The following is a 144179-nucleotide window of genomic DNA, read 5'->3' as shown; positions in this document are numbered from 1 at the left end:
TCAGGAAATGAAAACTTCCAAAATAAGTTAGAATGATCAAAGACTGGATGGGAGTGGACCCAGTGACACTAGGTAGAAGAAATACTCATATCTAATGTATTGCAGTTCGTTCCTAATGAGAGAGCATATTCCAGATGGGCCAAATTTGTTTTCTGTTGTTTTGTGCCAAATCCCTCCAAAGATAGACCACAGACAGTTACCAGCTTCTTTCCCAAGAGTGGGGTTAGACAGCATCATTATTAGGGTGTCTGGGCTCCATAATGCCCCGCTGTTACAGACTGTGTGTGTGTGTGTGTGTGTGTGTGTGTGTGTGTGTGTGTGTGTGTGTGTGTGTGTGTGTGTGTGTGTGTGTGTGTGTGTGTGTGTGTGTGTGTGTGTGTGTGTGTGTGTGCGTGTGTGCGTGTGCGTGTGTGTGTTCCAGGCACACACACAACACATCTGAATGAGACTACAGGCTGATTAGGCCCCTGTCTTTCTGTCTGTCTGCCTGCCTGTCTCTGTGTGAAGACGTTCCGGAGGGAGACAGAATTAGACTGAGATTCATGGCTGCTTGTTGTGATGAACCATGGTGAACCCTGAACTAACTCATTATCACAAGTTTAGTTTAGAAACTGAGAGAAGACAGCTTTCCTGTGTGGATGTGATTATGAGCAGAAATTACAGAAAAGTGAAATTACACTTACATCACGAAACACACATTAACATACAATCATAGACAGAGACACAGAACAGAGAGACAAAAGAGAGAGAGAGAGAGAGAGAGAGAGAGAGAGAGAGAGAGAGAGAGAGAGAGAGAGATCACTCCCATAATGATCCAGGCCTTATCACATCTGTCCGTGTTCCTGTCCGTGTTCCCGTCATTGTAAATTGGAATTTGTTCTTATCTAACTTGCATGTCAGGCAATTAGAAAAAAATGTTGAGGAACAGAATCAGAACCGAAAACAAAAGTGATTTATACTGTTCCGGAACAGAACCATTATTATAAAAGCATGGGAAACGGTTAATAACATTCTTTTAAGTTCCAGGCATTTTTTACAGTCCCACAAAAAAATGCAACAAAGTGACTATGCAAAGCCCTCACTGTCACTCAGAAACGTATTCTAGAAAAGATGGCACCGACAGATATGGCAGCTCTGTTTCTAGGTCCTAAAAATTCTAGTCTGACTCAGGAGGCATGCACACCATCCATCACTTCCTGGTATATGTGTCACGGCTTTCGTTGTGGGAGGGAGGAGTGGACCAAAAAGCGGCATAGTTGTGATTCATTTTATTTAATACGGAAACTCCCCCCCCCCAAGTTGCGGACTCCGGCCGCAAAACCTGAACCTATCGGGGAGGGTCTGTGTGGGCATCTGTCCGCGGTGGCGGCTCTGGTGCTGGACGTGGCCCCCACTTCACCGCAGTCTTCCACCACCTTGTCCGCTTCCGTGACCTCCCAGCCACAGCGACCCTACTTAACAACGCGTGACAGAGGGGCAGCTCGGGGCAGCTCGGGACAGAGGGGCAGCTCGGGACAGAGGGGCAGCTCAGTACAGAGGGGCTCTTCAGACTCCGGCAGCAGCGCCGGACAGGCGGGAGACTCCGGCAGCACAGGAGAGGAGGAAGGCTCTGGCAGATCCTGGCGGATCTGCATTCATCTCTCCATCTTTTCCCAATGACAAGCAAGTATATATTATTTACAATGAAAATATTGCTGTTTGCAAATAATTAAATCTCAGACTAATTATGAATCTAAGCATAGAACTTTCAGTGGCCTTCCCGCCCTACATAGAGGCCCGATGCAGGAACATTGAATCGTTAACTGGAAGCTGCACACACAGCTTTTTTCGCAGACATATTCTGTAACTAAAACGGGTTAAATCTGCTGTTACAACATTTACATTTAAGGGAAACAGACGTGGACATGGTGGAGAAATTAGATTTTGACTTGTCATCGGGAAGGCTACTGCACTTCATTACACTGAAGAAACGATGGGCAGAGGGACCAGGCCGCAGCATTGTCACAGAGGTGATAGAAGATTTCATCAAGCAGCTGAGGGACAACTTCTCCACCAGATTTGAAGACAACAGCATGCCCAAGGATATCATTGTGTTTGTACATGATCCTCTCACAGTCTGCACAGGTGGAGAATTCTCTTCCCCTGCTAAGAAAACAATACCTTCCCTGGATTTGTTTTTTTCAATTTAAATATATCATTTTTTAACAAAATGCCTCCAGCTGTCCAACACTACTGTGAATAAAAAAGGGACTTTTATATAATTCTAAGGGACTTTTATATAATTATAATGCAGGGTTAATAATAATAATAATTGTTTTCCCCCTTCCGCTTGTTAAAGGTTTCAATTGATAAAGTTTTTTAAAAATCAATTAGTATATCTGAGTTTAACCACAAAATGTGTTGTATTATTTGTTTTGTCTTTTCTGGTGGAATAAACTGGAATTGCAAACAACGTTCTATGGCTTGTTAAAAAATAACCATATTTTGGAATTGATTTTGTTTTCAAATAACCAAAATTGAGCAAGAAAAAGGCCATTCTTGAACATGGGGTGAGACATTCTTACTCATTTGTAAATAAAGAGTTTGTCATTACTGGAGCGACGAACCACCCTTGCTGTCTCTGCCTGGCCCGTTCCCCTCTCTCTATTGGGATTCTCTGTCTCTAACCCTATTACGGGGGCTGAGTCACTGGCTTTCATGCCGTCCCTAGGAGGGGTGCATCACTTGTGTGGGTTGAGTCACTGATGTGATCTTCCTGTCCGGGTTGGCGCCCCCCTCGGATTTGTGCCGTGGGGGTGATCTTCGTGGGCTATACTCCAACGTTGTCTCAGGGTAGTAAGTTGGTGGTTGAAGATATCCCTCTTTTGGTGTTGGGGCTGTGCTTTGGCAAAGTGGGTGGGGTTATATCCTGCCGGTTGGCCACGTCCGGGGCCACAGTGTCTCCCGACCCTTCCTGTCTCAGCCTGCAGTAGTGTATGTGTCGGGGGGCTAGGGTTAGTCTGTTATATCTGGAGTATTTCTCCTGTCTTATCCGGTGTCCTGTGTGATTTTAAATATGCTCCATCTAATTCTTTCTCTCTCTTTCTCTCATACTTTCTCGCTTTCTCTTTCTCTTCTCTCGGAGGACCTGAGCCCTAGGACCATGCCTCAGGACTACCTCGTCTGATGACTCCTTGCTGTCCCCAGTCCACCTGGCCGTGCTGCTGCTCCAGTTTCAACTGTTCTGCCTGCGGCTATGGAACCCTGACCTGTTCACTGGACATGCTACCTTGTCCGCACCTTCTGTTTTCAACTCTCTCTCTCTACCGTACCTGCTGTCTCTAACCTAACTCTGAATGATGAGCTATGAAAAGCCAACTGACATTTACTCCAGAGGTGCTGACCTGTTGCTCCCTCTACAACCACTGTGATTTTTATTATTTGGTCATCTATGAACATTTTAACATCTTGGCTATGTACTGTTATAATCTCCACCCGGCACAACCAGAAGAGGACTGGCCCCCCTGGTTCCTCTCTAGGTTTCTTCCTGCCTTTCTAGGGAGTTTTCCCTAGCCACCGTGCTTCTACATCTGCATTGCTTGCTGTTTGGGGTTTTAGGCTGGGTTTCTGTATAGCACTTTGTGACATTTGATATAAAAAAGTGTTTTTTAAATAAATTTGATTGATTGATTTATTTCTGTTTTTAGAGGGAGAGAAACCAAAAGCCCACCGTCGCTCATGGGTCTCCCGTTCACGGCAGGCACGGGTATCGAACCAGCATCTGTAGCAACACAGTTTGCACTGCGATGTAGTGTCTTAGACCACTGCACCACTCAGGAGGCTCCAGCCAGAAAGTTTTTAATGATGATCAATTGCCTTGCACAAATAATCTACAGTAGTGGCCAAAAGTTTTTAGAATGACACAGATATTAATTTTCACAAAGTCTGCTGCCTCAGTTTGTATGATGGCAATTTGCTTATACTCCAGAATGTTATGAAGAGTGATCAGATTAATTGAAATCAATTGCGAAGTCCCTCTTTGCCATGCAAATGAACTGAATCTCAATAAAACATTTCCACACCATTTCAGCTCAGGACCAGCTGGCATCATGTCCGTGATTCTCTCATTAACACAGGTGTGAGTGTTGATGAGGCCAAGGCTGGAGATCACTCTGTCATGCTGATTGAGTTCCAATAACAGACTAGAAGCTTCAAAAGGAGGATGGTGCTTGCTCTTCCTCTGTCAACCATGGTTACCTAGAAGGAAACACGTGCCGTCATCATTGCTTTGCACAAAAAGGGCTTCACGGGCAAGGATATTTCTGCCAGTAAGATTGCACCTAAATCAACCATTTATCGGATCATCAAGAACTTCAAGGAGAGTGGTTCAATTGTTGTGAAGAAGACTTCAGGGCGCCCAAGAAAGTCCAACAAGTGCCAGGACTATCTCCTAAAGTTGATTCGGCTGCGGGATCGGCGCACCACCAGCACAGAGCTTGCTCAGGAATGGCAGCAGGCAGGTGTGAGTGCATCTGCATGCACAGTAAGGCGAAGACTTTTGGAGGATGTCAAGAAGGGCAGCAAAGAAGCCACTTCTCTCCAGGAAAAACATCAGGGACAGACTGATATTCTGCAAAGGGTCCAGGGATTGGACTGCTGAGGACTGGGGTAAAGTCATTTTCTCTGATGAATCCCTATTCCGATTGTTTGGGGCATCCGGAAAAAAAGCTTGTCCGGAGAAGACAAGGTGAGCGCTACCATCAGTCCTGTGTCATGCCAACAGTAAAGCATCCTGAGACCATTCATGTGTGGGGTTGCTTCTCTGCCATGGGAGTGGGCTCACTCACAATTTTGCCTAAGAACACAGCCATGAATAAAGAATGGTACCAACACATCCTCCGAGAGCAACTTCTCCCAAACATCCAGGAACAGTTTGGTGACGAACAATACCTTTTCCAGCATGATGAAGCACCTTGCCTTAAGGCAAACGTGACTAAGTGTCTAGGGGAACAAAACATCGATATTTTGGGTCCATGGCCAGGAAACTCCCCAGACCTTAATCCCATTGAGAACGTGTGGTCAAGAGGAAAATGGTGCCGGAGGAGATGGCCGCCGTTTTACGGTCTCCTAACCAATTGTGCTATTATGTGGGGGTTTTTCGCGATATTTGTAAATTATTTTGTACATAATGTTTCTGAAACGGTATCTTACGGCAGAAAAGAGCTTCTAGATATCAGAACAGCGATCCCTCACCTCGGATTGGACAAAGAGCTTCTAGATATCAGAACAGCGATCACTCACCTCGGATTAGACAAAGAGCTTCTAGATATCAGAACAGCAACAACTCACCTCGGATTAGACAAAGAGCTTCTAGATATCAGGACAGTGATCACTCACCTCGGATTAGACAAAGAGCTTCTAGATATCAGGACAGTGATCACTCACCTCGGATTAGATAAAGCACTTCTAGATATCAGAACAGCAACAACTCACCTCGGATTAGACAAAGAGCTTCTAGATATCAGAACAGCAACAACTCACCTCGGATTAGACAAAGAGCTTCTAGATATCAGAACAGCGATCACTCACCTCGGATTAGACAAAGAGCTTCTAGATATCAGAACAGCGATCCCTCGCCTCGGATTAGACAAAGAGCTTCTAGATATCAGGACAGTGATCACTCACCTCGGATTAGATCAAGCGCTTCTAGATATCAGAACAGCAACAACTCACCTCGGATTAGACAAAGAGCTTCTAGATATCAGAACAGCAACAACTCACCTCGGATTAGACAAAGAGCTTCTAGATATCAGAACAGCGATCACTCACCTCGGATTAGACAAAGAGCTTCTAGATATCAGAACAGCGATCCCTCACCTCGGATTAGACAAAGAGCTTCTAGATATCAGAACAGCGATCACTCACATCGGATTAGACAAAGAGCTTCTAGATATCAGAACAGCGATCACTCACATCGGATTAAGACAAAGAGCTTCTAGATATCAGAACAGCGATCCCTCACCTCGGATTAGACAAAGAGCTTCTAGATATCAGGACAGTGATCACTCACCTCGGATTAGACAAAGAGTTTCTAGATATCAGAACAGCGATCACTCACCTCGGATTAGACAAAGAGCTTCTAGATATCAGAACAGCGATCCCTCACCTCGGATTAGACAAAGAGCTTCTAGATATCAGAACAGCGATCACTCACATCGGATTAGACAAAGAGCTTCTAGATATCAGAACAGCGATCACTCACATCGGATTAGACAAAGAGCTTCTAGATATCAGAACAGCGATCACTCACATCGGATTAGACAAAGATTTTTTCAACAACAATAACAGCAGCAAGCAGGACTAGCCACTTTAAACAATGCCACTTAATATAATGTTTACATTCCCTACATTACTCATCTCATATGTATATAACTGTACTCTATATCATCTACTGCATCTTGCCATCTTTACTTTAAACTATGCCATTTTTATGTTTACATACCCTACATTACTCATCTCATATCAGATCTTGCCTATGTCGTTCTGTACCATCACTCATTCATATATCTTTATGTACTGTTTGATGAACAGAGAATAGCAGTAGCGTAAATGATGGTGGTGGGACACAATGCAAATAGCCCGGTTAGCCAATGTGCGGGGGCACTGGTTGGTCTGGCCAATTCAGGTAGTATGTACATGAATGTATAGTTAAAGTGACTATGCATATAAGATAAACAGAGTAGCAGCAGCGTAAAAGAGGGGTTGGGGGGGCGGAACACAATGCAAATGGTCTGGGTAACCATTTGGTTACCTGTTCAGGAGTCTTATGGCTGGGGGTAAAAACTGTTGAGAAACCTTTTTGTCCTAGACTTGACACTCCGGTACCACTGACAGATTCTTATTTTCAATGATGGCCTGGGAACAGTGGGTTAACTGCCTGTTCAGGGGCAGAACGACAGATTTGTACCTTGTCAGCTCGGGGATTTGAACTTGCAACCTTTCAGTTACTCGTCCAACGCTCTAACGACTAGGCTACCCTGCCGCCCTGGTACTAGACAGAACAGTCTATGACTGGGGTGGCTGGGGTCTTTGACAATTTTCAGTGCCTTCCTCTGACACCACCTGGTGTAGAAGTCCTGGATGGCAGGCAGCTTTGCCCCAGTGATGTACTGGGCCGTACGCACTACCCTCTGAAGTGCCTTGCGGTCGGAGGCCGAGCAATTTCCGTACCAGGCAGTGATGCAACCGGTCAAGATGTTCTCGATATTGCAGCTGTAGAACCTTTTCGGGATCTCAGGACCAATGCCAAATCTTTTTAGTTTCCTGAGGTGGAATAGGCTTTGTCGTGCCCTCGTCACGACTGTCTTGGTGTGTTTGAACCATTCTAGTTTGTTGGTAGTGTGGACACCAAGGAATTTGAAGCTCTCAACCTGCTCCACTACAGCCCCGTCAATGAGAATGGGGATGTGCTCGGTGCTCCTTTTCCTGTAGTCAACAATCATCTCCTTAGTCTTGGTTATGTTGAGGGATAGGTTGTTATTCTGGCACCACCCGGCCAGGTCTCTGACCTCCTCCCTATATGCTGTCTCGTCGTTGTTTGTGATCAGGCCAACCACTGTTGTGTCGTCTGAAAACTTAATGATGCTGTTAGAGTCGTGCCTGGCCATGCAGTCGTGGGTGAACAGGGAGTACAGGAGGGGACTGAGCACACACCCCTGGGGAGCTCCAGTGTTGAGGATCAGCATGGCAGATGTGTTGCTACCTACCCTCACCATCTGGGGAAGGCCCGTCAGGAAGTCCAGGATCTAGTTGCAGAGGGAGGTGTTTACTCCCCGGTTCCTTAGCTTAGTGATGAGCTTTGAGGGTACTATGGTGTTGAACACTGAGCTGTAGTCAATGAATAGCATTCTCACATAGGTGTTATTTTTGTCCAGATGGGAAAGGGCAGTGTGGAGTGCAATAGAGATTGCATCATCTGTGGATCTGTTTTGGCGGTATGCAAATTGGAGTGGGTCTAGGGTTTCTGGGATAATGGTGTTGATGTGAGCCATTACCAGCCTTTCAAAGCACTTCATGGCTATGGACGTGAGTGCCACGGGTCTGTAGTCATTTAGGCCGGTTGCCTTTGTGTTCTTGAGCACAGGGACTATGGTGGTCTGCTTGAAGCATGTTGGTATTACAGATTAAATCAGGGACATGTTGAAAATGTCAGTGAAGACACCTGCCAGTTGGTCAGCACATGCCCGGAGCACACGTCCTGGTAATCCGTCTGGCCTCTGGCCCCGAAGTCACTGGGCAGCTCGCGGCTGTGCTTCCCGTTGTAGTCTGTAATAGTTTGCAAGCCCCGCCACACCAGACGAGCGTCGGAGCCGGTGTAGTATGATTCAATCTTAGCCCTGTATTGACGCTTTGCCTGTTTGATGGTTCGTCGCAGGGCATAGCGGGATTTCTCGTAAGATTCCGGGTTAGAGTCCCGCACCTTGGAAGCGGTAGCTCTACCCTTTAGCTCAGTGTGAATGTTGCCTGTAATCCATGGCTTCTGGTTGGGTTATGTACGTACAGGCACTGTGGGGATGACGTCCTCAATGCACTTATTGATAAAGCCAGTGACTGATGTGGTGTATTCCTCAATGCCATCGGAAGAATCCCGGGAACATGTTCCAGTCTGTGATAACAAAACAGTCCTGTAGTTTAGCATCTGCTTCATCTGACCATTTTTTTATAGACCGAGTCACTGGTGCTTCCTGCTTTAATTTTTGCTTGTAAGCAGTAATCAGGAGGATAGAGTTGTGGTCGGATTTACCAAATGGAGGGCGAGGGAGAGCTCTTTACCCATCTCTGTGTGTGGATTACAGGTGATCTAGACTTTTTTCTCCCTCTGGTTGCACATTTAACATGTTGATAGAGATTTGGTAGAACTGATTTTAGTTTCCCTGTCACTAGGAGTGCCGCCTCTGGGTGAGTGGTTTCCTGTTTGCTTATTTCCTTATACAGCTGACTGAGAGCGGTCTTAGTGTCGGCATCTGTCTGCGGTGGCATACGATGTGAGCAAATGAGGTGAGATAAGGGAGGTAAAGGCAAAAAAAAGGCCATGGTGGCAAAGTAAATACAATATAGCAAGTAAAACACTGGAATGGTAGATTTGCAATGGAAGAATGTGCAAAGTAGAAATAACAATAAGGGGGTGCAAAGGAGCAAAATAAATAAATGAATTAAATACAGTAGGAAAAGAGGTAGTTGTTTGGGCTAAATTATAGGTGGGCTATGTACAGGTGCAGTAATCTGTGAGCTGCTCTGACAGTTGGTGCTTAAAGCTAGTGAGGGAGATAAGTGTTTCCAGTTTCAGAGATTTTTGTAGTTTGTTCCAGTCATTGGCAGCAGAGAACTGGAAGGAGAGGCGGCCAAAGAAAGAATTGGTTTTGGGGGTGACTAGAGAGATATACATGCTGGAGCGTGTGCTACAGGTGGGAGATGCTATGGTGACCAGCGAGCTGAGATAAGGGGGGACTTTACCTAGCAGGGTCTTGTAGATGACATGGAGGCAGTGGGTTTGACGACGAGTATGAAGCGAGGGCCAGCCAACGAGAGCGTACAGGTCGCAATGGTGGGTAGTATATGGGGCTTTGGTGACAAAACGGATTGCACTGTGAGAGACTGCATCCAATTTGTTGAGTAGGGTATAGCTGAGAACTCTCTAGGCAAGTAGTGTGGCCTGCAATCTATCATAATATACTCTACTTCAGGCGAGCAAAATCTAGAGACTACCTTAGATTTTGTGCACCGGCTGTTGTTTACATATATGCACAGACCACCCTCCCTCGTCTTAACGGAGTGTGCTGTTCTGTCCTGCCGGTGTATCCCGCTAGCTGAATATGCATGTTGTCATTCAGCCACGATTCCGTGAAGCATAGGATATTACAGTTTTTGATGTCCCGTTGGTAGGATATTCATGATTGTACCTCATCCAGTTTATTGTCCAATGATTGCACGTTGGCGAGTAGTATTGATGGTAACGGCAGCTTCCCTAGTTGCTTTCTGCGGGTCCGGACGAGGCATCCGGCTCTTCTTCTTCTGTGTCGCTTCCTTTTGCAAATAATTGGGATGTCCGCCCTGTGTGGTGTTTGGAGAATATCGTGTGAGTCAAATCAAATCGAATTTTATTTGTCACATACACGTGGTTAGCAGATGTTAATGCGAGAGTAGCGAAATGCTCGTGCTTCTAGTTCCGACAATGCAGTAATAACCAACGAGTAATCTAACCTAACAATTCCACAACTACTACCTTATACACACAAGTGTAAAGGGATAAAGAATATGTACATGTATATGCATAGTCACTTTAACCATACCTACATGTACAGTGGGGCAAAAAAGTATTTAGTCAGCCACCAATTGTTCAAGTTCTCCCACTTATAAAGATGAGAGAGGCCTGTAATTTTCATCATAGGTACACTTCAAATATGACAGACAAAATGAGAAAAAAAATCCAGAAAATCACATTGTAGGACTTTATTTGAATTTATTTGCAAATTATGGTGGAAAATAAGTATTTGGTCACCTACAAACAAGTGAGATTTCTGGCTCTCACAGACCTGTAACTTCTTCTTTAAGAGGCTCCTCTGTCCTCCACTCGTTACCTGAATTAATGGCACCTGTTTGAACTTGTTATCAGTATAAAAGACACCTGTCCACAACCTCAAACAGTCACACTCCATACTCCACTAAAGCCAAGACCAAAGAGCTGTCAAAGGACACCAGAAACAAAATTGTAGACCTGCACCAGGCTGGGAAGACTGAATCTGCAATAGGTAAGCAGCTTGGTTTAAGAAATCAACTGTGGGAGCAATAAATTAGGAAATGGAAGACATACAAGACCACTGATAATCTCCCTCGATCTGGGGCTCCACGCAAGATCTCACCCCGTGGGGTCAAAATGATCACAAGAACGGTGAGCAAAAATCCCAGAACCACATGGGGGGGCCTAGTGAATGACCTGCAGAGAGCTGGGACCAAAGTAACAAAGCCTACCATCAGTAACACACTACGCCGCCAGGGACTCAAATCCTGCAGTGCCAGACGTGTCCCCCTGCTTAAGCCAGTCCAGGCCCGTCTGAAGTTTGCTAGAGAGCATTTGGATGATCCAGAAGAAGATTGGGAGAATGTCATATGGTCAGATGAAACCAAAATATAACTTTTTGGTAAAAACTCAACTCGTCGTGTTTGGAAGATGCTGAGTTGCATCCAAAGAACACCATACCTACTGTGAAGCATGGGGATGGAAACATCATGCTTTGGGGCTGTTTTTCTGCAAAGGGACCAGGACGACTGATCCGTGTAAAGGAAAGAATGAATGGGGCCATGTATCATGAGATTTTGAGTGAAAAACCTCCTTCCATCAGCAAGGGCATTGAAGATGAAACGTGGCTAGGTCTTTCAGCATGACAATGATCCCAAACACACCGCCCGGGCAATGAAGCAGTGGCTTTGTAAGAAGCATTTCAAAATCTCAACCCCATAGAAAATCTTTGGAGGGAGTTGAAAGTCCGTGCTGCCCAGCAACAGCCCCAAAACGTCACTGCTCTAGAGGAGATCTGCATGGAGGAATGGGCCAAAATACCAGCGACAGTGTGTGAAAACCTTGTGAAGACTTACAGAAAACGTTTGACCTCTGTCATTGCCAATAAAGGGTATATAACAAAGTATTGAGATAAACTTTTGTTATTGACCAAATACTTATTTTCCACCATAATTTGCAAATTAATTCATTAAAAATCCTACAATGTGATTTTCTGGATTTTTTCTCTCTCATTTTGTCTGTCATAGTTGAAGTGTACCTATGATGAAAATTACAGGCCTCTCTCATCTTTTTAAGTGGGAGAACTTGCACAATTGGTGGCTGACTAAATACTTTTTTGCCCCACTGTACAAACTACCTCAATAGTATATAGAATTTTCTTCCTATTGTGTTATTGACTGTACGTTTGTTTATTCCATGTGTAACTCTGTGTTGTTGTTTGTGTCTTACTGCTTTGCTTTATCTTGGCCAGGTCGCAGTTGTAAATGAGAACTTGTTCTCAACTGGCCTACCTGGTTAAAGATAAATAATCAAAAAAACGAATCCCAAAACATCTCAATTGGGTTGAGGTCGGGTGATTGTGATTGTGGGGGCCAGGTCATCTGATGCAGTACTCCATCACTCTACTTCTCGGTCTAATAGCCCTTACACAGCCTGGAGGTGGGTTGGGTCATTGTCCTGTTGAAAAACTAATTATTGTCCCACTAAGCGCAAACCAGATGGGATTGCGTATGGCGGCAGAATGCTATGGTAGCCTTGAACTAAAAACAAATCATAGACAATGTCACCAGCAAAGCACCCCCACACCATCACAGCATCACACCTCATCAATCTGGCGTTGTTCACAAAACATCTTAGTTAAATCTTAGTAAAAATGCAAGACTATGATCTCCTCAGCAAAAACGTACAAATTAATGACAGATTTCTTGAGTTATCTATTTTGAGGAAGTGGCTACGGCGTCTCAAAATGGACAAACGGTGCTATTGGAATAGAAAATTGGTATAGGTGAAGTGTTTGTACAGAACAGGTAAAGGTTCAAATGTATGTATGGAATAGGTATGTGTGTAGGAGTGTGTGTGTGTGTGTGTGTGTGTGTGTGTGTGTGTGTGTGTGTGTGTGTGTGTGTGTGTGTGTGTGTGTGTGTGTGTGTGTGTGTGTGTGTGTGTGTGTGCCTTACCTTGAGATTGTCCTGGGAGTCCTTGGGGAGTGCTATCCTACAGAGGTGAGGATGGACTCCTGTTCTGTTTTTAGATGAGACTGTCTGTCCTCTAGACCAGCTACAGCCTCCTCAGACCCTCTACTACACTACTCTCTCGCAGCCACACACTTCACCTGGAGAGAGAGAGAGAGAAAAGAGAGAAAATGTGCATCCCTTTGGGACCCCAGGACCAGGATTGAGAAACACTGTTCAAGACCAGCCACAACTTTCTCTGACCCCCTCCTTTGGTCCTCTATTCTGACCCCCCCTTTTGGTCCTCTCCTCTGACCCCCATTTTGGACCTCTCCTTTGATCCCTCCTTTGGTCCTCTCCTCTGGCCCCCTCCTTTGGTCCTCTCCTCTGACCCCCTCCTTTGGTCCTCTCTTCTGACCCCCTCCTTTGGTCCTCTCATATGACCTCCTATTTTGGTCCTCTCCTCTGACCCCCTCCTTTGGTCCTCTCTTCTGACCCCCTCCTTTGGTCCTCTCATATGACCTCCTATTTTGGTCCTCTCCTCTGACCCCCTCCTTTGGTCCTCTTCTCTGACCCCCTCCTTTGGTCCTCTATTCTGACCCCCTCCTTTGGTCCTCTCCTCTGACCCCTCCTTTGGTCCTCTATTCTGACCCCCCCTTTTGGTCCTCTCCTCTGACGCCCTATTTTGGACCTCTCCTTTGACCCCTCCTTTGGTCCTCTCCTCTGACCCCCTCCTTTGGTCCTCTCCTCTGACCCCCTCCTTTGGTCCTCTCCTCTGACCCCCTCCTTTGGTCCTCTCCCCCCCTCCTTTGGTCCTCTCCTCTGACCCCCTCCTTTGGTCCTCTCTTCTGACCCCCTCCTTTGGTCCTCTCCTCTGACCCCCTCCTTTGGTCCTCTCCTCTGACCCCCTCCTTTGGTCCTCTCCTCTGACCCCCTCCTTTGGTCCTCTCCCCCTCCTTTGGTCCTCTCCTCTGACCCCCTCCTTTGGTCCTCTCTTCTGACCCCCTCCTTTGGTCCTCTCCTCTGACCTCCTATTTTGGTCCTCTCCTCTGACCTCCTATTTTGGTCCTCTCATCTGACCCCCTCCTTTGGTCCTCTCCTCTGACCCCCTCCTTTGGTCCTCTCCTATGACACCCTCCTTTGGTCCTCTCCTCTGACCCTCTCCTTTGGTCCTCTCATCTGACCCCCTATTTTGGTCCTCTCCTCTGACCCCTTCCTTTGGTCCTCTCCTCTGACCCCCTATTTTGGTCCTCTCCTCTGACCCCCTCCTTTGTTCCTCTCCTCAGACCCCCTCCTTTGGTCCTCTCCTCTGACCCCCTCCTTTGGTCCTCTCTTCTGACCCCCTCCTTTGGTCCTCTCCTCTGACCTATTTTGGTCATCCTCTCTGACCCCCTCTTTTGGTCCTTTCCTCTGACCCCCTCCTTTGGTCCTCTCCTATGACACCTTCCTTTGGTCCTCTCCTCTGATCCCCTCCTTTGGTCCTCTCCTCTGACCCCCTCCTTTGGTCCTCTCCTCTGACCCCTCCTTCGGTCCTCTCCTCTGACCCCTCCTTCGGTCCTCTCCTCTGACCCCCTCCTTTGGTCCTCTCCTCTGACCCCCTCCTTTGGTCCTCTCTTCTGGCCCCCATCATTCGGTCCTCTCCTCTGACCCCCTCCTTTGCTCCTCTCCTCTGACCCCCTCCTTTGGTCCTCTCTTCTGACCCCCTCCTTTGGTCCTCTCCTCTGACCCCCTATTTTGGTCCTCCTCTCTGACCCCCTCCTTTGGTCCTTTCCTCTGACCCCCTCCTTTGGTCCTCTCTTCTGACCCCCTCCTTTGGTCCTCTCTTCTGACCCCCTCCTTTGGTCCTCTCCTCTGACCTCCTATTTTGGTCCTCCTCTCTGACCCCCTCCTTTGGTCCTTTCCTCTGACCCCCTCCTTTGGTCCTCTCCTATGACACCTTCCTTTGGTCCTCTCCTCTGATCCCCTCCTTTGGTCCTCTCCTCTGACCCCTCCGTTGGTCCTCTCCTCTGACCCCCTCCTTCGGTCCTCTCCTCTGACCCCCTCCTTTGGTCCTCTCCTCTGACTTCCTATTTTGGTCCTCTCCTCTGACACCCTCCTTTGGTCCTCTCCTCTGACCCCCTCCTTTGGTCCTCTCCTCTGACACCCTCCTTTGGTCCTCTCCTCTGACCCCCTCCTTTGGTCCTCTCCTCTGACCCCCTCCTTTGGTCCTCTCCTCTGACACCCTCCTTTGGTCCTCTCCTCTGACCTCCTATTTTGGTCCTCTCCTCTGACCTCCTATTTTGGTCCTCTCCTCTGACCCCCTCCTTCGGTCCTCCTCTCTGACCCCCTATTTTGGTCCTCTCCTCTGACCCCCTCCTTTCGTTCTCTTCTAGAGCCATGCACTTCACCTGGAAGGAGGAGATAACAGCATTATCAGTCAGAACAACTCTTTGGCAACAGCATTATCAGCCAGAACAACTCTATGGCAACAGCATTATCAGCCAGATCAACTCTATGGCAACAGCATTATCAGTCAGAACAACTCTATGGCAACAGCATTATCAGCTGCTGTTCATTATCTAAAGCTACTAATCCAAGGCTTTGTGACTATTTCATTGTGTTCCATATCTCTATCGGTTCAAAACTGTGAAAGACAATTCAAGAAGAGGTTAGGCTGTGCTCACACTTACACTAATGTTCCAGTCATAATAGACTCCAGAGACTAACCATCTTACCGAGAGCTAGACACACAACCTTAAACGTCTGACCTCTCTCTCTTTTTCCATTTAACCCCCTTTGGAACCGTTCTACTGTCAACTCTTCCCCCCCTCCATAGTGAATGGAGTCGATACTCTCAGGCTCTCTATGGGGACACATGAATCAATACAGCCATGTGTGTGCATCTATCTGGGACAATACATGGAGTGTGGTAAGGGCTAATAAGGTCTGGAGCACTCAGTCAATACATTGACCTTGAGTTAGTTCAGTCAGATAAATAAACTGAGGCCCTGACAGAGGGGTTCTTTTGTACACTGTATAATACAGAGGTCATCAAGGGTGTGCAACACAGCACGGACACACCTGAGTCAGCCACTCGGCTGATGGTGTCAGGTGTGTTAGTGCTGGGCTGGAAGAAATACCTGCACACCATGTAGTTCTCAAGGGTCCTCATTTAGAAACGTTTTTCTATGTACAAAATGTTGCCCCCAAAAACATGCGTGCGCCAGGTCACGCAAAAGTTGTCATCTATTAAAACTGAACTTGACGTGAGGATGTACTTATCCTCCCGCTGACTAACCTTAGACCTGCATGCACACCGTGTCCTGTGGTTGAACTATTGCATTGCAAGATGGGCAAAATCAGCCCAAAAGCCTTGAGCAGGACTATATGGTGACACTCTACATATATATATTTTTTTTTTTACCTTTATTTAACCAGGCAAGTCAGTTAAGAACAAATTCTTATTTTCAATGATGGCCTGGGAACAGTGGGTTAACTGCCTGTTCAGGGGCAGAATGACAGATTTTGTACCTTGTCAGCTCGGGGCGTTTGAACTCTCAACCTTGCGGTTACTAGTCCAACGCTCTAAACACTAGGCTACACTGCAGAACAAAAGGACAGGAATCCTAACTAAATATAGTAACAAGATGCAGTCATTTGCCGTTATCGAGAAGAGCAAGCGTTCTAAAAGAACTAAAAACAGGCATCTATTTCCTATCGTTTATTTAATTCACATGTTCATTGCAGAATAAATTCCTCACCGTTTCTGACTGTGATGGTTCCATCCTGGGTGAAAAAGCCTATAACTACCATTCATCCCACCTGTCGTTTAATTGGACCCCCTTCTCAGCAGTGAATAGATCAACTATTTCAAGCAGCCTATTTTGCTCGGTGCGATTCGATCCGAAGTACCGTTTAAGGGTAGAACAGACAGTTCACCTTTTCCATAGACGTTTGTAGGTTACGTTTGAACACTGAAGTAGTCATGTGAGAAATCACCATCAGCATCTCTCATTTAATTGGGGCGGCAGGGTAACCTAGTGGTTAGAGCGTTGGACTAATAACTGGAATGGTTGCAAGTTCAAATCCCTGAGCTGACAAGGTACAAATCTGTCGTTCTGCCCCTGAACAGGCAGTTAACCCACTGTTCCTAGGCCGTCATTGAAAATAAGAATTTGTTCTTAACTGACTTAGCCTAGTTAAATAAATAAAAATTAAATTGGGCCCATTAGAAGGGCTATTATAATATCAAGCTGTTTCTCTATGCAGATGACAGGGTGAGCAGTTTATAAACACACAGTAGAATTAAACAGGTGAACAGAGTTGATCTTTTGCATTGAGTTGTGTAGGCTACCACTACAAGCAGACCTACTGTAGTAAAACATTTTCAGAGTAGACAATGTTTCGGAATTCATGCGCAGTTCAGCATACAGGAAAAGGAGGACGGAGCACGCCCGCATGCTCATCGACGCGGCTGTAGTGGAGCAGGTTGAGAGCTTCAAGTTCCTTGGCATCCACATCACCAACAAACTAACATGGTCCAAGCACACCAAGACAGTCGGGGAGAGGTAACGAGGCACGACAAAACCTATTCCCCCTCAGGAGACTGAAAGGATTTGGCATGGATCCTGAGATCCTCAAAAGGTTTTACAGCTGCACCATCGAGAGCATCCTGACGGGTTGCATCACCAACTGGTATGGCAAATGCTCAGCCTCCAATCGCAAGGCACTACAGAGGGCAGTGCGTATGACCCAGTACATCACTGGGGCCAAACTTTCTGCCATCCAGGACCACAATACCAGGCGGTGTCAGAGGAGGCCTGGTATTGGCCCTAAAAACTGTCAAAGACTCCAGCCACCCGTGTCATAGACTGTTCTCTCTGCTACCACACGGCAAGGGGTACCGGAGCACCAAGTCTAGGTCCAAGAGGGTTCTGAACAGCTTCTACCCCCAAACTATAAGACTCCTGAACAGCTAATCAAATGTCTACCCAGACACACCCCCCCCCTCCCTTCTCTGCTGCTGCTACTCTCTGTTATTATCTTATAATAGTCACTTTAATAATTCCTACATGTACATATTACCTCAGTTACCTCGACACCGGTGCCCCGGCATCTTGTTCCTGTTGAGGTGTACCGGTAGCCCCGTACAAAGCCCCGATATTGTTATTTACTGCTGCTCTTTAATTATTTGTTATTCTTATCTCGTAATTGTTTTTTTTTGGTGATATTTTCTTAAAACTGCATTGTTGGTTAAGGGCTCAAAAGTCAGCATTTCACTGTTGTATTTATGTGACAAATACGATTTGATTTGATCTTGGTTCGGGAAAAAGTCAATGCAAAACATTGCATTAAACAATCTGTTTACTGGTCCACAACAATTTGTCTTGGCCTAATTCAAAGTATTCAGCAAATAAGGACGTATGGCACGTGTGGAAAGGGGCGTGTGTGTTCTGTGCTTTCCATACATGTATACATACCTTGTCTTCCATTTCCTGTTAGAGCAGTGTGTACTTCCTGTTGAGGTGTGAGTGTTGCTCCTGTCCTCGGCTCAGTTGCACTGTCATCCTGTCCAGCTTCCCACGCAGAGCCCTCACCAGCTCCTTTTCCCCCTGGGAAAGGACAACGCAGGGCCATACCATAGATGGAGGATGGGAGAACACTATGTCCAGGTAGTGTTTGATAACCCAGGCTAATGTTGGCTGAAGGGGGGGTCCATTAATTCACAGAGATGTGTTCACATTTAACCACTTAGGATGTGAACATGAACCAATTTAAACAGAATAAAAGGAAGGAGTTCTCTCACAGCTAAGAGATTGAAGAGATTGAATGAGGCTCATTGGACAATAGAGAGATGTGTTTAAATTGGATGGGGTGGACCACTGTGTCTGGAGTATGAATATGGAATTGTTTTATCTCTATGGTCTGGAAATCTGTCTCCTACTGCGTGTTCTAAGGGACATTTCAGCCTCGTTCTAGAGGAGATTTCAACCTTGTTCTAAGGGACATTTCAGCCTCATTCTAGGGGAGATTTCAACCTTGTTCTAAGGAACATTTCAGCCTCGTTCTAGGGGAGATTTCAACCTTGTTCTAAGGGACATTTCAGCCTCATTCTAGGGGAGATTTCAACCTTGTTCTAAGGAACATTTCAGCCTCATTCTAGGGGAGATTTCAACCTTGTTCTAAGGAACATTTCAGCCTCATTCTAGGGGAGATTTCAACCTTGTTCTAAGGAACATTTCAGCCTCGTTCTAGGGGAGATTTCAACCTTGTTCTAAGGGACATTTCAGCCTCATTCTAGGGGAGATTTCAACCTTGTTCTAAGGGACATTTCAGCCTCATTCTAGAGGAGATTTCAACCTTGTTCTAAGGAACATTTCAGCCTCATTCTAGGGGAGATTTCAACCTTGTTCTAAGGAACATTTCAGCCTCATTCTAGGGGAGATTTCAACCTTGTTCTAAGGAACATTTCAGCCTCGTTCTAGGGGAGATTTCAACCTTGTTCTAAGGGACATTTCAGCCTCATTCTAGGGGAGATTTCAACCTTGTTCTAAGGAACATTTCAGCCTCATTCTAGGGGAGATTTCAACCTTGTTCTAAGGGACATTTCAGCCTCATTCTAGGGGAGATTTCAACCTTGTTCTAAGGAACATTTCAGCCTCATTCTAGGGGAGATTTCAACCTTGTTCTAAGGGACATTTCAGCCTCATTCTAGGGGAGATTTCAACCTTGTTCTAAGGAACATTTCAGCCTCATTCTAGGGGAGATTTCAACCTTGTTCTAAGGAACATTTCAGCCTCATTCTAGGGGAGATTTCAACCTTGTTCTAAGGAACATTTCAGCCTCATTCTAGGGGAGATTTCAACCTTGTTCTAAGGGACATTTCAGCCTCATTCTAGGGGAGATTTCAACCTTGCCCTGAGGGAGATTTTAGCCTTTTTGTAAGGGACATTTCAGCCCTGTTCTAAGGGACATTCTAAGGAACATTTCAGCCTGGTTCTAAGGAACATTTCAGCCTTGTTCTAAGGGAGATTCCAGCCTTGTTCTAAGTGTGATTTAAGCTTTACTCTACAGGAGAATTAAGCTTTGCTTTAAGGGAGGTTTCAGCATTGCTCTAAGGGAGATTTTAGCATTGCTCTAAGGGAGGTTTCAGCTTTGCTCTAAGGGAGGTTTCAGCTTTGCTCTAAGGGAGGTTTCAGCTTTGCTCTAAGGGAGATTTCAGCCTTGCTCTAAGGGAGATTTCAGCCTTGCTCGGTGTGTGTGTGTGTGTGTGTGTGTGTGTGTGTATGTGTATGTGTATGTGTATATATATGTATATATGTATATGTATATGTATATATGTATATGTATATGTATATGTATATATATATATATATATATATATATATATATATATATATATATATATATATATATATATATATATATATATATATATATATATATATTCAGGGTGCCCAAGCCCCTATCTGAGCAGCCTTGCCCTGATAAACCAGTCACACTGAAGGGAAGAGAGATAGAAGTAGTGTTTAAATATTCAGGCCTGGAGGGAGCCCCCTGTCCATCTCTAGCCTGTAGGAGCCTACTGGGTTAGCTAACCACATTAGGAGAGAGGGGAGGCTGTCCTAGATTCACCCTAGCTCAAAGCACTTTGAGGTCTGGGACTGCATGGGTAGAGGAGTAAATTGAAATGACAATAAAGGAAAAGGGAGCTGAAAATTTTACTTGAGAAATTCCCACTTCCACCTCATGGAACCAATGCAGGCTAATTATTAAAAACGTTATAGTTGGGCTACTGACCTTTACTTTTTAATAAAACATTTTTGAACCATCAAGTTCCACCAAGGTTAGGTACATAGACTCTTAGATGTTAAAGACAAATAGTGTTGCATACAACCCCAATCCCAATGTAATTGAAAATGTATCAATTTACCAATTAGGCACATTTAGGCACATTTAGGCAGACTTGATACAAAATAATGTCCAGTATTGCCATGCTTCACTGGATCGAGCTGAAACTTTGCACACACACTGCTTCCATCTAGTGGCCAACATCTATATTGCGCTTACACTGAAATATATTATGGCCATTCTCTTGCATTTCAAAGATGATGGAACAAAACATGTTTTGTTTGTATTATCTTTTACCAGATATAATGTGCTATATTCTCCTACATTCATTGCACATTTCCACAATCTTCAAAGAGCATCCTTTCAAATGGTACAAAGAATATCCTGGCTTCAGGTCCAGATGTACAGGCAGTTACATTTGGGTCATTTCAGGCAAAAATTGAAAAAAAGGATCCAATCCTTAAGCCTAATTTCTGCTCTGAAAATTGACCCCTGAGCATAAGATCTCAGAAATATCCACAGCTATTATAATCTAAAAGGAGGAATGGAGAGTACAGTATACATGAACTATGAGATTAACCCCTACCTCTATCACATTCCTCTCCTTGTTACAGAGCCATAGTGTCTCCTGTATCTCTCTATCCTTATTGGCCCTGCCATCCTGCATCCTGGCTCTGAGACTGGACAGTTCTCTCTGGTGCACCTCCCACTCCTATGCAGCTCCCTATAGGTCGCCTCCTCCAAGGCCAGCCTGGAGGTCAGCTGGGCACAGGCAGTAGTTGAAAATGGGGGGCAAATGCAGAGGCAGGGAGAAAGGACTTTGGATCTTTCCTCCAATGCAATTTTAGAAATTGTAAAAGAGATGGGCGCAATGAATCGAGGAAAGATGAATTGAGAATAAGCAAGTACCTCCTCGTGCCATGGCCTCAGCTGTCTCCTCCCGCCCCTGGTTCTACTCTCTGAGCCAGGCCTGCAGGACAGACTGCCACTGGGCCTCCTCTTCCAGGGCCTCCTTCCTCACCTCCTGCTTCAGGCCCAGGTTGCATGCCCTCGTCTCCGACAGCTTGACGTCTTTGCGGTGCACCTCCTTCCTCACCTCCTGCTTCAGGCCCAGGTTGCATGCCCACGTCTCCGACAGCTCGACGTCTTTGCGGTGCACCTCCTTCCTCACCTCCTGCTTCAGGCCCAGGTTGCATGCCCACGTCTCCGACAGCTCGACGTATTTGCGGTGCACCTCCTTCCTCACCTCCTGCTTCAGGCCCAGGTGGCATGCCCACGTCTCCGACAGCTCGACGTCTTTGCGGTGCACCTCCTTCCTTGCATTAGGCCAGATGCCACAGCAACTCCGTTAGCTCCCTACATACCCCCTCAGCCTGTTGGGTGAGGTCCTTCAGCTGGGCCTGGGACAGCTCTATGTCCTTACACACCTGGGGGAGGGAGAGGGGGGAGAGGGAAGGGAAGGGAGAGAGAGGAGAAGGAGACAAGAGTAGGAGAAGATGGAGAGAGGGGGGACAGGAAGGGAGGAGAAATAGGAGGAGGAAGAGGAGGGCAATGAGAGCAGGGGGTGAGGAGAAAGAGGAGGAGGAGGGCAGGGAAAGCAGAAGACGAGGAAAAAGAGGAGGAGGAGGGCAGGGAAAGCAGGAGGCAAGGAGAAAGAGGAGGAGGAAGAGGAGGGCAGTGAGAGCAGGAGGCAAGGAGAAAGGAGGAGGGGGGCAGGGAAAGCAGGAGTTGAGGAGAAAGAGGAAGAGGAGGGCAGGGAAAGCAGGAGTTGAGGAGAAAGAGGCAGAGGAGGGCAGGGAAAGCAGGAGGCGAGGAGAAAGAGGCGGAGGAAGAGGAGGGCAGGGAAAGCAGGAGGCGAGGAGAAAGAGGAGGAGGAAGAGGAGGGCAGGGAAAGCAGGAGGCGAGGAGAAAGGAGGAGGAGGAAGAGGAGGAGGAGGAAGAGATGAAGAGAGGAATGTGAAGAGGATAAACACCAGATTGAACATAGATAGTAAAAGCCAGAGCTCAGTTCAGCTCAGTATTAAGGATATAGTCCAGGTTTGTTTAAGGCAGGTTCTCATTGCCTTTGCTGATACCACTCTAAGCTCAGGCTGTCTAGCCTACGAGGGACTGACTCCACAAGGCCTTGTCCAAGCTCAGAGCTCTACACCTAATCAGTTAATTGAGCACTTCATTCTTTGCATCCTAATTTATTATTTTAGAGGAGAAATTGTTTGGGGTATCAATTCACGTCACATAGTCAGAGAGCCAGGTGTGAGTCAGTCAGTCAGCTGCTGCTGATGGGAAGAGAGTTTGGAGGTGACAGACTCATTTAGCAGAAACAACAGGGAGGTGACTTTCACACTAATAATGACTGGATGACTGACTACAGCTAATCACTTGTTAACCTTTTTATCAGTTACCGAGAGGAGTACATTTGATCACTTTTCAACTCGGCAACAAGTCACCTCCACAGTACATCTCACTGCCACTGTCTCCTCAGTACCTCCATCTCCCTCTCCATCCTCTTACACTCTTCCCTCCACTGTCTGACTGCTTCCTGGTCTTCCTTCAGTACCTCTCTCCTCCTGGTGCTGTCTTGGAGCTGGGCCTCTGTGTCCTCAGCCCTGATCGGGACATGGGCCCTCTCCTAAGCACCCTGATCAGGACATGGGCCCTCTCCTCAGCACCCTGATCAGGACATGGGCCCTCTCCGCAGCACCCTGATCAGGACATGGGCCCTCTCCTCAGACCCTGATCAGGGCATGGGCCCTCTCCTCAGCCCTGATCAGGACATGGGCCCTCTCCTCAGCACCCTGATCAGGAGATGGGCCCTCTCCTCAGACCCTGATCAGGGCATGGGCCCTCTCCTAAGCACCCTGATCAGGACATGGGCCCTCTCCTCAGCACCCTGATCAGGACATGGGCCCTCTCCTCAGCACCCAGATCAGGACATGGGCCCTCTCCTAAGCACCCTGATCAGGACATGGGCCCTCTCCTCAGCACCCTGATCAGGACATGGGCCCTCTCCTCAGCACCCAGATCAGGACATGGGCCCTCTCCTAAGCACCCTGATCAGGACATGGGCCCTCTCCCCAGCACCCTGATCAGGACATGGGCCCTCTCCTCAGCACCCTGATCAGGACATGGGCCCTCTCCTCAGCACCCTGATCAGGACATGGGCCCTCTCCTCAGCACCCTGATCAGGACATGGGCCCTCTCCTCAGCACCCAGATCAGGACATGGGCCCTCTCCTAAGCACCCTGATCAGGACATGGGCCCTCTCCCCAGCACCCTGATCAGGACATGGGCCCTCTCCTCAGCCCTGATCAGGACATGGGCCCTCTCCCCAGCACCCTGATCAGGACATGGGCCCTCTCCACCTCCGAACGACCCTGGGTCTCCTTCAACTGCTCCAACATCCTCAAATGCTGCTGCTCGCGACTCGCCAGGTCTGATGATAATGCCTGGGGGAGAGGAGGGAGTGAGGGGGAGAGGAGGGAGTGAGGGGGAGAGGAGGGAGTGAGGGGGAGAGGAGGGAGTGAGGGGGAGGGGGAAGGAGCGAGAGGAGGGGAGTGAGGGGGAGAGGAGGGGAGTGGAGGGAGTGAGGGGGAGAGGAGGGAGTGAGGGGGAGAGGATGGAGTGAGGGGGAGAGGAGGGACTGAGGGGGAGAGGAGGGAGTGAGGGGGAGAGGAGGGAGTGAGGGGGAGAGGAGGGGAGTGGAGGGAGTGAGAGAACTTTCACTGAAGATCAGTTTCTATCAGAGCACAGATATTTCACTGCAACTTATTTAAACAGTATACAGTGTATTTGTAAAGTATGCAGACCCCTAGACTTTTTCCACATTTTGTTAGGTTCCAGCCTTATTCTAAAATTTGATTAAATTGTTTTTTTCCCTCATCAATCTACACAGAATAAAATATTGTTTTTTTCAATGTTTGTAAACAAAATAAATGTAAACAAACACTGTATAGCCTCAAAAACATGGCTAAAACTATAACGTTCAAATCATGATGGCCAGTCCCTGCATTCATAGCTCTGTCTCTGAATTTGAGTTTGATGACATTTCTCAAGCCCCATCCCTCAGCTTCTTACTGAAACAGTGGCGATGATGGTGCTTTGTTATCAATTTCAACAGCAGATTGCTGCTTTACTACCTCAGCTTTTTCAATCTGGCTCTAAATTTATTTGTGTGCTCTTAGATTTTTCAATTTAGGAGCATATATGCTCATTGTAAAAAAAATGTCACTGTAGAGCCCTGCATTTGCAAATACGCACACACACACACACCACACACACACACACACCACACACACACACACCACACACACACACACACACACACACACCTAAATCTTCTCAGTCTCTGATCTCAGGGCCTCCTCAGTTTCCAGGGCCTGAGCATCCTGTCTCACCAGGGAACACACAAAGACACACACACACACACACACACACCACACACACACACACACACACACACACACACACACACACACACACACACACACACACACACACACACACACACACACACACACACACACACACACACACACACACACACACACACACACACACACACACACACAACACACACACACACACACACACACACACACACACACACACACACACACACACACACACACACACACACACACACACACACACCTAAATCTTCTCAGTCTCTGATCTCAGGGCCTCCTCAGTTTCCAGGGCCTGAGCATCCTGTCTCACCAGGGAACACACAAAGACACACACACACACACACACACCTAAATCTTCTCAGTCTCTGATCTCAGGGCCTCCTCAGTTTCCAGGGCCTGAACATCCTGTCTCACCAGGGAACACACAAAGACACACACATACATACACACACCCCAGCCTACAGCCCTCTACATGTAGTATGTACCACATTCAAACTACGTGAGTCTTTGGGTTAGTTGATAAGCAAACAGGAGGAGAATATGACTAATGGTGTGACAGTGGATAGAGGGGCAGATAGCCTAGTGGTTAGAGGGGGGCGGGGGATAGCCTAGTGGTTAGAGGGGGGCGGCAGATAGCCTAGTGGTTAGAGGGGGCAGGTAGCCTAGTGGTTAGAGGGGGGCGGCAGATAGCCTAGTGGTTAGAGGGGGCAGATAGCCTAGTGGTTAGAGGGGGCAGATAGCTTAGTGGTTAGAGGGGGCAGATAGCCTAGTGGTTAGAGGGGGGCGGCAGATAGCCTAGTGGTTAGAGGGGGGCGGCAGATAGCCTAGTGGTTAGAGGGGGCAGATAGCCTAGTGGTTAGAGGGGGCAGATAGCTTAGTGGTTAGAGGGGGCAGATAGCCTAGTGGTTAGAGGGGGGCGGCAGATAGCCTAGTGGTTAGAGGGGGGTCGGCAGATAGCCTAGTGGTTAGAGGGGGGCGGCAGATAGCCTAGTGGTTAGAGGGGGGCGGCAGATAGCCTAGTGGTTAGAGGGGGCAGATAGCCTAGTGGTTAGAGGGGAGCGGCAGATAGCCTAGTGGTTAGAGGGGGGCGGCAGATAGCCTAGTGGTTAGAGGGGAGCGGCAGATAGCCTAGTGGTTAGAGGGGGGCGGCAGATAGCCTAGTGGTTAGAGGGGGGCGGCAGATAGCCTAGTGGTTAGAGGGGCGGCAGATAGCCTAGTGGTTAGAGGGGGGCGGCAGATAGCTTAGTGGTTAGAGGGGGGCGGCAGATAGCCTAGTGGTTAGATGGGGGCGGCAGATAGCCTAGTGGTTAGAGGCGGCAGATAGCCTAGTGGTTAGAGGGGGGCGGCAGATAGCCTAGTGGTTAGAGGGGGGCGGCAGATAGCCTAGTGGTTAGAGGGGGTAGATAGCCTAGTGGTTAGAGGGGGGCGGCAGATAGCCTAGTGGTTAGAGGGGGCAGATAGCCTAGTGGTTAGAGGGGGGCGGCAGATTGCCTTGTGGTTAGAGCATTGGGCCAGTCATCAAAATGTTGCTGGATCGGGTCCCCAAGCTGACATGGTAAAAATCTGTCATTCTGCCTGTGAACATGGCAGTTAACCCACTGTTCCCAGGTCGGCCATAATTGTACATAAGAATGTGTTCTTAACTGACTTGCCTAGTTAAATAAAGGTTACATTCCATCTCCCCTGGATGCTAAACCCCTAGTAGGGCTTAGCATCCAATCCCACACACTCCTGTTACTGGTCTGTCCTGTGAAGGCTTAGTGATGTATTGCCAGCCTGCAAGACACCGTCCATCATTTCCACCCATTCATATCATCACTCAGTAGACCCACTGGATTGTAGCATCAGAATCAAACGAACCAGGACTTCTCCCTTCAGTAGTAAAAGAGGTGATTTCCTTCTTCATTTCCTCTCCTTTTTTATTTAGCCTTAATTTGGGAACAAATTACATTATTTCCCAGAGCCCCGGGGGCAGCCTGGATTCTTAATGGAAGAAGAAGCTCCCTGCACAGTGGATAAAGATACAAATGACTTAAACACCTCTCGTGTCACTCCTCTCTGAGGAGAGGAGAGAGGAGGGGATGGCTAGGGTTGAACCTCAGCTCAACGCTGCACCCCGGTGGTAGTATTCTGAACTGGTCCTAAAGAACATAATAATTCAATCATGACATGGATAAATGCACGTGGGATGAGTTGATGTGAGAACAGCTAACGCGGTTTGTGTTAATGATAAGAGCAGCGGTGTAAAAAGTACTTACTTGTAATACTTGAGTAAAAGTAAAGATGCCTTAATAGAAAATGACTCAAGTAACAGTGAAAGTCACCCAGTGAGTACTTTCGTAAAAGTCTAAAAGTATTTGGTTTTAAATATATTTAAGTATCAAAAGTAAATGGAATTGCTAAAATGTACTTAAGTATCAAAAGTAAAAGTATAAATAATTTCAAATAACTTATTTTAAGCAAACCAGACGGCACAATTTCTTGTATTTTTTGTTGACAGATAGCCAGGGGCACACTCCAACACTCAGACATAATTTGCAAAACCAAGCATTTGTGTTTAATGAGGCTGCCAGATCAGAGACAGTAGGGATGACCAGGGATGTTCTCTTGATAAGTGTGTGAATTGGACCATTTTCCTGTCAAAATGTAACGAGTACTTTTGGGTGTCAGGAAAATGTATGGAATAAAAAGTACATTATTGTCTTTAGGATGGTAGTGAAGTAAAAGTTGTCAAACATATAAATAGTAAAGTAAATTACAGATACCCCCCAAAAAACGCTTAAAGTGATGCTTTAAATGATTTTTTACTTAAGTACCTTACACCACTGATAAGAGGGTGAGATGGGTGATTATTTCAGAATGGTGGAGGTGGAGTTGGTGGGACGGTGCGATGTGGGAGGAATGAGGGTTATGTCAAGGAAAGTTAGCAGAGGTTTACTGTGTGTGTGGGTATGTATTAGCTAGCGAGTCGGTGGAGGTGGTGCGAGGGTGATAACTACGATGAAGAATACGTTAGAGAAGGGTAGAAGAGGTGGGGTGTGTGTGTGGGCATGTATTAACCAGAGAGAGAGGGATGGGACTGGAAGTAGTGTCACCTCCTGCAGTTTGTCAGACATGATCCCACACTGTTCTGGTCGTCTCGCTGACACGCTCTGTCGCTCCGAACTCATCTCCCTCTTAATCTCCACTTCTTCACATGAGGCGACACCTGGGAGGGAGTCACTGTAGGTTACAGCACTAAGCTGCCATCGTCAGAGTGCAGCAGCTAAGGTCAGAGTCATGTTTTTATGGCAACTTATGAACTGTAATGTGGAAGTAGAGTGTTTAAAGTGATGTAAATAACTCACTGATTCCTGTCTCTGAAGTTGACAGGTGCTTTGAGTGATTCTCCATGACTCAAACCTTAGAAAGAGAAAAATAGAAATGAGTGAATGAGTGAATACACACACAACATATTTGCACATCGTCTACCTGTTCCTCCTGAGGATCTCTGTCCATGTCATCTCCCAGTCTCAGCTGGTCACTGCGCAGGTCTCTGATTGACTGGTGCAGGACGTGGACCTGAGAAGGAGGTGAGGGGCACAGGTAGTACAATCACGACTTGAAACATCAACAAGGACTGAATAACGCTGTTATAAAACAGGCATAACTGTTTTAAACTGTCACTGTGAAAATGGACCCAAAGGGCCCTCTACTGGTTAAAGTCTCTAACTGCACTACAATGGTGAGTTGAACATTTTAAAGATAGCATCGATTTGACAAGTCTTACATCCTCGTCTGGCAGGCTGGGGTCTCTGAAGCGGACTGAAGCCGATCTGGCCCTCCTCCTATCTCCTCCTCCAGCTGACTCAGAGCTCCCACAGACCTTCAGGAGAGACGTGGGGTCTCTATACACAAACCTACACAGATATGTAATAAACTAATGTAACTGTTTTATAACTGTAGCCCACCACCATCTCTTGACCATCTGACAGAGGAGCAAGGTGTATGGGTACAGTTTCTTATAGTGTTGAACAACTGACTCGAAGCTTTTTATATTGGAGATCAAGTGTATAATTTCCCTGCCTGGGCTGATGAGACAGAGGATTGAGCTGTCAGATGGAACAGAGTAAATAGGCAATTTAACATCATAGATTTAGCCGGTGGTAACTTGTGGAATAGACACCAGCAGGAATGCGCTTTTAACCAATCAACATTCAGGATTAGACCCACCCGTTGTATAAAGCTTCAAAGACATTACACATTGTATAAGACAGACATGATTGCTCTCACCTGATCCATAGCCAGCCTCCAGGTCGCTGGTGTGCAGGGAGAAGGCTGACACCCTCTGGGCTCCAGAGGACCAGCCTCTGGCCTCTTAGCTGTGAGGGAGAGAGACGGAGAGGGAAGATGAGCTTGAAATGGGTCTAATTGACTCAACAACCAAAAACACATATCTAAGTGTAGCTTTCTTAATGAACCAGAACATTTCTCGTTATTTCTTCTTCTTTTTTTCTCAAAGTTAGCTGGCTAACTCATTGATTCTGCTTTGTAGTATATCACTCTGGGAAGAGAACACTAGCCTACCTGTAGTGCTTCCCAGTGGGATCATTTTCTTTGAGATGCCTGCAGCATCAGGACCTGTGCTCACAGTTGGAGGGCTGCATCCCTTCCCCATGGCATCTGCATCCCTTCCCCACGGCATCTGCATCCCCTACCCTATGACATCTGCATCCCTTCCCCATGACATCTGCATCCCTTCCCCATGACATCTGCATCCCTTCCCCATGACATCTGCATCCCATCCCCATGACATCTGCATCCCTTCCCCATGACATCTGCATCCCATCCCCATGACATCTGCATCCCTTCCCCATGACATCTGCATCCCTTCCCCATGACATCTGCATCCCTTCCCCATGACATCTGCATCCCTTCCCCATGACATCTGCATCCCTTCCCCATGACATCTGCATCCCTCCCCCATGACATCTGCATCCCTTCCCCATGACATCTGCATCCCTTCCCCATGACATCTGCATCCCTTCCCCATGACATCTGCATCCCTTCCCCATGACATCTGCATCCCTTCCCCATGACATCTGCATCCCTCCCCCATGACATCTGCATCCCTTCCCCATGACATCTGCATCCCTTCCCCACGGCATCTGCATCCCATCCCCACGACATCTGCATCCCATCCCCATGACATCTGCATCCCTCCCCCATGACATCTGCATCCCTTCCCCACGGCATCTGCATCCCATCCCCATGACATCTGCATCCCATCCCCATGACATCTGCATCCCTTCCCCATGACATCTGCATCCCATCCCCATGACATCTGCATCCCATCCCCATGACATCTGCATCCCTTCCCCAAGGCATCTGCATCCCTTCCCCATGACATCTGCATCCCATCCCCATGGAAACAGAGGCATGCGCTGAAGAAGAATTGTGCAGTTATCTATTTTATTTTATTTTCTACACTCAAACAATTCCTCTCTGGTAAATCACCTTGAACTGCCTGCCAAGAACAGGAAAATACATTACCGCCGTATGACGTTGGGAGTTGTAGTTTTTAAACTCACAGCAGTGATGGAATTATTTGTGAATAAAATGCTTGAACACTACATTTTCCAAAACTTGCTTCGGGGACATGCATTTTCCGCCACTGGGACTACTCTTTGGATTAGAGCACAGGTGTAAAACTCATTCCACCGAGGCCAGAGTGTCTGCGGGTTTTTCGCTCTTCCCTTGCACTTTATTTATGAATTAACTAATTAGTAAGGACCTCCCCACACCTGGTTTTCTAGGGCTTAATTGAAAGGAAAAAACCTGCAGAGGCCCTCCATGGAATGAGTTTGACACCCCTGGATTAAAGCCAGGCTATCTAGGGGGTTACTGATAATAAAGAATATAAGAAATACAATTTTGACTTTGTGTATTTTATGTAGGGTATTAGGGCTGATATCTATAGCCTAAAACATGATTATAACTTGACAATATACTAGTTTAATTGAATAATAATACTGATTAGCAACACCTTTTATTTAGCTTTATGATGTTAGGAAGTTGGATTTATAGGATACATTTCATAAAATAGCTTACATTCCGTAAACGAGTTAAAGAAAATCAAACATCTTTAATTCTCCTGCCTGACACAAGAGTGCCTCAGAAGTCCACCGTGAATCTCTACTGAAGAAAGACCAACTCCACACCGCAAAGTATCCACAAGCATCTCCTCTCACCACTCTCTCAAACGGTCAGTATAATTGCGCTAGGACGAGTTCATGCGCTGAAGTTTATGACATAAACAAAGTAGCGGGCTTCAACTTCAATTTGCCACGGGCGTCCGGTGAGAAGGAAGCCGTCAGAATCTCAGCGTTAACAATAGGCGCATCATTGAGGATACTTAAAAAAACAAAAAGAGATGACTGAAAACGACAGACACAGCTTGCAGGTGATAACATGTGCGCTGTTTACCCTCGTCACGTTACCGATCGAAACCTTGGTTGACTTCGAGTCCTGCCCCACTGTTTGTGATTGCTCGGAACGGAAGACCTACACGATCTCCTGCTTTGACATTGATGTCATTCCCACATTTCCTGCAAGCACAGATACACTGTAAGTATATGTTTACTTTAATGTCCCTTTGTTGTGCGGATTGACATCTGATTAATGTGTGTGTGTGTGTGTGTGTGTGTGTGTGTGTGTGTGTGTGTGTGTGTGTGTGTGTGTGATTATTTTTTCTTTCTATAGGCATTCATTCAGTCGTTTGTGATGGCTCTTGTAGGCTATGGGTGATGCAAAGAAAACTCCTTGGAACATTTCTCTGTAATGAGTTGATTCTGTAACGAATCTTGTCTGAGTGAGCAAAGGGCCCCTTTTTTCTGCCTGTTTATCAGACTGTCTTGGTCCTTGGAGCTTTGAGTGTGTTTGTTTTGATGGAACATTATGAGAATGTATGCAGATACTCTGCTAAATGACCAAAATGGACAAATGTAAATATGCCTACATAGATGATGATGAGAACAGGAAAGGCTATGAAAATGACAGTGTAAAACGTTTTGAAACAGAGGCATCCATTGAAAAATTATGAAGCTATCTCTTTTTTATGTACTATACTCAAACAATTCTACAAATGCGTATAGACAAAATTAAGACATCGTTAATTAACAATTTTAGGCTAAATATTGCAAGTGCACAATTCAGGTTCTCTGAATAAGCATTATAAAATGGTATTGTTTGTCATCAGAGCAAACATCTCCTAAATGCTGTGACAGTGAACGTCTATGAGAGAGAGAGAGGGGAGGAGAGAGAGAGAGAGGGGGGAGAGAGAGAGAGGGGGGGGGAGAGAGAGAGAGGGGGAGAGAGAGGGGAGAGAGAGGGAGGGGGGAGAGAGAGAGGGGGAGAGAGAGAGAGAGAGAGAGAGAGAGATCGAGAGATCTGGCTCTGGGCCCCATTTTTAAATGGCACCCTATTTCCTATAGTGTGATAATGTTGACCATATGGATCATTTTCCTGTCCTGCTAAGCATTCAAAATTGAATGAGTACTTGTTCAAGGGCAGAACGACAGATTTTCACCTTGTCGGCTTTGGGATTCGATCTAGCAACATTTCAGGTAATGGCCAAATGCTCTAACCACTAGGCAACCTGCAGCCCCAAAATGATGGAGAGACTATCATCAGGTTCTGAGAGTGGTGGATGTTTCAAGACTTCCACTAAAGGACCCACACATTCTCCTTCTGTTTGTCCAACCTACTGGGAACATTCCATTACTCTCCCTACCACTGGACATCCCCCCCTCCCTCATCCACCGTGTCTTCTCCCAGGACACCCATCACATGGAATTAGCCCCCAATCAGTGCCCCAATTCATCTGCCCAGACGGGTCCGCGATGCCACCACATTCTTCATCCTCACATAGTTTGCCCGGCGCCCACCAGGAAACAAAAGAAAAGGAAAAATATCTCCCCAAAATATCTCAAGTCCAAAACAACCCAGCTCAAAATAGCCATCTGGCATCCTGTATTTTCGGGATGTTCTGATAGTTGAGGTGTGAAGGTGTTGTACTGTACTGACTGGGGAACAACAGTGGAGCTGAACCCTGCTGACCTGGCCTGAGCCTAGGGGCAAGGTCCCTGTCTCGTTGTATTAACACAGTGGCTAGATATCTCTCTCTGTCTCTTTGTCTATTTCTCTCTGTGTGTGTGTATGTTTCATAAGCAGACTACCATAGTCCCTGTGCCCAAGAAGTCCAAGGTAATCTAAATGACACTCACATCTATACCTTTGAAGGGCCGGACATCAACACCATTATCCCAGAAACCCTAGACCCCCCTTCAATTTGCATACCGCCCCAGCAGATCCACAGATGGTGCAATCTCTATTGCACTGCACACTGCTCTTTCCAACCTGGCGAAGAGGAACACCTATGTGAGAATGCTGTTCTTTGACTACTACTCAGCATTCAACACCATAGTGCCCACGAAACTCATCACTAAGCTAAGGACCCTGGGACTTAACACACTCTGCAGCTGGACTTTCTGACGGGCCGCCCCCAGGTGGTGAGAGTAGGTAACAACACATCCGACAAGTTGACTCTCAACACGGTGCCCCTCAGGGTTGCTTGTTTAGTCCCCTACTGTACTCCCTGTTCACCCACGACTGCGTGGGCAAAGGAGCTGATCGTAGAATACAGGAAACGGAAGGCTGAGCACACCCCCATCTACTGTACATCGACAGGGTAGAGAGCAGGTCGAGAGCTTCAACTTCCTCTGTGTCCACATCACTAAGAATCTATCATGGTCTAAACATACCGACACAGTCGTGAAGAAGGCACGGCAACACGTCCTCCCCCTCAGGAGGCTGAAAAGATTCAGCATGGGTCCTCACATCCTCAAAAGGTTCTACAGATGCACCATTAAGAGCATCCTGACTGGTTGCATCACCGCCTGGTATGGGAACTACTCGGCACCCGACCGCAAGACGCTACAGAGGGTAGTACATACGACCCAGTACATCTCTGGAGCCGAGCTCCCTGCCATCCAGGACCTCAGAGAAAGGCCCTAAAAATGGTCAAAGACTCCAGCTACCCAAGTCATAGACTCTTCTCTCTGCTAGCGCAAGGCAAGTCTGGATCTACAGGACCCCCAAGTCATAGACTCTTCTCTCTGCTAGCGCAAGGCAAGTCTAGATCTACAGGACCCCCAAGTCATAGACTCTTCTCTCTACTAGCGCAAGGCAAGTCTGGATCTACAGGACCCCCAAGTCATAGACTCTTCTCTCTGCTAGCGCAAGGCAAGTCTGGATCTACAGGACCCCCAAGTCATAGACTCTTCTCTCTGCTAGCGCAAGGCAAGTCTGGATCTACAGGACCCCCAAGTCATAGACTCTTCTCTCTGCTAGCGCAAGGCAAGTCTGGATCTACAGGACCCTGGACTGCTTCCACCCCCAAGACATAAGACTTCTAAATAGTTAGTCTGGGTAGCTATTTGGTTAATTATTTAACTATCTACATTGACTCTTTTTGAACTCACTTTTTTTTTGTCTCATCACATACGCTGCTGCTACTGTTTATCTATCACTTTATTCCTAGTTTTTTGTATGTATCTACACTACCGGTCAAAAGTTTTAGAACACCTACTCATTCAACGGTTTTTGCAGCAATTCGACCATGAAGGCCTGATTCACGTAGTCTCCTCTGAACAGTTGATATTGAGATGTGTCTGTTACTTGAACTCTGTGAAGCATTTATTTGGGCTGCAATTTCTGAGGCTGGTAACTATACCTCTGCAGCAGAAGTAACTCTGGGTCTTCCATTCCTGTGGCGGTCCTCATGAGAGCCAGTTTCATCATAGCGTTTGATGGTTTTTGCGACTGCACTTGAAGAAACTTTCAAAGTTATTGACATTTTCTGTGTTGACTGACCCTCATGTCTTAAATGAATGATGGACTGTCATGATGGACTTTGAAGAATCTCAAATATAAAATATATAAAACACTTTTTTTTGGTTACTACATGACTCCATATGTGTTATTTCATAGTTTTCATGTCTTCATTATTATTCTATGTAGAACATAGTAAAAATGAAGAAAAACCCTTTAATGAGTCGGTGTTCTATCTATCGTTGTCTCCGATTGGGGATCATATATAAGTTGTCATTTTCCTTTTGCGTTTTGTGGGATCTTGTTTTCTGTTTAGTATCTGAGCCTGACAGAACTGTGCGCTTTCGTTCTTTTTCTTTAGTTATTTTGTTTGTTGTCGTCAGTAAAAATACGATGTACGACTACCTCGCTGCGCCTTAGTCTCCTTCTGCAAACCAGAGCCATTACAGGTCTGCTTTTCAACTCTAATATTTGCAGCATGCAAGTTTACCTTACACACTGTAAGGTGGATGAGTGTCTCTAGGGCAGGCATGTAACCCCTGCACACTGACTGAACTAAACCAGCACAAGGAGACCTCAAGATCTCAACATTACATCCAGGGATTAGTACAGTATGCATAACTGGCCAAAATGGGTATATATCTTATCAGTTGTGACAGATATGATAGAGACTCTGGAGGAGGAAGGTACAATGCTTTTCTTATGATTGGAGTTCAAACAACTACATGTTGATCCGTACACTGTACATAAATCAGTACACTGTACATAAATCAGTACACTGTACATAAATCAGTAAACTGTACATAAATCAGTACACTGTACATAAATCAGTACACTGTACATAAATCAGTAAACTTTATGTTGATCTGTAAATTAATCCTCTATCTTCTCTTCCAGGTGGCTTCTGGAGACGCGTCTGAACTCAGTGCCAGGAGATGTCTTCTCCAACCTAGTAAACATATCAAGGATGTGAGTGAATCACAATCAGCACGATCACATTCACCAGCTTCTCGTTAAAGTCCTAAAGCTCTGTATTTAAATTCCTGTGAATCACACAATCATCAGGATGATACTTGTTTCTCACTGTTATTCACTACCTTTGCGCTCTCTCTTCTCTCTTCTTCTCTTTCTCTCCCGCCTCTCTCTTCTTCTCTTCTCTTTCTCTCCCGCCTCTCTCTTCTCTCTTCTTCTCTTCTCTCTTCTTCTCTTTCTCTCCCGCCTCTCTCTTCTTCTCTTCTCTCTCTTCTCTCTTCTTCTCTTCTCTCTCTCCCCCCTCTCTCTTCTCTCTTCTTCTCTTTCTCTCCCCCCTCTCTCTTCTCTCTTCTTCTCTTTCTCTCCCCCCTCTCTCTTTTCTCTTCTTCTCTTTCTCTCCCCCCTCTCTCTTCTCTCTTCTTCTCTTCTCTCTCTCCCCCCTCTCTCTTCTCTCTTCTTCTCTTCTCTCTCTCCCCCCTCTCTCTTCTCTCTTCTTCTCTTCTCTCTCTCCCCCTCTCTCTTCTCTCTTCTTCTCTTCTCTCTCTCCCCTCTCTCTTCTCTCTTCTTCTCTTTCTCTCCCCCCTCTCTCTTCTCTCTTCTTCTCTTCTCTTTCTCTCCCGACTCTCTCTTCTCTCTTCTTCTCTTCTCTTTCTCTCCCGCCTCTCTCTTCTCTCTTCTTCTCTTCTCTTTCTCTCCCGCCTCTCTCTTCTCTCTTCTTCTCTTCTCTTTCTCTCCCGCCTCTCTCTTCTCTCTTCTTCTCTTCTCTTTCTCTCCCCCTCTCTCTTCTCTCTCTCTTCTCTTCTCTTTCTCTCCCGCCTCTCTCTTCTCTCTTCTTCTCTTCTCTTTCTCTCCCGCCTCTCTCTTCTCTCTCTCCCCCCTCTCTCTTCTCTCTTCGTCTCTTCTTTCTCTCCCGCCTCTCTCTTCTCTCTTCTTCTCTTCTCTTTCTCTCCCGCCTCTCTCTTCTCTCTTCTTCTCTTCTCTCTCTCCCCCCTCTCTCTTCTCTCTTCTTCTCTTCTCTTTCTCTCCCGCCTCTCTTCTCTCTCTCCCCCCTCTCTCTTCTCTCTTCTTCTCTTTCTCTCCCGCCTCCCTCTTCTCTCTCTCCCCCCTCTCTCTTCTCTCTTCTTCTCTTCTCTTTCTCTCCCCCTCTCTCTTCTCTCTTCTTCTCTTTCTCTCCCACCTCTCTCTTCTCTCTCTCCCCCCTCTCTCTTCTCTCTTCTTCTCTTCTCTTTCTCTCCCGCCTCTCTCTTCTCTCTTCTTCTCTTCTCTTTCTCTCCCGCCTCTCTCTTCTCTCTTCTTCTCTTTCTCTCCCCCCTCTCTCTTCTCTATTCTTCTCTTTCTCTCCCGCCTCTCTCTTCTCTCTCTCCCCCTCTCTCTTCTCTCTTCTTCTCTTCTCTTTCTCTCCCGCCTCTCTCTTCTCTCTTCTTCTCTTCTCTTTCTCTCCCGCCTCTCTCTTCTCTCTTCTTCTCTTCTCTCTCTCCCCCCTCTCTCTTCTCTCTTCTTCTCTTCTCTTTCTCTCCCGCCTCTCTCTTCTCTCTCTCCCCCTCTCTCTTCTCTCTTCTTCTCTTCTCTTTCTCTCCCACCTCTCTTCTCTCTCTCTCTCTCCTCTCTTCCCCTTCTCTCTCTCTTTTCTCTTCCTTTTCTATCGCTCTCTCCTCTCTATCTCTCGCTTCCCCACCTCTCTCTCGCTCCTGTCTTCCCCTCTCTTTCTTCTGTTTTCACCACTCTCTCCTCTCTTCCCCTTCTCTCTCTTTTCTCTTCCTTCTCTATCACTCTCTCCTCTCTATCGCCCTCTTCCTCTCTCTCTTCTCTCTTCCCCCCCTCTCTCTTCTCTCTTCCCCCTCTCTCTTTTATCTCTTCCCCTCTCTCTCTTCTCTCTTCCCCCCTCTCTCTCTTCTCTCTTCCCCCTCTCTCTTCTCTCTTCCCTCCTCTCTATCTCTTCCCCCTCTCTCTTTTATCTCTTCCCCCCTCTCTCTCTTCTCTTTCCCCCTCTCTCTCTTCTCTTCCCTCCTCTCTCTTCTCTCTTCCCCCTCTTTCTTCTCTCTTCCCCCTCTCTCTCTTATCTCTTCCCCCTCTCTCTCTTCTCTCTTCCCCCTCTCTCTTCCCCCCTCTCTCTTCTCTCTTCCCCCCTCTCTCTCTTCTCTCTTCCCCCGCTCTCTCTATTCTCTCTTTCCCCCTCTCTCTCTTCTCTATTCCCCCCTCTTTCTTCTCTCTTCCCCCCTCTTTCTTCTCTCTTCCCCCCTCTCTCTCGTCTCTTTCCCTTTTCATCATCAGTATGATCACATGTTTCTTGTTAAAGCCACAAAGCTCTATAAAGCTATATTTAAATTCCAGCGACTTACTAAACCACCTGTTGCATGTCTCTTATTCTCCAAAGAGGGGAAAAACATCAGATCCAAGCCTCTCTCTCTCTCTCTCTCTCCATCTGATCTGTTTTCTGTTTGGTATCACTGCTGTCTGCTAATCACAGTTAATGCCATCCTAGAATAGGAATGTCGGCGTTCCCACTGCAAGGGCATAGACATCCACAAGGTAATCCAGTAGAACTGTTCTATGGATTGGTGCTTTTTTAGGATTTTAGTTTTTGGTCAAAAAAGACTGTAAAATCAACAGAAATTCAGCTGAAAATAATTCTGGACATCTGTTCCCAAGTATGAAAAAAATACTAATAGACTGTCTGAATTTAATCAAATATGTATTTGAAAATAACAATTTCAATCTCTTTTTTGGGGACTTAGTTGTGGTCAATTTGCAGTGTACACATTTTCATCATTACAGTATGTTCCGGCCGCGTCTGAATCTAGTTGCCTTCCCCTGGTTTAGTTGATGTGGTAAAATATACACTAGGTACATAAAGGTGGAAAGGGGTATCACCAAGCTAAAACGCTTAAACGCAAGATGAAAATGAGAAACCATGTTATTTTTTAGACACTTATTCTGAAAATAAACATTTTGCCAAACCTTGATCTCAGCCTGTGGGGCCAATGTCCAAGTCAGCTACGAGGAAAGAGAGAGAAAGCAAAGATGATTATTTTCTTCTGCCTCAGCCAGTACATAGCAGCCCGGTGCTTCTATATTGGCAAATGGGATACTGTTATTGAGACACTTTTGAACCTGTAATCAGTTTTTGAGATCAACCCCCTTAATTAGGGAGCAGTGAAATATCATTGATTATCTACTATAGTATAGTCTACTGAACTTTACATACTAAGCCTGCTTTCTCACAGTGGACAGACTCATTCCATGTATCGTATAGATTCAGTCTCTATTTTATATGCCATTAAATCACGCTAACTACACACTAGTTACTCAGTAATAACAGATGAAAGCAGTGATACTGATGACTAAGGTAAAAGTGTTGTATACTGTACATACTTGTTAATTGATTGTATTTAGAGGCTATGAGAGGTGGGCAGTTGAGTATATTGGTCATGTGTGGCCATTAGAATGGAGTTAACAGACAGTAGATTGGTCATGTGTGGCCATTAGAATGGAGTTAACAGACAGTAGATTGGACATTAGAATGGAGTCAACAGACAGTAGATTGGCCATTAGAATGGAGTCAACAGACAGTAGATTGGACATTAGAATGGAGTCAACAGACAGTATATTGGTCATGGGTGGCCATTAGAATGGAGTTAACAGACAGTAGATTGGACATTAGAATGGAGTCAACAGACAGTATATTGGTCATGGGTGGCCATTAGAATGGAGTCAACAGACAGTAGATTGGTTATGTGTGGCCATTAGAATGGAGTCAACAGACAGTAGATTGGCCATTAGAATTGTGTCAACAGGCAGTAGATTGGCCATTAGAATGGAGTCAACAGGCAGTAGATTGGCCATTAGAATGGAGTCAACAGACAGTAGATTGGCCATTAGAATGGAGTCAACAGACAGTAGATTGGCCATTAGAATGGAGTCAACAGACAGTATATTGGTCATGTGTGGCCATTAGAATGGAGTCAACAGACAGTAGATTGGCCATTAGAATGGAGTTAACAGACAGTAGATTGGTTACGTGTGGACATTAGAATGGAGTTAACAGATAGTATATTCGCCATTAGAATGGAGTCAACAGACAGTAGATTGGCCATTAGAATGGAGTTAACAGACAGTAGATTGGTTTCGTGTAGACATTAGAATGGAGTTAACAGACAGTAGATTGGCCATTAGAATGGAGTCAACAAACAGTAGATTCGCCATTAGAATGGAGTCAACAGACAGTAGATTGGCCATTAGAATGGAGTTAACAGACAGTAGATTGGTCATTAGAATGGAGTCAACAGACAGTAGATTGGTCATGTGTGGCCATTAGAATGGAGTCAACAGACAGTAGATTGGTTATGTGTGGACATTAGAATGGAGTCAACAGACAGTAGATTGGCCATTAGAATGGAGTCAACAGACAGTAGATTGGTCATTAGAATGGAGTCAACAGACAGTAGATTGGTCATGTGTGGCCATTAGAATGGAGTCAACAGACAGTAGATTGGTTATGTGTGGCCATTAGAATGGAGTCAACAGACAGTAGATTGGTCATTAGAATGGAGTCAACAGACAGTAGATTGGTCATGTGTGGCCATTAGAATGGAGTCAACAGACAGTAGATTGGTTATGTGTGGCCATTAGAATGGAGTCAACAGACAGTAGATTGGTCATTAGAATGGAGTCAACAGACAGTAGATTGGCCATATTGAAGTATTGTTTGTTTCTTCCAGATATATATCAGTGGATCTGACGCTGAAGAGGCTGGAGAGGCATTCATTCTATAACCTGAAGAAAATCACCCACATGTGAGTGACTTACTAATATAGTATATGCCATTTAGCAGACGCTTTGAAAGCTCCTACTGTCACACGTGCATGTATGTTTACGTATTGGTTGGCGCAGGAAACAAACCCACATTCCTGATGTTGCAAGCACCATGTTCTACCAACTATGCCAACTGAGTCACACAGGACCCCCATTACTAACTTGTAAATTCCCATTACTGGCTATAACATGAAGCGTATTTCCCCTCGACGAACTAGCAGTTTATAGGCATTTGAGTATAGTTGTGTCAACTAAATTGATATTAAGTAACTGGTTCCACAGACTTGTTTTAGTTTACGCAACTTTTACGGTCACAGTTTTACCAGAACTTTACATTTTTAGTTGTCCCTAAAAATAAAAGTCTGTGGAACTAATTACACACACAGCACTTTTTAACATACCATTTTTTTTACTTACAACTTGACATACATGATTACATTGTGCATGTTAATTTATTCAGTTATTATTATTATTATTATTACTATTATTATTTGTACCCACAATCTCTTTATTGATGTCGTTCTGATCTTCCTGCTATGCCACTGTCACGCCCTGGTCGAAGTATATTGTGTTTGTCTGCATTTATTTGGTTAGGCCAGGGTGTGACATGGGTTTTTTGTGGTGTGTTTTGTCTTGGGGGTGTCTAGCATAGTCTATGGCTGCCTGAGGCGGTTCTCAATCAGAGTCAGGTGATTATCGTTGTCTCTGATTGGGAACCATATTTAGGCAGCCATATTCTTTGAGTGTTTCGTGGGTGATTGTTCCTGTCTCTGTGTTTGTTGTCACCAGATAGGCTGTATAGGTTTTCATGTTCCGTTTGTTGTTTTTGTATAGTTTGTTTTTTCATTCGTCATTAAACATGTCTCAAAAATACCACGCTGCTTTTTGGTCCGCTTCTCCTTCACCAGACGAAAGCCCTTTCAGCCACCATGTCTGTGTTAATTATCAGTTCATCTGACAATTCTCGCATCTTTGCTTTGATTTATTTATTTAATCAATTTTAGGTTTTTCTGTATAATTGTCAAAAGTTGGCAGGAAATATTACTCTGCTTTAATGTTACTCCTTGATAATTGAAATAGTTTTTCTTGACTACTTTTAACAGATTTATTTCAAAGTGCAAAGTGTAGCAATACAGCTGAAATCAGTTATTGAGACTGACATGGTGGCATAGCAGGAAGATTAGAATGCTGTGAACCAAGTGTTTGTGGGTTCAAATCCCAGGTGAGGACATGTTGAATACTAATTACTGTATAAATGAACATGCACAATGTCAATGTGTGTCTAATATGTAAGTTGAAATCTTTGTATGTTAAAAGCAGTGTGTGTTTAACTAGTTCCACAGCCATTTGGGGGTGGGGGGTTAAAATGCCCAAATAATAATTTCTAGTTGAATGAGCATATCAGACAAATTGAGCAAAAACAAGTTTGAGCCAACACATTTTTTTATTCAGGTAACACTGACCGAAAAGTAGAGTAAAAAAGGATAAGGATGTGGAACCAGTTACTTCACACTTCCTGGCATTGACAATGTCACGGATCCCTCCGGAACTTGCGCACACCTGGTCCCCATTCCCACGGATTGTATTTGTATAAATGTGCCCTTTGTTTCACCACTGGGCTGTCGGTTATTGTTACAATGTCCGTTGGTGATTGTGAGTACTTGTGCTATGTTTTGGCTTTCGTGCCATTGTGGAGTGCGCAGAAGATTACGTGTCTCATCCCGTGTGATAATCATTGTGTGCTAGAGTTATTTATTCAAGGTACTCCTCACTCTTTTGTTTGGGTTTCAACCCTGTGTTTTGTATACATGTTTGGTCTTTGTCCCCGTGCCATTACATGGAACGCTGTCATTTGGGAAAATAAAAAACCCTATTACACATTCCTGCACCTGTCGCCCGATCCCTTCATACCAGCATGACAGACAACTTAGATGGAAAGCTACTGAGGATGGTAGCTGACTCTATAGCCACTCCTATATGTCATATCTTTAATCTGAGTCTAGAGGAAAGTACTTGTCCTCAGGCCCGGAGGGAAGACAAAGTTATTCCGCTACCCAAGAGAGATAAAGCAGCCTTTACTGGTTCTAACAGCAGGCCTATAAGCTTGCTGCCAGCTCATAGAAAACAGTTGGAAATAATTGTGTTTGAGCAAATACAATGCTATTTCTCTGTAAACAAATTAACAATTTGATATTAAGCCTTTGTCATATTGTGGATTCAGAGATACCTATCTAATAGAACTCAAATAGTTTTCTTTAATGGAAGCTTCTCATGTTAAACATGTAAAGTGTGGTGTACCGCAGGGCAGCTCTGTAGGCCCTCTACTCTTTTCTATTTTTACCAATGACCTACCTCTGGCATTAAACAAAGCACGTGTGTCCTAGTATTCTGAAGATTCAACCATATATACATCAGCAACCGCAGCTAATGAAGTCACTGAAACCCTTAACAAATAGTTGCAGTCTGTTTTGGAATGGGTGGCCATTAATAAACGGGTCCTAAAAATCTCTAAAACTAAGAGCATTGCATTTGGTACAAATCATTCCTTAAGTTCTACCTCAGCTGAATCTGGTAATGAATGGTGTAGCTGTTGAACAAGTTGAAGAGACTAAATTACTTGGCGTTACCTTAGATTGTAAACTGTAATGGTAAAAAAAAAGATTTAATGGATGTAAAGATGGGGAGAGGTCTGTCTTTAAAAAAAAGAGCTTCTCTGCCTTTTTGACACCACATTCCATAAAGCAGGCTCTAGCTTAGTCTTATCTTGATTATTGTCCAGTCGAGTGCTGCAAGGAAAGATCCAGTTAAGATGCAGCTGTCCCAGAACAGAGCAGCACGTCTTGCTCTAAATTTGTAATTTACATTTAAGTCATTTAGCAGACGCTCTTATCCAGAGCGACTTACAAGTTAATTTTTTTTTTACCTTTATTTAACCAGGCAAGTCAGTTAAGAACACATTCTTATTTTCCAATGACGGCCTGGGAACAGTGGGTTAACTGCCTGTTCAGGGGCAGAACGACAGATTTGTACCTTGTCGGCTCGGGGGTTTGAACTCACAACCTTCCGGTTACTAGTCCAACGCTCTAACCACTAGGCTACCCTGCCGCCCCGTAATCAGAGGGCTGATATACACTTACCGGTTTAATCGGTAGTGTAACCACAGGGCTGATATAAATACTTTTCAGGCAGTCTCTCTTGACTAAGAGTTGAGGAGAGACTGGCTGCATCACTTCTTTTTATAAGAAACATGAATGTGTTGAAAATCCCCCCAAAAATTGCATACTCAACTTACACAAAGCTCTGACAGACACATTTACCCCGCCAGACATGTCACCAGGGGTCTTTTCACAGTCCCCAAATCCAGAACAAATTCAAGAAAGCGTACAGTCTTATATAGAACCATTATTGCATGGAACTGTTCCATCTCATATTGTTCTAATGAACAACAAACCTGGTTTCAACACCTCTCCCCTATTTGACCTAGATAGTTTGTGTATGTATTGGAATTGATGTAGGCTGTGTCCCTTTTTTGTAAAAAAAAACAACAATATTTTAGTTGATGTAGTTCAGTCCTTTAGCTGTTCTTGTCTATTAATGTTCTGTATTATGTCATGTTTTGTATGGACCCCAGGAAGAGTATCTGCTGCTTTTGCTGCAGCTAATGGGGATCCTAATACAATACCAAATACTAAATAATATTTAGGTGAAACAACTAGATTTTTTAAATATATTTTTGTACAGTGCATCATCAACAGACATTCTGTTACCCAACAGCGTTTCCATAACCAGTTTGTGGTTGACAACAACATTTCATAAGGTCTGAAGATTGTCACTCTGCCATCCCATGTCACTCTAGAGAAGCATATTAGCTAAGTGGCTTTTGAGATGACATCTGCTATATATATATATATACACACACACACACACACAGTATCTGTCTCCCATCCATCATTGCTAGGTCTGGGTCTAATCAGACAGCGACAATAACATGTCAGTGGAGAGGGCAAGCTAAAAGTCAATATTTGTTTTTCCTGTCCATACCTTAGCTGCTGTATTTGCATCTCATAAAGACCCAGAGGAATGTAGGAGAGAGCTTATGGGCTCCTAGCCATGCAACTGAGGCTGGTTTGCAAATTAATACACAGTCCTGGTCATCTCTAGCTCACCATCTTTATCTTATAGGTTATCTCTATAGTCTCACCTTTTAGATGACATGATTGTTTGTCCCCTCTGTGATAGGCTCTCTTTGTGGCCAATCCCTGTCACGGATTTAGTCTTCCACAAATCTCCAGCTCTGACACACCTTCCACTCCTGAGAAGATTGAGCCCCTAGCCAGTTATTTGAATTGGATCTCCAGGGTCTGTTCAGAGCTGATTGGTCCAGTGGTTGTGCCACACCACATAATAATGGCATCTCTCTCCGTTTCCTCCAGGGTTCAGAAACAAATTAATGTTGGGCTTTCTGTCAGCTGCTTGTGGCCAGTAGAGGGTGGCAAATGTTAGGGGTCAGGGGACCAGGGGGAGAGGTAGGGTGGAGGGATGGGGTGGAGAGGTAGGGTTCAGGGCAAGGGGCTGGGGGGAACCAAGGGGCTGGGGAGAGGTAGGGTGGAGGGATGGGGTGGAGGAGGGTGGAGAGAGTAGTGTGGAGGATGGGATGGGCTGGAAGGGTGGAAGGAAATGTTTAATTGAACAAAGGCAAGCAAACCTTGTGGCTGAAATCAGGGGGGAGCAGGTTGAGTGTGGTGAGTGGGCGGTGGTTCACTGCACATTGCACACACACTGGGTGCAGAGGGCTCACAGTGGTCAGAGCACGTTGGCCAGGGTGCTGTGTGGTTATCCAGGTGTGTGAAGGAGGGCCAGGATTGCATGTTCGTCCCCAGCGTTCCTCCACACCGCATGGGTTAGACAAGCAAAGAGGAGAGCCCCTCTCCTGGCCCTCTCTGGCGCACAAGAGTTAACACACTAAGGAGACATTAATTGAACCTTGACTTCTGGAGTTAGATGTATGTGGAGATTTGGAAGATTTTACTCCTGGTCTTTCCCACAGACAGACATGTACCTTCCCCTGTTCTGTCAGCACTCAGCAGGTTTAAGCCACACGGATGTAATCGGTATCCCTGGGTTAGGGGGTGTGCGTGAACCTAAAGCACGGTTCTGACCTTTAGACAACATGAAGGGAAGTTGTGATGGACTGTTGGGAATTAATCAAACTCTTGTATCACCTCGATGTATGTGATATACAGTATGTTCTGTGATGCAAAGGTATGCTAAATTACTGAGCAATGCAAAGAATGTATTAGCACTTAAAGGGATACTTCAGGATTCCATCTACTTCCCCAGAGTCAGATGAACTTGTGGAAACCATTTCATGTCTCTGTGTCCAGTATGAAGGAAATTAGAGGTAGTTTTGAGAGCCAGTGCTAACTAGCATTTGCGCAATGGCTAGACGTCTATGGGCATCTTGCTGTAGCGCAACTACCTCTAACTTATTTCTTACTGGACACATAGACATAAAAATGGTATCCACAAGTTCATCTGACTCTTTGCCAAAATCCCAAAGTATCCCTGTAATCCTAAAATACACAGAAATACATCTCAAATTGGAAAAGATTATGTTTACCTTGTCGTTCACTTACAAGTGTGTGTGTGTAGCTATCCCTTTCCTTCAGTCAAATGATCTAGTGGCCTCATGGGTGGAATGTTACAAGCATTTCTCTACACACGCAATAACATCTGCTAAATATGTGTATGTGCGCAATAACATTTACATTACATTTAAGTCATTTAGCAGACGCTCTTATCCAGAGCGACTTACAAATTGGTGAATACACCTTCTGACATCCAGTGGAACAGCCACATCTGCTAAATATGTGTATGTGCCCAATAACATTTGATTCATTAATAGTTTTCATAATTAATAAACATTTATTTATTTTACGCTGAAAACCTGGTGACAAATGTTTTTTATATTTTTCAGTCTTCTGTGATGTATAGACAGTGTAATATTGGGATGCAAACTAAAAATGTAATACATTTCAACTCTATATCTGACATGGTCCAGGTGTCTTCTTTTTTTAAGCCCATAACCATGTGTGTGAGGTGTATACTTTTGTTTCACAGTAGATTTGTTTTAGACTTCCAGGAAACACTCTGTGTGAGCCTGATTTAGCCCACTGCAGTAAAAGGTTACTCATGTTGTGTTTTCCATTTCAGAGAGATCCGGAATGCGAGGAGTCTGTCATACATAGATCCAGAAGCATTTAAAAACCTTCCAAACCTGAAATACCTGTGAGCACCTTTAGACATCATATACAATGTATTAAAAGCATCATTCTGACAGCATTGAAAATGCTATTGTGAGTCCTCCTAACTACTGACAATGCTACTTTAACACAAGATGCAAGAGATGAGACTTGTCTTCAAATATTTGGCTTGGACAAAGGACCCATAATTGATCAATTATATATATTTAAGTTTTTTTTTGGTTCCTTCTAGGGGTATTTTCAATACTGGCCTCACCATCTTCCCTGATCTCACCAACATTCACTCAGATGACATGAACTTCGTACTGTAAGAAAACTAGTAGGCAGAACTTTTTGTTATTTGTCACTCAGGTCTTACAAATCTATTACAATCCACCGACCATAGTATTCTATATATAAAATCTCACACTCAAAACCTCCTTTCTTCAGTAGTAGGGAGGTTTTTCAAACCAATATGCCTTGGTTAGTCTAGTGTCAGTGGTTGCTATAGTGCCAGGAGATGTACTTAGCTATTTCCCACTCTGACGAGGTTTTCTATATTTGCGACGCCACCTCATTTCCTCTTGTTTCTCCTCACAGTGAGATCACTGATCATCCTTACATCTCTGAGGTCCCAGCCAACTCATTCCGCGGTATTACCAACCAAGTGCTGACAGTGTGAGTACACAGCCCTGGTTCTAGTGTTTCACTGGTGTTGTCACTATAAGGGATAGGCCATTATATTACCCTCACTTGCAGTCTCAGAGTGTGCTGTGGCCAGCCCAGAGAGGGTTTCCGGAGAGAAACTACCATTACATTAGATGTCAAAGCTTTGGGCACATTGGTCACATTGGAAAAGAGATACAGGAGACATCAAGCTCCTATAGCTAAGTAGTTCGGTTTTGAAGGGGAGAAAATAATATTGAAAATGTTGTGGGGATTTTGGTCACTAAATTGCATACACAGGCAAATCCCTCAGCACAAAAGTACGCATGTTGTTCACCACCTACTGTAGCACTGATATTACTGATTTTAATGTGACTTTTACAACCAGAAAGTTAGTCAGTGGGTTAGTGCCTAATAACTCAATTACCCAGTGATTACTTCAGTAAAAATGTCACCTTAATGAACGTTTTGTAATGTTGTTATTCTCTTACAGGATGCTGTACAGTAATGGCTTCACAGACATCCAACATCATGCTTTCAACGGGACCAAACTGGATGCTGTGTAAGTCATTTAGCTTATCATTAAAACGGAATGGAATGGAATAGAATAGAATATACAATATGGAATAGAATAGTCCCAGTCAGTATTAGATAGAACGTTGCGGCCCTGCCTGTCTGTGGGGAAAACAACCTGTTGTTACCTAGGTTACCCATTGGCTCACAGCAAATACTTGACCATGCAGTTTTCTTGATGTCTGCTTGTTTTAGTCAATTACAAAACGTAATTTAATAAAAGTACAACATGTCTAAAGATAACTTTTCAACATTGCCTGCTCCAGAGTTTTCTCACAACTTAGAAAAACATAATATTGTAGTGCTTCCCTCATGCCCCTTTTTATAACATGCTTGCAGCCAGGTGAATAAATGAGGGCTAGCTAGCTACCAACCAGAACATTAAGCTGCCAAGACCAACAACGCAAACAAATGGACTATAGAAGTAGTGAGTGGAGTTACTAACGGACTAAACAAGTGAAATGTCTTACCTGTGATGAAATGTTTTCCACACATATATAGCTAATGTGTAGCCTTTTTGGACATCTGGCTCCCCACATTTCCCACTCTCCCACATCGAATATCCTGAAGACACAGGGCTCTTCTCGCAGGCTCTATTACCCTACATGGGAGCATTGGGAACCTTTCCTGTAGGTCTGGATTTTTGACCTGGTTATTTGTACCTTATTAAACAACACAGCAGCTTTTCGGGCAAGTTTTGTTATCTCTGTATAACAAAAGTATGTTATTTAATATTTTGGCATGAGTAAACATTTTTTTATTTCTGGCATGTATATTTCCTTACTCAAAATTACACTATTACCCTACACAAGTAGTAGGATCACTGCCACATCTGAACTAGTTCTCTCAGATCACGGCCACATCTGAACTAGTTCTCTCAGATCACGGCTACATCTGAACTAGTTCTCTCAGATCACAGCCACATCTGAACTAGTTCTCTCAGATCACGGCTACATCTGAACTAGTTCTCTCAGATCACAGCCACATCTGAACTAGTTCTCTCAGATCACGGCTACATCTGAACTAGTTCTCTCAGATCACGGCTTCATCTGAACTAGTTCTCTCAGATCACGGTTACATCTGAACTAGTTCTCTCAGATCACAGCCACATCTGAACTAGTTCTCTCAGATCACGGTTACATCTGAACTAGTTCTCTCAGATCACGGCCACATCTGAACTAGTTCTCTCAGATCACGGTTACATCTGAACTAGTTCTCTCAGATCACGGCCACATCTGAACTAGTTCTCTCAGATCACGGCTACATCTGAACTAGTTCTCTCAGATCACGGCCACATCTGAACTAGTTCTCTCAGATCACGGCTTCATCTGAACTAGTTCTCTCAGATCACGGCTTCATCTGAACTAGTTCTCTCAGATCACGGCTTCATCTGAACTAGTTCTCTCAGATCACGGCCACATCTGAACTAGTTCTCTCAGATCACAGCCACATCTGAACTAGTTCTCTCAGACGTGTTTAGAGTGAGATTATCCCCAGCCTTGATTAGGAAGCTCTAGTTCTCATGGAATAAATAGGATATTTTAGGAAGGTTATTTCAGGAAGTCCGCATCAAATCATCAAATGACCTCTATGTCCCTAGCCTGGGTACCAGTCTCTTTAGAACAGGGGCGTCAAACGCATTCCACGGAGGGCCTAGTGTCTGCAGGTTTTAGTTTTTTAGTTTCAATTATTAATTAATTATTTAACCAGGGATGTACCCTTACTTTATTTCATCAACCAAGTACAAGGGAGGAGACACCCACAGACACTTGGCCTTCTGTGGAATAAGTTTGACACTTGTGCTGTAGATAATCCACTCCATGTACTTCTGTGCCAAAGATGCTGGCCTTTCTGCCATCTTCAAATATTAACAGTCAATCATTAATGAGCTCGAGGAGAACAGTGGATCCTGATTTGATCACCCCCACAGCTATCCTTCAAGCACAACTATTATGCAAATATTGGAACTCTCACTTTTTCAACCTCCACAGAACACGTTGGTATCCAGTTGCTAAGCAACCATTTTTTTGTTAGTCCAGAGGAAACCAGTATGACAAAAGTCGCTAGTTTAAGGTTCAATTCCTAAACTAAATACATACTGCAATTCCAACCACAGATTGTCTTAGTTTTAAACCTGAAAATACAACAACTTGCCTAGCTAAGGAGTGTAATGTTAGCTAAAGAGACTGATACTCAGACTACTATTTTAGCATGGGAGAAAAACACTATATAGGGTCTTGTTTTTAAATGTAGATTTCATCTCACTGGGGACTGACCTGGATTTGCATTGAAGAAGTTTTAATAATACCTTGTTTTATACAGAGAGCCCTTCTCATTAAGTGTGGAAATCACAAAGTTCTGAAATGGAGATTAAACCAACCACTGCTTTCTGTCACAATTACAACTCCCCTCGTCCTTTCGGTCACCTCTCTGTCCCCTTTCCAGTCAGAATATGAAACACTGATATGTCTCTGACCCTCTCATCCCTCTATCCCTCCATTTACCCCAAGTCAACCCTAGCTGGTCCTTATGGAGTTGTAATTGAACCAATGGGCAGTGACTTCAGTCTTACCACACTGCTGTTTGTGTTGGCAGGAGCGCGCTCAGAGAGAGCAATGATCCTGGAGTGTGTGTTTGATCCCTGTTATACCAAGACAAACACTCCCCCCACACGTTTATTATCATATAGGGATTCTACAGTATGTTTCTGAAGTATCTTCTCCGATGGCTCATTTAAAACAACACTCAGGATAAGATCTGATCCATCCGAAGTCAGTGTTGCTTTAGAAAGCGGTGAAAATATTAGGTGTTTTTGAGCTATCAGGATGATTACAGTGATTGAAGTGTGTCGGTTATATTCTTGCGCGTGTCTGTTTGTGCGTGCGTGCCTATGTGTGTGTGTTCTCCAGGTACCTCCATAGGAACAGGCGTCTGACCAGGATGGATGAAGATATGTTTTCTGGCACTGTCAGTGGCCCAATGCTTCTGTGAGTATGAATTAGTCCTTTATTTAACCGAGGAAATCCCATTCCTTTATTTAACCAGGGATGTAACCTTACTTTATTTAACCAGGGATGTACCCTTACTTTATTTAACCAGGGATGTAACCTTACTTTATTTAACCAGGGATGTACCCTTACTTTATTTAATCAGGGATGTAACCTTACTTTATTTAACCAGCGATGTAACCTTACTTTATTTAACCAGGGATGTACCCTTACTTTATTTAACCAGGGATGTAACCTTACTTTATTTAACCAGCGATGTAACCTTACTTTATTTAACCAGGGATGTACCCTTACTTTATTTAACCAGGGATGTAACCTTACTTTATTTAACCAGGGATGTAACCTTACTTTATTTAACCAGCGATGTAACCTTACTTTATTTAACCAGGGATGTACCCTTACTTTATTTAACCAGGGATGTACCCTTACTTTATTTAACCAGGGATGTAACCTTACTTTATTTAACCAGGGATGTACCCTTACTTTATTTAACCAGGGATGTAACCTTACTTTATTTAACCAGCGATGTACCCTTACTTTATTTAACCAGGGATGTACCCTTACTTTATTTAACCAGGGATGTAACCTTACTTTATTTAACCAGCGATGTACCCTTACTTTATTTAACCAGGGATGTACCCTTACTTTATTTAACCAGCGATGTAACCTTACTTTATTTAACCAGCGATGTAACCTTACTTTATTTAACCAGGGATGTACCCTTATTTTATTTAACCAGGGATGTAACCTTACTTTATTTAACCAGGGATGTACCTTTCCTTTACTTAACCAGTTCGTTCATTCATTCTTTTTCAGGTGAGCGCTGGACAGAAATGTATCTCTTACTGCATTGCCCAACACTTTCAGTTAAAATCTGAAGTTAATCGCTCAAACGCCTTTGACAGATTGGTGGACTGGTACAAATGTCATGTACAGTTGAAGTCGGAAGTTTGCATACACCTTAGCCAAATACATTTAAACTCAGTTTTTCACAATTCCTGACATTTAAACCTAGTAAAAATTCCCTGTCTTAGGTCAATTAGGATCACCGCTTTATATTTAGAATGTGAAATAATAGTAGAGAGAATTATTTATTTCAGCTTTTATATCTTTCATCACATTCCCATCGGGTCAGAAGTTTACATATACTCAATTAGTATTTAGTAGCATTGCCTTTAAATTGTTTAACTTTGGTCAAATGTTTCGGGTAGCCTTCCACAAGCTTACCACAATAAGCTGGGTGAATTTTGGCCCATTCCTCCTGACAGAGCTGGTGTAACTGAGTCAGGTTTATAGGCCTCCTTGCTCGCGCACACTTTTTCATTTATGCCCACATATTGTCTGTAGGATTGAGGTCAGGGCTTTGTGATGGCCACTCCAATACCTTGACTTTGTTATCCTTAAGCCATTTTGACAAAACTTTGTAAGTATGCTTGGGGTCATTGTCCATTTGGAAGACCCATTTTCGACCAAGCTTTAACTTCCTGACTGATGTCTTGAGATGTTGCTTCAATATATCCACATAACTGTCCTCCCTCATGATGCCATCTATTTTATGAAGTGCACCAGTCCCTCCTGCAGCAAAGCACCCCCACAACATGATGCTGCCACCCACATGCTTCACGATTGGGATGGTATTCTTCAGCTTGCAAGCCTCCCCCTTTTTCATCCAAACATAACAATGGTCATTATGTTAGTTACTAATAAAGTGACTATGCATAGATAATAACATAGTAGCAGTGGCGTAGAAGGGGGGGGCAATGCAAATAGTCTGGGTAGCCATTTGATTAGATGTTCAGGAGTCCTATGGCTTGGGGGAAGAAGCTGTTTAGAAGCCTCTTGGACCTAGACTTGGTGCTTCCTCTGACACCGCCTGGTATGGAGGTCCTGGATGGCAGGAGGCTTGGCCCCAGTGATGCACTGGGCCGTTCGCACCAGCCTCTGTAGAGCCTTGTGGCCGGAGGCTGAGCAGTTGCCATACCAGGCAGTGATGCACCAGTCAGGATGCTCTCGATGGTGCAACTGTAGAACCTTTTGAGGACCCATGCCAAATATTTTCTCCTGAGGGGGAATAGGTTTCGTAGTGACCTCTTCACGACTGTCTTGGTGTTTGGACCATGTTAGTTTGTTGGTGATGTGGACACCAAGGAACTAGAAGCTCTCAACCTGCTCTAATATAGCCCTGTTGATGAGAATGGGAGCGTGCTCGGTCCTCCTTTTCCTGTAGTCCACAATAATCTCCTTTGTCTTGATCACGTTGAGGGAAAGGTTGTTGTCCTGGCACCACACGGCCAGGTCTCTGATCTCCTCCCTACAGGCTGTTTAGTCATTGTCGGTGATCAGGCCAACCACTGTTATGTCATCGGCAAATTTAATGATGGTGTTGGAGTCAGCCTGACCGTGCAGTCATGAGTGAACAGGGAGTACAGGAGGGGACTGAGCACGCACCCCTGAGGGGCCCCTGTGTTGAGGATCAGCGTGGCGGATCTGTTTTTACCCACCCTTACCACCTGGAGGTGGCCTGTTAGGAATTCCAGGATCCAGTTGCAGAGGGAGGTGTTTAGTCCCTTAGCTTATTGATGAGCTTTGAGGGCACTGTGGTGTTGAACACTGATCTGTCGTCAATGAATAGCATTCTCACATAGGTGTTATTTTTGTCCAGATGGGAAAGGGCAGTGTGGAGTGCAATAGAGATTGTATCATCATCATCTATGGATCTGTTGGGGTGGTATGCAAATTGGAGTGGGTCTAGGGTTTCTGGCATAATGGTGTTGATGTGGGCCATGACCAGCCTTTGAAAGCACTTAATGGCTACAGATGTGAGTGCTACGGGTCGTTAGTCATTTAGGCAGGTTACCTTAGTGTTCTTGGGACAGGGACTATGCTGGTCTGCTTAAAACATGATGGTATTACAGACTTGGACAGGGAGAGGTTGAAAATGTCAGTGAAGACACTTTCCAGTTGGTCAGCACATTCTCGCAGTGCACATCCTGTTGATCCGTCTGGCCCTACGGTCTTGTGAATGTTGACCTGTATAAATATCTTACTCACATCGGGTGGGAAGAGTGTGATCACACAGTAACCCGGAACAGCTGGTGCTCTCATGCATGTTTCAGTATTATTTGCCTCGAAGCAAGCATAGAATTAATTTAGCTCATCTGGTAGGCTCGTGTCGCTGGGCAGCTCTCGGCTGTGCTTCCTTTTATAGTCTATAATGGTTTGCAAACCCTGCCACATCCGACGAGCATCAGAACTGGTGTAATACGATTTGATCTTAGTCCTGTATTGAAATGTTGACTGTTTGATGGTTCGTCGGCAGGCATAGCGGGATTTCATATTTTTTCCGGGTTCAAGTCCTGCTCCTTGAAAGCTCAGCTCTAGCCTTAAGCCCAGTGCGGATGTTGCCTGTAATCCATGGTTTCTGGTTGGAGTATGTACGTACGGTCACTGTGGAGACGACGTCATCGATGCACTTATTGATGAAGCCAATTACTGATGTGGTGTACTCCTCAATGCCATAGGAAGAATCCCGGAACATATTCCAGTCTGTGCTAGCAAAACAGTCCTGTAGCTTAGCATCTGCTTCAGTTGACCACTTTTTATTGACCGAGTCACTGGTGCTTCCTGCTTTAATATTTGCTTGTAAGCAGGAATCAGGAGGATAGAATTATTGTCAGATTTTCCAAATTTAAGTTTCCCTGCATTAAAGTCCCCGGCCACTAGGAGCACCGCCTCTGGATGAGCATTTTCCTGTTTACTTATGGCTGAATACAGCTCATTGAGTGCGGTCTTAGTGCCAGCATCAGTCTGTGGTAATATGTAGACAGCTGCGAAAAACACAGATGAAAACTCTCTATGTAGATAGTATGGTCTACAGCTTATCATGACATACTCTACCTCAGCGGAGCAAAACCTTGAGACTTCCTTAGATATTGTGGACCAGCTGTTGTTTACATATATGCATAGTCCGCCACCCCTTGTCTTACCAGACGCCGCTGTTCTATCCTGCCGATGCCGCGTATAACCAGCCAGCTGTATGTTGATAGTGTCATCGTTCTGCCACAACTCCGTAAAGCATAAGATATTTCTGATTTTAATGTCCTGTTGGTAGTTTAATGCCCTTTTAGTGTAAGAGCCATTAGAAAAGACTGCCTGAAATTTCAGCGTGTTTTGGTGGGATGGAGTTTTGGCCTGCCTGGTGATGGTACATTTGTTAATTGACCAATAACAATGTGAGTCCCAAACCTCTCTGCCAATAACAGCTAGTTTTCAGTTTACATCTCCCCACTCACACCGTTTGGTTCTTTGCATGTCAAAAAAGAGACACGTCAAATAACACTATTTGGTTCGTCAAATAAGCTTGTTGACCAATCAGGACCTGAATATGACTGCACATCATAATTTAACACTCATTAATTTAAGCAGTTATTACACATTGATTACAGTATCACTTGTATTTCATGTCACAACAATGTTTTCCCCCCAAAACATAGCAAAATGACAATCTGTTTCAGTCGCTATAGTTAGCTAGCTAACTATCCAGCTAGGTGTCATATCCCTAATAAATAAATAAGACAGTTGTCGTATTTGCCCGGACCCGGTCCGGTCAAGTTCACTAGCCATGCTTATAACGTAAACTTGGGGCAACAGTGTCACGTTCTGACCTTTATTTCCTTTGTTTTGTCATTATTTAGCATGGTCAGGGCGTGAGTTGGGGTGGGCAGTCTATGTTTGTTTTTCTATGATTTGGGGATTTGTATGTTTCGGCCTAGTATGGTTCTCAATCAGAGACAGGTGTCATTAGTTGTCTCTGATTGAGAATCATACTTAGGTAGCCTGGGTTTCACTGTTTGTTTGTGGGTGATTGTCTATGTTGATTGCTTGTGTCAGCACCGTTCTCATTAGCTTCACGGTCGTTATTTTGTTTATTGTTTTTGTATAGTGTGTTTCAGTGTTCACTGTTTTCTTTATTAAAATTCAAGAAGAACACAAACCACGCCGCATATTGATCCTTCTCGCCTCTCCTCTTCAGATGAAGAGGAGGAAGACCGTGACAAACAGGGTTAGGTAGCTGGCTAGCTTGTTTAGTTCTTTATCTAGCTAGCTGGCTAGTTCATGATCTGAAGTTCGATTTCAGTAGTATAACAACAAGTGGCTGCCTAGCTAAGAATATTACAAATGATTGTCAGGTATAGTCAGGGAGCAGGTGTAGAAGTAGAGTTTTATAACAATGATGCAAGGCAGATTAACAAAACAGGGGATGCTACTGAACAGGAAAACAAACCAATACTGCCTGATGACTGAGGCTACTGAGGGATAAATAAAGGGATGGTAATATCGGTGATGATGAGATCAAGGTGTGTATAATGATGGGGAGCAGGTGAACATAATAAAGGTTGCCAGGGCTGGTGGTTAGTAGACCGGCGACATCGAGCTCTGGAGAGAGGGAGCGGGACTGACAATGATTGCAGTTTTTTTTTTTTCTTAACACCCGCCCACTTAATCTGGAAGCCAGCCGCACAAATGTGTTGGAGGAAGCACTGTTCAACTGACGATCAAGGTCAGCCTGCAGGCACCTGGCCCGCGACAAGGAGTCGCTTGAGTGCGATGAGCCAAGTAAAGCCCCCCAGGCCAAACCCTCCCCAAACCCGGACGACATTGGGCCAATTGGGTGCCGCCCTATGGGACTCCGGCTCACGGTCGGTTGTGATACAGCCCGGGATCGAACCCAGATCTGTAGTGATGCCTCAAGCACTGTGATGCAGTGCCTTAGACCGCTGCGCCACTCGGGAGGCCCCATGATTGCAGTTTCTGTTATTTTGGACGTAGTATTTGCAGCAAACTGCAGTCAGATAGTACACTCCAGTATGACTGTAGTTAGAGTGCAGTATAACGGCAGTATGCTGCAAATACTGGGTCCAAAATACCACTTTTCTTTACTGCAGAAATGTTGCAGTGTAACTGCAGTTACAGTGCAGGATAACTGCAGATCAAATACAGTACACTGCAGTTATTCTGCAATAACTGCATACAAAATACCACAGTCAACTGCAGTTACTGCACTTTCAATGCGCTATCAAAACTGCAATATCTACCCCAGACGTTGCTAAAAACATCTGTATCAAAGAGTGACTTTATTATACAGCAAGGCAAAGTCAATGTCGTAGGGAGAAAGCCTGACTCCAGTTTCCATATTGTCATCACTGTTGACAAAATGCTTGATTGTTATTCCGTATTTTGCCAAGCTAGGATAAAACAGGTGCAACTGCGTGGGAAGTTGGGATGTGGCTGGCAGACAGCAGGAGCAGGATTGCCATCCTTTTTCTGCCTCTGAGATGGTTGCATGTCGGTGAGAATGGTGGACTACATAGCCCTCTCAGGACTAAGGCCTTGTTTCAAATACTTCAGAAATCCTTCTTCCATGACATAATCACTGACCTGGATTGGTGAAAGTAATAATTATACCCATCCAATCACTTATCTCTATGTTTACGTAAGAATATTTCTATTCTATAAATATTAGAGCAGGGCCCATGTCCTGGCTGAGTGGTGAGGTCAACCACATGAGGTCATGGCCTAAATCGGCCAGCCTTCGACCCACACTGTTATTCTCCAGTGTTGCTCAGTGTGTGTGTTTGTGTGTGAGCAAGAGAGTCTAATGATTTATTTAATGCATTGTTTGGCTTATCTGTTAAGTTATTTAACTAGTATGCTAGACGAGGAAACATCTTGTTAATGTTTTGTCCCTCACCCACGTTACAGCCTTATTCTAAAATCGATTAAATGAATCCAAAAATGCCATCACTCAATACCCCATAACTACAAAGCGAAAGCAGGTTTTTGAAAATATTTGCAAAATATTTGCAAATGTATTGTATTACAAATAAAAAACATGAATACCTTATTTACATAAGTCTTCAGACCCTTTGCTATGAGTCTCAGGTGCATCATGTTTCCATCCTTGAGACATATCTACAACTTGATTGAAGTCCACCTGTGGTTAATTCAATTGATTGGACATGATTTGGAAAGGCACACACCTGTCTATATAAAGGATGCACGTCAGAACAAAAAACAAGCCATGAGGTTGAAGGAATTATTAGAGCGGCTGGCTTCCAGATTAAGCGGGCGGGTGTTACGAAAAAAATAAACTGCAATCATTGTCATGCCTACTCCCTCTCTCCAGAGCTCGATGTCGCCGGTCTACTAACCACCAACCCAGGCAACCTTTATTAAACATTAGATTTTTTACATGGCACGTATTGCACTTCTACAACACTGTGTTTCTGCATTATTTAATCCAAATTTAACATGTTTCATTATTTATTTGAGACTAGATAGGTTTATTATGTATTATATTAAGTTAAAATAAAAGTGTTCATTCAGTATTGTTGTAATTGTCATTATTACAATATATATCTATATATATATATATATACATACATACACTGCTCAAAAAATAAAGGGAACACTTAAACAACACAATGTAACTCCAAGTCAATCACACTTCTGTGCAATCAAACTGTCCACTTAGGAAGCAGCACTGATTGACAATAAATGTCACATGCTGTTGTGCAAATGTTATAGACAACAGGTGGAAATTATAGGCAATTAGCAAGACACCCCCAATAAAGGAGTGGTTCTACAGGTGGTGACCACAGACCACTTCTCAGTTCCTATGCTTCCTGGCTGATGTTTTGGTCACTTTTGAATGCTGGCGGTGCTTTCACTCTAGTGGTATCATGAGACGGAGTCTACAACCCACACAAGTGGCTCAGGTAGTGCAGCTCATCCAGGATGGAACATCAATGCGTGCTGTGGCAAGAAGGTTTGCTGTGTCTGTCAGCGTAGTGTCCAGAGCATGGAGGTGCTACCAGGAGACAGGCCAGTACATCAGGAGATGTGGAGGAGGCCGTAGGAGGGCAACAACCCAGCAGCAGGACCGCTACCTCCGCCTTTGTGCAAGGAGGAGCAGGAGGAGCACTGCCAGAGCCCTGCAAAAATGACCTCGAGCAGGCCACAAATGTGCATGTGTCTGCTCAAACAGTCAGAAACAGACTCCATGAGGGTGGTATGAGGGCCCGACGTCCACAGGTGGGGGTTGTGCTTACAGCCCAACACCGTGCAGGACGTTTGGCATTTGCCAGAGAATACCAAGATTGGCAAATTCCCCACTGGCGCCCTGTGCTCTTCACAGATGAAAGCAGGTTCACACTGAGCACATGTGACAGACGTGACAGAGTCTGGAGACGCCGTGGAGAACGTTCTGCTGCCCGCAACATCCTGTGACTCCAAATCCAGACCTCCATGGGTTGATAAATTTGATTTCCATTGATCATTTTTGTGTGATTTTGTTGTCAGCACATACAACTATGTAAAGAGAAAAGTATTTAATAAGAATCTTTCATTCCTTCAGATCTAGGATGTGTTATTTTAGAGTTCCCTTAATTTTTTTGAGCAGTGTATAAACATCGGCCGATTAATCGGTAGCGGCTTTTTTTGGCCCTCCAATAGCCGGTATCGGCGTTGAAAAATCATAGTCGGTCGACCTCTAGTCAGGACCCCCTTTATGAGCCCTCAGTAACCTCCAGCTGTCATGTCTGTCTTCCCTAACAGTGACGTGTCCCTGACGGCGGTGTCGTCCCTCCCCACAGCAGGGCTGGAGTCTCTCAGGGAGCTGATTGCCCGCAGCGCCTGGAACCTCAAGAAGCTTCCGCCAATCAAAACCTTCAAACACCTGACCACCGCTGACCTCACCTACCCCTCTCACTGCTGCGGCTTCAAGAACCTCAAGAAGAAACGGGGGTGAGTTAGAATAGAGATTCTATTAAATTACTAGAGGCTATGTTGTACATTTTAGAGGCTATTTATACAGAACATTTGTATAAAAGCTTTACAAAGTATTCAAATGTTCTGTGTAAATAGAAAGTAAGCATTTCACTATTGTATTTGGCGCATGTAAAAACAAATACCATTTTATTTGAATAGCCTCTAAAACATATTATACGGATTATACATTTTAGTCTAAAATATTTATAATCCATATAATCTATTTTAGAGGCTATTCATACAGAACATTTGTATTTAACCTGTATAAACTATATAGATTTTACATACGTTAACAGATCATAAATGTCTATATATTAGTTTTCTTGGGAAGAGTTATTATATGATACAAGATCAGTACTTGTTGCGTATACAACATGTCTAAGTCCTGTCGTCTGTGGCTCGACTGCATTGTATGGAATGTTGTCATATTGGCAGTTCATTTGAAAATGTACGGAATCATTGCAGTACAACTGGCTGGCTAGCTGGCTAGCTAATGAACTTTAGATGCATTGTTTTACACAATATTTTACCACAGCACTGGCTGACCACTGGCTGACTTTTCACTTACAATAATTATTGCTCACAAAAACACATTAATCTATCAATCAAACTGTATTCAGAAAGACCTTCGTCAAAGTCACGAGTGTCACAAAAGGCTTTTCCAGTAACCCGGCCTGGATATTGCAGATACCTGGAGTACATCATCTGTAACCTGACAGCATTCTACGACCAGCAGCAGAAGAGGTCCGTAGGTCCTCTCACAGTCCCATCCCTCCAGGGAGACCCCACTGCAGACACAGCTGACCAGGAGCCCAGTGAGGAGGGCTTCAGAGATGGTGTATTCAAAGATACCCAGGGAGACCCCTGGAGAGACTTCCACAGCAGCCTCAACTACCACGTCTACTTCGGTGGGCAGCCGGACGATGACGTGGGCTTCGGGGAGATGCTGAAGGTAAGAGAGGATCACTTGTTTCAATCTCAGCACTGACTGAGGGAAACCTTGCAGCGAGCATATCCAACTGACAATCTCTTAGAAAAAGATATTAACTATTGGAACCAAGACTTAAAAATAACTTATGTTGGCACAAGATGGACAGACAGTTGGAGCATATCTAACCAAATTACAGTTAAGGAAAATGTTTGCTTAATCTAGTATAAACTAATGTTTAGAATGTATTATACAAGAGACAAAATGTAAAAAATGTTGTAAGTGTAAAACTAGTATGATCCATGCTTTCTGGGAATGCGATAAGGGCTGTACGTTGTGGATGGAGCTAGAAAGTTGGCTGTATTACAATGTAAACTTTTATTCTGTCAGAAGTACTACAATGTAAACCTTTATTCTGTCAGAAGTACTACAAGGTAAACTTTTATTCTGACTGTCTGCAAATTTCAAGACATGGCACATGGGGGTTGTGACGTAGAAGTCCGTCACTGGCCGCGGGCAGCATTTGGTTCTTTAACGCACACACATATTCATCACTCCTCCCTGCGCCATTATAAGATAAGTTAACAATGTGGGTCGACACACAAATTAACTTCTGTCTTGGTGCATGCATTTCACACTTGTCAATGTTCATATTTGAGAGATACAATAATTATTATACTTATCAATGTTGTGGATGAGCGCATTGTTTGTTTGTTCTGTTCCTCTCTCTCCATCTCTGTAGCTTCCGGGTATGCTGGAAAAGGACCCGAGCTAAGGGAATTGGGTTGGCTTTATAGTGCCTGTCCCAAATGGCTCATTAATGCATATGGGCATATTGAAAGATATTGTCAGTAGTGATGTAATTTTGTAAATGTTATGTTGTGATATTGTTTAAAACCGTGTTGCAATGTATATCCTTTAGTATGTTTAGTTCATGGAAAATGTAGGTTTGTATTGTTAATTGATTAATTAATTAGGGTTAATTGTTCTGAGGGGAGGGGCTAGCCCTACAAAAGGAGCCTCTCTTTCAGTCATGGAGAGGCAGTTTGGATTGAGCTGTGGATGGGGCAGCATTGTTTTTAAGCTGTCCCATAAGGTAGACGTTGATGGCAGTACTGTTGTTTTTTGTTCCGGAATCACTTGTAAATAAACACCTTTGCACAGAAGAACTTTTGCGGTTCCGCCATCTTTTTTATTTTGATAGAGGTTAGGTTATCCAGTTTAGCCTTCTGGCCTACTCTACGTGACAGGGGTGTAGTGAGATACGTAAACTTAAAAACTTGGAAAGCAATCAATCCGCCATCATTAACACAATTTAAGGCCAAATGGCAAACACTAATGCGGGCACAAGGGATTGGAGTGTGACCAGGCACAAGCGATGGGAGTGTGACCAAGCACCAGGGGATGGGAGTGTGACCAGGCACAAGGGGATGGGAGTGTGACCAGGCACAAGGGATTGGAGTGTGAGCAGGCACAAGGGATGGGAGTGTGACCAGGCACTAGGCATTGGAGTGTGACCAGGCAAAAGGGATTGGAGTGTGACCAGGCACCAGGGGATGGGAATGTGACCAGGCACAAGGGATCAGAGTGTGACCAGGCACAAGGGATCGGAGTGTGACCAGGCACAAGGGATGGGAGTGTGACCAGGCACAAGGGATGGGAGTGTGACCAGGCACCAGGGGATGGGAGTGTGACCAGGCACCAGGGATTGGAGTGTGACCAGGCACAAGGGATTGGGGTGTGACCAGGCACAAGGGGATGGGAGTGTGACCAGGCACAAGGGATGGGAATGTGACCAGGCACAAGGGATCGGAGTGTGACCAGGCACAAGGGATGGGAGTGTGACCAGGCACCAGGGGATGGGAGTGTGACCAGGCACCAGGGGATGGGAGTGTGACCAGGCACAAGGGATTGGAGTGTGACCAGGCACCAGGGATTGGAGTGTGACCAGGCACAAGGGATTGGAGTGTGACCAGGCACAAGGGGATGGGAGTGTGACCAGGCACAAGGGATGGGAATGTGACCAGGCACAAGGGGATGGGAGTGTGACCAGGCACAAGGGATGGGAGTGTGACCAGGCACCAGGGGATGGGAGTGTGACCAGGCACAAGGGATGGGAGTGTGACCAGGAACAAGGGATCGGAGTGTGACCAGGCACAAGGGATGGGAGTGTGACCAGGCACCAGGGGATGGGAGTGTGACCAGGCACAAGGGATGGGAATGTGACCAGGCACAAGGGATGGGAATGTGACCAGGCACTAGGGATTGGAGTGTGACCTGGCACAAGGGATTGGAGTGTGACCAGGCACAAGGGATGGGAGTGTGACCAGGCACAAGGGATGGGAGTGTGACCAGGCACTAGGGATGGGAGTGTGACCAGGCACAAGGGATGGGAGTGTGACTAGGCACAAGGGATGGGAGTGTGACCAGGCACAAGGGATGGGAGTGTGACCAGGCACAAGGGATTGGAGTGTGAACAGGCACAAGGGATGGGAGTGTGACCAGGCACAAGGGATGGGAGTGTGACCAGGCACCAGGGGATGGGAGTGTGACCAGGCACCAGGGATTGGAGTGTGACAAGGCACCAGGGATTGGAGTGTGACCAGGCACAAGGGATCAGAGTGTGACCAGGCACAAGGGATCGGAGTGTGACCAGGCACAAGGGATGGGAGTGTGACCAGGCACAAGGGATGGGAGTGTGACCAGGCACCAGGGGATGGGAGTGTGACCAGGCACCAGGGATTGGAGTGTGACCAGGCACCAGGGATGGGAGTGTGACCAGGCACAAGGGATGGGAGTGTGACCAGGCACCAGGGATTGGAGTGTGACCAGGCACCAGGGATTGGAGTGTGACCAGGCACAAGGGATTGGAGTGTGACCAGGCACAAGGGGATGGGAGTGTGACCAGGCACAAGGGGATGGGAGTGTGACCAGGCACAAGGGATGGGAATGTGACCAGGCACAAGGGGATGGGAGTGTGACCAGGCACAAGGGATGGGAGTGTGACCAGGCACCAGGGGATGGGAGTGTGACCAGGCACAAGGGATGGGAGTGTGACCAGGCACTAGGGATTGGAGTGTGACCAGGCAAAAGGGATTGGAGTGTGACCAGGCACCAGGGGATGGGAATGTGACCAGGCACAAGGGATCAGAGTTTGACCAGGCACAAGGGATCGGAGTGTGACCAGGCACAAGGGATGGGAGTGTGACCAGGCACAAGGGATGGGAGTGTGACCAGGCACCAGGGGATGGGAGTGTGACCAGGCACAAGGGATTGGAGTGTGACCAGGCACCAGGGATTGGAGTGTGACCAGGCACAAGGGATTGGAGTGTGACCAGGCACAAGGGGATGGGAGTGTGACCAGGCACAAGGGATGGGAATGTGACCAGGCACAAGGGGATGGGAGTGTGACCAGGCACAAGGGATGGGAGTGTGACCAGGCACCAGGGGATGGGAGTGTGACCAGGCACAAGGGATGGGAGTGTGACCAGGCACCAGGGGATGGGAGTGTGACCAGGCACAAGGGATGGGAGTGTGACCAGGCACTAGGGATTGGAGTGTGACCAGGCAAAGGGATTGGAGTGTGACCAGGCACCAGGGGATGGGAATGTGACCAGGCACAAGGGATCAGAGTGTGACCAGGCACAAGGGATCGGAGTGTGACCAGGCACAAGGGATGGGAGTGTGACCAGGCACAAGGGATGGGAGTGTGACCAGGCACCAGGGGATGGGAGTGTGACCAGGCACAAGGGATTGGAGTGTGACCAGGCACCAGGGATTGGAGTGTGACCAGGCACAAGGGATTGGAGTGAGACCAGGCACAAGGGGATGGGAGTGTGACCAGGCACAAGGGATGGGAATGTGACCAGGCACAAGGGGATGGGAGTGTGACCAGGCACAAGGGATGGGAGTGTGACCAGGCACCAGGGGATGGGAGTGTGACCAGGCACAAGGGATGGGAGTGTGACCAGGAACAAGGGATCGGAGTGTGACCAGGCACAAGGGATCGGAGTGTGACCAGGCACCAGGGGATGGGAGTGTGACCAGGCACAAGGGATGGGAATGTGACCAGGCACAAGGGATGGGAATGTGACCAGGCACTAGGGATTGGAGTGTGACCTGGCACAAGGGATTGGAGTGTGACCAGGCACAAGGGATGGGAGTGTGATCAGGCACAAGGGATGGGAGTGTGACCAGGCACTAGGGATTGGAGTGTGACCAGGCAAAAGGGATTGGAGTGTGACCAGGCACCAGGGGATGGGAATGTGACCAGGCACAAGGGATCAGAGTGTGACCAGGCACAAGGGATCGGAGTGTGACCAGGCACAAGGGATGGGAGTGTGACCAGGCACAAGGGATGGGAGTGTGACCAGGCACCAGGGGATGGGAGTGTGACCAGGCACCAGGGATTGGAGTGTGACCAGGCACCAGGGATTGGAGTGTGACCAGGCACAAGGGATTGGAGTGTGACCAGGCACAAGGGGATGGGAGTGTGACCAGGCACAAGGGATGGGAATGTGACCAGGCACAAGGGGATGGGAGTGTGACCAGGCACAAGGGATGGGAGTGTGACCAGGCACCAGGGGATGGGAGTGTGACCAGGCACAAGGGATGGGAGTGTGACCAGGCACTAGGGATTGGAGTGTGACCAGGCAAAAGGGATTGGAGTGTGACCAGGCACCAGGGGATGGGAATGTGACCAGGCACAAGGGATCAGAGTTTGACCAGGCACAAGGGATCGGAGTGTGACCAGGCACAAGGGATGGGAGTGTGACCAGGCACAAGGGATGGGAGTGTGACCAGGCACCAGGGGATGGGAGTGTGACCAGGCACAAGGGATTGGAGTGTGACCAGGCACCAGGGATTGGAGTGTGACCAGGCACAAGGGATTGGAGTGTGACCAGGCACAAGGGGATGGGAGTGTGACCAGGCACAAGGGATGGGAATGTGACCAGGCACAAGGGGATGGGAGTGTGACCAGGCACAAGGGATGGGAGTGTGACCAGGCACCAGGGGATGGGAGTGTGACCAGGCACTAGGGATTGGAGTGTGACCAGGCAAAAGGGATTGGAGTGTGACCAGGCACCAGGGGATGGGAATGTGACCAGGCACAAGGGATCAGAGTGTGACCAGGCACAAGGGATCGGAGTGTGACCAGGCACAAGGGATGGGAGTGTGACCAGGCACAAGGGATGGGAATGTGACCAGGCACAAGGGGATGGGAGTGTGACCAGGCACAAGGGATGGGAGTGTGACCAGGCACCAGGGGATGGGAGTGTGACCAGGCACTAGGGATTGGAGTGTGACCAGGCAAAAGGGATTGGAGTGTGACCAGGCACCAGGGGATGGGAATGTGACCAGGCACAAGGGATCAGAGTGTGACCAGGCACAAGGGATCGGAGTGTGACCAGGCACAAGGGATGGGAGTGTGACCAGGCACAAGGGATGGGAGTGTGACCAGGCACCAGGGGATGGGAGTGTGACCAGGCACCAGGGGATGGGAGTGTGACCAGGCACAAGGGATTGGAGTGTGACCAGGCACCAGGGATTGGAGTGTGACCAGGCACAAGGGATTGGAGTGAGACCAGGCACAAGGGGATGGGAGTGTTACCAGGCACAAGGGATGGGAATGTGACCAGGCACAAGGGGATGGGAGTGTGACCAGGCACAAGGGATGGGAGTGTGACCAGGCACCAGGGGATGGGAGTGTGACCAGGCACCAGGGGATGGGAGTGTGACCAGGCACAAGGGATGGGAGTGTGACCAGGAACAAGGGATCGGAGTGTGACCAGGCACAAGGGATCGGAGTGTGACCAGGCACCAGGGGATGGGAGTGTGACCAGGCACAAGGGATGGGAATGTGACCAGGCACAAGGGATGGGAATGTGACCAGGCACTAGGGATTGGAGTGTGACCTGGCACAAGGGATTGGAGTGTGACCAGGCACAAGGGATGGGAGTGTGACCAGGCACAAGGGATGGGAGTGTGACCAGGCACAAGGGATGGGAGTGTGACCAGGCACAAGGGATGGGAGTGTGACCAGGCACAAGGGATGGGAGTGTGACCAGGCACAAGGGATGGGAGTGTGACCAGGCACCAGGGGATGGGAGTGTGACCAGGCACCAGGGATTGGAGTGTGACCAGGCACAAGGGATTGGAGTGTGACCAGGCACAAGGGATTGGAGTGTGACCAGGCACAAGGGGATGGGAGTGTGACCAGGCACAAGGGATGGGAATGTGACCAGGCACCAGGGGATGGGAGTGTGACCAGGCACAAGGGATGGGAATGTGACCAGGCACAAGGGATGGGAGTGTGACCAGGCACAAGGGATGGGAGTGTGACCAGGCACTAGGGATTGGAGTGTGACCAGGCAAAAGGGATTGGAGTGTGACCAGGCACCAGGGGATGGGAATGTGACCAGGCACAAGGGATCAGAGTGTGACCAGGCACAAGGGATCGGAGTGTGACCAGGCACCAGGGGATGGGAGTGTGACCAGGCACCAGGGATTGGAGTGTGACCAGGCACCAGGGATTGGAGTGGGACCAGGCACAAGGGATTGGAGTGTGACCAGGCACAAGGGGATGGGAGTGTGACCAGGCACAAGGGATGGGAATGTGACCAGGCACATGGGGATGGGAGTGTGACCAGGCACAAGGGATGGGAGTGTGACCAGGCACAAGGGGATGGGAGTGTGACCAGGCACAAGGGATGGGAGTGTGACCAGGCACTAGGGATTGGAGTGTGACCAGGCAAAAGGGATTGGAGTGTGACCAGGCACCAGGGGATGGGAATGTGACCAGGCACAAGGGATCAGAGTGTGACCAGGCACAAGGGATCGGAGTGTGACCAGGCACAAGGGATGGGAGTGTGACCAGGCACAAGGGATGGGAGTGTGACCAGGCACCAGGGGATGGGAGTGTGACCAGGCACAAGGGATGGGAGTGTGACCAGGAACAAGGGATCGGAGTGTGACCAGGCACAAGGGATCGGAGTGTGACCAGGCACAAGGGATGGGAGTGTGACCAGGCACCAGGGGATGGGAGTGTGACCAGACACAAGGGATGGGAATGTGACCAGGCACAAGGGATGGGAATGTGACCAGGCACTAGGGATTGGAGTGTGACCTGGCACAAGGGATTGGAGTGTGACCAGGCACAAGTGATTGGAGTGTGACCAGGCACAAGGGATGGGAATGTGACCAGGCACAAGGGATTGGAGTGTGACCAGGCACAAGGGATGGGAGTGTGAACAGGCACAAGGGATTGGAGTTTGACCAGGCACAAGGGATGGGAATGTGACCAGGCACAAGGGATGGGAGTGTGACCAGGCACCAGGGAAGGGAATGTGACCAAGCACCAGGGATGGGAATGTGACCAGGCACAAGGGATGGGAGTGTGACCAGGCACAAGGGATGGGAGTGTGACCAGGCACTAGGGATGGGAGTGTGACCAGGAACCAGGGATGGGAGTGTGACCAGGCACAAGGGATGGGAGTGTGACCAGGCACAAGGGATGGGAGTGTGACCAGGCACAAGGGATGCGAGTGTGACCAGGCACAAGGGATTGGAGTGTGACCAAGCACAAAAGATAAGAGTGTGAACAGGGATGGGAGTGTGACCAGGCACAAGGGATGGGAGTGTGACCAGGCACAAGGGATTGGAGTGTGAACAGGCACAAGGGATTGGAGTGTGACCAGGCACAAGGGATGGGAATGTGACCAGGCACAAGGGAAGGGAATGTGACCAAGCACCAGGGATGGGAATGTGACCAGGCACAAGGGATGGGAGTGTGACCAGGCACAAGGGATGGGAGTGTGACCAGGCACTAGGGATGGGAGTGTGACCAGGCACCAGGGATGGGAGTGTGACCAGGCACAAGGGATGGGAGTGTGACCAGGCACAAGGGATGGGAGTGTGACCAGGCACAAGGGATGGGAGTGTGACCAGGCACAAGGGATTGGAGTGTGACCAAGCACAAGGGATGGGAGTGTGAACAGGCACAAGGGATTGGAGTTTGACCAGGCACAAGGGATGGGAGTGTGACCAGGCATAAGGGATGGGAGTGTGACCAGGCACAAGGGATGGGAGTGTGACCAGGCACTAGGGATGGGAGTGTGCCCAGGCACCAGGGATGGGAGTGTGACCAGGCACAAGGGATGGGAGTGTGACCAGGCACAAGGGATGGGAGTGTGACCAGGCACAAGGGATGGGAGTGTGACCAGGCACAAGGGATGGGAGTGTGACCAGGCACAAGGGATGGGAGTGTGACCAGGCACCAGGGATGGGAGTGTGACCAGGCACAAGGGATGGGAGTGTGACCAGGCACAAGGGATGTGAGTGTGACCAGGCACAAGGGATGGGAGTGTGACCAGGCACTAGGGATGGGAGTGTGACCAGGAACAAGGGATCGGAGTGTGACCAGGCACAAGGGATGGGAGTGTGACCAGGCACCAGGGGATGGGAGTGTGACCAGGCACAAGGGATGGGAATGTGACCAGGCACAAGGGATGGGAGTGTGACCAGGCACTAGGGATGGGAGTGTGACCAGGCACAAGGGATCGGAGTGTGACCAGGCACAAGGGATGGGAGTGTGACCAGGCACCAGGGGATGGGAGTGTGACCAGGCACAAGGGATGGGAATGTGACCAGGCACAAGGGATGGGAATGTGACCAGGCACTAGGGATTGGAGTGTGACCAGGCACAAGGGATTGGAGTGTGACCAGGCACAAGGGATGGGAATGTGACCAGGCACAAGGGATTGGAGTGTGACCAGGCACAAGGGATTGGAGTGTGACCAGGCACAAGGGATGGGAGTGTGAACAGGCACAAGGGATTGGAGTGTGACCAGGCACAAGGGATGGGAATGTGACCAGGCACAAGGGATGGGAATTTGACCAGGCACAAGGGATGGGAATGTGACCAGACACAAGGGATGGGAATGTGACCAGGCACAAGGGATGAGAATGTGACCAGGCACAAGGGATGGGAATGTGACCAGGCACAAGGTATCGGAGTGTGACCAGGCACAAGGGATCGGAGTGTGACCAGGCACAAGGGATGGGAGTGTGACCAGGCACAAGGGATGGGAGTGTGACCAGGCACAAGGGATGGGAGTGTGAACAGGCACAAGGGATTGGAGTTTGACCAGGCACAAGGGATGGGAATGTGACCAGGCACAAGGGATGGGAGTGTGACCAGGCACCAGGGAAGGGAATGTGACCAAGCACCAGGGATGGGAATGTGACCAGGCACAAGGGATGGGAGTGTGACCAGGCACAAGGGATGGGAGTGTGACCAGGCACTAGGGATGGGAGTGTGACCAGGAACCAGGGATGGGAGTGTGACCAGGCACAAGGGATGGGAGTGTGACCAGGCACAAGGGATGGGAGTGTGACCAGGCACAAGGGATGCGAGTGTGACCAGGCACAAGGGATTGGAGTGTGACCAAGCACAAAAGATAAGAGTGTGAACAGGGATGGGAGTGTGACCAGGCACAAGGGATGGGAGTGTGACCAGGCACAAGGGATTGGAGTGTGAACAGGCACAAGGGATGGGAATGTGACCAGGCACAAGGGAAGGGAATGTGACCAAGCACCAGGGATGGGAATGTGACCAGGCACAAGGGATGGGAGTGTGACCAGGCACAAGGGATGGGAGTGTGACCAGGCACTAGGGATGGGAGTGTGACCAGGCACCAGGGATGGGAGTGTGACCAGGCACAAGGGATGGGAGTGTGACCAGGCACAAGGGATGGGAGTGTGACCAGGCACAAGGGATGGGAGTGTGACCAGGCACAAGGGATTGGAGTGTGACCAAGCACAAGGGATGGGAGTGTGAACAGGCACAAGGGATTGGAGTGTGACCAGGCACAAGGGATGGGAGTGTGACCAGGCATAAGTGATGGGAGTGTGACCAGGCACAAGGGATGGGAGTGTGACCAGGCACTAGGGATGGGAGTGTGCCCAGGCACCAGGGATGGGAGTGTGACCAGGCACAAGGGATGGGAGTGTGACCAGGCACAAGGGATGGGAGTGTGACCAGGCACAAGGGATGGGAGTGTGACCAGGCACAAGGGATGGGAGTGTGACCAGGCACTAGGGATGGGAGTGTGACCAGGCACCAGGGATGGGAGTGTGACCAGGCACAAGGGATGGGAGTGTGACCAGGCACAAGGGATGTGAGTGTGACCAGGCACAAGGGATGGGAGTGTGACCAGGCACTAGGGATGGGAGTGTGACCAGGAACAAGGGATCGGAGTGTGACCAGGCACAAGGGATGGGAGTGTGACCAGGCACCAGGGGATGGGAGTGTGACCAGGCACAAGGGATGGGAATGTGACCAGGCACAAGGGATGGGAGTGTGACCAGGCACTAGGGATGGGAGTGTGACCAGGCACAAGGGATCGGAGTGTGACCAGGCACAAGGGATGGGAGTGTGACCAGGCACCAGGGGATGGGAGTGGGACCAGGCACAAGGGATGGGAATGTGACCAGGCACAAGGGATGGGAATGTGACCAGGCACTAGGGATTGGAGTGTGACCAGGCACAAGGGATTGGAGTGTGACCAGGCACAAGGGATGGGAATGTGACCAGGCACAAGGGATTGGAGTGTGACCAGGCACAAGGGATTGGAGTGTGACCAGGCACAAGGGATGGGAGTGTGAACAGGCACAAGGGATTGGAGTGTGACCAGGCACAAGGGATGGGAATGTGACCAGGCACAAGGGATGGGAATTTGACCAGGCACAAGGGATGGGAATGTGACCAGACACAAGGGATGGGAATGTGACCAGGCACAAGGGATGAGAATGTGACCAGGCACAAGGGATGGGAATGTGACCAGGCACAAGGTATCGGAGTGTGACCAGGCACAAGGGATCGGAGTGTGACCAGGCACAAGGGATGGGAGTGTGACCAGGCACAAGGGATGGGAGTGTGACCAGGCACAAGGGATGGGAGTGTGAACAGGCACAAGGGATTGGAGTTTGACCAAGCACAAGGGATGGGAATGTGACCAGGCACAAGGGATGGGAGTGTGACCAGGCACCAGGGAAGGGAATGTGACCAAGCACCAGGGATGGGAATGTGACCAGGCACAAGGGATGGGAGTGTGACCAGGCACAAGGGATGGGAGTGTGACCAGGCACTAGGGATGGGAGTGTGACCAGGAACCAGGGATGGGAGTGTGACCAGGCACAAGGGATGGGAGTGTGACCAGGCACAAGGGATGGGAGTGTGACCAGGCACAAGGGATGCGAGTGTGACCAGGCACAAGGGATTGGAGTGTGACCAAGCACAAAAGATAAGAGTGTGAACAGGGATGGGAGTGTGACCAGGCACAAGGGATGGGAGTGTGACCAGGCACAAGGGATTGGAGTGTGAACAGGCACAAGGGATTGGAGTGTGACCAGGCACAAGGGATGGGAATGTGACCAGGCACAAGGGAAGGGAATGTGACCAAGCACCAGGGATGGGAATGTGACCAGGCACAAGGGATGGGAGTGTGACCAGGCACAAGGGATGGGAGTGTGACCAGGCACTAGGGATTGGAGTGTGACCAGGCACCAGGGATGGGAGTGTGACCAGGCACCAGGGATGGGAGTGTGACCAGGCACAAGGGATGGGAGTGTGACCAGGCACAAGGGATGGGAGTGTGACCAGGCACAAGGGATGGGAGTGTGACCAGGCACAAGGGATGGGAGTGTGAACAGGCACAAGGGATTGGAGTGTGACCAGGCACAAGGGATGGGAGTGTGACCAGGCATAAGTGATGGGAGTGTGACCAGGCACAAAGGATGGGAGTGTGACCAGGCACTAGGGATGGGAGTGTGCCCAGGCACCAGGGATGGGAGTGTGACCAGGCACAAGGGATGGGAGTGTGACCAGGCACAAGGGATGGGAGTGTGACCAGGCACAAGGGATGGGAGTGTGACCAGGCACAAGGGATGGGAGTGTGACCAGGCACTAGGGATGGGAGTGTGACCAGGCACCAGGGATGGGAGTGTGACCAGGCACAAGGGATGGGAGTGTGACCAGGCACAAGGGATGTGAGTGTGACCAGGCACAAGGGATGGGAGTGTGACCAGGCACTAGGGATGGGAGTGTGACCAGGAACAAGGGATCGGAGTGTGACCAGGCACAAGGGATGGGAGTGTGACCAGGCACCAGGGGATGGGAGTGTGACCAGGCACAAGGGATGGGAATGTGACCAGGCACAAGGGATGGGAGTGTGACCAGGCACTAGGGATGGGAGTGTGACCAGGCACAAGGGATCGGAGTGTGACCAGGCACAAGGGATGGGAGTGTGACCAGGCACCAGGGGATGGGAGTGTGACCAGGCACAAGGGATGGGAATGTGACCAGGCACAAGGGATGGGAATGTGACCAGGCACTAGGGATTGGAGTGTGACCAGGCACAAGGGATTGGAGTGTGACCAGGCACAAGGGATGGGAATGTGACCAGGCACAAGGGATTGGAGTGTGACCAGGCACAAGGGATTGGAGTGTGACCAGGCACAAGGGATGGGAGTGTGAACAGGCACAAGGGATTGGAGTGTGACCAGGCACAAGGGATGGGAATGTGACCAGGCACAAGGGATGGGAATTTGACCAGGCACAAGGGATGGGAATGTGACCAGACACAAGGGATGGGAATGTGACCAGGCACAAGGGATGAGAATGTGACCAGGCACAAGGGATGGGAATGTGACCAGGCACAAGGTATCGGAGTGTGACCAGGCACAAGGGATCGGAGTGTGACCAGGCACAAGGGATGGGAGTGTGACCAGGCACAAGGGATGGGAGTGTGACCAGGCACAAGGGATGGGAGTGTGACCAGGCACCAGGGGATGGGAGTGTGACCAGGCACAAGGGATGGGAGTGTGACCAGGCACCAGGGGATGGGAGTGTGACCAGGCACAAGGGATGGGAATGTGACCAGGCACAAGGGATGGGAATGTGACCAGGCACTAGGGATTGGAGTGTGACCAGGCACAAGGGATTGGAGTGTGACCAGGCACTAGGGATTGGAGTGTGACCAGGCACAAGGGATTGGAGTGTGACCAGGCACAAGGGATGGGAATGTGACCAGGCACAAGGGATTGGAGTGTGACCAGGCACAAGGGATGGGAGTGTGACCAGGCACAAGGGATGGGAGTGTGAACAGGCACAAGGGATTGGAGTGTGACCAGGCACAAGGGATGGGAATGTGACCAGGCACAAGGGATGGGAATTTGACCAGGCACAAGGGATGGGAATGTGACCAGACACAAGGGATGGGAATGTGACCAGGCACAAGGGATGAGAATGTGACCAGGCACAAGGGATGGGAATGTGACCAGGCACAAGGTATCGGAGTGTGACCAGGCACAAGGGATCGGAGTGTGACCAGGCACAAGGGATGAGAGTGTGACCAGGCACAAGGGATGGGAGTGTGACCAGGCACAAGGGATGGGAGTGTGACCAGGCACAAGGGGATGGGAGTGTGACCAGGCACAAGGGGATGGGAGTGTGACCAGGCACTAGGGATGGGAATGTGACCAGGCACAAGGGATGGGACCAGGCACAAGGGATGGCCACAAGGGATGACCAGGCACTAGGGATGGGAGTGTGACCAGGCACCAGGGATGGGAGTGTGACCAGGCACAAGGGATGGGAGTGTGACCAGGCACAAGGGATGGGAGTGTGACCAGGCACAAGGGATGGGACCAGGCACAAGGGATGGCCACAAGGGATGACCAGGCACTAGGGATGGGAGTGTGACCAGGCACAAGGGGATGGGAGTGTGACCAGGCACTAGGGATGGGAATGTGACCAGGCACAAGGGATGGGACCAGGCACAAGGGATGGCCACAAGGGATGACCAGGCACTAGGGATGGGAGTGTGACCAGGCACCAGGGATGGGAGTGTGACCAGGCACAAGGGATGGGAGTGTGACCAGGCACTAGGGATGGGAGTGTGCCCAGGCACCAGGGATGGGAGTGTGACCAGGCACAAGGGATGGGAGTGTGACCAGGCACAAGGGATGGGAGTGTGACCAGGCACAAGGGATGGGAGTGTGACCAGGCACAAGGGATGGGAGTGTGACCAGGCACTAGGGATGGGAGTGTGACCAGGCACCAGGGATGGGAGTGTGACCAGGCACAAGGGATGGGAGTGTGACCAGGCACAAGGGATGTGAGTGTGACCAGGCACAAGGGATGGGAGTGTGACCAGGCACTAGGGATGGGAGTGTGACCAGGAACAAGGGATCGGAGTGTGACCAGGCACAAGGGATGGGAGTGTGACCAGGCACCAGGGGATGGGAGTGTGACCAGGCACAAGGGATGGGAATGTGACCAGGCACAAGGGATGGGAGTGTGACCAGGCACTAGGGATGGGAGTGTGACCAGGCACAAGGGATCGGAGTGTGACCAGGCACAAGGGATGGGAGTGTGACCAGGCACCAGGGGATGGGAGTGTGACCAGGCACAAGGGATGGGAATGTGACCAGGCACAAGGGATGGGAATGTGACCAGGCACTAGGGATTGGAGTGTGACCAGGCACAAGGGATTGGAGTGTGACCAGGCACAAGGGATGGGAATGTGACCAGGCACAAGGGATTGGAGTGTGACCAGGCACAAGGGATGGGAATGTGACCAGGCACAAGGGATGGGAATTTGACCAGGCACAAGGGATGGGAATGTGACCAGGCACAAGGGATGGGAATGTGACCAGGCACAAGGTATCGGAGTGTGACCAGGCACAAGGGATCGGAGTGTGACCAGGCACAAGGGATGGGAGTGTGACCAGGCACAAGGGATGGGAGTGTGACCAGGCACAAGGGATGGGAGTGTGACCAGGCACCAGGGGATGGGAGTGTGACCAGGCACAAGGGATGGGAATGTGACCAGGCACCAGGGGATGGGAGTGTGACCAGGCACAAGGGATGGGAATGTGACCAGGCACAAGGGATGGGAATGTGACCAGGCACTAGGGATTGGAGTGTGACCAGGCACAAGGGATTGGAGTGTGACCAGGCACTAGGGATTGGAGTGTGACCAGGCACAAGGGATTGGAGTGTGACCAGGCACAAGGGATGGGAATGTGACCAGGCACAAGGGATTGGAGTGTGACCAGGCACAAGGGATTGGAGTGTGACCAGGCACAAGGGATTGGAGTGTGACCAGGCACCAGGGATTGGAGTGTGACCAGGCACAAGGGATGGGAGTGTGACCAGGCACAAGGGATGGGAGTGTGACCAGGCACCAGGGGATGGGAGTGTGACCAGGCACAAGGGATTGGAGTGTGACCAGGCACCAGGGATTGGAGTGTGACCAGGCACAAGGGATTGGAGTGTGACCAGGCACAAGGGGATGGGAGTGTGACCAGGCACAAGGGATGGGAGTGTGACCAGGCACAAGGGATGGGAGTGTGACCAGGCACAAGGGGATGGGAGTGTGACCAGGCACAAGGGATCGGAGTGTGACCAGGCACTAGGGATGGGAGTGTGACCAGGCACAAGGGATGGGAGTGTGACCAGGCACCAGGGGATGGGAGTGTGACCAGGCACAAGGGATTGGAGTGTGACCAGGCACCAGGGATTGGAGTGTGACCAGGCACAAGGGATTGGAGTGTGACCAGGCACAAGGGGATGGGAGTGTGACCAGGCACAAGGGATGGGAATGTGACCAGGCACAAGGGGATGGGAGTGTGACCAGGCACAAGGGATGGGAGTGTGACCAGGCACAAGGGATGGGAGTGTGACCAGGCACAAGGGATGGGAGTGTGACCAGGCACAAGGGATGCGAGTGTGACCAGGCACAAGGGATTGGAGTGTGACCAAGCACAAAAGATAAGAGTGTGAACAGGGATGGGAGTGTGACCAGGCACTAGGGATTGGAGTGTGACCAGGCAAAAGGGATTGGAGTGTGACCAGGCACCAGGGGATGGGAATGTGACCAGGCACAAGGGATCAGAGTGTGACCAGGCACAAGGGATCGGAGTGTGACCAGGCACAAGGGATGGGAGTGTGACCAGGCACAAGGGATGGGAGTGTGACCAGGCACCAGGGGATGGGAGTGTGACCAGGCACAAGGGATTGGAGTGTGACCAGGCACCAGGGATTGGAGTGTGACCAGGCACAAGGGATTGGAGTGTGACCAGGCACAAGGGGATGGGAGTGTGACCAGGCACAAGGGATGGGAATGTGACCAGGCACAAGGGGATGGGAGTGTGACCAGGCACAAGGGATGGGAGTGTGACCAGGCACCAGGGGATGGGAGTGTGACCAGGCACAAGGGATGGGAGTGTGACCAGGAACAAGGGATCGGAGTGTGACCAGGCACAAGGGATCGGAGTGTGACCAGGCACAAGGGATGGGAGTGTGACCAGGCACCAGGGGATGGGAGTGTGACCAGGCACAAGGGATGGGAATGTGACCAGGCACAAGGGATGGGAATGTGACCAGGCACTAGGGATTGGAGTGTGACCTGGCACAAGGGATTGGAGTGTGACCAGGCACAAGGGATTGGAGTGTGACCAGGCACAAGGGATGGGAATGTGACCAGGCACAAGGGATTGGAGTGTGACCAGGCACAAGGGATGGGAGTGTGAACAGGCACAAGGGATTGGAGTGTGACCAGGCACAAGGGATGGGAATGTGACCAAGCACCAGGGATGGGAATGTGACCAGGCACAAGGGATGGGAGTGTGACCAGGCACAAGGGATGGGAGTGTGACCAGGCACTAGGGATGGGAGTGTGACCAGGAACCAGGGATGGGAGTGTGACCAGGCACAAGGGATGGGAGTGTGACCAGGCACAAGGGATGGGAGTGTGACCAGGCACAAGGGATGCGAGTGTGACCAGGCACAAGGGATGGGAGTGTGAACAGGCACTAGGGATTGGAGTGTGACCAAGCACAAGGGATGGGAATTTGACCAGGCACAAGGGATGGGAATGTGACCAGACACAAGGGATGGGAATGTGACCAGGCACAAGGGATGAGAATGTGACCAGGCACAAGGGATGGGAATGTGACCAGGCACAAGGTATCGGAGTGTGACCAGGCACAAGGGATCGGAGTGTGACCAGGCACAAGGGATGGGAGTGTGACCAGGCACAAGGGATGGGAGTGTGACCAGGCACAAGGGATGGGAGTGTGACCAGGCACCAGGGGATGGGAGTGTGACCAGGCACAAGGGATGGGAGTGTGACCAGGCACCAGGGGATGGGAGTGTGACCAGGAACAAGGGATGGGAATGTGACCAGGCACAAGGGATGGGAATGTGACCAGGCACTAGGGATTGGAGTGTGACCAGGCACAAGGGATTGGAGTGTGACCAGGCACTAGGGATTGGAGTGTGACCAGGCACAAGGGATTGGAGTGTGACCAGGCACAAGGGATGGGAATGTGACCAGGCACAAGGGATTGGAGTGTGACCAGGCACAAGGGATTGGAGTGTGACCAGGCACAAGGGATGGGAGTGTGAACAGGCACAAGGGATTGGAGTGTGACCAGGCACAAGGGATGGGACCAGGCACAAGGGATGGCCACAAGGGATGACCAGGCACTAGGGATGGGAATTTGACCAGGCACAAGGGATGGGAATGTGACCAGACACAAGGGATGGGAATGTGACCAGGCACAAGGGATGAGAATGTGACCAGGCACAAGGGATGGGAATGTGACCAGGCACAAGGTATCGGAGTGTGACCAGGCACAAGGGATCGGAGTGTGACCAGGCACAAGGGATGGGAGTGTGACCAGGCACAAGGGATGGGAGTGTGACCAGGCACAAGGGATGGGAGTGTGACCAGGCACAAGGGGATGGGAGTGTGACCAGGCACTAGGGATGGGAATGTGACCAGGCACAAGGGATGGGACCAGGCACAAGGGATGGCCACAAGGGATGACCAGGCACTAGGGATGGGAGTGTGACCAGGCACAAGGGGATGGGAGTGTGACCAGGCACTAGGGATGGGAATGTGACCAGGCACAAGGGATGGGACCAGGCACAAGGGATGGCCACAAGGGATGACCAGGCACTAGGGATGGGAGTGTGACCAGGCACCAGGGATGGGAGTGTGACCAGGCACAAGGGATGGGAGTGTGGCCAGGCACAAGGGATGGGAGTGTGACCAGGCACCAGGGATGGGAATGTGACCAGGCACAAGGGATGGGAGTGTGACCAGGCACAAGGGATGGGAGTGTGACCAGGCACTATGGATGGGAGTGTGACCAGGCACCAGGGATGGGAGTGTGACCAGGCACAAGGGATGGGAGTGTGACCAGGCACAAGGGATGGGAGTGTGACCAGGCACAAGGGATGGGAGTGTGACCAGGCACAAGGGATGGGAGTGTGACCAGGCACTAGGGATGGGAGTGTGACCAGGCACCAGGGATGGGAGTGTGACCAGGCACCAGGGATGGGAGTGTGACCAGGCACAAGGGGTGGGAGTGTGACCAGGCACAAGGGATGGGAGTGTGACCAGGCACAAGGGATGGGAGTGTGACCAGGCACAAGGGATGTGAGTGTGACCAGGCACAAGGGATTGGAGTGTGACCAGGCACAAGGGATGGGAATGTGACCAGGCACAAGGGATGGGAATGTGACCAGGCACAAGGGATGGGAATGTGACCAGACACAAGGGATGGGAATGTGACCAGGCACAAGGGATGAGAATGTGACCAGGCACAAGGGATGGGAATGTGACCAGGCACAAGGTATCGGAGTGTGACCAGGCACAAGGGATGTGAGTGTGACCAGGCACATGTGATGGGAGTGTGACCAGGCACTAGGGATGGGAGTGTGACCAGGCACCAGGGATGGGAGTGTGACCAGGCACAAGGGATGGGAATGTGACCAGGCACAAGGGATGGGAATGTGACCAGGCACTAGGGATGGGAATGTGACCAGACACAAGGGATGGGAATGTGACCAGGCACAAGGGATGAGAATGTGACCAGGCACAAGGGATGGGAATGTGACCAGGCACAAGGTATCGGAGTGTGACCAGGCACAAGGGATGTGAGTGTGACCAGGCACAAGGGATGGGAGTGTGACCAGGCACTAGGGATGGGAGTGTGACCAGGCACCAGGGATGGGAGTGTGACCAGGCACAAGGGATGGGAGTGTGACCAGGCACAAGGGATGGGAGTGTGACCAGGCACAAGGGATGGGAGTGTGACCAGGCACAAGGGATTGGAGTGTGACCAAGCACAAGGGATGGGAGTGTGAACAGGCACAAGGGATTGGAGTGTGACCAGGCACAAGGGATGGGAGTGTGACCAGGCACAAGGGATGGGAGTGTGACCAGGCACTAGGGATGGGAGTGTGACCAGGCACCAGGGATGGGAGTGTGACCAGGCACAAGGGATGGGAGTGTGACCAGGCACAAGGGATGGGAGTGTGACCAGGCACAAGGGATGGGAGTGTGACCAGGCACAAGGGATTGGAATGTGACCAGGCACAAGGGATGGGAATGTGACCAGGCACAAGGGATTGGAGTGTGACCAGGAACAAGGGATTGGAGTGTGACCAGGCACAAGGGATGGGAGTGTGAACAGGCACAAGGGATTGGAGTGTGACCAGGCACAAGGGATGGGAATGTGACCAGGCACAAGGGATGGGAATGTGACCAGGCACAAGGGATGGGAATGTGACCAGACACAAGGGATGGGAATGTGACCAGGCATAAGGGATGAGAATGTGACCAGGCACAAGGGATGGGAATGTGACCAGGCACAAGGTATCGGAGTGTGACCACGCACAAAGGATTGGAGTGTGACCAGGCACAAGGGATGGGAGTGTGACCAGGCACAAGGGATGGGAGTTTGACCAGGCACAAGGGATGGGAGTGTGACCAGGCACAAGGGGATGGGAGTGTGACCAGGCACTAGGGATGGGAATGTGACCAGGCACAAGGGATGGGACCAGGCACAAGGGATGGCCACAAGGGATGACCAGGCACTAGGGATGGGAGTGTGACCAGGCACCAGGGATGGGAGTGTGACCAGGCACCAGGGATGGGAATGTGACCAGGCACAAGGGATGGGAGTGTGACCAGGCACAAGGGATGGGAGTGTGACCAGGCACTATGGATGGGAGTGTGACCAGGCACCAGGGATGGGAGTGTGACCAGGCACAAGGGATGGGAGTGTGACCAGGCACAAGGGATGGGAGTGTGACCAGAGACTAGGGATGGGAGTGTGACCAGGCACCAGGGATGGGAGTGTGACCAGGCACCAGGGATGGGAGTGTGACCAGGCACAAGGGATGGGAGTGTGACCAGGCACAAGGGATGGGAGTGTGACCAGGCACAAGTGATGGGAGTGTGACCAGGCACCAGGGATGGGAGTGTGACCAGGCACCAGGGATGGGAGTGTGACCAGGCACAAGGGATGGGAGTGTGACCAGGCACAAGGGATTGGAGTGTGACCAGGCACAAGGGATGGGAGTGTGACCAGGCACAAGGGATTGGAGTGTGACCAGGCACCAGGGGATGGGAGTGTGACCAGGCACAAGGGATGGGAGTGTGACCAGGCACAAGGGATTGGAGTTTGACCAGGCACAAGGGATGGGAGTGTGACCAGGCACAAGGGATGGGAGTGTGACCAGGCACAAGGGATTGGAGTGTGACCAGGCACTAGGGATTGGAGTGTGACCAGGCACAAGGGATTGGAGTGTGACCAGGCACTAGGGATTGGAGTGTGACCAGGCACAAGGGATTGGAGTGTGACCAGGCACAAGGGATGGGAATGTGACCAGGCACAAGGGATTGGAGTGTGACCAGGCACAAGGGATTGGAGTGTGACCAGGCACAAGGGATGGGAGTGTGAACAGGCACAAGGGATTGGAGTGTGACCAGGCACAAGGGATGGGAGTGTGACCAGGCACCAGGGGATGGGAGTGTGACCAGGCACCAGGGATTGGAGTGTGACCAGGCAACAGGGGATGGGAGTGTGACCAGGCCCCAGGGATTGGAGTGTGACCAGGCACAAGGGATTGGAGTGTGACCAGGCACAAGGAATGGGAGTGTGACCAGGCACAAGGGGATGGGAGTGTGACCAGGCACAAGGGATCGGAGTGTGACCAGGCACAAGGGATCGGAGTGTGACCAGGCACCAGGGGATGGGAGTGTGACCAGGCACAAGGGATGTGAGTGTGACCAGGCACAAGGGATGGGAGTGTGACCAGGCACTAGGGATGGGAGTGTGACCAGGCACAAGGGATGGGAGTGTGACCAGGCACAAGGGATGGGAGTGTGACCAGGCACAAGGGATGGGAGTGTGACCAGGCACAAGGGATGGGAGTGTGACCAGGCACAAGGGATTGGAGTGTGACCAAGCACAAGGGATGGGAGTGTGAACAGGCACAAGGGATTGGAGTGTGACCAGGCACAAGGGATGGGAGTGTGACCAGGCACAAGGGATGGGAGTGTGACCAGGCACTAGGGATGGGAGTGTGACCAGGCACCAGGGATGGGAGTGTGACCAGGCACAAGGGATGGGAGTGTGACCAGGCACCAGGGGATGGGAGTGTGACCAGGCACAAGGGATTGGAGTGTGACCAGGCACCAGGGATTGGAGTGTGACCAGGCACAAGGGATTGGAGTGTGACCAGGCACCAGGGATGGGAGTGTGACCATGCACCAGGGATGGGAGTGTGACCAGGCACAAGGGATGGGAGTGTGACCAGGCACAAGGGATTGGAGTGTGACCAGGCACAAGGGATGGGAGTGTGACCAGGCACAAGGGATTGGAGTGTGACCAGGCACCAGGGGATGGGAGTGTGACCAGGCACAAGGGATGGGAGTGTGACCAGGCACAAGGGATTGGAGTTTGACCAGGCACAAGGGATGGGAGTGTGACCAGGCACAAGGGATCGGAGTGTGACCAGGCACAAGGGATTGGAGTGTGACCAGGCACAAGGGATGGGAGTGTGACCAGGCACCAGGGGATGGGAGTGTGACCAGGCACCAGGGATTGGAGTGTGACCAGGCACCAGGGGATGGGAGTGTGACCAGGCCCCAGGGATTGGAGTGTGACCAGGCACAAGGGATTGGAGTGTGACCAGGCACAAGGAATGGGAGTGTGACCAGGCACAAGGGGATGGGAGTGTGACCAGGCACAAGGGATCGGAGTGTGACCAGGCACAAGGGATCGGAGTGTGACCAGGCACCAGGGGATGGGAGTGTGACCAGGCACAAGGGATGGGAGTGTGACCAGGCACAAGGGATGGGAGTGTGACCAGGCACAAGGGGATGGGAGTGTGACCAGGCACTAGGGATGGGAATGTGACCAGGCACAAGGGATGGGACCAGGCACAAGGGATGGCCACAAGGGATGACCAGGCACTAGGGATGGGAGTGTGACCAGGCACAAGGGGATGGGAGTGTGACCAGGCACTAGGGATGGGAATGTGACCAGGCACAAGGGATGGGACCAGGCACAAGGGATGGCCACAAGGGATGACCAGGCACTAGGGATGGGAGTGTGACCAGGCACCAGGGATGGGAGTGTGACCAGGCACAAGGGATGGGAGTGTGACCAGGCACAAGGGATGGGAGTGTGACCAGGCACCAGGGATGGGAATGTGACCAGGCACAAGGGATGGGAGTGTGACCAGGCACAAGGGATGGGAGTGTGACCAGGCACTATGGATGTGAGTGTGACCAGGCACCAGGGATGGGAGTGTGACCAGGCACTAGGGATGGGAGTGTGACCAGGCACCAGGGATGGGAGTGTGACCAGGCACAAGGGATGGGAGTGTGACCAGGCACAAGTGATGGGAGTGTGACCAGGCACCAGGGATGGGAGTGTGACCAGGCACCAGGGATGGGAGTGTGACCAGGCACAAGGGATTGGAGTGTGACCAGGCACCAGGGGATGGGAGTGTGACCAGGCACAAGGGATGGGAGTGTGACCAGGCACAAGGGATTGGAGTTTGACCAGGCACAAGGGATGGGAGTGTGACCAGGCACAAGGGATGGGAGTGTGACCAGGCACAAGGGATTGGAGTGTGACCAGGCACAAGGGATGGGAGTGTGACCAGGCACCAGGGGATGGGAGTGTGACCAGGCACCAGGGATTGGAGTGTGACCAGGCAACAGGGGATGGGAGTGTGACCAGGCCCCAGGGATTGGAGTGTGACCAGGCACAAGGGATTGGAGTGTGACCAGGCACAAGGAATGGGAGTGTGACCAGGCACAAGGGATCGGAGTGTGACCAGGCACAAGGGATCGGAGTGTGACCAGGCACAAGGGATCGGAGTGTGACCAGGCACAAGGGATCGGAGTGTGACCAGGCACAAGGGATCGGAGTGTGACCAGGCACAAGGGATGGGAGTGTGACCAGGCACCAGGGGATGGGAGTGTGACCAGGCACAAGGGATGGGAGTGTGACCAGGCACAAGGGATGGGAGTGTGACCAGGCACCAGGGGATGGGAGTGTGACCAGGCACAAGGGATGGGAATGTGACCAGGCACTAGGGATTGGAGTGTGACCAGGCACAAGGGATTGGAGTGTGACCAGGCACCAGGGGATGGGAAAGTGACAAGGCACTAGGGATTGGAGTGTGACCAGGCACTAGGGATTGGAGTGTGACCAGGCACTAGGGATTGGAGTGTGACCAGGCACTAGGGATTGGAGTGTGACCAGGCACTAGGGATTGGAGTGTGACCATGCACAAGGGATTGGAGTTTGACCAGGCACAAGGGATTGGAGTGTGACCAGGCACAAGGGATGGGAGTGTGACCAGGCACAAGGGATGGGAGTGTGACCAGGCACTAGGGATGGGAGTGTGACCAAGCACCAGGGATGGGAGTGTGACCAGGCACCAGGGATGGGAGTGTGACCAGGCACAAGGGATGGGAGTGTGACCAGGCACAAGGGATGGGAGTGTGACCAGGCACTATGGATGGGAGTGTGACCAGGCACCAGGGATGGGAGTGTGACCAGGCACAAGGGATGGGAGTGTGACCAGGCACAAGGGATGGGAGTGTGACCAGGCACAAGGGATGGGAGTGTGACCTGGCACAAGGGATGGGAGTGTGACCAGGCACTAGGGATGGGAGTGTGACCAGGCACAAGGGATGGGAGTGTGACCAGGCACAAAGGATTGGAGTGTGACCAGGCACAAGGGATGGGAGTGTGACCAGGCACAAGGGATTGGAGTGTGACCAGGCACAAGGGATTGGAGTGTGACCAGGCACCAGGGGATGGGAGCTTGACCAGGCACAAGGGATGCGAGTGTGACCAGGCACAAGGGGATGGGAGTGTGACCAGGCACTAGGGATTGGAGTTTGACCAGCCACAAGGGATTGGAGTGTGACCAAGCACAAGGGATGGGAGTGTGACCAGGCACAAGGGATTGGAGTGTGACCAAGCACAAGGGATTGGAGTGTTACCAGGCACAAGGGATTGGAGTGTGACCAGGCACAAGGGATTGGAGTGTGACCAGGCACCAGGGGATGGGAGTGTGACCAGGCACAAGGGATGGTAGTGTGACCAGGCATCAGGGATGGGAATGTGACCAGGCACAAGGGATGGGAGTGTGACCAGGCACAAGGGATGGGATTGTGACCAGGCACAAGGGATTGGAGTGTGACCAGGCACCAGGGATGGGAATGTGACCAGGCACAAGGGATGGGAATGTGACCAGGCACAAGGGATGGGAGTGTGACCAGGCACTGGGGATGGGAGTGTGACCAGGTAGACACTGGGGATGGGAGTGGGACCAGGTAGACACTGGGGATGGGAGTCTGAGCAGGTAGACACTGGGGATGGGAGTCTGAGCAGGTAGACACTGGGGATGGGAGTGTAGACACTGGGGACGGGAGTGTAGACAATTGGGATGGGAGTGTAGACACTGGGGACGGGAGTGTAGACACTGGGGACGGGAGTGTAGACACTGGGGACGGGAGTGTGACCAGGTAGACACTGGGGATGGGAGTCTGAGCAGGTAGACACTTGGGATGGGAGTGTAGACACTGGGGACGGGAGTGTGAGCAGGTAGACACTGGGGACGGGAGTGTGAGCAGGTAGACACTGGGGACAGGAGTGTAGACACTGGGGACGGGAGTGTAGACACTGGGGACGGGAGTGTGACCAGGTAGACACTGGGGATGGGAGTCTGAGCAGGTAGACACTGGGAATGGGAGTGTAGACACTGGGGACGCGAGTGTGAGCAGGTAGACACTGGGGACGGGAGTGTAGACACTGGGGACGGGAGTGTGAGCGTGTAGACACTGGGGACGGGAGTGTGAGCGTGTAGACACTGGGGACGGGAGTGTGAGCGTGTAGACACTGGGGACGGGAGTGTGAGCATGCGTGTCTGGGCAGATGAGATGTAGCCATTGTGTTTATCTGAAAGTCGTTTGTGTCACGAACCGGCTCAAAGCCCATAACAAAGGGGAGACAACGTGGAGATAAGGAGTAACAAAATAAAGTAAACTAAGTACAATATACAATGCTGTGTGTAATCAGTAGTGTAAGTGTTTTGCATGCATGAATGTGATAATGAAGGGTGTTGAAAGGTGTCAAAGCAAACAACCAAAAACCACCAAGAAACACAACAAAATCTAGAAAGGTGTCTACATGGAGAGAGTCTCCTCCATGAATGGGGAAGTGGTGTATTTATCCTGGGACACACCTGGCCCAGGTGTTTCCCATGTAGCTGACGACCCTCCCAACTCCGCCCACCGGCATCCTAATAAGGAAACAAGAACAAAGAGAGAATACGGCAGACAGAGTAGGAGGGTCATCACATTTGTATGTATAACTTTGTATGTGAGTGGAAAGGAATTAAATATAAAATATATCTTTTTTTAAAGTTTCTTTGATACCATGTCCTACCGTTGTGCACTTGAGCAAGGCAATTGACAATACAATACTTGTCTTGTCTTATCTCATCTTACAGAACCCGCAGGAGGACACCAGCCAGAACTTTGACAATCGCTACGACTACGTGGTCTGTGAGGAGGGCGAGGAGGTGACCTGCGCCCCTGCACCCGACGAGTTCAACCCGTGTGAGGACATCATGGGCTTCAGCTTCCTGCGTGTGTCTGTGTGGTTTGTGTCTCTGCTGGCTGTAGTAGGTAACATGGTGGTGCTACTGGTCCTCCTCACCTCCCACTACAAGCTCTCCGTCTCACGCTTCCTCATGTGTCACCTGGCCTTCGCTGACCTCTGCATGGGGATATATCTCCTCCTCATCGCCTCAGTGGACCTTCACACCAAGATGGAGTACTACAACCACGCCATCGAATGGCAGACGGGGCCGGGTTGCGGGTTGGCGGGGTTCCTCACGGTGTTCGCCAGCGAGCTGTCGGTTTATACTCTGACAATGATTACGCTAGAGAGGTGGTACGCAATAACGTTTGCCTTGAGGCTGGACAGGAAGTTGCGTCTGCCCCACGCCACTGCTGTGATGCTGGCTGGATGGTTTTTCTGCCTCCTCCTAGCGATGCTCCCCCTAGTGGGGGTCAGCAGCTACCAGAAGGTCAGTATTGATTAATTGATTGGTTGATTCAGGGATCCATCCCCCCAAAAATCTTTATTTTGTTTCTGTATGTAGTTATTGATTAATTGATGTTTTGATTGGTGATTTATTTGATCTTTATCTATCAGGTCAGTATCTGCCTGCCCATGGATACCAAGTCCACCATGGCCCAGGTCTACATCATCTCCGTCTTGATCCTAAACATCCTGGCATTCCTGGTGATCTGTACCTGTTACATGAAGATCTACTGCGCTGTGCACAACCCTTACTACTGCTCAGGGTCTAAAGACACCAACATTGCCAAACGCATGGCCATCCTCATCTTCACTGACTTCCTGTGTATGGCGCCCATCTCGTTTTACGCCATGTCAGCCGTTGTGGACCGGCCGCTTATCACCGTGTCCAACTCTAAGATCCTACTGGTGCTCTTCTACCCTCTCAACTCCTGTGCCAACCCCTTCCTGTACGCCATCTTCACCAAGGCTTTCAGGGGGGATATCTTTATCCTGCTCAGTAAGGTGGGGCTGTGCCAGCGTCGGGCGCAGCTCTTCAGAGGGCAAGCAGTCAGTTCGAAGGGTAGCAGTAGGGTGTGCCAGCAGGTTCAGGGGGGTAAAAAGAGAGACACTGACAGGAAGAGGACAGGAGGACCAGAGGAGGTACCCATTCACCTGCAGGAGTATTCTGGGTGTGGTCACACCTACATTCAGCTGGCCTCACAACAGCCCAGTCCTGAGGAAAGCCGTAGCCTGGAAACGTGAGCCCTAACTCAGCCGGGGGAGATCAGAGAGGACCATGATGGGTTTGGTTGGTTAGGGGAGAGGAGCCACAGTGAAATGAAAAATGGAAGTGTTGCAGCCGGAGGTTAGAAGTGAACTGCTGGGATACTTTACTCTGCACTTTTACACGTGTTTGAATGTTTTCATTTCAGCTGAGATATTGTTTTTGCAATTAATATACCATCTGTTGCAGAATATTATGTGTCGGTGAGATATTCTTGTCAATTGCACCAAAACTTCTTTAGGATATGATATCCTATTTTGGCACTTCTGTTGTTGTTAATTCTAAAGATTAAGTGGGTGTTGAAACTGTTGCTAAATATCAGTTTCATCAGAAAGCAAAGTTTATTTATACGTTTGGTTAAACTTGAGATGAACCAAAATTGGGTCCAAAAACGAATAATCTCTGGTGGATTATGGTTATCATTGATATATCACATTTATTCAATTGATTATTCATACATACCATACCAAAAATGATATATTTATTTTACAGTAACTGGGACTCTAAAATATCTTCACCACTTACAGAGCTAAAGAAACAGGAGAACTTTGACATAGGTCTGAAATGTGATATTTTAATCCTCAAACTTCACACCTTTGAAAGTGAAAAGTACCAGAGAATCCTGTGAGACTCCTGGATATTGTCCTCGTACTGTATTACAGATCAGCCCCAGTGCGATTTAAAAACTACACCCGACTTCAGACAGGGAAATACTGCATTTCAAAATGCTCCACAATAGCTGTGTACACTGAGTATACAAAACATTAGGAACCGAATGTTGAGTTGCATCCCCCACCCCCCTTTGCCTTCAGAACAGGCTGAATTCATCAGGGCATTGGACTCTACAAGATGTTGGAAGCGTTCTTCAGGGATGCTGACCCATGTTGACTCCAATGCTTCACACAGTTGTGTCAAGTTGGCTGGATGTCCTTTGGGTGGTGGACCATTCTTGATACACACGGGAAACTTAGCATAAAAAGCTCAGCAGCGTTGCAGTTCTTGACACACTCAAACCGGTGCGCCTGGCACCTACTATCGTACCCACTTAAATATTTTGTCTTGCCCATTCACCCTCTGAATGGCACACATACACAATCCAGGTCTCAATTGTCTCCAGGCTTAAAAATAATCTACACTGATTTGAAGTGGATTTAACAAGAGACATCAATAAGGGATCACAGCTTTCACCTGGATTCACCTAGTCAGTCTATGTCATGGAAAGAGCAGGTGTCCTTAATGTTTTGTACACAGTGTGTGTATACTGTATATCAATTAGAAGTGTAATTAATGTTTCAAAACATCAAATTGGGATATATTTGTAGTGTGCCTTCAAAATGTTGATAACAAACCAGCCCCCCCCCCCCCCGCAATATTGTTGATCCATCTTCAGTTTTCGCCTATCAGCCATTAAACTCTGTAACTTTTAAAGTCACCATTGGCCTCATGGTGAAATCCCTGAGCAGTTTCCTTCCTCTCCGGCAAATAAGTTAGGACGCCTGTACCTTTGTAGCGACTGGGTGTATTGATACACCATTCAAAGTGGAATTAATAACTTCACCATGCGCAAAGAGATATTCAATGTCTGTCTTTTGTGGGTTTTTTTACACATCTACCAATAGTAGCCCTTTTTTGCGAGGCATTGGAAAAAGTCCCTGTTCTTTGTAATTGAATCTGTGTTTGAAATGCACTGCTCGACTGAGGGACCTTAGTGATAATTGCATGCGTGGGGTACAGAGATGAGGTAGTCATTCAGAAATCATGTGAAAAACTATTATTCCACACATCGTGAGTCCATGCAACTTCTCATAAGCAACATTTTACACTTCAACTAATTTAGTCTTGCCATAACAAAACGGTTGAATACTTATTGATTCAAGACATTTCAGCTTTTCATTTTTAATTAATTTGTAAAAATGCTGAAAAAAATAATTCCACTTTTACATTATGGGGTGTTTGTGTGTAGGCCAGTGACAAAATATCTCAATTGAATCCATTTTTAATTTGGGCTCTAACCCAACGAAATGTAGAAAAAGACAAGGGGTGTGCATAACAAATGTATACTTACATGTATGTCAACCTTCTCTTGTGTAGTGGTGATATTTTCCCATACTCAAGACATAATGGGACTTTCAGAGAATAACAGACCAGATATAGTTGTGCCTCGCTGTTAAGATCTAGGAAAAAGTTAGTAGATAAAAAAATAAATAGGAAAAATACCAAACCAAACATTGCCGTGTAAAGCAAGCTGTAGCTATAGAGAGAGATTTAGCGATTAGTAGTTAAGGGACACCTTCTGCCAATGAACGCCCCCTTGCCATCTGTACAGCATTTGAACTACACTGCAACATTTTCAGAGAAACGCTAGAGAATCAACTTTGCTTCGAAAGAGGATAATTTAGTATTATCCTCTTTCAGTCATGGTTTACTGACAGGGTCAAACAAACTGACTTGTGTTTCATTGAATCAATTTAATTCCATTCTTCTCTCTAGGTCTAGTTGGTTCCCAGCCTTATCCTGGTATAAACCTCTCATCTCCCAGCCCTATCCTGGCTCCTTCCTCTACTGGTATAAACCTCTCATCTCCCATGCCTAACCTGGCCCCTTCCTCTTCTGGTATAAACCTCTCATCTCCCAGCCCTATCCTGGCCCCTTCCTCTTCTGGTATAAACCTCTCATCTCCCAGCCCTAACCTGGCCCCTTCCTCTTCTGGTATAAACCTCTCATCTCCCAGCCCTATCCTGGCTCCTTCCTCTCCTGGTATAAAACTCTCATCTCCCAGCCCTATCCTGGCTCCTTCCTCTCATCTCCCAGCCCTATCCTGGCCCCTTCCTCTCCTGGTATAAAACTCTCATCTCCCAGCCCTATCCTGGCTCCTTCCTCTCATCTCCCAGCCCTATCCTGGCTCCTTCCTCTCATCTCCCAGCCCTATCCTGGCCCCTTCCTCTCCTGGTATAAACCTCTCATCTCCCAGCCCTATCCTGGCCCCTTCCTCTCATCTCCCAGCCCTATCCTGGCCCTTCCTCTCCTGGTATAAACCTCTCATCTCCCAGCCCTATCCTGGCCCTTCCTCTCCTGGTATAAACCTCTCATCTCCCAGCCCTATCCTGGCCCCTTCCTCTCCTGGTATAAAACTCTCATCTCCCAGCCCTATCCTGGCTCCTTCCTCTCATCTCCCAGCCCTATCCTGGCCCCTTCCTCTCCTGGTATAAAACTCTCATCTCCCAGCCCTATCCTGGCTCCTTCCTCTCATCTCCCAGCCCTATCCTGGCCCCTTCCTCTCCTGGTATAAACCTTTCATCTCCCAGCCCTATCCTGGCCCCTTCCTCTCCTGGTATAAAACTCTCATCTCCCAGCCCTATCCTGGCTCCTTCCTCTCATCTCCCAGCCCTATCCTGGCTCCTTCCTCTCATCTCCCAGCCCTATCCTGGCCCCTTCCTCTCCTGGTATAAACCTCTCATCTCCCAGCCCTATCCTGGCTCCTTCCTCTCATCTCCCAGCCCTATCCTGGCCCCTTCCTCTCCTGGTATAAACCTTTCATCTCCCAGCCCTATCCTGGCCCCTTCCTCTCCTGGTATAAACCTCTCATCTCCCAGCCCTAACCTGGCCCCTTCCTCTCCTGGTATAAACCTCTCATCTCCCAGCCCTATCCTGGCCCTTTCCTCTCCTGGTATAAACCTCTCATCTCCCAGCCCTATCCTGGCTCCTTCCTCTCCTGCTATAAACCTCTCATCTCCCAGCCCTATCCTGGTCCCTTCCTCTCATCTCCCAGCCCTATCCTGGCTCCTTCCTCTCCTGGTATAAACCTCTCATCTCCCAGCCCTATCCTGGCCCTTTCCTCTCCTGGTATAAACCTCTCATCTCCCAGCCCTATCCTGGTCCCTTCCTCTCCTGGTATAAACCTCTCATCTCCCATGCCTATCCTGGTCCCTTCCTCTCCTGGTATAAACCTCTCATCTCCCAGCCCTATCCTGGCCCCTTCCTCTCCTGGTATAAACCTCTCATCTCCCAGCCCTATCCTGGCTCCTTCCTCTCCTGGTATAAACCTCTCATCTCCCAGCCCTATTCTGGCTCCTTCCTCTCTTGGTATAAACCTCTCATCTCCCAGCCCTATCCTGGCTCCTTCCTCTCTTGGTTTAAACCTCTCATCTCCCAGCCCTATTCTGGCTCCTTCCTCTCTTGGTATAAACCTCTCATCTCCCAGCCCTATCCTGGCTCCTTCCTCTCTTGGTTTAAACCTCTCATCTCCCAGCCCTATCCTGGTCCCTTCCTCTCATCTCCCAGCCCTATCCTGGCTCCTTCCTCTCCTGGTATAAACCTCTCATCTCCCAGCCCTATCCTGGTCCCTTCCTCTCATCTCCCAGCCCTATCCTGGCTCCTTCCTCTCTTGGTATAAACCTCTCATCTCCCAGCCCTATCCTGGCTCCTTCCTCTCCTGGTTTAAACCTCTCATCTCCCAGCCCTATCCTGGTCCCTTCCTCTCATCTCCCAGCCCTATCCTGGTCCCTTCCTCTCATCTCCCAGCCCTATCCTGGCTCCTTCCTCTCTTGGTATAAACCTCTCATCTCCCAGCCCTATCCTGGCTCCTTCCTCTCCTGGTTTAAACCTCTCATCTCCCAGCCCTATCCTGGTCCCTTCCTCTCATCTCCCAGCCCTATCCTGGCTCCTTCCTCTCCTGGTATAAACCTCTCATCTCCCAGCCCTATCCTGGTCCCTTCCTCTCATCTCCCAGCCCTATCCTGGCTCCTTCCTCTCTTGGTATAAACCTCTCATCTCCCAGCCCTATCCTGGCTCCTTCCTCTCCTGGTTTAAACCTCTCATCTCCCAGCCCTATCCTGGTCCCTTCCTCTCATCTCCCAGCCCTATCCTGGCTCCTTCCTCTCCTGGTATAAACCTCTCATCTCCCAGCCGCTCTTCAACTAAGCAGCAGGGCAGGGCTTTTTGGATGGACAACGTGCACCATGCTGCCATATTATTGGGTTTCTTTACTCAAATATGGTAGAGAGAGATGAGAGATGATGTGAAAGCGCGTGTTGACTTTTCACTTCTCGTACGCTCGTCTCTACGGGTCAGTAGGTGGAGTCAGTGAGCTGCTCTTGAAAGGTCAAGTAGTTGTCAATATGCTGCTGTTAAAAGGTCAAGGGCCATCCTCTCATATAACTACTGGAGTGTTACACCATGCTCTGTCAGCCTACGCAGAGACAAAATGAAGGGAATGATGAAGTGGAGGACAAGAAAAAACACTCCCTCCTCCCTTTCTGATTCGTCAAGTGCCTCCGGATTCTCCAAACTGACCGCCTGCCGTCATGCCAGTGAACCACACACACAAACACATTAAAATGAGTGAAGTCAATGAACTACATCACACGTCCCAAGCCTTTTAATAACAGCCAGACATTCATGATAATTGGATGGACTGCAATGTCACCATCAAGCCTGCCGACCTGGGTCAAATACGTTATGTACATTCAAACATCAACCCTGTTCACCCGGTAGATGATGCTCGTCAGACCTGGGATTTGAAACTAACAACCTTTTGGTCACGGACATGCCTCTAACCTACCTCTATCTCACTGCACCTTCTGTTAAAATTGTACAGCCCAAAAGACACCACCTGACGTCGGCAGACCCTTTCAGTACGTCAGCTCTAACTGTACTCCAGTGCTCACTGAAGAATAGGCTGCTTCCTGCCTATTCCATTGGGAGTATTTAGGGTCCATTAATCCTCCTCCACTCCGAGAGATTAACTAGGACTAGACGCCACTCTCCGTTTTCCATTTCCAGAACTAGCTCTCTATATCAACTGGATTCCAGTCCCATTACTACCGTCAAGTTCTAATTTTCAGAGTAAAAACTCAAGGGACAATATGAAAGCTTAAACCAAGTTTATTCTTCCCAGAGGGTCAACGCATTAGACAAAAACATTTCCACACAAACCCTCGTATTTAACCCTTTCTCCAAGGCTGAGTCTCCTCCTACACATCTGTACAAACATTGTATCTTCACTGCTAGGCAGGAAATGAAGTAATACGACCATAAACTTGTCTTTTCTCCCTTAACATGACCTCGATCCCCTTCATCACTAATCCATGGATCTCTCCCTTTATCAATCCCTGCCACAAGTGATCGCTTCCCTGCACTTAAAATATTCCAAGCTTAACTACACACGCCATATATCTTCCTCCTATAACCATTCACTTCTGATGTAGACCATCCACTATATATCTTTCTCCTATAACCATTCACTTCTGGTGTAGACCATCCACTTTATATCTTTCTCCTATAACCATTCACTTTTGTTGTAGACCCTCCACTATATACCTTCCTCCTATAACCATTCACTTCTGATGTAGTCCCTCCACTATATACCTTCCTCCTATAACCATTCACTTCTGGTGTAGACCCTCCACTATATTCCTCCTATAACCATTCACTTCTGATGTAGACCCTCCACTATATATCTTCCTCCTATAACCATTACCTTCTGGTGTAGACCATCCACTATATATCTTCCTCCTATAACCATTACCTTCTGATGTAGACCCTCTACTATATACCTTCCTCCTATAACCATTACCTTCTGGTGTAGACCCTCCACTATATATCTTCCTCCTATAACCATTACCTTCTGGTGTAGACCCTCCACTATATACCTTCCTCCTATAACCATTACCTTCTGATGTAGACCCTCCACTATATATCTTCCTCCTATAACCATTACCTTCTGGTGTAGACCCTCCACTATATATCTTCCTCCTATAACCATTACCTTCTGATGTAGACCCTCCACTATATATCTTCCTCCTATAACCATTACCTTCTGGTGTAGACCCTCCACTATATATCTTCCTCCTATAACCATTACCTTCTGATGTAGACCCTCCACTATTTATCTTCCTCCTATAACCATTACCTTCTGGTGTAGACCCTCCACTATATATCTTCCTCCTATAACCATTACCTTCTGATGTAGACCCTCCACTATATATCTTCCTCCTATAACCATTACCTTCTGATGTAGACCACCCTCCACTATCTTCCTCCTATAACCATTACCTTCTGATGTAGACCCTCTACTATATACCTTCCTCCTATAACCATTACCTTCTGATGTAGACCCTCCACTTATTCCTCCTATAACCATTACCTTCTGATGTAGACCCTCTAAACCTCAGCACTCCCTCAGTGACATGAGTATATTTCCTATTCTCAGAACCCAACTACCACATGTTGTATCTCATCGTTACCCATATTAAAACACAGGGCCTGTATATCAGCCAGGTTGGAATTAGGGCAACACCCACGTAACCCAGCAGATCAATTATGTAGATTATCCCATCCAAATGTGGAAAATGGGGATTAAACTAAAGTGATTCTGGGTCATTTTCATCACAGTAGTATAAGGAATGTATCTGATCATATTTTCAGATGTAAAACACTTCAGATCTGAAATCTGAAAACGATAGAAAGTGTGTGAAATGCCTTTCACCTTCATTATTTTATTTTATGAAGCAAGAAAATCAGGAATTCTTAAAACTTCTACCCCTGAAATGTCCCGATTATACTATCCCAGTAAAGAATGCCATACACACACCAGTTTTCATATTACTTTAATACATTTTTTAGCAAAGGCAAAAAATTCAATGGGTCTGTTCAATAAAATACTACTTTCTCTAATTAGTTGTATTCAAAGCACAGCCTTCCAAGTTATGGTCATTTACAAAGATCTTTGATTAAAAAAATCAAACAAAAAAACAGTATGATTTATAAAACAAACAATACATTTCCCTCACATACAGTTATTTGAACAGCAGTTGAAACACATGGTACATGAAAAAAGACTTTCCAGAGACATCCTCTTTTGAAATGCTTATTTGATCATTCTATATTTGGATAGCTGCAAGCCAAATTAAAATCCAAAAGGCACGTGTACGATATGACGGGGCGGCAGGGTGGTCTAGTGGTTAGAGCGTTGGACTAGTAACCGAAAGGTTGTAAGTTCAAGTCCCCGAGCTGATAAGGTACAGATCTGTCGTTCTGCCCCTGAACATGCATTTAATACACTGTTCCTAGGCCATCATTGAAAATAAGAATTTGTTCTTAACTGACTTGCCTGGTTAAATAAAGGTAAAAAAAAATAAAACATCAGGGAATTGGAACACATGGAATTATGGAACTACAATAAAATAATTTTGGAATACATGGCCAAAACCACTTGAGCAGGAGCCATTTATTCCAAAACCACTTGAGCAGAAAAGTGGCTCTGGGGTATGTCATATGCTACTGCATGTCTAAGCCAAGAGTTCCAGAACTAGACGCCAACCTGTTCTAGAACGAGGCGCCAATCCGTTCTAGAACTAGAAGCCACTCTGTTCTAGAACTAGAAGCCACTCTGTTCTAGAACTAGAAGCCACTCTGTTCTAGAACTAGAAGCCACTCTGTTCTAGAACTAGGCGCCACTCTGTTCTAGAACTAGGCGCCACTCTGTTCTAGAACTAGGCGCCACTCTGTTCTAGAACTAGGCGCCACTCTGTTCTAGAACTAGGCGCCACTCTGTTCTAGAACTAGAAGCCACTGAGTTCTAGACCCAGAACATACTCTGTTCTAGAACTAGACGCCACTCTGTTCTAGAACGAGAAGCCACTGAGTTCTAGACCCAGAACATACTCTGTTCTAGACGCCACCCTGTTCTAGAACGAGAAGCCACTCTGTTCTAGACCCAGAACATACTCTGAAATGTTCCGTTATGGGTTCATCAACAGAATGACTTGATTTCAGTCGGGAGTTGGGCCATTGTGTCAGACTGCACAGCCATGTGTAAATTCACTAAACCCAAACAGAAAGAAAGACACTAAGAAAAGCTGAAAACTGACTTTTTTCAGAGAAAAAAAATATGCAAAGGGTACTGTTAAATAATTTTTTTAAACTGCAGAGAACACACGCCAAGTTACTACCCCCCAGTTGAACCTGGCGTGAAGAGGACTTTTAGAAAATCATCATCATGATTAAAAGTGCACGACAGACAGACAGACAGACAGACAGACAGAGCTATACATACACACAGCAGTCATGACGTGGAGCACAGCGCATGATGGAGCCTAGTCCAGCCAACAGAAAAACATAGGGAGAAAAGCAACACATGGTTACGGTCATAAGAGCACAGTTTGGTGCGGCTTCGTGTCTTCTTTTTACTCTCAGAAATAGAACATGGCCTGAGCATTCAGGAATAAATACTACAAAAACATCTACAAAAAAGAAACAAAATGAATCATAAAAATCTGATCCATTTGTACTGTAACGTCAGAAAGAGAATGTGGGTGACCATTCCAACAACATTGAACTGATGACAAGATCAATCAGTGAACTCAGACAAGACCTCAAACGAGTAACACTCAAATAATAAGCCAGAAGGATTGGGCATGTTGTGTCTGTGGACAAATTCCACTGACTGACTGATTGATACACTGACACTGACAGTGCAGATCTCCCACTGGCTGTACTCATCGATACACTGACACTGACAGTGCAGATCTCCCACTGGCTGTACTGAACAATACACTGACACTGACAGTGCAGATCTCCCACTGGCTGTACTGATCGATACACTGACACTGACAGTGCAGATCTCCCACTGGCTGTACTCATCGATACACTGACACTGACAGTGCAGATCTCCCACTGGCTGTACTCATCGATACACTGACACTGACAGTGCAGATCCCCCACTGGCTGTACTGATCGATACATTGACACTGACAGTGCAGATCTCCCACTGGCTGTACTCATCGATAAATTGACACTGACAGTGCAGATCTCCCACTGGCTGTACTGAACGATACACTGACACTGACAGTGCAGATCTCCCACTGGCTGTACTGATCGATACATTGACACTGACAGTGCAGATCTCCCACTGGCTGTACTGATCGATACACTGACAGTGCAGATCTCCCACTGGCTGTACTGATCGATACAATGACACTGACAGTGCAGATCTCCCACTGGCTGTACTCATCGATAAATTGACACTGACAGTGCAGATCTCCCACTGGCTGTACTGATTGATACACTGACACTGACAGTGCAGATCTCCCACTGGCTGTACTGATCGATACACTGACAGTGCAGATCTCCCACTGGCTGTACTGATCGATACACTGACACTGACAGTGCAGATCTCCCACTGGCTGTACTGACCAGGTACTGAATCAGAAGACCAGATCCACAAATTAGTAAAACTCTCAGATAAGCGTTTTGAAGACTTTTTTACAATAATTCTATCTATCCATTCATTGGTAGATTCTTTACAAAGGTGACCGTCAACAATAGGATGATTCAGGATTAGGGCATGAAGCAGACAGATTGAAATCAGAGACATATAGACTCGGCACTCTCAAGAGAAAATAAAAACAGCCGATTGCCATTAGTGTTCGTTCTTCATCATAATAAAACAATATTAAAACAGCGACAGGAGGGGAGCTCGACTGCTGAACACAGTGGCTATCACTATCAACTAGATAAACAGGAGGGGAGCTCGACTGCTGAAGACAGTGACTATCACTATCAACTAGATAAACGGGAGGGGAGCTCGACTGCTGAACACAGTGGATATCACTATCAACTAGATAAACAGGAGGGGAGCTCGACTGCTGAACACAGTGGATATCACTATCAACTAGATAAACAGGAGGGGAGCTCGACTGCTGAACACAGTGACTATCACTATCAACTAGATAAACAGGAGGGGAGCTCGACTGCTGAACACAGTGACTATCACTATCAACTAGATAAACAGGAGGGGGAGCTCGACTGCTGAACACAGTGACTATCACTATCAACTAGATAAACAGGAGGGGAGCTCGACTGCTGAACACAGTGGATATCACTATCAACTAGATAAACAGGAGGGGAGCTCGACTGCTGAACACAGTGACTATCACTATCAACTAGATAAACAGGAGGGGAGCTCGACTGCTGAACACAGTGACTATCACTATCAACTAGATAAACAGGAGGGGAGCTCGACTGCTGAACACAGTGGCTATCACTATCAACTAGATAAACAGGAGGGGAGCTCGACTGCTGAACACAGTGACTATCACTATCAACTAGATAAACAGGAGGGGAGCTCGACTGCTGAACACAGTGACTATCACTATCAACTAGATAAACAGGAGGGGAGCTCGACTGCTGAACACAGTGGATATCACTATCAACTAGATAAACAGGAGGGGAGCTCGACTGCTGAACACAGTGACTATCACTATCAACTAGATAAACAGGAGGGGAGCTCGACTGCTGAACACAGTGACTATCACTATCAACTAGATAAACAGGAGGGGAGCTCGACTGCTGAACACAGTGACTATCACTATCAACTAGATAAACAGGAGGGGAGCTCGACTGCTGAACACAGTGACTATCACTATCAACTAGATAAACAGGAGGGGAGCTCGACTGCTGAACACAGTGGATATCACTATCAACTAGATTAACAGGAGGGGAGCTCGACTGCTGAACACAGTGGATATCACTATCAACTAGATAAACAGGAGGGGAGCTCGACTGCTGAACACAGTGACTATCACTATCAACTAGATAAACAGGAGGGGAGCTCGACTGCTGAACACAGTGGCTATCACTATCAACTAGATAAACAGGAGGGGAGCTCGACTGCTGAACACAGTGACTATCACTATCAACTAGATAAACAGGAGGGCACTTTTAGTATGGACCATCGGAACATGTGGCAGGAATATCATATTAGTGACGTGGACCCAGATCTACAAGCAGATGAAGATAATAACGTCAGCCTTTTTCAAACAGCCATCTCAACTCATTACACTGGTGTCAACTTCACTGTGTGGTGCCCAGTCACTGAAAAAAACTGGGATTGACTGATGTGTTTCCTAGCCAATCACTAGGCACACAACTAGGATCGAAAGACTCCCTGTCCAATCACTGGATATTTTATCTGACCTTTGACCCGGATTCAAACCTATTGGCATAAAGTGTTTAGGGTGGGTCAACTCAAGTTAGTGGTTATATCTGGTCCACTCGAAGTGGGAGAAAACAGTCAGGTCAAAATGGAGGTGAATTCAGTCAAACAAAGAAACTAAGAAGATTTCTCCTTCGATCCCTCGGCCGTGCTGCATGGAATCCTCAGTGTCTTGTCTTGGGAGGCTTGTAGGGTATTGGGTGTTAATACAGATATACCATTCATACAGATGTGCATCAGTCAGTATCACAGTTTTGGGTGGTGTGTTACATTTATTTCCTTCCCAAACCAGCCCATCCCAGGTCCTCTGGCTGAAATATGATTCCCTGGGTCATAGTTATTGATGAGTCTCTTTCTCAAACTTGACAGAAAGTTCCAGAGTTCCTTCGTGGTGTTTTTTTGTTGTTGTTGTGTGTTCCTTTTTTCTGTGTTCCAAATGGCACCCTATTCCCTATGTAGTGGCACCCTATTCCCTATGTAGTGCACTATATAGGTAATAGAGTGCTATTTGGGACGCATTCTTTGTGCTGTGTGTTTTACCACTCTGCGTCCCCGATGGCTTTGGAGAAGACGTAGTCTCGGCCGTTCAGGTTCATGATCCCATCCTTCAGGTGGAACTTCCATTTGTTCTTACTTCTGTGTATCTGAGGGGGAGCCAATGGGCATTAGGAATGTGGGCGAGGGCAGCAGACTGGGTTCTCTCTCTCACTACAGTGTGTGTGTGTACTTCTGTGTATCTGAGGGGGAGCCAATGGGCATTAGGAATGTGGGCGAGGGCAGCAGACTGGGTTCTCTCTCTCACTACAGTGTGTGTGTGTACTTCTGTGTATCTGAGGGGGAGCCAATGGGCATTAGGAATGTGGGCGAGGGCAGCAGACTGGGTTCTCTCTCTCACTACAGTGTGTGTGTGTACTTCTGTGTATCTGAGGGGGAGCCAATGGGCATTAGGAATGTGGACGAGGGCAGCAGACTGGGTTCTCTCTCTCACTACAGTGTGTGTGTGTACTTCTGTGTATCTGAGGGGGAGCCAATAGGCATTAGGAATGTGGGCGAGGGCAGCAGACTGGGTTCTCTCTCTCACTACAGTGTGTGTGTGTACTTCTGTGGCTCTGAGGAGAGGAACCAATGGGACAGTGTCAGTGTGGAGGTTAGGAGGGGAGCAGATGGGGATACCAGTGACACATTCACTAAACACACACACACACACAAAGTCTGGGGTTTCCTCACTGTGGTTTCTCCTATACAGGAAGTCTGGAGTTTCCTCACTGTGGATGCTCCTTCCTATACAGGAAGTCTGGGGTTTCCTCACTGTGGTTTCTCCTTCCTATAAAGGAAGTCTGGGGTTTCCTCACTGTGGTTTCTCCTATACAGGAAGTCTGGGGTTTCCTCACTGTGGTTTCTCCTTTCTATACAGGAAGTCTGGGGTTTCCTCACTGTGGTTTCTCCTTCCTATACAGGAAGTCTGGGGTTTCCTCACTGTGGTTTCTCCTTCCTATAAAGGAAGTCTGGGGTTTCCTCACTGTGGTTTCTCCTATACAGGAAGTCTGGGGTTTCCTCACTGTGGTTTCTCCTATACAGGAAGTCTGGGGTTTCCTCACTGTGGTTTCTCCTTCCTATAAAGGAAGTCTGGGGTTTCCTCACTGTGGTTTCTCCTTCCTATACAGGAAGTCTGGGGTTTCCTCACTGTGGTTTCTCCTATACAGGAAGTCTGGGGTTTCCTCACTGTGGTTTCTCCTTCCTATAAAGGAAGTCTGGGGTTTCCTCACTGTGGTTTCTCCTTCCTATACAGGAAGTCTGGGGTTTCCTCACTGTGGTTTCTCCTTCCTATACAGGAAGTCTGGGGTTTCCTCACTGTGGTTTCTCCTATACAGGAAGTCTGGTGTTTCCTCACTGTGGTTTCTCCTTCCTATAAAGGAAGTCTGGGGTTTCCTCACTGTGGTTTCTCCTTCCTATACAGGAAGTCTGGGGTTTCCTCACTGTGGTTTCTCCTTCCTATACAGGAAGTCTGGGATTTCCTCACTGTGGTTTCTCCTATACAGGAAGTCTGGGGTTTCCTCACTGTGGTTTCTCCTTCCTATACAGGAAGTCTGGGGTTTCCTCACTGTGGTTTCTCCTTCCTATACAGGAAGTCTGGGGTTTCCTCACTGTGGTTTCTCCTTCCTATACAGGAAGTCTGGGGTTTCCTCACTGTGGTTTCTCCTTCCTATACAGGAAGTCTGGGGTTTCCTCACTGTGGTTTCTCCTATACAGGAAGTCTGGGGTTTCCTCACTGTGGTTTCTCCTATACAGGAAGTCTGGGGTTTCCTCACTGTGGTTTCTCCTTCCTATACAGGAAGTCTGGGGTTTCCTCACTGTGGTTTCTCCTATACAGGAAGTCTGGGGTTTCCTCACTGCGGTTTCTCCTTCCTATACAGGAAGTCTGGGGTTTCCTCACTGTGGTTTCTCATTCCTATACAGGAAGTCTGGGGTTTCCTCACTGTGGTTTCTCATTCCTATACAGGAAGTCTGGGGTTTCCTCACTGTGGTTTCTCCTTCCTATACAGGAAGTCTGGGGTTTCCTCACTGTGGTTTCTCCTTCCTATACAGGAAGTCTGGGGTTTCCTCACTGTGGTTTCTCCTTCCTATACAGGACGTCTGGGGTTTCCTCACTGTGGTTTCTCCTATACAGGAAGTCTGGGGTCACACACGCGATAATGTAATCCGGAGATATCTTACCTTGTCATACTGGCACACCACCACATTCTCGGTATCAAACAGTTCTTGGTCCTCCTCGTCACTCACATCATCTTCACTATTCAGAGGCTCCTGAGAGAGAGTGAGGGACGGTTATTAATGTATCTATCCCTTCACTCTCAATCTGGTGTTTCCCCTATATTCATTTAGCCCCTCTACTACTACTAATAATAATTATTATTCATATTTTTTTTATTTATTATCATCATCAGCCGAGACGCACTTTTAAGTTAAGAGTGACAAGTTACATAGCTTCCTCAGATTCTCATCAGATCGTCCGAGAAACATCCCATGTACACTAGTATGTGGACTGCTCCTTGAACATCTCTTTCCAATATCATGGGCATTAATATGCAGTTGGTCCCCCCCTTTGTTGCTACAACAACCTCTAGTCTTCTGGGAAGGCTTTCCACTAGATGTTGGAACATTGCTGCAGGGACTTGTTCCATTCAGCCACGAAAGCATTAGTGAGGTTGGGAACTGATGTTGGGTGATTAGGCCTGGCTCACAGTCAGAGTTCCAATTCATCCCAAATGTGTTTGATGGGGTTGAGGTCAGGGCTGTGCAGGCCAGTCAAGTTCTTTCTGTATGCATCTCGCTTTGTGCACGGGGGCATTGCCATGCTGAAAGAGGAAAGGGCCTTCTCCAAACTGCTGGCACAACGTTGGAAGCACAGGATTGTCTAGAATGCAATTGTACGCTGTAGCGTTAAGGACTCAGTGGCCCGAACCATTAAAAACAGCCCCAGACCACTATTCCTCCTCCACTAAACTACAGTTGGCAACTATGCACTGGGGCAGGTAGTGTTCTCCTGGCATCCACCAAACCCAGATTCATCTTTTGGTACAGCCAGATGGTTTAACGTGATTCATCACTCCAGAGAACGTGTTTCCACTGCTCCAGAGTCCAATGGCGGTGAGCTTTACACCACTCCAGCCGACGCTTGGTATTGTGCATGTTGTTGTTAGGCTTGTCTACGGCTGTTCGGCCATGGAAACCCATTTCGAGAAGCTCCCGACAACAGTTATTGTGCTGACGTTGCCTCCAGAGGCCATTTGGAACTCGGTAGTGAATGTTGCAACCGAGAACAGACAATTTTTACGCGCTACACGCTTCAGAACTCCTGTTCTGTTGTGTGGCCTACCACTTCGTGGCTGAGCCGTTGTTACTCCTAGACGTTTCCACTTCACAATAACAGCCCTTACAGTTGACCAGGGCAGCTCTAGCAGAAATTTGACAAACTTGTTAGAAAGGTTGCATCCTATGACGGTGCCACGTTAAAAGTCACTGAGCTCTTCAGTAAGGCCATTCTACTGTCAATGTTGGTCTATGGAGATTGCATGGCTGTGTGTTCAATTTTATACACCGGTCACCAACGGGTGTGGCTGAAATAGCCAAATCCACTAATTTGAAGGGGTGTCCACATACTTTTGGACATGTAGTGTAACTAGCTTGTAATCTTGGAAGTGTAGCCAACCTTATTAATAGATGCATGTAATAATTGTTATGTAAAGCTAAACTACGCTAGCACAACTATTGTAAAGTGGCTGTTCCACTGGATGTCAGAAGGTGAATTCACCAATTTGTAAGTCGCTCTGGATAAGAGCGTCTGCTAAATGACTTAAATGTAAATGTAAATGTAAACTATTTGTCGGGATAATATAGACTTGGCTGGTGATGTCATGAGATCAAGTTCAAATTAAACTGTCCTCTATTTACAGATGAGGTTAAAAGATTCATACAAACATTCTACGGTAAAAGGTTTCAGAAATGTTGGCGTCTTTCTCTCGTCTCATTGAGAGTCCTACCCACCTCCTCCACCTGGCCGTCCTCGCCATCTTTTTCCTTTTCTTCATCTTCCTCCTCGTCATACTCTTCCTCCTCATCTTCGTCCTCTGAGGACGTGTCCCCCGCTCCGTCCACCTGCAGCATCATAGGAGGCTGCTGCTGTTGCTGTGGGACTCCTGGTGCAGCTCCGCCCTGGACCTGTTGTACTTGTTGGACCTGCTGCTGGATCTGCTGCTGTTGCTGTGGGCCTCCTGGTGCAGCTCCGCCCTGGACCTGTTGAACTTGTTGGACCTGCTGCTGGATCTGCTGCACCTGACCGGGCTGGCCTGTCATCTGCATTACCTGAAGAAAGGGATGGGTTGAGAAGGGTGGGTTAGTGAGAGATGGTTGAATGTGGGATGGGGTGCTCAGCAGAGTAATCATGATCGTCTGTATATAGCTATACTAAAGCATATTTTATCAAAATAAACACTGTATAGTACACCGTGTGTAGTGACTAGTGAGTAAGGTCTGACCTGTGCATTCTGCTGGACCTTGTTCCCAGTGAGGATGACCTGTTGAGGCTGGATGATGACTCCTGTCTGCTGGGGGAGGCCTCCCTGTAGAGGAGCCAGCACCTGGGGGAGGCCTCCCTGGAGAGGAGCCAGTACCTGAAGGGGAGGAGTACAGCAACATGGCATTACACCCCACACAGTAACGACCATTTGAATCCACCATTCAGTTTTCAATGGCACTTGTTAAATTGAAAACTGAATGAACCCCAACTCAGATCTACCACAGCTCTGACACAGGACCAAGGGTTCTGGATGTGGTTAGTGAGCAAGTGGCCTCAGAAAACATTATTAACTGCATGTTGTTGTTTAACTGTGAGTACCTGCACCAGGGGTCTAACTCCAGGGAGCCTACACCTGCACCAGGGGGTCGATACCTGCATCAGGGGGCCTATACCTGCACCAGAAGGACTATACCTGCATCAGGCCTATACCTGCACCAGGGGGTCTATACCTGCACCAAGGGGCCTATACCTGCACCAGGAGGACTATACCTGCACCAGGGGGCCTATACCTGCACCAAGGGGCCTATACCTGCACCAGGAGGACTATACCTGCACCAGGGGGTCTATACCTGCATCAGGAGGCCTATACCTGCACCAGGGGGTATATACCTGCACCAGGGGGTCTATACCTGCAATCAGGGGGCCTACACCTGCACCAGGGGGTCTATACCTGCACCAGGGGGTATATACCTGCACCAGGGGGCCTATACCTGCACCAGGGGGCCTATACCTGCACCAGGGGGCCTATACCTGCACCTGGAGGCCTATACCTGCACCAGGAGACCTATACCTAGACCAGGAGACCTATACCTAGACCAGGAGGCCTATACCTGCACCAGGAGGCCTATACCTGCACCAGGGGGTCTATACCTGCACCAGGAGACCTATACCTGCATCTGGAGGTCTAGCTCCAGGGAGCCTATACCTGTATCAGGAGGCCTCTAGCTGCATCTGCATCCGGAGACCTATACCTGCACCAGGGGGTCTAACTCCAGGGAGCCTCCACCTGCACCAGGAGGCCTCTACCTCAGGAGGCCTATACCTGCACCAGGGGGTCTATACCTGCATCAGGAGGCCTATACCTGCACCAGGGGGTCTATACCTGCACCAGGAGGTCTATACCTGCAATCAGGGGGCCTACACCTGCACCAGGGGGTCTATACCTGCACCAGGGGGTATATACCTGCACCTGGTGGCGTATACCTGCACCAGGGGGCCTATACCTGCACCAGGAGGCCTCTACCTCAGGAGGCCTATACCTGCACCAGGGGGTCTATACCTGCATCAGGAGGCCTATACCTGCACCAGGGGGTCTATACCTGCACCAGGAGGTCTATACCTGCACCAGGGGGTCTATACCTGCACCAGGGGGTCTATACCTGCACCAGGAGGTCTAGCCCCAGGGAGCCTATACCTGTATCAGGAGGCCTCTAGCTACATCTGCATCAGGAGACCTATACCTGCACCAGGAGGCCTTTTACACACACACACACACACACACACTGGGAGGACAGTGATAGGACCTACCTGTGTGATGGGGCGTACCTGCTGTATGACGGGGGCCTGCCCACCGCCAGGCTGCATCTGAGGAAGGACCTGCTGCTGAAGGACCATCTGCTGCTGAGGCTGGATAATGTACTGGGTCCCGTTAGCCGCACGCAGCACCTGGAGGATCTGACCTGGGGTCAGGGGCAGGGTAGAGGTGCCGTTTTAGAGCTATGAAGAGTATGTTCAGGATCTGACCCGAGATCAGAGGAGAGAGATGGAGACCAGAGCCCCCAAGACCCAGACCCAACCTCGTGAGACTAAACCGAAGACCCAGAGTAGCGAAACCATGACCAGATCAAGAACATTTTGAATGTTGAGAAACAAGTATATCGACAAGTCTGAAAAATTGTTTGTCATTCCTAAATGTTGTGGGGAGTATAAGTTGTACACACCGTCCACTGTTTTAAGATATATAGTCTGGGGCAAATTGCCGCCTGATGTGCATCACCCGGGAAGGACAGAAGAAATTCAGGGCAGAACAAAAAAACAAAACAAATTGGTATTTGGTGAGGTAATCTTTCTGCATTTTATAATCAATCAATATGTACTGTTGTAATATATTATCAAGACTGGAGCTGGTGGGATGTTAAACGCTATACCTTGGCTAGTGATGAGTTGTTGGTAGGGACTGATTCCTGTTGGTAAGGCCAAGGTTGCTGCTGTGGTTGCTGCATTCTAGAGGTCAGGCAGAGAAAACACATCACAAACAAGGCAAATAACAGGAGAGATGAGTACCCCTATTCACTCATGAACTCACACAAATAACAGGAGAGATGAGTACCCCTATTCACTCATGAACTCACACAAATAACAGGAGAGATGAGTACTCCTAGTCACTCATGAAGAAAGAAAGAAAGACAGACAGACAGACAGACAGACAGACAGACAGACAGACAGACAGACAGACAGACAGAGACAGACAGACAGACAGACAGACAGACAGACAGACAGACAGACAGACAGACAGACAGACAGACATACATACATACATACATACATACATACATACATACATAGTGGTTGTTTGAGATGGAGTCTCCTCAGATTTAAATGCCTGGAGAAGCTTGTAAAAATGTAACCTAGCAATTTGCTATAATAATCCTATATTCTGTGCAGAAGACAGGTGTCAGTTGAGAAGACAACACCAGATGGTGGGTGGGGGAGAGGTTGGAGAGGAAACTGGGAATAAACTAGAGACAACTTCCTATTTAGTCTGAAAAACACACCGTATAAGAGAGAGAGAGATAGAGAGACAGACACAGAGAGAAAGACACAGAGAGAGAAAGAGAGACACAGAGAGAGAAAGAGAGAGAGACACAGAGAGACACAGAGAGAGAAAGAGAGAGAGACACAGAGAGAGAAAGAGAGAGAGACACAGAGAGACACAGAGAGAGAAAGAGAGAGAGACACAGAGAGAAAGACACACAGAGAGAGAAAGAGAGAGAGACACAGAGACACAGAGACACAGAGAGAGAGAGACACGGAGAGAGAGAAAGAGAGAGAGACACAGAGACACACAGAGAGAGAAAGAGAGACACAGAGAGAGAAAGAGAGAGAGACACAGAGAGACACAGAGAGAGATAGAGAGACAGACACAGAGAGAAAGACACACAGAGAGAGAAAGAGAGAGAGACACAGAGACACAGAGAGAGAGAGACACGGAGAGAGAGAAAGAGACACAGAGAGACAGAGAGGAGGGGGGTAGAGAACTGACGAGTGCAAAGCTCTTCAAGGTTTATCTGCTCTGTAATCTAGTCTGAAATCCTTAGCTCTCAGTAAACTATTTCCTGCGTGGCCTCTCCTCCTCTCTCTCTTCCATCTGTCCTCCAGCTGGCCTGGTCAATCATGCTCAGGGCCAGCTCTCATGTTTACACTGTATGTGAGTGTGTGTGTGGACAGGGGTCAGTGTGTGTGTGTGTGTAGAGGGGGTCTGTGTGTCTCAGCTATTCTATAATCCATGGAAGTGAGTTCAAAGGGAATCCACTCATAACGGTGAGCCTCTCATCATTGACACATGCATTAGGTCAGCCGGTGAAAATCTATCTCCAGTGGTTTCATCGTGGATAACTTTACAGATGCCATTGAAATGTGACATCAATGAAAAACTGTCACTAGTAATGTCTTTATAATTGATTAATTGAATTAATTCTTCAAGGGTCCTATGGTGGGAAACTCTGGTCCTATACCTGTGGTCCAGCTACAGACAAACCCACTACTCCACTCACCATCCCGGTTGCACTCATATGCTGCAGAATTTTAGGATCCTGCACAATGACTTGCTGCTGGGGTGCTGTGGAGAGAAAGTATACAAATGTATTCAGTATTTATTACATTACATTGTCAGTAATTATACATTTATGATACAGTTCCTTATAAATACTGTGTGTGTGCGTGTGCGTGTGTGTGCGTGTGCGTGTGCGTGCGTGTGCGTGTGTGTGTGTAATAATCATGTTATAATATTACCACTGGTGACAGTAGGCCGGGTGGATTGCCAGCTCGTCACTGTGAATGAGAAAGGATTCTCTTTTCAATGCCTTCATTGTTCCATCATATAGTTTGCAGATACGATGGCCATGTTAAGTAGTTACTGAAATGGATTTTGAATTGGGCGTCCTGAAAGGACCGGTTGTACCTGGGTTAATGGACATAACATGTCATATTATACATTGTGAGTATGGGAAGTATTATAGAAGGTCCTATAAATTAGAGAGAGCGTGGACAGAGTTAGCCAGCAGGGCAGGGGCTAAGGTAGGTGGCTTTAAATGGGCTAAGGTAGGTGGCTTTAAATGGGCTAAGGTAGGTGGCTTTAAATGGGCTAAGGTAGATGGCTTTAAATGGGCTAAGGTAGGTGGCTTTAAATGGGCTAAGGTAGGTGGCTTTAAATGGGCTAAGGTAGGTGGCTTTAAATGGGCTAAGGTAGGTGGCTTTAAATGGGCTAAGGTAGGTGGCTTTAAATGGGCTAAGGTAGATGGCTTTAAATGGGCTAAGGTAGGTGGCTTTAAATGGGCTAAGGTAGGTGGCTTTAAATGGGCTAAGGTAGGTGGCTTTAAATGGGCTAAGGTAGGTGGCTTTAAATGGGCTAAGGTAGATGGCTTTAAATGGGCTAAGGTAGGTGGCTTTAAATGGGCTAAGGTAAGGTGGCTTTAAATGGGCTAAGGTAGGTGGCTTTAAATGGGATACGGTAGGTGGCTTTAAATGGGATACGGTAGGTGGCTTTAAATGGGATACGGTAGGTGGCTTTAAATGGGATACGGTAGGTGGCTTTAAATGGGCTAAGGAAAGGTGGCTTTAAATGGGCTAAGGTAGGTGGCTTTAAATGGGATACGGTAGGTGGCTTTAAATGGGATACGGTAGGAGGCTTTAAATGGGCTAAGGTAGGTGGCTTTAAATGGGCTAAGGTAGGTGGCTTTGAATGGGCTAAGGTAAGGTGGCTTTAAATGGGCTAAGGTAGGTGGCTTTAAATGGGCTAAGGTAGGTGGCTTTAAATGGGCTAAGGTAAGGTGGCTTTAAATGGGCTAAGGTAGGTGGCTTTAAATGGGATACGGTAGGTGGCTTTAAATGGGATACGGTAGGAGGCTTTAAATGGGCTAAGGTAAGGTGGCTTTAAATGGGCTAAGGTAGGTGGCTTTAAATGGGCTAAGGTAGGTGGCTTTAAATGGGCTAAGGTAGGTGGCTTTAAATGGGCTAAGGTAGGTGGCTTTAAATGGGCTAAGGTAGGTGGCTTTAAATGGGCTACGGTAGGTGGCTTTAAATGGGCTAAGGTAGGTGGCTTTAAATGGGCTAAGGTAGGTGGCTTTAAATGGGCTAAGGTAGGTGGCTTTAAATGGGCTAAGGTAGGTGGCTTTAAATGGGCTAAGGTAGATGGCTTTAAATGGGCTAAGGTAGGTGGCTTTAAATGGGCTAAGGTAGATGGCTTTAAATGGGCTAAGGTAGGTGGCTTTAAATGGGCTAAGGTAGGTGGCTTTAAATGGGCTAAGGTAAGGTGGCTTTAAATGGGCTAAGGTAGGTGGCTTTAAATGGGATACGGTAGGTGGCTTTAAATGGGATACGGTAGGTGGCTTTAAATGGGATACGGTAGGTGGCTTTAAATGGGATACGGTAGGTGGCTTTAAATGGGATACGGTAGGTGGCTTTAAATGGGCTAAGGAAAGGTGGCTTTAAATGGGCTAAGGTAGGTGGCTTTAAATGGGATACGGTAGGTGGCTTTAAATGGGATACGGTAGGAGGCTTTAAATGGGCTAAGGTAAGGTGGCTTTAAATGTGCTAAGGTAGGTGGCTTTAAATGGGCTACGGTAGGTGGCTTTAAATGGGCTAAGGTAGGTGGCTTTGAATGGGCTAAGGTAAGGTGGCTTTAAATGGGCTAAGGTAGGTGGCTTTAAATGGGCTAAGGTAAGGTGGCTTTAAATGGGCTAATGTAGGTGGCTTTAAATGGGATACGGTAGGTGGCTTTAAATGGGATACGGTAGGAGGCTTTAAATGGGCTAAGGTAAGGTGGCTTTAAATGGGCTAAGGTAGGTGGCTTTAAATGGGCTAAGGTAGGTGGCTTTAAATGGGCTAAGGTAGGTGGCTTTAAATGGGCTAAGGTAGGTGGCTTTAAATGGGCTAAGGTAGGTGGCTTTAAATGGGCTACGGTAGGTGGCTTTAAATGGGCTAAGGTAGGTGGCTTTAAATGGGCTAAGGTAGGTGGCTTTAAATGGGCTAAGGTAGGTGGCTTTAAATGGGCTAAGGTAGGTGGCTTTAAATGGGCTAAGGTAGGTGGCTTTAAATGGGCTAAGGTAGGTGGCTTTAAATGGGCTAAGGTAGGTGGCTTTAAATGGGATACGGTAGGTAGGTGGCTTTAAATGGGCTAAGGTAAGGTGGCTTTAAATGGGCTAAGGTAGGTGGCTTTAAATGGGCTAAGGTAGGTGGCTTTAAATGGGCTAAGGTAGGTGGCTTTAAATGGGATACGGTAGGTAGGTGGCTTTAAATGGGCTAAGGTAAGGTGGCTTTAAATGGGCTAAGGTAGGTGGCTTTAAATGGGCTAAGGTAGGTGGCTTTAAATGGGCTAAGGTAGGTGGCTTTAAATGGGCTAAGGTAGGTGGCTTTAAATGGGCTAAGGTAGGTGGCTTTAAATGGGCTAAGGTAGGTGGCTTTAAATGGGCTAAGGTAGGTGGCTTTAAATGGGATACGGTAGGTGGCTTTAAATGGGATACGGTAGGAGGCTTTAAATGGGCTAAGGTAGGTGGCTTTAAATGGGCTAAGGTAGGTGGCTTTAAATGGGCTAAGGTAGGTGGCTTTAAATGGGATACGGTAGGTGGCTTTAAATGGGATACGGTAGGAGGCTTTAAATGGGCTAAGGTAAGGTGGCTTTAAATGGGCTAAGGTAGGTGGCTTTAAATGGGCTAAGGTAGGTGGCTTTAAATGGGCTAAGGTAGGTGGCTTTGAATGGGCTAAGGTAAGGTGGCTTTAAATGGGCTAAGGTAGGTGGCTTTAAATGGGCTAAGGTAGGTGGCTTTAAATGGGCTAAGGTAAGGTGGCTTTAAATGGGCTAAGGTAGGTGGCTTTAAATGGGATACGGTAGGTGGCTTTAAATGGGATACGGTAGGAGGCTTTAAATGGGCTAAGGTAAGGTGGCTTTAAATGGGCTAAGGTAGGTGGCTTTAAATGGGCTAAGGTAGGTGGCTTTAAATGGGCTAAGGTAGGTGGCTTTAAATGGGCTAAGGTAGGTGGCTTTAAATGGGCTAAGGTAGGTGGCTTTAAATGGGCTACGGTAGGTGGCTTTGAATGGGCTAAGGTAGGTGGCTTTAAATGGGCTAAGGTAGGTGGCTTTAAATGGGCTAAGGTAGGTGGCTTTAAATGGGCTAAGGTAGGTGGCTTTAAATGGGCTAAGGTAGGTGGCTTTAAATGGGCTAAGGTAGGTGGCTTTAAATGGGCTAAGGTAGGTGGCTTTAAATGGGCTAAGGTAGGTGGCTTTAAATGGGATACGGTAGGTAGGTGGCTATAAATGGGCTAAGGTAAGGTGGCTTTAAATGGGCTAAGGTAGGTGGCTTTAAATGGGCTAAGGTAGGTGGCTTTAAATGGGCTAAGGTAGGTGGCTTTAAATGGGATACGGTAGGTAGGTGGCTTTAAATGGGCTAAGGTAAGGTGGCTTTAAATGGGCTAAGGTAGGTGGCTTTAAATGGGCTAAGGTAGGTGGCTTTAAATGGGCTAAGGTAGGTGGCTTTAAATGGGCTAAGGTAGGTGGCTTTAAATGGGCTAAGGTAGGTGGCTTTAAATGGGCTAAGGTAGGTGGCTTTAAATGGGATACGGTAGGTGGCTTTAAATGGGATACGGTAGGAGGCTTTAAATGGGCTAAGGTAGGTGGCTTTAAATGGGCTAAGGTAGGTGGCTTTAAATGGGATACGGTAGGTGGCTTTAAATGGGATAAGGTAGGTGGCTTTAAATGGGCTAAGGTAAGGTGGCTTTAAATGGGCTAAGGTAGGTGGCTTTAAATGGGCTAAGGTAGGTGGCTTTAAATGGGCTAAGGTAGGTGGCTTTAAATGGGCTAAGGTAGGTGGCTTTAAATGGGCTAAGGTAGGTGGCTTTAAATGGGCTAAGGTAGGTGGCTTTAAATGGGCTAAGGTAGGTGGCTTTAAATGGGCTAAGGTAGGTGGCTTTAAATGGGATACGGTAGGTGGCTTTAAATGGGCTAAGGTAAGGTGGCTTTAAATGGGCTAAGGTAGGTGGCTTTAAATGGGATACGGTAGGTGGCTTTAAATGGGCTAAGGTAAGGTGGCTTTAAATGGGCTAAGGTAGGTAGGTGGCTTTAAATGGGCAACGGTAGGTGGCTTTAAATGGGCTAAGGTAGGTAGGTGGCTTTAAATGGGCTAAGGTAGGTGGCTTTAAATGGGCTAAGGTAGGTGGCTTTAAATGGGCTAAGGTAGGTGGCTTTAAATGGGCTATGGTAGGAGGCTTTAAATGGGCTACGGTAGGTGGCTTTAAATGGGCTAAGGTATGGTGGCTTTAAATGGGCTAAGGTAGGTGGCTTTAAATGGGATAAGGTAGGTGGCTTTAAATGGGCTAAGGTAGGTAGGTGGCTTTAAATGGGCTACGGTAGGTGGCTTTAAATGGGCTAAGGTTTGTAGGTGGCTTTAAATGGGCTAAGGTAGGTGGCTTTAAATGGGATAAGGTAGGTGGCTTTAAATGGGCTACGGTAGGTGGCTTTAAATGGGCTAAGGTAGGTAAGTGGCTTTAAATGGGCTACGGTAGGTAGGTGGCTTTAAGTGGGCTACGGTAGGTAGGTGGCTTTAAATGGGCTACAGTAGGTGGCTTTAAATGGGCTAAGGTAGGTAGGTGGCTTTAAATGGGCTAAGGTAGGTAGGTGGCTTTAAATGGGCTAAGGTAGGTGGCTTTAAATGGGCTAAGGTAGGTGGCTTTAAATGGGCTAAGGTAGGTGGCTTTAAATGGGATACGGTAGGTGGCTTTAAATGGGCTAAGGTAAGGTGGCTTTAAATGGGCTAAGGTAGGTGGCTTTAAATGGGATACGGTAGGTGGCTTTAAATGGGCTAAGGTAAGGTGGCTTTAAATGGGCTAAGGTAGGTAGGTGGCTTTAAATGGGCAACGGTAGGTGGCTTTAAATGGGCTAAGGTAGGTAGGTGGCTTTAAATGGGCTAAGGTAGGTGGCTTTAAATGGGCTAAGGTAGGTGGCTTTAAATGGGCTAAGGTAGGTGGCTTTAAATGGGCTATGGTAGGAGGCTTTAAATGGGCTACGGTAGGTGGCTTTAAATGGGCTAAGGTATGGTGGCTTTAAATGGGCTAAGGTAGGTGGCTTTAAATGGGATAAGGTAGGTGGCTTTAAATGGGCTAAGGTAGGTAGGTGGCTTTAAATGGGCTACGGTAGGTGGCTTTAAATGGGCTAAGGTTTGTAGGTGGCTTTAAATGGGCTAAGGTAGGTGGCTTTAAATGGGATAAGGTAGGTGGCTTTAAATGGGCTAAGGTAGGTAGGTGGCTTTAAATGGGCTACGGTAGGTGGCTTTAAATGGGCTAAGGTAGGTAAGTGGCTTTAAATGGGCTACGGTAGGTAGGTGGCTTTAAGTGGGCTACGGTAGGTAGGTGGCTTTAAATGGGCTACAGTAGGTGGCTTTAAATGGGCTAAGGTAGGTAGGTGGCTTTAAATGGGCTAAGGTAGGTAGGTGGCTTTAAATGGGCTAAGGTAGGTAGGTGGCTTTAAATGGGCTAAGGTAGGTAGGTGGCTTTAAATGGGCTAAGGTAGGTGGCTTTAAATGGGCTACGGTAGGAGGCTTTAAATGGGCTACGGTAGGTGGCTTTAAATGGGCTATGGTAGGTGGCTTTAAATGGGCTAAGGTAGGTAGGTGGCTTTAAATGGGCTAAGGTAGGTAGGTGGCTTTAAATGGGCTAAGGTAGGTTGGTGGCTTTAAATGGGCTACGGTAGGTAGGTGGCTTTAAATGGGCTAAGGTAGGTGGCTTTAAATGGGCTAAGGTAGGTAGGTGGCTTTAAATGGGCTAAGGTAGGTAGGTGGCTTTAAATGGGCTAAGGTAGGTAGGTGGCTTTAAATGGGCTAAGGTAAGGTGGCTTTAAATGGGCTAAGGTAGGTGGCTTTAAATGGGCTAAGGTAGGTAGGTGGCTTTAAATGGGCTAAGGTAAGGTGGCTTTAAATGGGCTAAGGTAAGGTGGCTTTAAAGGGGTGTAGATAGGTGTTTCAGGGAACTGTGGGTTTTTGTATAGCGCTTTTCATGGCCCAATTGTCATACACAGGAGGTAGACCCAGTAGGGATAAAATCGGATAATTAGAGGTGTTAAAGGCTTCATCCGTACTATAACGGTGGACTTCGCTCGTCCGCCTGACACTCAACTCTAGCAGGCTTGTAACTGTGCATGCAAGTCGCACATGGCTAGTCGAACAACCATACTCTTCATTGAAACAATGCTGAAACATCAATCTATGGGTGAGTCCATTGAAATGAAAGAAAAATTATATTGTAAATTCCAGCAGGCGATGGGGTGATATAGAGCAGGTTAGTTCTGAAGGATTCGTGGCCATAGAAATTTACCTGGCTTAAAAGGTGAGCCACTTTTGTTTGAACGGTTATCCCGAGTTGAACTCAGAGTTGACCAAAGTTACCTCGCTAACTCCTCAAACCTGCTTGGTAAAATACCCCTCTGGACACAGATTAAGCCTAATCCTAGTATTAAAAGCATATTCAATTGAGAATCTCCATTAGACATTATATATTGTTTTGGCTAGGACCAGGCTTAATCTATGTCTGGGAAACCAGCCCATTATGGCTGCGTTTAGACAGGCAACCCAATTCTGATCTTTTTCCCACTAATATTTTCCCACTAGTCTTTTGAACAATCAGATCAGCTCTGAAAAAGATCTGATGTGATTGATCAAAATACAAATGAGTGAAAAATAAAATAATTGGACTGCCTGTCGAACACATCAAATGTAGTCTACCGGGAACAACAGAGGTGGTGTGTCAGGGCCGATGCCTGGGACTCACCTTGCTGCTGCGGGGGCAGGAGGACCTGCTGTGTCTGGGCTTGCTGGGTGGCCTGCTGGGCCTGTTGTGTCTGCTGCTGGGCTGCTGCCTGGAGGGCAGCCTGCTCCTCTGTGTTGAAGCCCTCCACTGCCTTGCTCTGCATTAGCTTGTTCTCCCACAGCTAAAGGAGAGGGGAGGAGAGGGAACTTTAAAATGGAGGGTAGACTGTGGACCACCATTTTGACATTTGTATTGTCTATTCTACTTTTTACAAAACTACAGGGACAGAGAGGTTATCAGTGGAAACTACATCGAACGGGAGCTAGAAAAGGGAAACCAACACTAGCGCAGACAAGAGAGAACGACGTTCTAGAATGGAATGTCACGAGAAGGAAGAGTTCTGTGTTCTGTACCGTTTTGAGTTCCATGAGGACCTGCTCGTCCACCCCCTCATCCAGGAAGAGCTCCCGGACCTCGTTGATAACATCTTCAATCACAGACCTGTACAGTTTAGGCTTGAGAAAACATACAGAGTACTGTTAGAAGGGCTCTAATGTATATTATAAACGGGGTAGTTTGAGCCCTGAATGGTATGACAGAAAATATCCACTATATACAGTGCATTTGGAAAGTATTCAGACCCTTTGACTTTTTCCACATATTTTATTCTAAAACCGATTAAATAAAAAATAAAAAAATATCTATCCACACACAATACCCTATGACAAAGTGAAAACAAGTTTAGATGTTTGTGCAGAAATATCTTATTTATATAAGTATTCACACCCTTTGCAATTGAGCTCAGGTGCATCCAATCAAGTTGTAGATGTTTCTACAACTTGATTGGAGTCCACCTCTGGTAAATTCAATTGATTGGACATGATTTGAAAAGGCACACACCTGTCTATATAAAGGTCCCACAGTTGACAGTGCATGTCAGAGCAAAAACCAAGCCATGAGGTCGAAGGAATAGTCCGTAGAGCTCAGAGACAGGATTGTGTAAGGGAACAAATCTGGGGAAGGAACCAAAACATTTCTGCAGCATTGAAGGTCCCCAAGAACACAGCGGCCGCCATCACTCTTAAATGGAAGAAGTTTGAAATCACCAAGACTCTTCCTAGAGCTGGCTGCCCAGCCAAACTGAGCAATCGGGGGAGAAAAGCCTTGGTTAAAGGTGACCAAGGACCCGATGGTCACTGACAGAGCTCCTGGAGATGGGAGAACCTTCCAGAAGGTCAACCATCTCTGCAGCCCTCTACCAATCAGGCCCTCATGGTAGAGTGACCAGACGGAAGCCACTCCTCAGTAAAAGGCACATGACAGCCCGCTCTGAGTTTGCAAAAAGGCACCTAAAGACTCTCAGACCATAAGAAACAAGATTCTCTGGTCTGATGAAACCAAGATTGAACTCTTTGGCCTGAATGCCAAGCGTCACATCTGGAGGAAACCTGGCAACATCCCTACTGTGAAGCATGGTGGTGGCAGCATCATGCTGTGGGGATGTTTTTCAGCTGCAGGGACTGGGAAACTAGTCAGCATCAAGGGAAAGATGAACAGAGCAAAGTACAGAGAGATCATTGATGAAAACCTGCTCCAGAGCGCTCAGGACCTCAGACTGGGGTGAAGGTTCATCTTCCAACAGGTCAAGACCCTAAGCACACAGCCAAGACAATGCAGGAGTGGCTTAGGGACAAGACTCTGAATGTTCTTGAGTGGCCCAGCCAGAGCCCGGACTTGAACCCAATCAGATATCTCTGGAGAGACCTGAAAATAGCTATGCAGCGACACTCCCCATCCAACCTGACAGAGCTGGAGAGTATCTACAAAGAATGGGAGAAACTCCCCAAATACAGGTGTGCCAAGCTTGTAGTGTCATACCCAAGAAGGCTTGAGGCTGGAATCACTGCCAAAGGTACTTCAACAATACTGAGTAAAGGGTCTGAATACTTGTGTAAATGGGATTTATTTATTTATTTTTACCTATTTTTGCTTTGTCATTACAGGGGTATTGTGTGTAAATTGATGAAGAAATACATTTATTTAATCCATTGCAGAATAATGCTGTAACGTAACAAAATGTGGAAAAGGGGAAGGGGTCTGAATACTTTCTGAATGCCCTGTTCACAAAAGTATGTGGATATCCCTTCAAATTAGTGGATTCAGCTATTTCATCCACAACCGTTGCTGACAGGTGTATAAAATCGAACACACAACCATGCAATCTCCATAGACAAATATTGACAGTAGAATGACCTTATTGAAGAGCTCAGTGACTTTCAATGTGGCACCGTTATAGGGTGCAACCTTTCCAACAAGTCAAATTTCTGCCCTGCTAGAGGTGCTACGGTCAACTGAAAGTGCTGTTTTTGTGAAGTGGAAACGTCTAGGAGCAACAACGGCTCAGCCACAAACTGGTAGGCCACACAAGCTCACAGAATGGGACCACTGAGTGCTGAAGCGTGTAAAAATTGTATGTCCTCGGTTGCAACACTCAATACCAAGTTCCAAAATTGCCTCTGGAAGCAATGTCAGCACAAGAACTGTTCATTGTGTGATGTAATTTTCACTGTTCTACTCACCTTGGTGACCCGTTTATAGCAGCAGTAAGGCACCTCGGGGGTTTGTGGTATATGGCCAATATACCACCGCTAATGGCTGCATCCAAGCACTCAAGAGTTGTGTCGTGCTTAAAACAGCCCTTAGCTGTGGTATATTGGCCATAATATACCATCAACGGCATATTATTGCCTAATGTAGCTGGGTGCTGCATTATTTAACGTTAACTGCATTATTGCTTAAGTATATTTATTTCACATGGTGACAACTGAAATGTACCACAGTAAAGAATGTTGGCTAACAAATTATCCAATATTTTTTTTTTTTTTAAATGTACATTTTGAGCTTGACTACCTTTGAACTTCAGTCGCACGTATTCAAACTGCATACCATAACATATTCAAAACTAACTTCATTCAGAAAGCCCAAAACTGCAACAGAATAAATGTGCCATTCTTAACTATGTTAAATCAGTTAGAAACGATTAAATTATGCAAGTAAAACATTTCAGCCCCCCAGTGACAGCAAAGAGAAACGTTTCAAAGTTATTTTCCTGCAATTCTGCACATTTAGCCAAGGGGAGCAGAGAAAATGTTGCCGTTCTAAAGCAAGTCTGCTGCATTTCAATACGTTTTACAATGGGGCAGAGAGATTTAGCTATTTTATAACTAATTTCATGCCATGGGGCAGAGATCAAATGTGCAGTTGTACAGCTTAATTTCCTGCAATTATACACATTTTTCCATATGATGGAGGCAAATGTTTGCAGTTTTGAATATGACAATTGATGATCAATGGGCTTACTACAAATGTAGATACCTGGACGCTAGACTAATTTTCCGATCTAATTTGGGATGATTGAGTGACTGCTGATGCACAACCAACATTTCAAAATTGCATCTTGTTTATTCTAACTCGACAGTAAATTGAGACCCTGACTGATTCATTTGGATTTTTTATTTGGCCGCCCGCCAGTTACCCATCCCTGAGACACCTAGATCTATTTAACACTGATGTTTCATGATAGCTAGGTGCTGCCAATGCCATGGCTAACAGATCACCGAAAGACCAGCCCGGAAACGTGCATACGGGAGCTTTCACACCATAAACACCACACATCAATCGTTTCGCAATCAATCTGCATTTATGGTATACTCAAACCGTAAACAACCGAAAGACACTGATCAGTTGTAGCTAGTTAAACTCAATCGGCCATGCACAAAATACACTAACATTTCAATCGACCATTATTGCCCCAAACTAAAATGGTCGCATGAACAGCGACAGAGGTCAGTGTCCTTATTCGTCGGTGTCCGTTGTGGTGGACCTCAGTCTCCCTCCCTACTATAAAAAGCTCTGGTGTTTATATGTAGCGCCGGTGACGTGGCGTCGAGAAGCGCCTTCCCATCCCGGGCAGTCTATATTAGAGAGCCAATATGGCGGTATAAAACCGAGCTGCGGAAAGGAGGAGGGTCACAACCGTAGAGAGGAGACATGGACGCGGTTTTTACCGAGCGGGGGTCAGCGACCATTGCCTGGTGCTCGGAGTCGCTATTCAAATGATGGATGTAAATTGAATTGCTGGTATCTAGATTGTGTTATTTTAGTGAGTTAATGTAATTTTAGAGATGGGGGCTGGGGGCCAGCGAAAGAAAAATGTTTAATAGGAAAGAGGACATTTGGCTTGGGGCGGCTTGCTGACGTTAGCAGCCTTGTTCGTGGGCTGAGGCATTGAACATGATTTGAAATGATCAAGCAATACTTTCTGGCTGAAGTTGAATTGTGATAAAATTGGAATTTAACATCCGCATTGGATGAGAAGGTGCTTCCAACTGTAACCTTTACGTCGAGGCAAACTATTAGCTCTCATTGAATTGGAGGAACAATACCCCAACGCAATTCTTACTCGTTAGGTATTACTTAGGTAACACTAGACCCATTTCTAAACTAGGAAACCCATTCCTCGAAACGCACCAGGTAATGTAGGCTGATGCATGATAGTTAGCTGGCAGCCAAGATTGCAAATCAGTCTACATTGCAAACAAAAGGCTCAAGTCACATTTTACTATTTAGCTAACTTTGTAGTTAATTTAACCAAAGACTTGTCTTCTGGCTTAGATTAGCAACGCCATTCACCAGCTGTATTCAGGAAAAATGCAGAGGAATCAAATGGTTTCGAAAAGGGGTTAAAATGGCCGATTGTTGTATTTATAGCTATCATTTTTATTAAGGAGAACCTCCAGTTTGCCAACAACACTCCCTAAGTCCCTTTTAATATGCTTCCACTCAAAATGCCAACCTTTTTTCTGGCAGCTAGCAGTTTGCCATCATCAGTTCTTACTGACTACCCTCTGACAATGATCCTTACCACTTGATTCGAGTTAGCCGAGCTCGCCATTACGCGTAGTGTAAAACCACACAAATCAAGCGAGGAATAGCAGCAAAAAAATAAATTAAAAACGATCTAAAACAACTGGGTACGACACTTAAAAATAGCCGGCATAACTTTTGTAAATAAAACACAGATTTTAACGGTCTTATTTACAAACACGGACTCTGCCTTCCCAGCCGTCCTTCACCCGCCGTTGTCCTCCTTTATATACCGAGCATGGAGCTGCGAGTGCGCGAGACATAGGGCAGGGTCAACCCGGTCATTACCGCGAGATTCCGCGGGAATATCGTCCGGGAGAAAACAAAGACGAGTTCAGCAGGACACAAGGTGTTGGAACGTTCAGATAGAAATGTATTATGTACAATCATTCAAATGCATTTCTGACAAAAAGAACAAGGACTCATGTGTATGGGATATATATTATTACATTGTGTACTGGAAATGGTATGATTGAGAATGCTCACAAAATCAAATTGCTTTGTTTTACAATTTCTGAATTGCTTTGACGTTGAACATGACGTCTGAGCCCAGCGGACATTACCACACATGTACACCCACGGTATAGACACTTTAACCCTGCCTACTTGTACATTCTATCATTCTACCAATGATATGGTAGAAGTTCACACTGTATATAAGTTAATTCGTGAGTGTTTTATTTCTCATGTGTTTAAACATTTTGTTATTTAACTCAGCATCGTTGGGAATGAGCTTGTAAATTATTTTCACCGTATTCGGTGCATGTAACAAATACCATTAGCACATGATACCATGCTGTGTTTCCATGTGTTGCTGCCATGCTATGTTGTCGTTTAGGTCTCTCTTTATGTAGTGTTGTGGTGTCTCTCTTGTCGTGATGTGTGTTTTGTTGTATTTTTTTATATTTATTATATATATATATTTGTGTTATTTTATTTTTTGAAATGTACCCCCTTTTCTCCCCAATTTCGTGGCATCCAATTGTTTAGTAGCTACTATCTTGTCTCAATCGCTACAACTCCCGTAGGGGCTCGGGAGAGACGAAGGTTGAAAGTCAATTATAAATTGTTCTTAACTTGCCTAGTTAAATAAATGTTTAAAAAACATTTGATTTACTCATTAAAAACATTTGTGTACCCTCTCCCTTCGTAACTGTGAATTCCTTTATTGTTAGTGTTCTATTTGTCACATGGAACCGCCCAAACTTTGCAAAGCACTTTGTCATTCAATACTGTTTGCAATCAAAGGTGATACATTAATGTAGATAATATTAATATATTATTCGGCTCTTCCTCTCAGATGTCATCCATTTCTTCCCCCAAGTGTTTTTTGCCAGTGACAGATTCAGGAGACACTTGGATGTAGTAACTTATTGCCACCACTAGAGGGTGATCACACACCAGGACAAACACACAGGATCATTTTCCAAACCGTATGAATACTCACGTCACAATCGATTATTGCAAGTTGAAAGGCATACGCTACGAGTTTTTTTGTCCCCAAAACTAAAAGCATCGTTTTTGGGACAAATCACTCGCTCAAAGCTAAATTATATATTTAGTATTGAATAATTTGGCCAATTGAGCAAGTTGAGGTGACTAAACAGCTGGGCACTAGATAGCAAGCAATCTGTCATGGTCAAAACATTTTGACTCAATTATTGCTAAAATGGAAGAGGTCTGGCCTTGATAAGGCTTTCTTGACATCTCAGTCAATGAGACAGGTCCTACAGCACTAGTTTTGTCACACCTGGAATACTGCCCAGTTGTGTGGTCATGTGCGGCAAAGAGGGACATACAGTACCAGACAACAGTTTGTACACACATAATTATTAAACGTTTTTTCTTCATTTTTCCTATTCTCTCCATTGTAAAATAATAGTGAAGACATCAACACTATGAAATAACACATACGGAATCAGGTAGTTTTTTTGATTCTTCAAAGTAGTCACCCTTTGCACACTCTTGGCATTCTCTCAACCAGCTTCACCTGGAATTCTTTCCCAACAGTCTTTAAGGAGTTCTCACATATGATGAACACTTGTTGGCTGCTTTTCTTTCACTCTGCAGTCCAACTCATCCCAAACCATCTCAATTGGGTTGAGGTCAGATGACTGTGGTGGCCAGATCATCTGATGCAGCACTCCGTCACTCTCCTTCTTTGTCAAATAGCCCTTACACAGCCTGGAGGTGTGTTAGGTCATTGTCCTGTTGAAAAACAAATTATGTAATCACTAAGCGCAAACCAGATGGGATGGATAATCGCTGAATAATACTGTGGTAGCCATGCTGGTTAAGTGTGCCTTGAATTCTAAATAAATCACAGAGAGTGTCACCAGCAAAGCACCCCCACACCATCACACCTCCTCCTCCATGCTTTATGGTGGGAACCACACACTCAGATATCATCCGTTCACCTACTCTGCGTCTCACAAAAACACGGTGGTTGGAACCAAAGGACAGATTTCCAACTGTCTAATGTCCATTGCTCCCGTTTCTTGGCCCAAGCAAGTCTCTTTTTCCTATTGGTGTCCATTAGTAGTGGTTTCTTTGCAGCAATTCGACCATGAAGACCTGAACAGTTGATGTTGCGATGCGTCTGTTACTTGAACTCTGTGAAGGATTTATTTGGGCTGCAATTTCTGAGGCTGGTAACTCTAATGAACTTATCCTCTGCAGCAGAGGTAACTCTGGGTCTTCCTTCCCTGTGGCGGACCTCATGAGAGCCAGTTTCATCATAGTGCTTGATGGTTTTTGCAATTTCACTTGAAGAAACTTTCAAAGTTCTTGAAATTTTCCTCGTTGACTGACCTTCATGTCTTAAATTAATGATGGACTGTTGTTTCACTTTGCTTATTTGAGCTTTTCTTGCCATAATATGGACTTGGTCTTTTACCAAATATGTCTATCTTCTGTATATCACCCCTGCCTTGTCACGACACAACTGATTGGCTCAAAGGCATTAAGAAGGAAAGATATTCCACAAATCAACCTTTAACACGTACCACCTGTTAATTGAAATGCACATCAGGTGACTACGTCATGAAGCTGACTGAGAGAGTGTGAAGAGCGGTCGTCAAGGCAAAACTTTTTTTATTGAACCTTTACTTAACTTGGCAAGTCAGTTAAAAACAAATTCGTATTTTACAATGACGGCCTACTCCAGCCAAATCCTCCCCTAAACCTGAGAACGCCTATGGGAAAGGGTGGCTACTTTGAAGAATCTCAAATATAACATATATTTTGGTTTTGTTTAACACTTTTTTGGTTACTACATGATTCCATATTTGTTATTTCATAGTTTTGATGTCTTCGCTATTTTTCTACAATGTAGAACATAGTAAAAAATAAAGAAAAACTCCACACTGCCCTTTCCAACCTGGACAAAAGGAACAGCTATGTGAGAATGCTATTCATTGACTACAGCTCATCATTCAACACCATAGTGCCCTCAAAGCTCATCACTAAGCTAAGGACTCTGGGACTAAACACCTCCCTCTGCAACTGGATCCTGGACTTCCTGATGGGCCGCCCCCAGGTGGTAAGGGTAGGTAACAACACATCCGCCACGCTGATCCTCAACACGGGGGCCCCTCAGGGGTGCGTGCTCAGTCCTCTCCTGTAGTCCCTGTTCAATCATGCCTGCATGGCCAGGCACGACTCCAACACCATCATTAAGTTTGCCGATGACACAACAGTGGTAGGCCTGATCACCGACCATGATGAGACAGCCTGTAGTGAGGAGGTCAGAGAACTGGCCATGTGGTGCCAGGACAACAACCTCTCGCTCAACCTGATCAAGACAAAGGAGATGACTGTGGACTACAAGAAAAGGAGGACCAAGCACTCCCCCATTCTCATCAACGGGGCTGTAGTGGAGCAGGTTGAGAGCTTCAAGTTCCTAAGTGATCCTCAAAAGGTTCCATAGCTGCACCATTGAGAGCATCCTGACTGGTTGCATCACTGCCTGCTATTGCAACTGCTCGGCCTCCAACCTCAGGCACTACAGAGGGTGTGCGTATGGCCCAGTACATCACTGGGGCCAAGCTGCCTGCTATCCAGGACCTTTATACCAGGCGGTGTCAGAGGAAGGCCCTAAAAATTGTCCAAGACTCCAGCCACCCTAGTCATAAACTGTTCTCTCTGCTACCAAGCAGTACCAGAACGCCAAGTCTAGGTCCAAGAGGATTCTAAATAGCTTCTACTCCCAAGCCATAAGACTCCTGAACATCTAATCAAATGGCTACCCAGATGCCCCCCCCCCCCCCTGACGCTGCTGCTATTCTCTGTTTATTATCTCTGCATTGTCACTATTACTCTACCTACATGTAAATATGACCTCTCTGTTTATTATCTATGCATTGTCACTATTACTCTACCTACATGTAAATATGACCTCAATTACCTAGACTAACCGGTTCCCCTCTTTACATTGACTCTGCACCGGTACCCCCTGTTTATAGACTCGCTATTGTTATTTTACAGCTGTTTAATGATTTGTTACTTTATTTAATTTTTTTGTGGAATTGTTCTTAAATCTGCATTGTTGGTTAAGAGCTTGTAAGTAAGCATTTCACTGTGAGGTAAACACTGTAAACCTGTTGTGTTCGGCGCATGTGACAAATAACATTTGATTTGAATTAATCATATAAGATGTGCAATTTTGGTGAAAATAGCTCAGTGATGAACACTTCAGGCAAGCTTTGTCTGTGGTGTCATTCAGACTATGTTAACAATACCCCTCCTCTCCCAGGGGGAAAATTCCCCGAAAGCATAAAGCCATGGAAGGAAGGTAGGGTGACAAAGAACCTTACTGCTACTTCCCATTGTCTCCATGGAAACGTGCCTCAATGGACATTCAGTGGGTATGGATGATGTGGACCACAGGACACAGAACTCACCCCCACATCAGTCAAGTTAACACACTCTACACATTCTTCTCTTCTACATTTGAACAGTTTCATTCCAAAACATTATTTCCATTTCCAGAAATGTTGGTAAATTAGCTTGGTGTGTTTTTCCGCTGTCTATTCATCGCAAGGGGTTGTTCAATGATAGACATGTATTTGTTTAGAATTTATAAATTGATGGTTTCATTTCAGAGAGACAAATAATCATGTTTTTTGTTTGCAAAATGCTGTATAGTCACTTCACTCTCAGAGAAATGAATGGTACAGCTTGGCTTTACACAGTCAAATGTAACAAATAACAAAACATTTGATAAAGAAATGTACAAATCATACATTTGTGACATCAATATATATTTTTTTTACTAATAATAATTCAATACATTAATATGAGATCTGTGTGTAAAGCATTTCTATTTTCCATGTTTGTCATTAAACAGAGCGACAACCAAATATCCCAGTAAAATATATAGGATACAAACATTCCATTCCAGCAACAAACAAAAAAATATATAGGATTTAGCAAAAAAACGTGTTCATACACATCTAAAATGTATGAATAAAAAATCTGAGTACAGTAATATTTGACACACACATGAAGGAGGCCATAAGCAATCATTTCTGGTATTAAAGCACAAATGTGAAATATTGGTGGATATAGCATTTTAGAAATCAACTCTTCAGTTGTTGCTGTGTAGGCTACCATGTATATATTTATTTAATCCGTTTCAGTGGAAAGGATACTTCATATTTGCGGATTTTTCTTTTCATTTCCTGTACATAAACTGACTATACCAAACATTAGGAACACCTTCTAATATTGAGTTGCAGTCCCCCAGTCTAAAGTCGGGGTATGGACTCTACAAGATGTCGAAAGTGTTCCACAGGGATGCCGGCCCACAGGGATGCCGGACCACAGGGATGCCGGCCCACAGGGATGCCGGACCATGTTGACTCCAATGCTTCCCACAGTTGTGTCAAGTTGGCTGGAAGTTCTTTGGTTGGTGGAACATTCTTGATACACACAGGAAACTGTTGAGGGGGAAAAACCCAGCAGCGAACCCCGTTCATAGGCACTTCAATCTTTTGTCTTGATCATTCACCCTCTAAACGGCACACATACACAATGCATGTCTCAATAGTCTCAAGGCTTAAAAATCCTGCGTAACCTGTCTCCTTCCCTTCATCTACAGTGATTGAAGTGGATTTAACAAGTGACATCGATAAGGGATCACAGCTTTCATGATCGGTGCTGTGCTGAGCTATGCTGAGTCGTATCTGAGCTATGCTGAGTGGTATCTGAGCTATACTGAGTCGTATCTGAGCTATGCTGAGTCGTATCTGAGCTATACTGAGTCGTATCTGAGTTATACTGAGTCGTATCTGAGCTATCCTGAGTCGTATCTGAGCTATACTGAGTCGTATCTGAGCTATACTCGTATCTGAGCTATACTGAGTCGTATCTGAGCTATACTGAGTCGTATCTGAGCTATGCTGAGTCGTATCTGAGCTATGCTGAGACGTATCTGAGCTATACTGAGTCGTATCTGAGCTATACTGAGTCGTATCTGAGCTATGCTGAGTCGTATCTGAGCTATACTGAGTGGTATCTGAGCTATACTGAGTCGTATCTGAGCTATACTGAGTCGTATCTGAGCTATACTGAGTCGTATCTGAGCTATGCTGAGACATATCTGAGCTATGCTGAGTCGTATCTGAGCTATACTGAGTCGTATCTGAGCTATACTGAGACGTATCTGAGCTATGCTGAGTCGTATCTGAGCTATACTGAGTTGTATCTGAGCTATGCTGAGTTGTATCTGAGCTATGCTGAGTGGTATCTGAGCTATGCTGAGTCGTATCTGAGCTATGCTGAGTGGTATCTGAGCTATACTGAGTCGTATCTGAGCTATACTGAGTCGTATCTGAGCTATACTGAGTCGTATCTGAGCTATGCTGAGACATATCTGAGCTATGCTGAGTCGTATCTGAGCTATACTGAGTCGTATCTGAGCTATACTGAGACGTATCTGAGCTATGCTGAGTCGTATCTGAGCTATACTGAGACGTATCTGAGCTATACTGAGTCGTATCTGAGCTATACTGAGTCGTATCTGAGCTATGCTGAGTTGTATCTGAGCTATGCTGAGTGGTATCTGAGCTATGCTGAGACATATCTGAGCTATGCTGAGTCGTATCTGAGCTATGCTGAGTCGTATCTGAGCTATGCTGAGTGGTATCTGAGCTATGCTGAGTCGTATCTGAGCTATGCTGAGTGGTATCTGAGCTATGCTGAGTGGTATCTGAGCTATGCTGAGTCGTATCTGAGCTATGCTGAGTCGTATCTGAGCTATGCTGAGACATATCTGAGCTATGCTGAGTCGTATCTGAGCTATGCTGAGTCGTATCTGAGCTATACTGAGTCGTATCTGAGCTATGCTGAGTCGTATCTGAGCTATGCTGAGTCGTATCTGAGCTATACTAAGTCGTATCTGAGCTATACTGAGACGTATCTGAGCAATGCTGAGTCGTGTCTGAGCTATACTGAGTCGTATATGAGCTATGCTGAGACGTATCTGAGCTATGCTGAGTCGTATCTGAGCTATACTGAGTCGTATCTGAGATATACTGAGTCGTATCTGAGCTATACTGAGACGTATCTGAGCTATGCTGAGTCGTATCTGAGCTATACTGAGTCGTATCTGAGCTATACTGAGTCGTATCTGAGCTATACTGAGTCGTATCTGAGCTATCCTGAGTCGTATCTGAGCTATGCTGAGTCGTATCTGAGCTATACTGAGTCGTATCTGAGCTATACTGAGTCGTATCTGAGCTATCCTGAGTCGTATCTGAGCTATGCTGAGTCGTATCTGAGCTGTACTGAGTCGTATCTGAGCTATGCTGAGACATAGCTGATCTATACTGAGTCGTATCTGAGCTATACTGAGTCGTATCTGAGCTATGCTGAGACGTATCTGAGCTATGCTGAGTCGTATCTGAGCTATGCTGAGACATATCTGAGCTATGCTGAGTCGTATCTGAGCTATGCTGAGTCGTATCTGAGCTATACTGAGACATATCTGAGCTATACTGAGTCGTATCTGAGCTATGCTGAGACATATCTGAGCTATGCTGAGTGGTATCTGAGCTATGCTGAGTCGTATCTGAGCTATGCTGAGTTGTATCTGAGCTATGCTGAGTCGTATCTGAGCTATGCTGAGTCGTATCTGAGCTATGCTGAGACATATCTGAGCTATGCTGAGTCGTATCTGAGCTATACTGAGTCGTATCTGAGCTATACTGAGTCGTATCTGAGCTATGCTGAGTCGTATCTGAGCTATGCTGAGACGTATCTGAGCTATGCTGAGACGTATCTGAGCTATGTTGAGACATATCTGAGCTATGCTGAGTCGTATCTGAGCTATACTGAGTCGTATCTGAGTTATACTGAGTCGTATCTGAGCTATGCTGAGACGTATCTGAGCTATGCTGAGACGTATCTGAGCTATGCTGAGACATATCTGAGCTATGCTGAGTCGTATCTGAGCTTTGCTGAGACATATCTGAGCTATGCTGAGTCGTATCTGAGCTATACTGAGTCGTATCTGAGCTATGCTGAGTTGTATCTGAGCTATACTGAGTCGTATCTGAGCTATACTGAGTCTTATCTGAGCTATACTGAGAAGTATCTGAGCTATGCTGAGTCGTATCTGAGCTATACTGAGTCGTATCTGAGCTATACTGAGTCGTATCTGAGCTATACTGAGTCGTATCTGAGCTATACTGAGACGTATCTGAGCTATGCTGAGTCGTATCTGAGCTATACTGAGTCGTATCTGAGCTATCCTGAGTCGTATCTGAGCTATGCTGAGTCGTATCTGAGCTATACTGAGTCGTATCTGAGCTATACTGAGTCGTATCTGAGCTATCCTGAGTCGTATCTGAGCTATGCTGAGTCGTATCTGAGCTGTACTGAGTCGTATCTGAGCTATGCTGAGACATAGCTGATCTATACTGAGTCGTATCTGAGCTATACTGAGTCGTATCTGAGCTATGCTGAGACATATCTGAGCTATACTGAGACATATCTGAGCTATGCTGAGTCGTATCTGAGCTATGCTGAGTCGTATCTGAGCTATGCTGAGACATATCTGAGCTATGCTGAGTGGTATCTGAGCTATGCTGAGTCGTATCTGAGCTATACTGAGTCGTATCTGAGCTATGCTGAGACATATCTGAGCTATGCTGAGTGGTATCTGAGCTATGCTGAGTCGTATCTGAGCTATGCTGAGTTGTATCTGAGCTATGCTGAGTCGTATCTGAGCTATGCTGAGTCGTATCTGAGCTATGCTGAGACATATCTGAGCTATGCTGAGTCGTATCTGAGCTATACTGAGTCGTATCTGAGCTATACTGAGTCGTATCTGAGCTATGCTGAGTCGTATCTGAGCTATGCTGAGACGTATCTGAGCTATGCTGAGACGTATCTGAGCTATGTTGAGACATATCTGAGCTATGCTGAGTCGTATCTGAGCTATACTGAGTCGTATCTGAGTTATACTGAGTCGTATCTGAGCTATGCTGAGACGTATCTGAGCTATGCTGAGACGTATCTGAGCTATGCTGAGACATATCTGAGCTATGCTGAGTCGTATCTGAGCTTTGCTGAGACATATCTGAGCTATGCTGAGTCGTATCTGAGCTATACTGAGTCGTATATGAGCTATGCTGAGAAGTATCTGAGCTATGCTGAGTCGTATCTGAGCTATACTGAGTCGTATCTGAGCTATACTGAGTCGTATCTGAGCTATACTGAGACGTATCTGAGCTATGCTGAGTCGTATCTGAGCTATACTGAGTCGTATCTGAGCTATCCTGAGTCGTATCTGAGCTATCCTGAGTCGTATCTGAGCTATCCTGAGTCGTATCTGAGCTATGCTGAGTCGTATCTGAGCTATGCTGAGTCGTATCTGAGCTGTACTGAGTCGTATCTGAGCTATGCTGAGACATAGCTGATCTATACTGAGTCGTATCTGAGCTATGCTGAGACATATCTGAGCTATACTGAGACATATCTGAGCTATGCTGAGTCGTATCTGAGCTATGCTGAGACATATCTGAGCTATGCTGAGTGGTATCTGAGCTATGCTGAGTCGTATCTGAGCTATGCTGAGACATATCTGAGCTATGCTGAGTTGTATCTGAGCTATGCTGAGTCGTATCTGAGCTATGCTGAGTGGTATCTGAGCTATGCTGAGTCGTATATGAGCTATGCTGAGTCGTATCTGAGCTATGCTGAGTCGTATCTGAGCTATGCTGAGTCGTATCTGAGCTATACTGAGACGTATCTGAGCTATACTGAGACGTATCTGGTATCGTATCTGGTCTCTCCTATCATTGCTATGCAGACGACACACAATTAATCTTCTCCTTTCCCCCTTCTGATGACCAGGTGGCGAATCGCATCTCTGCATGTCTGGCAGACATATCAGTGTGGATGACGGATCACCACCTCAAGCTGAACCTCGGCAAGACGGAGCTGCTCTTCCTCCCGGGGAAGGACTGCCCGTTCCATGATCTCGCCATCACAGTTGACAACTCCATTGTTTCCTCCTCTCAAAGTTCTAAGAACCTTGGCGTGATCCTGGACAACACCCTGTCGTTCTCAACTAACATCAAGGCGGTGGCCCGTTCCTGTAGGTTCATGCTCTACAACATCCGCAGAGTACGCCCCTGCCTCACACAGGAAGCGGCGCAGGTCCTAATCCAGGCACTTGTCATCTCACGTCTGGATTACTGCAACTCGCTGTTGGCTGGGCTCCCTGCCTGTGCCATTAAACCCCTACAACTCATCCAGAACGCCGCAGCCCGTCTGGTGTTCAACCTTCCCAAGTTCTCTCACGTCACCCCGCTCCTCCGCTCTCTCCACTGGCTTCCAGTTGAAGCTCGCATCCGCTACAAGACCATGGTGCTTGCCTACGGAGCTGTGAGGGGGAACGGCACCGCAGTACCTCCAGGCTCTGATCAGGCCCTACACCCAAACAAGGGCACTGCGTTCATCCACCTCTGGCCTGCTCGCCTCCCTACCACTGAGGAAGTACAGTTCCCGCTCAGCCCAGTCAAAACTGTTCGCTGCTCTGGCCCCCAATGGTGGAACAAACTCCCTCACGACGCCAGGACAGCGGAGTCAATCACCACCTTCCAGAGACACCTGAAACCCCACCTCTTCAAGGAATACCTAGGATAGGATAAAGCAATCCTTCTCACCCCCCCCCTTAAATGATTTAGATGCACTATTGTAAAGTGGCTGTTCCACTGATGTCAGAAGGTGAATTCACCAATTTGTAAGTCGCTCTGGATAAGAGCGTCTGCTAAATGACTTAAATGTAAATGTAAAATGTATCTGAGCTATGCTGAGTCGTATCTGAGCTATACTGAGTCGTATCTGAGCTATGCTGAGTCGTATCTGAGCTATGCTGAGTCGTATCTGAGCTATGCTGAGTCGTATCTGAGCTATGCTGAGTCGTATCTGAGCTATGCTGAGACATATCTGAGCTATACTGAGTCGTATCTGAGCTATACTGAGTCGTATCTGAGCTATGCTGAGTCGTATCTGAGCTATACTGAGACGTATCTGAGCTATGCTGAGTGGTATCTGAGCTATGCTGAGTGGTATCTGAGCTATACTGAGTGGTATCTGACTTAAATGTAAATGTAATGTAATGTATCTGAGCTATGCTGAGTGGTATCTGAGCTATGCTGAGTGGTATCTGAGCTATGCTGAGTGGTATCTGAGCTATGCTGAGTGGTATCTGACTTAAATGTAAATGTAATGTAATGTATCTGAGCTATGCTGAGTGGTATCTGAGCTATGCTGAGTTGTATCTGAGCTATGCTGAGTGGTATCTGACTTAAATGTAAATGTAATGTAATGTATCTGAGCTATGCTGAGTGGTATCTGAGCTATGCTGAGTGGTATCTGACTTAAATGTAAATGTAATGTAATGTATCTGAGCTATGCTGAGTGGTATCTGAGCTATGCTGAGTGGTATCTGAGCTATGCTGAGTTGTATCTGAGCTATGCTGAGTGGTATCTGAGCTATGCTGAGTGGTATCTGACTTAAATGTAAATGTAATGTAATGTATCTGAGCTATGCTGAGTGGTATCTGAGCTATGCTGAGTGGTATCTGAGCTATGCTGAGTGGTATCTGACTTAAATGTAAATGTAATGTAATGTATCTGAGCTATGCTGAGTGGTATCTGAGCTATGCTGAGTCGTATCTGAGCTATGCTGAGTGGTATCTGACTTAAATGTAAATGTAATGTAATGTATCTGAGCTATGCTGAGTGGTATCTGAGCTATGCTGAGTCGTATCTGAGCTATGCTGAGTTGTATCTGAGCTATGCTGAGTGGTATCTGAGCTATACTGAGTGGTATCTGAGCTATACTGAGTCGTATCTGAGCTATACTGAGACATATCTGAGCTATACTGAGTCGTATCTGAGCTATGCTGAGACATATCTGAGCTATGCTGAGTCGTATCTGAGCTATACTGAGTCGTATCTGAGCTATACTGAGTCGTATCTGAGCTATACTGAGACGTATCTGAGCTATGCTGCGTCGTATCTGAGCTATACTGAGACGTATCTGAGCTATGCTGAGTCGTATCTGAGCTATGCTGAGTCGTATCTGAGCTGTACTGAGTCGTATCTGAGCTATGCTGAGACGTATCTGAGCTATGCTGAGTGGTATCTGAGCTATACTGAGACATATCTGAGCTATACTGAGTCGTATCTGAGCTATGCTGAGTCGTATCTGAGCTATGCTGAGTCGTATCTGAGCTATACTGAGACGTATCTGAGCTATACTGAGTCGTATCTGAGCTATGCTGAGTCGTATCTGAGCTATACTGAGACGTATCTGAGCTATGCTGAGTGGTATCTGAGCTATACTGAGACATATCTGAGCTATACTGAGTCGTATCTGAGCTATGCTGAGTCGTATCTGAGCTATGCTGAGTCGTATCTGAGCTATACTGAGACGTATCTGAGCTATACTGAGTCGTATCTGAGCTATGCTGAGTCGTATCTGAGCTATACTGAGACATATCTGAGCTATGCTGAGTGGTATCTGAGCTATGCTGAGTTGTATCTGAGCTATGCTGAGTGGTATCTGACTTAAATGTAAATGTAATGTAATGTATCTGAGCTATGCTGAGTGGTATCTGAGCTATGCTGAGTGGTATCTGAGCTATGCTGAGTGGTATCTGAGCTATGCTGAGTGGTATCTGAGCTATGCTGAGTGGTATCTGAGCTATGCTGAGTGGTATCTGAGCTATGCTGAGTGGTATCTGAGCTATGCTGAGTGGTATCTGAGCTATGCTGAGTGGTATCTGACTTAAATGTAAATGTAATGTAATGTATCTGAGCTATGCTGAGTGGTATCTGAGCTATGCTGAGTGGTATCTGAGCTATGCTGAGTCGTATCTGAGCTATGCTGAGTGGTATCTGATCTATGCTGATTGGTATCTGACTTAAATGTAAATGTAATGTAATGTATCTGAGCTATGCTGAGTGGTATCTGAGCTATGCTGAGACGTATCTGAGCTATACTGAGACATATCTGAGCTATGCTGAGTGGTATCTGAGCTATGCTGAGTGGTATCTGAGCTATGCTGAGACGTATCTGAGCTATACTGAGACATATCTGAGCTATACTGAGACGTATCTGAGCTATCCTGAGACGTATCTGAGCTATGCTGAGACGTATCTGAGCTATGCTGAGTGGTATCTGAGCTATACTGAGTCGTATCTGAGCTATGCTGAGTGGTATCTGAGCTATACTGAGTCGTATCTGAGCTATACTGAGACGTATCTGAGCTATACTGAGTCGTATCTGAGCTATGCTGAGTCGTATCTGAGCTATGCTGAGTGGTATCTGAGCTATACTGAGTCGTATCTGAGCTATACTGAGACGTATCTGAGCTATACTGAGCTGGAAGGCAGTGGCTTGTGAGTAGCCTTTCCGGCAGTCAAATTACCTAGTCTCCTCAAGGGGTGGAATGTTATTCATATTTTTCTCAATTTCATCATTAATAAACATTATTTAAAAAAACCTGCCCAAAATCTGGTGTTTTTATATCAAACGGTTTTGTTATATTTCAGACTTCTGTGATAGTATATAGAAAGTGTAATATTGGGATGCAAACTCCAAATGTAATACATGTTAAATGTATATCTGACATGGTCCAGGTGTCTTCTTTTTTAAGCCCATATCCATGTGTGTGAGGTGTATACTTTTGTTTCACAGTAGATTCGTTTTAGACTTCCAGGAAACACTCTGTGTGAGCCAATGACAGGCACTGGCCTCAATAACCTATTGATCAATTTACTTAGTATGTGAAGAGTTCAAAGATAAGTTCAGTCAACTGAGCTTTCAAGTGTTTGCTTTTTTCCGTTGACATTTTAGTCATTTATTCTGGAGCGACTTGTGCAGTTTGTTCATTCATCTTAAGGTAGGTAGGTGGGACAAGCACATACCACAATCATCATCAACTGTTTTCGATGCACTTCTGTAACATGTGGGCTGATTAGGGTAGAGATCAATAACATGCTTATAACATGGTTAATACAACTTGATAACATGCTTATTAATACATGGTTCCTTTCGAGCACAAGAGTCGAGTTCAGGTCATCTTTTGCAACTTGTATTTTTCATTTATTGCGACTGGAAGACATTACATTCACAAACATTATTGTAGGTTTTTAGAAAAATGGAAAGGAGAAAAAAACAACATTGTTACATTTTTTTTGCCACAGTTATTGGACAGTATGATATTTACATGATTGAATAAATGGATGAATGGATGAAATAGTTTGAAATCAGTCTTTGGCAATATTATTGCACAACAAGGAAAGGATCAAACATGAATTTGAAAATCAATGAAACAGCCAGGTGTAGCTACGTTGTATTACATTGTCATCTAATAGATACATCGTTTTACATTTGACATCTCTATCTGATGGCAATCTGACACTTCTCAAATAGTCACCAACATGGCAGTATTGTAACGTATTGTCAGAGAAAACCAAAATGGCAGGTCTTGTGTGAGTCCAAAATGGCACCCCAACGGCACTTCTGACAAACGTAGTGTGCTAGATATGGCAATAGGTTGCCATTTGGGAGGCACACCTTATATTGAGCATGATTAAGTTTGGCAGGTTTTTAGTTAAAACATTTGTTTCTAATTCGAGGGCTTTTCAGGCAGTGAAGCCTTTTTCTTGTAATATTTTCCATGTCATGTAATAAGTCAGTCCTAGTTCCAGGTATGGTTGTATCTGTAAAGCAGAACATTCTAGGGCCATGAGTTCACTGTCCCTGTATGTCACTGCATGCGTCCCAAATTGCACCTGAGCCATATGGGCCCTGGTCAAAAGTAGTCCACTACACTGTGTGTACAAAACATTAAGAACACCTGCTCTCTCCATGATACAGACTGACCAGGTGAATCCAGGTGAAAGCTCTGATCACTTATTGGTGTCACTTGTTAAATCCACTTCAAATCAGTGTAGATGAAGGGGAGGAGGCAGGTTAAATAAGGATTGCTGAGCCTTGAGACATGGATTGTGTATGTGTGTCATTCAGAGGGTGAATGGGCAAGACAAAATATTTAATTGCCTTTGAATGGGGTATGGTAGTAGGTGCCAGTCACACCGTTTCTTGTCAAGAACTGTAACGCTGCTGGGTTTTTCACGCTCAACAGTTTCCCGTGTGTATCAAGAATGGTCCACCACCGAAAGGACATCCAGCCAACTTGACTCTACAACACATTGTCCTTGATATGCCAGGCAAGACTCTTCAACACATTGTCCTTGACATGTCAGGGCAGACTCTTCAACACATTGTCCTTGGCATGCCAGGGCAGACTCTTCAACACATTGTCCTTGACATGCCAGGGCAGACTCTTCAACACATTGTCCTTGACATGTCAGGGCAGACTCTTCAACACATTGTCCTTGACATGTCAGGGCAGACTCTTCAACACATTGTCCTTGACATGCCAGGGCAGACTCTTCAACACATTGTCCTTGACATGCCAGGGCAGACTCTTCAACACATTGTCCTTGGCATGCCAGGGCAGACTCTTCAACACATTCGTCACGATAACACAGAGGGCTTGACTTGTAACGCAAGAACACTCCAACATAGTCAGGAAAGGAAGTGGAGTTGGCAGCAAGGGACAGTAAGTGTGTGTCTGAAATGCCACCCGATTCCCTATATAGTGCACTAATTTTGACCAGGGCTCTCATCAAAAAAAGTGCACTATATATGGGGAATATAGAGCCATTTCAGCCACAACCAGGAAGCTTTTTCTTATTCATGCAAACATTGATAGAAGCACATTGAATTGTATAGATTGTCATTGTTCTCTATCACAGCTGACAGAATACTATGACAACGGAACTCAATGGAACTCAGAAAATTTGCTTGTCTGTCTCCCTGTCAAGCTGTCACAGTCACGCTCTGTCATTTCTCTAAATCACTACTGTAGTCACTCTCTGCCTTTCCTTTAAACCACTACTGTAGTCACTCTCTGCCTTTCCTCTAAACCACTATCGTAGTCACTCTCTGCCTTTCCTTTAAACCACTACTGTAGTCACTCTTTGTCATTCCTCGAAACAACTACTATAGTCACCCTCTGCCTTTCCTCTAAACCACTACTGTAGTCACTCTCTGCCATTCCTCTAAACCACTACTGTAGTCACTCTCTGCCTTTCCTCTAAACCACTACTGTAGTCACTCTCTGCCTTTCTTCTAAAACACTACCGTAGTCACTCTCTGCCTTTCCTCTAAACCACTACTGTAGTCACTCTCTGCCATTCCTCTAAAACACTACCGTAGTCACTCTCTGCCTTTCCTCTAAACCACTACCGTAGTCACGCTCTGTCATTCCTCTAAACCACTACTGTAGTCACTCTCTGCCTTTCCTCTAAACCACTACTGTAGTCACTCTCTGCCTTTCCTTTAAACCACTACTGTAGTCACTCTCTGCCTTTCCTTTAAACCACTACTGTAGTCACTCTCTGCCTTTCCTCTAAACCACTACCGTAGTCACTCTCTGCCTTTCTTCTAAAACACTACCTTAGTCACTCTCTGCATTTCCTCTAAACCACTACTGTAGTCACTCTCTGCCTTCTAAAACACTACCTTAGTCACTCTCTGCCTTTCATCTAAACCACTACCGTAGTCACTCTCTGTCTTTCCTCTAAACCACTACCGTAGTCACTCTCTGCCTTTCCTCTAAACCACTACTGTAGTCACTCTCTGCCATTCCTCTAAAACAAAACCGTAGTCACTCTCTGCCTTTCCTCTTAACCACTACTGTAGTCACTCTCTGCCTTTCCTCTAAACCACTACTCTAGTCACTCTCTGCCTTTCCTCTAAACCACTACCGTAGTCACTCTCTGCCTTTCTTCTAAAACACTACCTTAGTCACTCTCTGCCTTTCCTCTAAACCACTACCGTAGTCACTCTCTGCCTTTCTTCTAAAACACTACCTTAGTCACTCTCTGCATTTCCTCTAAACCACTACTGTAGTCACTCTCTGCCTTTCCTCTAAACCACTACAGTAGTCACGCTCTGTCATTCCTTTAAACCACTACTGTAGTCACTCTCTGCCTTTCCTCTAAACCACTACTGTAGTCACTCTCTGCCTTTCCTCTAAACCACTACCGTAGTCACTCTCTGCCTTTCCTCTAAACCACTACCGTAGTCACTCTCTGCCTTTCTTCTAAAACACTACTGTAGTCACTCTCTGCCTTTCTTCTAAAACACTACCTTAGTCACTCTCTGCCTTTCCTCTAAACCACTACCGTAGTCACTCTCTGCCTTTCCTCTAAACCACTACTGTAGTCACTCTCTGCCTTTCTTCTAAAACACTACCTTAGTCACTCTCTGCCTTTCCTCTAAACCACTACCGTAGTCACTCTCTGCCTTTCTTCTAAAACACTACCTTAGTCACTCTCTGCATTTCCTCTAAACCACTACTGTAGTCACTCTCTGCCTTTCCTCTAAACCACTACAGTAGTCACGCTCTGTCATTCCTTTAAACCACTACTGTAGTCACTCTCTGCCTTTCCTCTAAACCACTACTGTAGTCACTCTCTGCCTTTCCTCTAAACCACTACCGTAGTCACTCTCTGCCTTTCCTCTAAACCACAACTGTAGTCACTCTCTGCCTTTCCTCTAAACCACTACTATAGTCACTCTCTGCCTTTCCTTTAAACCACTACCGTAGTCACTCTCTGCCTTTCCTCTAAACCACTACTGTAGTCACTCTCTGCCTTTCCTCTAAACCACTGCCATAGTCACTCTCTGCCTTTCCTCTAAACCACTATCGTAGTCACTCTCTGCCTTTCCTCTAAACCACTACCGTAGTCACTCTCTGGCTTTCCTCTAAACCACTACTGTAGTCACTCTCTGCCTTTCCTTTAAACCACTACTGTAGTCACTCTCTGCCTTTCCTCTAAACCACTATCGTAGTCACTCTCTGCCTTTCCTCTAAACCACTACTGTAGTCACTCTCTGCCTTTCCTTTAAACCACTACTGTAGTCACTCTCTGCCTTTCCTCTAAACCACTACCGTAGTCACTCTCTGCCTTTCATTTAAACCACTACTGTAGTCACTCTCTGCCTTTCCTTTAAACCACTACTGTAGTCACTCTCTGCCTTTCTTCTAAAACACTACCTTAGTCACTCTCTGCCTTTCCTCTAAACCACTACCGTAGTCACTCTCTGCCTTTCCTCTAAACCACTACCGTAGTCACTCTCTGCCTTTCATATAAACCACTACTGTAGTCACTCTCTGCCTTTCATATAAACCACTACTGTAGTCACTCTCTGCCTTTCCTCTAAACCACTACCGTAGTCACTCTCTGCCTTTCATTTAAACCACTACTGTAGTCACTCTCTGCCTTTCCTTTAAACCACTACTGTAGTCACTCTCTGCCTTTCCTCTAAACCACTACCGTAGTCACTCTCTGCCTTTCATTTAAACCACTACTGTAGTCACTCTCTGCCTTTCCTTTAAACCACTACTGTAGTCACTCTCTGCCTTTCTTCTAAAACACTACCTTAGTCACTCTCTGCCTTTCCTCTAAACCACTACCGTAGTCACTCTCTGCCTTTCCTCTAAACCACTACCGTAGTCACTCTCTGCCTTTCATATAAACCACTACTGTAGTCACTCTCTGCCTTTCATATAAACCACTACTGTAGTCACTCTCTGCCTTTCCTCTAAACCACTATCGTAGTCACTCTCTGCCTTTCCTCTAAACCACTACCGTAGTCACTCTCTGGCTTTCCTCTAAACCACTACTGTAGTCACTCTCTGCCTTTCATATAAACCACTACTGTAGTCACTCTCTGCCTTTCATATAAACCACTACTGTAGTCACTCTCTGCCTTTCCTCTAAACCACTACCATAGTCACTCTCTGCCTTTCATTTAAACCACTACTGTAGTCACTCTCTGCCTTTCCTTTAAACCACTACTGTAGTCACTCTCTGCCTTTCCTCTAAACCACTACCGTAGTCACTCTCTGCCTTTCATTTAAACCACTACTGTAGTCACTCTCTGCCTTTCCTTTAAACCACTACTGTAGTCACTCTCTGCCTTTCTTCTAAAACACTACCTTAGTCACTCTCTGCCTTTCCTCTAAACCACTACCGTAGTCACTCTCTGCCTTTCCTCTAAACCACTACCGTAGTCACTCTCTGCCTTTCATATAAACCACTACTGTAGTCACTCTCTGCCTTTCATATAAACCACTACTGTAGTCACTCTCTGCCTTTCCTCTAAACCACTATCGTAGTCACTCTCTGCCTTTCCTCTAAACCACTACCGTAGTCACTCTCTGGCTTTCCTCTAAACCACTACTGTAGTCACTCTCTGCCTTTCCTTTAAACCACTACCGTAGTCACTCTCTGCCTTTCCTCTAAACCACTACCGTAGACACTCTCTGGCTTTCCTCTAAACCACTACTGTAGTCACTCTCTGCCTTTCCTTTAAACCACTACCGTAGTCACTCTCTGCCTTTCCTCTAAACCACTACCGTAGTCACTCTCTGGCTTTCCTCTAAACCACTACTGTAGTCACTCTCTGCCTTTCCTTTAAACCACTACCGTAGTCACTCTCTGCCTTTCCTCTAAACCACTACCGTAGTCACTCTCTGGCTTTCCTCTAAACCACTACCGTAGTCACTCTCTGCCTTTCCTTTAAACCACTACCGTAGTCACTCTCTGCCTTTCATTTAAACCACTACTGTAGTCACTCTCTGCCTTTCCTTTAAACCACTACTGTAGTCACTCTCTGCCTTTCCTCTAAACCACTACTGTAGTCACTCTCTGCCTTTCCTCTAAACCACTACTGTAGTCACTCTCTGCCTTTCATTTAAACCAGGATTTCCCAAACTCAGTCCTGTGGCCCTGGGTGCACGTTTCACTTTTTTTGTCCTAGCACTACACAGCTGATTCAAATAACCAACTCATCATCAAGCTGTATTTATTTGAATCAGCTGGGTAGCGCTACGGCAAAAACAAAACATGCACCCAGGGGGACCCCAGGACCCAGTTTAGGAAACCCTGCCCTAAACCACTACTGTAGCCAACTCTGGCTCTATCTGACTCTACACTGACTCTACTCTGGCTCTATCTGACTCTACTCTGGCTCTACTCTGACTCTACTCTGGCTCTATCTGGCTCTATCTGACTCTACTCTGACTCTACTCTGGCTCTATCTGACTCTACTCTGGCTCTATCTGACTCTACTCTGGCTCTACTCTGACTCTACTCTGGCTCTATCTGGCTCTATCTGACTCTACTCTGGCTCTACTCTGGCTCTATCTGACTCTACTCTGGCTCTATCTGACTCTACTCTGGCTCTACTCTGACTCTACTCTGGCTCTATCTGACTCTACTCTGGCTCTACTCTGACTCTACTCTGACTCTACTCTGGCTCTATCTGACTCTACTCTGGCTCTACTCTGACTCTACTCTGACTCTACTCTGACTCTATCTGATTCTACTCTGACACTCTCTGGACCTCTGACTCTACTCTGACTCTACTCTGACACTCTCTGGACCTCTCTGACTCTACTCTGACTCTACTCTGGCTCTACTCTGACTCTACTCTGCACATAACCTCAGTCCAAACCTTATTACCTCTGCTGGTTGTACCAGAAACATGTTCATTATCTCACTCCAATGTAAATATGTATGTATGTATGTATGTATGTATGTATGTATGTATGTATGTATGTATGTATGTATGTATGTATGTATGTACAGTATGTATGTATGTATGTATGTACAGTTTTGGGCAGCAGGTAGCCTAGTGGTTAGAGCTTTGAGTCAGTAATTGAAACGTTGCTGGATCAAATCCCCAAGCTGACAAGGTACATCTGTTGTTCTAGGCAGGCCCGTCATTGTAAATAAGAATTTGTTCTTAACTGAATTGCCTAGTTAAATAAAGGTAAAATGTAAATGTATGCATGTATATATGAACATACCAGAGCATGAACTGACTAAGGCTTTAATGTATTCTCATTATAGCTTACACTAATCATCTACGGCAGGGCTAAATGTACTGAATCACTCAAAACTTAAACAATTGGCAGGGTTTAAACATCGCTCATTATATAATACTTTTCCTTTGTACTGTCATTTTTCCAAAGTAAATAATCCATAAAACAGGCTCTATTGAGTCATACATTAATATATTGTATCTGACATAACTTTGAACAAACGGTTTGCCTATGCTAATCTGGTGTAGACTAGGGAGCCAATTAGAACAGTGGAACTTGTTCTGAACATTCTGACGAATTCTAAATTCCATGTTAAACAGTTCCTTATACTCCGTCAGTTTACACTGAGGTTTCTGCCAGGAGAAAACTCGGACCCAATGGTAACATATTCACAAAATGAGAAAATACTGTGATAAATAAAGAAATATGTGCTGTTCAATATGAAATCATGTCAATCAAAGACATCGGAACACAACGCCTTGAGAACAGGCACAATGTTAAAGGGTGTATGGTTGTTGGACAAACACTCACACACACACACTATTGATAACTTCTGAAAAACACTAGACCATTGACATATTTATATTTTAAGAGGCAGAAGACTAGAGGTTTTTCAATCTAGCCTTATACCTAACAGACATGGGTTTAAACGCTACAGTATTTGACATAATTTAAAATACTTGGGCTGTGCTTGATAGGGCTTGCCTCAATGGAACAAATAGAAAAGTCCCAAAGTACAAACCCCGCCCATCTGGCACTCAAGGTCATTCAAAGTATTTGAACGCTTTCAAATAGTATTTAAACCCAGGTCTGTTATACCTAAAGGCCAGAGTAGAAGGGCCTCATAATTGCAGAGTGATTTCCCCATAACATTTGTCCTTGAAGAAGATTTGTCTTTATAAATCTGCTCATCTGAAGAAATACAATTATCAATTTACACACAAAAAAAATCAAATTAAATTAAACAAAAATCAAGGGTATAAGAATTGTCTGCAAAAACTTAGTTTTCTCTTGTAGGATCTAAGTTTATATGAAAATAAGTCATGCTTCATGCTAAATACATTGTTTATATTACATGATCTTTGAATAAAAAATGATTTACTTTTGTATCTTATTTACAAGCACCCATGCAATATAACTGAGAAAGTCCTGCAGGTCAAATTGCTTCAATTAAGAAAGGAAAAATAAAATATTTTCTAACCTTTTTACAGTTGTCCAGACTGGACAAATTGCTTATACTTTTATGAGAGTAGGTAGAGGAAGAATGGGAAACATTTCAAACAGAGATAAAACGACAACAAATCCACAATTTATGTAAATAGTTTTGTGAGTCTGTTAAAGGATAGGCAGGTGTCGTAACATGGGGTATATTTAAACTGACATTCACTTTTTAATAGAAGATATATTCTGGAAGAGTTTGAGGGACATAGTCTAAGTGAAACTGTGTCTGAAATGGCACCCTATTCCCTATATAGTGCACTACTTTTGGCCAGAGCCCATGACGCTCTGGACAAGGTAGTGCACTATAAAGGGAATAGGGTGCCGTTTCAGAT

At 47.0% G+C, this 144179-nt stretch overlaps 3 protein-coding genes across 5 annotated transcripts in view; 1 reads left to right on the top strand and 2 right to left on the bottom strand.

Annotated features, from left to right (window-relative positions):
• The first annotated feature begins 31374 nt into the window (after nucleotides 1-31374).
• LOC135557244 (thyrotropin receptor-like) lies at nucleotides 31375-88105 on the top strand. Its single transcript, XM_064990447.1, has 12 exons — nucleotides 31375-31568; nucleotides 35730-35801; nucleotides 40523-40597; nucleotides 46830-46904; nucleotides 47112-47186; nucleotides 47459-47536; nucleotides 48018-48086; nucleotides 51007-51084; nucleotides 59722-59910; nucleotides 60622-60886; nucleotides 86766-87347; nucleotides 87476-88105. Exons 1-12 carry the CDS (start codon nucleotides 31375-31377, stop codon nucleotides 88103-88105), a joined length of 2382 nt encoding a protein of 793 aa, XP_064846519.1.
• Nucleotides 88106-99670: 11565 nt separating this feature from the next.
• Nucleotides 99671-121351, bottom strand: LOC135557919 (transcription initiation factor IIA subunit 1-like). Of its 3 annotated transcripts, none has more exons than XM_064991626.1 (12): nucleotides 121134-121351; nucleotides 116623-116724; nucleotides 116231-116390; nucleotides 109211-109249; nucleotides 108973-109037; nucleotides 107347-107422; nucleotides 107140-107181; nucleotides 106745-106878; nucleotides 105159-105293; nucleotides 104668-104985; nucleotides 102838-102927; nucleotides 99671-100766 (listed from the first exon to the last, which is right to left on the bottom strand). In XM_064991626.1, exons 1-12 carry the CDS (start codon nucleotides 121161-121163, stop codon nucleotides 100659-100661), a joined length of 1299 nt encoding a protein of 432 aa, XP_064847698.1. In that variant the 5' UTR covers nucleotides 121164-121351; the 3' UTR covers nucleotides 99671-100658. The 3 variants fall into 3 exon arrangements, with proteins under 3 accessions (XP_064847698.1, XP_064847697.1, XP_064847699.1); XM_064991625.1 differs by having other exon boundaries at nucleotides 99672-100766; nucleotides 106727-106878; XM_064991627.1 differs by lacking the exon at nucleotides 107140-107181 and having other exon boundaries at nucleotides 99676-100766; nucleotides 106727-106878.
• Nucleotides 121352-141205: 19854 nt separating this feature from the next.
• LOC135557918 (forkhead box protein N3-like) overlaps nucleotides 141206-144179 on the bottom strand; it is a 122774-nt gene continuing 119800 nt past the window's right edge. Inside the window, exon 6 of the mRNA XM_064991624.1 lies at nucleotides 141206-144179. This exon is cut by the window's right edge and continues 2368 nt beyond it. The gene's annotated coding sequence lies outside the window, so the exon portion shown is untranslated.

Source organism: Oncorhynchus masou, chromosome 16, assembly GCF_036934945.1.
Source record: "Oncorhynchus masou masou isolate Uvic2021 chromosome 16, UVic_Omas_1.1, whole genome shotgun sequence".
NCBI classification, from domain to species: Eukaryota; Metazoa; Chordata; class Actinopteri; order Salmoniformes; family Salmonidae; genus Oncorhynchus; species Oncorhynchus masou.
This window is presented reverse-complemented; position numbering and strand designations above follow the sequence as displayed.

Coding starts and splice junctions, on each gene's coding strand:
- LOC135557919 (XM_064991625.1), bottom strand. CDS start 121,163: ATGGCGAGCTCGGCTAACTCGAATCAAGTG. Junction 116,391..116,622: donor TCCTCATGGAACTCAAAACG/GTACAGAACACA, acceptor CCTCTCCTTTAG/CTGTGGGAGAACAAGCTAAT. Junction 107,423..108,972: donor ATATGAGTGCAACCGGGATG/GTGAGTGGAGTA, acceptor CCTGACCTCTAG/AATGCAGCAACCACAGCAGC.
- LOC135557244 (XM_064990447.1), top strand. CDS start 31,375: ATGACTGAAAACGACAGACACAGCTTGCAGGTGATAACATGTGCGCTG. Junction 48,087..51,006: donor GGGACCAAACTGGATGCTGT/GTAAGTCATTTA, acceptor TGTGTTCTCCAG/GTACCTCCATAGGAACAGGC. Junction 60,887..86,765: donor GCTTCGGGGAGATGCTGAAG/GTAAGAGAGGAT, acceptor CTCATCTTACAG/AACCCGCAGGAGGACACCAG.